The sequence below is a fragment of the Trematomus bernacchii genome, unplaced genomic scaffold (genome assembly GCF_902827165.1).
Source record: "Trematomus bernacchii unplaced genomic scaffold, fTreBer1.1, whole genome shotgun sequence".
Taxonomy (NCBI): domain Eukaryota; kingdom Metazoa; phylum Chordata; class Actinopteri; order Perciformes; family Nototheniidae; genus Trematomus; species Trematomus bernacchii.
The window spans coordinates 17,354,239-17,498,417 of NW_022987973.1; the positions used below are offsets into that span (position 1 = coordinate 17,354,239).

The following is a 144,179-nucleotide window of genomic DNA, read 5'->3' on the forward strand; positions in this document are numbered from 1 at the left end:
TACTAAATATCTGACTACCTCCTCCACTGTTGCTCGATATGCACAATATGACGGCCCCGGGGCCTCCGTCGGTGTGTGTGTTGTATCAGTGTCTGTGTGTGTGTTGTGTCGGTGTCGGTGTGTGTGTTGTATCAGTGTCTGTGTGTGTGTGTGTGTGTTGTGTCGGTGTCGGTGTGTGTGTTGTGTCGGTGTGTGTGTTGTGTCGGTGTGTGTGTTCGGTGTCGGTGTGTGTCTTGTATCGGTGTGTGTCTTGTGTCGGTGTGTGTGTTCGGTGTCGGTGTGTGTGTTGTATCGGCGTCGGTGTGTGTGTTGTGTCGGTGTCGGTGTGTGGGTTGTGTCGGTGTCGGTGTGTGTGTTGTGTCGGTGTGTTGTGTCGGTGTGTGTGTTCGGTGTCGGTGTGTGTGTTGTGTCGGTGTGTTGTGTCGGTGTGTGTGTTGTGTCGGTGTGTGTGTTGTGTCGGTGTGTTGTGTCGGTGTGTGTGTTCGGTGTCAGTGTGTGTGTTGTGTCGGTGTGTTGTGTCGGTGTGTGTGTTGTGTTGGTGTGTGTGTTGTGTCGGTGTGTTGCAGGTTCCTGGTGGGGGAAGTTGGAGGCAGCTGGGTCCTGTCTCCAGGTTGCATAAGCCCTGACTGCTCCATCTATTGTAGTTCAGATGCTCTTATGCAGCGGCATGTTTTCCAGTCCCAGGTGTAGCTTTCGATCTTGGCCATAATAATAGAATAACCCACTTCTGTAAATAAAGTTATTATCCATGCTGTACTTAGTCCAGCATTCTTTGCATCTCGAGTACCACAACCTTGTACACACAGTAACAATCTGATGTGTAAATACTGAAACAGGAGTCTTATTCCTGTGTGTGTCAGCACACTTGGACGGTAAAGCTGTTTCTGAATAGTTTCTCACTAAACAAATCTCGGAGAATTAATCTTTCTGACTTTTTTGACAGTTCTACTTATCCTGGGGAAGTATTTAAAAAGGTACTAGAGGAATCCTAATCACTTAGATGTGATGTTCACAATGGTTTTCATTTGAGGTTTTAATGAATATGATACATCTCAACAATTAATGAATGGATTGTCATTCAATTTGCAGCAAACATCTCCACTCCCATCAGCATGAATTGCATTTATTCAAATCATTTGCAACTGTTTAGTTTAGCGCCATCATAAGATCAAAATCATAATTTATCTAACTCTTTTGTTTATGACTTAGTAATGGAAAAATGAATGACATTCCCATCAGCCTCAGCTGTAGTTAGTGTTTAGCACTAGACGAAGCCATCAGCATGTTGTCACTGGGGTGCTAATGCGACATTTACTCTTTGTAATGGGTCGTAACATTTTGCTCTGTATCCTCAAATATAACAAACACAATGAAAAAGTAAAGTATTTGACAGCAAACACAGAACTGTGTGAAAACATTGACAAAAGTCTAGTAAATACATGTTTACAAACCAGTAACGAGGAGATGGCTGTCTTCCAATCCAAACTCACGGATATGTTTAACACCATAAGCTAATAGTCTATCACAAGCCACAGGAAACGTCACAGGTCCTGTTTGATTTATTAAACTTCAATTACAGTTGAATATTACTGACAAACGCAGGTTCCAAAAAAAGTCTTTAAAATGGTAAGCTGTGAAAATAAGCTGTCATGGTGAAAATATTACATTTGGTCACTTTAAGGAAAATAATTTGCTTACAAACGACCACACTGCCTGTGGCTGGCCATTTGTATTAAGTATAAGAAGCAATTTGTATTCATCAGCTGCTGCTTTTATATCGCCTACTGAATCAGAGCAAATTAGCCTATAAATTACTTTCTATTCTCAGTGGGCCGTCAGCTCTACAGAGAATGATTTAATTATATTAAGAGCAATAGCTTTACTTACCACTAGATGTCAGCCTTTTGCTGTTTTGGCAGGCCTGTCAGAACGTCACGGGGGGAGAGAGAGAGATGGAGAGAGAGAGAGAGGGAGAGAGAGAGAGAGAGAGAGAGAGAGAGAGAGAGAGAGAGAGAGAGAGAGAGAGGAGAGAGAGAGAGAGAGAGAGAGGAGAGAGAGAGAGAGGGAAGGAGTCTGTTGAGAGGAACAACTTGCGAAGTTTTGTCATACACTGAGGGAAGAAGAGGGACAGCCAGCAGAGAGTGTAGAGAGTGGGATAAGTGTTTGGTAAGTCATTTTCACCTTTATCTTAATACAGTATTTAAATGAGATGTGCAAACTAACTCTTATCCTCAACTTCTTCTACTTTGCATCTTTGATTCTGTATTCCAAACATATAGTGATCCGGTTTATGAGATTAAACTTAGTTATTAAGGGAGCTTTTGCCCTCTGAATTTTTCTAATTATTAGGGCTAAACTATATCCCATTTATCTTGTGTGAAATGGTAATGAATGTTGTTTACTTAAAGGTGGGATAATATGAATCTTATGCGCTCACTTGGTATGATTTTCTCTCTTACACTGGCCAGGATATGTGTTTTTTCTGCTCCTAAGTTGTTGTCTATACTATTGGTTGTTTTAGCAGTATGTTATGATGGGGGAAATGTGGTGATGTCTGACAGTGAAGCTTTCTGATTGGCTGAGGAATGTTTCCCTGGACCTCGATGAAAGACAGAAATAAACTTGTGGCGAAGAACAACATTTCAGAATACCAACCATTCCACAAGCTTTTCCCTCCCATCACTTTTTTTTCTGGACGTGTTACAGGAACTTAAGGCCTCACTGACTTCTCAAAACCATGGCTGGCTGGCATAGTGCAGAGGAATTCACTGCCATACAATGTGCCCTTATGCTAGGTTAGCAGAGGGCTTACATTCTCCTATATTAAGCTGCTTCATATTACATGTGGCACATAAAACATTTTTCTCAACTTCAATGAGAGCAGAAACGCTCCATTAAAGGGGGAATCTATTCCAAAAACGGTTAAAACATGAGGTGTTTCCATACGCCCATGTTGTTATTAGCATTAGTGGGTTTAAAAAACTGAAAAATCTCTCAGCTGTTCAAGAATATCAATGCTAAACGACAGCTTTTGGCATCAGTCTCACTATCAAGGCAAAGGTTTTCTTTCTTTATAAACTTAAGTTTGTGTTGATTCTCAATAAGTGTACATGGAGGGATGTTTAATCAGAGAGTGCGAGAATCCCTTTGAAGTGCACTGACAGAGACCACAATAACAAGACATTTGAATCATAAGCACCACTTGACGTTTGTTCAACTAGAAAAACTCTCACTGACTTTCCTCTAAAAACATATGCATATTCACATTTAACTGTTTCTTTAAGTGTTACAGACATCAAACCTGCTTCCCACATGTCTCCTTTTTCCGAAATACAAACATACACCAAGTTGTCAGTGTAAAAGGTATAGCTATATCTATTTGCTAGGTACGGGGACTTAAATATGAGAACTTGCTGCTTTCAATTTCTTGGAATTGTTAATTTAATTTGACATTCATGATTTTAAACAAAAGTATATTTGACAGAATTATTTTTGGTAGAGTGAATTGTAATTAGGGATACCCTAATCCAACTTTTTCATTTTACTTAAACTGTATCTTCCGACACTAATTACCAACCTATTACCATACCAATTGCTTTTTTCTTAATTAAAAATCTGTACAACAGCTCCCTCAATCTGTGAAACTCATTATCAAATAAGACACTATTATAATGTTTTAGGGATCGCTGTGGCACTAAGCATGACTAAACACATGTAATTTATACTGGAATCAGTTATCTTTGATATCTTTGGAAACTACAATATATATATATATGAATAATTAATAATGAATGCCAATCTGTACATTAATTACTAATGTATTTAACTGTTGACGCAGCTTGTGAAATGGGGTTAACAAATGAAATAGACAGGGAAACTTAAGGGAAGAAGTGAATGACATTAGTGATTTACTGGTTAACCCCTGAACATCACAGATTGATGAATCAAACAGTATAAAACGATTGAAGGACCTTTTTCTCTTTTTAGGTGAACCAATCAAATTTGTTCTACATAGTGTACATATATGACTTATTGAATCCTGCTCATTAAATCTCAGATACTTCCCAGCTCGCGATGACAGACGGCCTTGACACATTGATGTGTAGACGGAGACAGTAACGAGAAGGAAGGCAGCTTCCTCTCCCCATGTCCTCCCACAAGTCACCGGCTATGGCTGAACTGATGACTGGCATCTGCACGCTGTTTACATTCTGCCGGCAATTTCTGGCCGAGAGCAAAGCCGCTTCCTAGACACAGTTTTCAATCTGTGTGCTGTGTTTGGTGCATATGGCATCTAGCTATTTTGATGGGAGTTGTGAGGAAATGTTTGGGAGAGGAGGTGTCGAGTGTTTTCTTTAATCGTCACAGCTGGTGTTGTTTGTCCAACTGGAACTCTGTGGCCCACTTGTAGGTGTGGCAACTCTCTGGATAATTGCCTTGAACACTGGCTGCACTGAGAGTGGATATAACAAGGCGTCATTGTACTGCCGCCTGCAGGTGTGTGCGTGTGTGGACACGTGCACGGCTCTGCTCTAAATTCACTCACCCAATTTTTCCCCAGTTCGTGTTCCTTCAGTGCATTTTTTTTTTAGCCAGATCTCAGATGGTCCTCTTTCCCTTTGTTCCCTCAGTGTTTTGTGCCTGCAGTTTTCAGCCTCATGTTCTTGCAGCCCACTTTTCAGCCCTGTCAGAAGACGAAAGAGTAGAGAAGCAAACACAATCAGTTTTAGATATTGTACAGAGCACATTCAGAGGTGGTCTAAAAATATGTAAAGCAAGGGGAAAATACTAAGTTATTCAGTCATAAAGCTCAGAGGGTTGCAACAATGCAAACCATCAGTTATGTACACAATATCACAGGAGATATCAGATACTACAATGTATGATACGTCCAATTTAAATGACTTATTGGTCCAACCAATGATGGGAGATTAAACTTTGCTGGTTAAAATGAGGAAGCAGGAAACAATAAAGGTATACAACAATAAACACACATTTTTCATTATCTTTTTTCAGGGCAACCAATATACACATCATTTTGTCAGAAAGGATCTCCAAATTACATTTTGACTATTCCTATAAGGCATTTCGATTGAATAGTGCCTCCCAATGTCTGATCAGCAGGCATTTCTTGAAAACATTACCAACAGTATAAAACCATTGAAGACCCATTTTTTTTAATTCTAGGTAAACTAAACTCATTTTCTACATAGTGTTAGTATATGACTTGTTGAATATCGCTCATTAAATCTCAGACACAATCCAGCTTGCAATGACAGACGGCCTTAATTTCAATTTAAATGTCACAGAAAGGCCAGCATGGATGCAAAGAAAGAGCGACCCTTAAAGGTGGGGTATGTAATTTATTTCAGAAACACTTTTTGTTATATTCCATGGAATGCTCTTAACATCCCGATAGCAATGAATATATTAAATGCTTTGACAATAAATACATAAAAAAATGTCATCTGTGGAAGCCGTAATACTGTAAAAAGCACGACCAATCATTTTAGCCGGCCCGGCTAAAATAACTGGATGGCCTACCTGCCTGTCAGCCTTCCATCTGTGCACAAACTTATCTCGTGCCCTCATTGGTCATGTGCACGTTCGTGTGTGTTGGAGGAGGGGCTCTGTAAGGAAGTGGCAGATTTTTCCCGGTTGTGTATTTTCAAATTCTATCGCAGTCGAGCTGGTTTCTCCAAAATTACCTACCCCACCTTTAAGACAACATCTGTGATGATGTATTCATATTCCATTTGATGTTATCAATCAAATATGGCCTCCCTTATAGTGTATGTTTTTCATGTTGGTCCTTGACTGTGATGTTTGAGCGTCACTGTGATGTAGGTGCAGTTTGACACCTGAAGGCTGTTTTAACGTTCATATTCTGAAGGGGTAAAGTCTCTTTGCTCACCTCCAATCTATGATTAAGACATGTATACAAGCAGGATTTGTTAGTTTGAAAGCCATTTGTAGTACAATATAAAACTACAGTGCACAATTACTGAGTGTGAATTCAAAGAGACATCTTGGTTCCAGCAGTCCAACTTTTGTAATTAGAAGAACGATTTGGGGAAATAATCTAATTGCGATTTTTCTGACAGATATTGCGATTCGATTTGCGATATTTGTTTTTAAGCGACCCAGCTATCTCCAGCTAGGAAGGTCGTATCAACGTGCTCCCGTCTCTAGCACCCCCGCAGCCCGAGTTACGAGTGAAAGAACTAAACTTACATGAAACTTCCGTTGGGTTGCTTTAAAGTCAAGCTTCAGTTTAAGATTCACCCTGTAATAGAAACATGTGATGGAGCATTACTAACCTGACTCAGATGCTTTGTTTCACCAAACCATCTAGGAAAGCTCCATTGGAAGCCATTTGGAAAAGTATTTCAAAAATACTTGGCAGGTGATTGGATCAATCTGTCTATCACCTTCTTTCATGGGCCACTTCTGATTGGTTAACAATGGCTGGTTCATGTGGAGCACAGCACTTCTGATTGGTGTGGATGACTGACACACAAGAAGAAAAACATTTTTTTTTTTTTAAGTAAAAAAAAAAAAAGAAGAAGTTTAAAAGAAATCGTAGGCTTTGCGATTTGATAATCGCATCATTTAAAATCGCGATTTCGATTTAAAATCGATTAATTGTTCAGCCCTATTAAGAACAGATTATTCGTATGTCTTAAAACATTTCTGGAAAATATAGGTTGATCTAATTAATGTCTCTATTATTGCCTCACCCACATATTTGAACAAAAGTCACGTGCAGTAAAAATCTCTAAAACCCAAACAATGGAACTCAGGGTCTTTAAAGATTCAACCTTTTAACAATGGTTCATTTTAAAGCACTATAGTTTGAACATTCTGGGAAATACTTTTTTTAGCTTTCTTGCCGCGAGTTAGATGAGAAGATTTATACTAATTTCATATCAACCCATAATGAAGCTCAGCATAAAGAAAGAAGTTTAAACAATACAAAAACGTAAGTGTAAGAAGAGTATCATTTTTAGTTTAACAGAGTTTGTTCCTTTAATGACAAAGAGCACTCTCAACTTATGACTAATGTTATCCAATTGTATTTTCTTTTTAAATCTATGCATGTACACATATTGTTTGTATGTGTAAAATGTACTCAGGTCATATAGGGGATAGATTTGTTTAACTGCTCTCAAAAATGACAGAGGGAATACAAACAAAGAGCGTTTGACAGTCAAAGTCACAGCCACCTTTATTCTCTCTTAACTATGCACTTTACTTGATGTCGCACACACAGGGGTTGTTTTATTTTTCTGTCTGTTCTCTCACGATGTTAGGCACCAGCATGGCCTCTTACATTTTTGAAAGGTCTATTTTGTCCCCTCCGTTGCTCCTTGTTGAGAGCTCTGCTAAGATGTGAGCGCTGAGTGAAAACCACAAGTCATAACCACACTCTTTCACTGTTGCTGACTCCCAGTCTCACGCCCAGTTTAACACAGAAAAAACACAAGGCGAGGTTTTTTCCCCCCACTGCATTGCTTGATGTTTCCTCTCGTCCCAACACCATATATCTCATTCTGTCCAGCATGATTTACTTCGTCTGGCTGTCATACCCAGCTCTATTCATTGTTTGGTTAGGACACCACAGTTTTCTGTGATGGTGATTATAAAAATAGCAGCAGGCATTTACATTCTGTATATGGCTGTTTTTAGTTTTTAGCCTTTTTGGCGGTGCAACTGCAGACTTATCTTTACATGGTATGTAATTTTGCATAGCATGGGTAATTCTTTAAACATGCAGGCATCCCGCAAAGTCTAAAATGGTTTCCTGTACATTTCTGATTGTATGATTTTCTTTTATCGACTTTTGAATGCTTTTATCTGTACACTCTCTGGAAATGGAGGATTCAGATTGTATCAAATGTCACAGAAAGCAGAGCACTCTGAAGTCTAGTCTCTGCATTTAACCCATCTTAGTTTTTGGAGGAGTTGGCAGCATTTATATATACACAGCGCCGTAAAAACCCTTTGCCCAAAAGTCCAAAATCTGTACGTGGTCTGTTCTGGGACTTAAACCAGCATTAGCGACCCTCGGTTCCTAAGCCTAGTGCCTACATACTGCGCTACTTCTGCTTTATTTCTTGATTAGATTACATTTTCCCTGTTCTGTCTCAGCAGTCAGAGTAAGGGTTTGACTTTTATTCAGATTCCTGTCTGACAACCACTCGTAGCCCGTTTTTGCTGATCTTAATAGAGTTAGTCTAACTCTATATAGGCAGGCTCCCTGGACATGGATTTTGCCATTGCCTGGGAGTGAAAATCTATTTTCATGACTTCAAAATGAAGAGCATCTGTCTCTAGATTTGAAGAACAATGCTGTCACAAATGTCCCAAACCCCATGACGTCCTGAAGTGTGACTAAATTCAAAGAACGTTTTGATTTGTTGTTGACAATCTGCATACCGTATAATGAAATATGTAACACAGATTTGGTTATGTAGTTTTCCCAGCTATTTTATTTTAATTACCCCATTGAAACAGAGATAATTTGTGTCTGAAATTATAGGTTGAGCTCTTCTTAGATGTGTCTTTGTTTCCCCATCACATCTGCGTTTTTTAATCTGTTCAAAAAGTGTGCTGAGTTTCTCCAGCTCAATGGGGAGTCTCTGTGAACAGCTATGTTCAATTCTCCTCAGAGACTTTGAATGGGATTCATTCAAGCCTTTTTTTTGGCTGAGCCACTCAGGCACTTATCCATTCTGGTACTGAAGCTACTCTATTTTGTATCATGTCTGGTCCTGGAACATCAGTTGTAGCAACATAAAAGCTTGCTGTCTTTTGATCTGATAGTTGTCTCAAAATGAATAAGCTACTGATTCGAATATTTGTCCCGAATAAGAGATACTTGCTAAATTTGACAGATGAAGGAAATTCTCTTTTTGTTTTGCTTCAAATTGTCACTCGTATTTGAGGATTATTTTAAATCAACATCAAGAGACACATTAGTCAGAAGACACATCAGTTTAATAAAGTCGAAAAACACAAATAAACTCAGGAGGTGTTATGCTCTGCACATCATATGACACCCCAGGAACAGCAGCAGGGGAAGGACCCAGACACACAATTGATTTCTGTTCACTGGGTCACCATGGAAAACATTACGGTATAGTCAATCAGATCTCAAAAACTCTAATCTCTAAAAACTCACAGACACAATTGGAAACTATCTTGGAAACACTGAAGCATCTAGCTGTTTAGGAGTAAGTAGACAAGTTGACAAGTTCATTCAAGTTGCTTCTAAAAGGCATTTAAGGCAAGTGGGGCGTAAATATGATTTCAAGTCTAATCAATCATAGCCTCAAAAACATTTCAGCTTTTCATTTTTTACTAATTTGCCATAAACTTTGAACTAAGAAGAACACACTTGAACATTTATGGGTTAGTGTGTGTAGTTCACAAGCCAAAATTCAAACAATTTCAGATGAAGTTAAAGGGGGCTGTTTTCTTGTCAGTGGAGAACACAAGCTGAACTTCTAACGTAAAAAAAGGCTTTATTGTCCTGATTAGTACGAAAATCCTGACTCTGGAAACCTCCTGAGTATTGAGTTTGGCATCTTATTACCTTTTTAGTTGTTATCACAACTGCTTTGAGCAATACCACCTCTTTTCACTCTTCAGTAGTGCTCAGTGTATTTTGATTCTCTACATTTGCCGTTTTCTCTTTCATAAGCAGAGTCACACAGAGCAGGGTGACTAAAAGAACATTTTGTTTTTATGCAATTTAGAAATGAGTCATCTAATTATATCCCTAATCAGCTCACAGTGGCTAATGTCACGTGTCATCACCCACTGTGAGCAACAATCCTTCCAGCACTGTAATCAACTCACAAAGACAGGGTTTTGTTGCCCTGATTAGTGAGGTCTGGGTAACTTCTGCAACAGCCTTGCCAAATCTGCACATGCAGCTCGCAGACAAGCACACACACTGCTTGAAGGATTCCCATTGGAAGAAGAAGACTTTATTTATCCCTTCGAGGGAAATTCTATTTTCACTCTATTGTTTCTCTACACAATACACCAGAAATACACACACAGGACCCTTAGAAATGCATTAATGGAGAGGTGTCAGATTAAGGGGGATTCCATGATTTGGCACACTGAGCAGTTTGGGGTTCGGTTCTCCTACTACAGTACCAGACAAATACTTGTGCTTGGTCAGTGAGGGGAATTGAACCATTGACCATCTGGTTCCCAAGCCTACCTCTAGTTTTTCTGATGTCCTACGTTGTCTTTATAATTACTTTGGGACCAAGCACACACACACACACACACACACACACACACACACACACACACACACACACACACACACACACACACACACACACACACACACACACACACACACACACACACACACACACACACACACACACAACAAATGCCATGTTGCTCTATTATTTGTTGTGCTCCTATCTAGGTCTGTGATATAATTAACATTCAGTGTGCCACCCCATAGTCCACAGCGACTTGTTCTCATTGAGAAGTTCACAAGGTACTTCTTTACTGACACAGCCTGCGGATTAGTTGCTATGGAGACAAAGCTGTCGGAAGAAGGGAGGAATACGTTATCCGATACTTGTGTTTGCTTTCTCCGCAGGAGGATATGTTACCGAAAAGTCTGAAGATTAATATTGACAGAGGCTCGGTAACTCTCAGGGACTGAGTGTGTTCAAAACCTCAACATGTACTTCTCCTCTTTCTGCCCATCCCATCCATTCATTTAATGGACAGTAATGTTTAAACACAGAAGAAAAATTACATAACTTCCATTAATTACCTACTTATTACTTTATGAATTATTCAGCAAGAAGAGCTTCAGTATGTTTGCTTTATCCTAATTTTCTCACCCTAACCTTGAAATGTTTGCATATTACTAACTCTCTGTTAGAGCAACTGTGATATTCAGCTTTAATTCATTAGTACTGCAAATCGTGTATGATATTCAAAACAAAAGGCAGCACATTCTGTTTTAGTGCATAAAACTAAACTAATGTCACTTTCTCTGAGTGCCTTTTATGAAGTCATAACAGGGATGTTTATTAATAGAGGACACTTCACATTTGTGAAGTGTAATGACTCGTTTTGACTCCTGTGAGCCTCTTTACTCCCCGTTAATAATGGTGAAACTGGAGTGACTGGAGTGCCAGCTCGCAGTGTTGAAGTTGGCCACCGGGAGCTAAATGAGCCATTTAGGGAGTCTGTGGTGAAAGAACGAGCTGGAAGACTGCCCTGTGTACATGTTCAGGGAGGGCTGGTAATCAAAACTGGCTGAATGTTTAATTGAATTTTAAAAGGTCAGGTCTGTAGTTATTGTGGGGGACAATAAACCAGCAGACTCTCTGTTTTCAAAGTTGTCCTCAGAGGTGAAGGTTGGCAGTTTTGTATGTTTTTCTTGTTGCAAACTAATTCTGTAAAAGGACCACAATAGGAATTAATAGATGCTAATTAAAGTATTGCCTGTGTAGCCTGACATATAAATTAGATCCCACACAATAAAGACCAGTGGTTTACAGCCTGGAGGTTTATACCTTAACAAAGAGTCTTAGAAAACAGTCAGTCTCTCTTTGCTTGTTATAACAGCATGGCTAGAGCTGACCCTGAAAACCCCTGAGAGACTCAGGCATGAAAAACATCCAAGCACCCAACACAAATGATCCGATTCGTGATGTGTGGAGCAAACACCAGCTTCAGAAATATCTGTTTTTGTTATCATTTTCCACTAACCTATTCAGTTTTTTCCTTTAATCTGTCATTTAGCGGAGCATGAGTCTGACTGTGCAGGGTGTCCCATTGTTGTCAATTGGTCGTAACAAAGCAGTTGTTTGTTTGTTGTTTTTATTCATTCTTAGGCGCTAATAATGCCACCCACTTCGTCTGAGCTCACATTCACAATAAGACATTCCTGTCTCACCACATCGCAAATGCTTAGCTAACAGTGCTGTTGATAACAAGCTATGGAGGCGTCCTGTGCAGTTGCTAAAAAGCCTAAGAATATCAACTGTGTCCAGTTTTTGAAGACATGCCAACATAGCAACAGCTGTTACAAAAGATTTGAAAAGTAGTAATCAAAACAAAACAACGAATGTGAAGGATTTAATAGTAAGTGGGTATCAAAGCCAATTTCATGAGCTCCTTTTTAATAATAATGTTAAACAAACACCTACACAGGAGAGCACACCGCCAATGAACTGCAAGCTCCTTTAAAGAAAAATGATTCTGTTCAGTGAAACATGTAATTGTGTTCGAAAAACATTTCCACACATTTGATGATCAAACACTTTTCTCTCTGTTGCAAGTCACTTACACTGTACTACGCAACACTGACTGCTGTTTACCAGCTGACCCATGATACATATGGGCAGATCAGCGGGCTCTCGAAGGGTGAAGAAAAAAAAGGACATACATTTAATGAGATTCCAGCTTCCCGTTTATATCCTTTTATGGCAACCATATTGTGTAAAGTAAAGCAAGAAAGTAATGATAGTGTTGAAACGCATTAATGATCTTAGTCACAGAACGTCATATGTGAGACTACAGCCACAAACAGTTTTTGGGGGCAAATATATTATCATTCCCCTGTAAATGTGTTTACATAATGAATTCTGATATTAGATTATGCTAACCTAACCTGGGACATGTTACGCGTTTTGTAATTTGAGGTTCATTGTGTTATACTGCTTTATTTCTCAGGATCTTTACTAGTAAGCTTGATAGCTGCGTCATTTGGTTCAGTTAGCTATGTACACCAGGAGGTGACCGAATATTTAACAACTTATCTTCAAGTAAGAACTAGTTTATGTGGTTCAACCTATTTTAATAAGGAGATGCCAAAATCTTCCCTTAATAAATACTTCAGTCATAATCAGGTTTAAACTTACACACAGCTTGTGTACTCCTGGTCTGCTCTGATGAAACCTTACTCCAGCATTCCTGGAAGTGAAAGCCAAGAAACATCATGTTAATTATATGGTCTTTGTTGTCATTTTTCAAAATAACCTTGTAAGTTGATTCGTACAACATTGCGGATGGTTTCTTTAGAAAGTTATCTTCCTAGAGTTCAACTGCTAAAACACAGAAACGAGACAATCTATATCAAGCAAAAAAAAATGTAGGTTGTCCTGACAGATGTGTTGCGCTTAAAACCCAACATTTTATTTTCAGACACCAACCAAATATCCGACCACAACTGCAAAAAAATTACTCAAGATGCCCTTACTAGATATTGACGAATATGTTAATCATCATCAGCAGAGGACATTTGTTTAATTGTCATAGAGATTTTTTGGTTGAAAGCTCTGATAGAATTAGATGTCCAAATGTTTTACCAAAGACGGACATTGTGCTAAATTAGATTTCTGGTTGCTTGAGAACACATGGTCTCGTTCATTTTCGATAAACTCAACAAGATACACAGTACGACTGCTCTTTTATGTTTTCTAAATTTAAAAATAAACCTCCTCAGTTTCGCAGTTCATATAAAGCCCATGTCCCTTATTACTTGGAATCCCTGTAAATAATAAGCAGACCATGCAACAGCAAGTGCTAAAAAAATCCATTAACAAGCAACACAACATTTATCACTTTGTGTCCTTTACTTTGCTGTTTTTGTTGTCTTCACATCACTATGAAACATCATCATTTGGCTGGTTGTGTAACGTCACCATAGAAACACATTTGAAAAAGCACCAATAGGATTGCCCAATCATGGATAGCCCTGAAAACATGTTACAGTTACTGTGAGCAAATAAAAAGGTTTTAGCTTGGCAGTTGTGGACGTTTATTCCAGCACTACCATCAAACATTAAGGATTTAATAAAACATGCTTTGTTGCAGCTCTTCTTTTTGAGCAAAATTAATATTTGAGCCTTGTCAGTTAAGCACCAGAAGTGGCAGTAGGTGTTCTGCACCACAGATCAGGATGTTAGTGGAAAATCCTTTGATGCTTGCAAACACAAATGCATGCATGACACATGATACGACATTAACAGACATTAGCAGCTCCGCTCCTCAGACTGCAGCAAGCTATACTGTAACTGTGTTTTAAACACTATTGACAGCATCAGGAGAACAAGATGGACCAAGGTCCTTGAGGAAAGAAGAAGCTCACACACACAAAGAGACACACAAAGACACACTTGAGCATTCATTGTTTCATGTCTGCTCCGGGGACTTGATCATCTGTTATCCCTCTGGTGCTCTCTGTTTCCTGGATCAAGCATGTTTGCCCACACACAGCCACCTTTCTGAACACTCCTCTGATGAGATTACTCACACTGGGATTCCGGCTGTGTTGTTTTGCCCATATGTTCTGATGTGATGCTCTTTAAATGGTGCAAATGAGAGAGGACAGAAGTCTCTGTGTGTTTCCGTGCAGATGAGGGTCTGACTGAGTAAATGAAATAGTGGATTTATTTGAAATGAAATGCTGGGTCATAGGGGCTTGGACTGTGAGCCGTAGGGTTGCCGGTTCAAGTCCCCGACCAGACCTAAATATGGAGTGTGGACTGCTACTTGGAGAGGTCCCAGTTCACCTCCTGGACCCTGCCTTAGTGCCCTTGAGCAAGGCACCGGTAAAACTAATGAAAAATATAACAAAAATAATATTAAAAAAATATATATTTAAAAAAATATATATATATGTTTTAAATGTTTTTAAATATTATTTTTTAGAATATCTTAGGCCCTCACAGAGGGCCCTGACGGCTCGCCACTGATATATATATATATATATATATATATATATATATACTATATAGGAAGTTACACAACATTGACTGGAGCAAATGCAAAGTATTTATTTGAGTGCATTGAGCGCACATTCAGGCAATTAAATATACTCTATCTCTACATAAATAAAACTCACTGCATCCTACTACGCTTCCAAACCATTTGTTTAACAGACATAAAAAAGTAAAAGCATGTCTGCTAATCAAAGATTCTCATTAGTAAAACACTTTCCAATTTTACTGTGATTGGATAATCACACATGCACTGTTGTCTGAAGCACTTCAATTGTGTATAATGAGCAATGCCAACAAAGAAAGACTGAGAAGCCCGAGTTACATTTCAAACTTTTCTTGCTTTTCAGTCCTACCATTTGTTTTTTACAATCAGACATACAACATTCATTTAAAGGGGACCTATCATGCAAAATGCACTTTTGCACGTCTTTTATACATGAATATGTGTCCCCGGTGTTCCAGGGAACTCACCAAGTGTCAGAAAACACAACCCTCTCTATTTTCCTCCATAACCAAATCTCTAAAAAAAGGGGCTGCAACGAATCTGATAAAAACTGATCCAGATTTGAACACTGTCCTGACGTCAGGACGGTGGCGCTACGGCTATTGGGCCAACTCTCCACCTATCAGGGGAATGTGGGGTTGGGCCACGGCCGGCCATTGCCGCTCAAAAGCACTGGAGACGCTGTAGTACATATGCCAGGCCTGTAAGTGGCGCTGTAGTCTGCCACAAAAGCAGCGAAGAAGACTTCCCGCGCATGGTTACCATGGTTACCCTTCTGTTTATTCTCCGCTGTGGCTTTTTTTCTCCCTCCCCGAGGCAAGCGTTTGCTCCTGCTGCTTTAATTCAATGCAATCCCTCCCCGTCGAGGCAAGCACTGTAATTCTCTCCGGTTAGTCCACCAGCAGATGACAAACACCCACCTCTCCGCCTCTTCCAAGGAACGAGGGGACCGTGCAGCAGAGTTTCAGTTTCAGTTTCTTTCGCCGGTCAAGATGTCCGTTAAAGTTTAAATCTTCCGGACAAAATTAGAAAAGTGCCGGTCAAAGGTCTTCTTTGTTATTTATTGAGCTTTAAAACAAATGAATAACGACTCTATATAATAATATAATAAAACACGGAGGACGGAGATCTATTTTTCTCCCCCTCTTCTGACTTGATCAGAGCGGCTCCCCTCTCCTGCAGGGGGGCGTGGTCAGCTGCAGCTCACAGAATCAGCCCCCTGCAAAAACAGTGCTAGAAAGAGCAAATGGAGCGAAATGAGGCATGGCTAAAATGCATGATCTGTTTGGTATTTTGAAAACAGAAACGTATAAATATACCTTATATAGGTATGGCCCTACAATATATCATTTAAATATAGCATGATAGGTGTCCTTTAATATTTAAATAACATTTGTTGATCAGGCTTTGTTTTGTGTTAGAGTTACAAGTACAGCTTTAAAATGTGACACGCTTTACTCAAAACCATTACAGCATCTGTAGAAACACTTCAGTGAAGTAAACCTATAAAACATTGCAGCTTCTTCAAATGTACCTGTAAATAAGAAGTAGTGGGATACTTTCATTAGGAATTGAGTATATTCTGTTAAATGTGAATATGCTGCTTTCATAGAGTATAATCTGGGGGTGGGAGTCATGTACTGTATGTACTGTATGATACTATGTATAGTGTCAACCAGTTACCATGTTAACACAGTGGGGGTGGGCGTTCATGTATGTGTGACATTGTATGTTTTTACATATGAGTATTTATGTCAGTAAAATGGATGAATGTACAGCAACCACCCACTGCTTCTTTCCACCTGGGGGGATTTTTCCTCCCTTCATGTCCATAAATAAATGTCCACACAGAGCATATTTGTCTCTTCTTGGGCAGCGTTTGACTGGCAAGCAGGGTAATCACCTTTCAGCTCGGGGGGATTAGCGGCAGAATGCAAATGGCAGATGTGACACATATGCATACATCATGTTTGCAGGTGCGGACATTTTCATGCTAGCTGTTCAGATGTGTGGAGAAGAAATCAGAATCACACATAAGGCTTTTGACACCCAATAAGGCAGACATTTTGACAAATTGATGGCGATATTGATGAATAGATGGGGTTTTTATATTTGTAAATTAGCGTTCTGCGACAGGTTTGAAAGATTTCCTCAGACACGTTGGCAGTGTTTGTAATAGGCTGACTAATACTGCATCTGGATGCCATTTCCATGTAAATTAGTAAATTGAAAGAAAGTATGACATGATTAAGTCATGGATACCGGTTGTTTGCTTTTGTGTGATCATTGGCCATCAGTAATTATATCATACAAAGTGGAATAATGAGAGCGCCAAGATGTGAGTAATGGAAGTCAGTCTTCATCAGTTTTATCTTGATAACAGCTGGGGTATGTTAATCAGTCTGCAACCATTATTTAAAGACATAGTGATATATTGGTGACTTAACCATTAACCTTTTTTTTGTTTTCCAGAACATCATTTACCGTTAATTGACCCAGCTTCTATATAATAAATGACTTCAGCCACAGACTTTATAAAATAAAAACCAAAAATAAGCAAAGAGGGGGCTCTGTAACAGAGCTAGCAGCTAGCGACCTGTAATAACACCCATCTGTCACTCAAAGTAGTTGTGGGGCCCCCCAATTTCGCATAACTTAAGCCTACATATAATTAAAACAGGTGATTAATATCACACTTCATCCCATTTACAGTTGACATGAATAGGACAGTTAGTTAAAGAGACCAAACTATTGGCTGTAAACATTATTTTCTGCTGTAAAGTTGAGGGACTTAGCATTTGGGTTCGTGGTGATTAAGCTCTGGGGCAGTGAAGCCAATACGGAAATTAACATAACCAGTTGATTAAGCTACTGCTACACTTTGCAGCCTCCTAGCTTAGCTTAGCATACCAACTGGAAATTGGATGGAAACAGCTAACATGGCTCTGTACTATGTGTGCAGAGCAGTGTACAGGGGGTAAAAAGATATCAGAAGCGCTTATTGAGAAAGGGGTTCTTATTTTAAGTAATTAAATCCCCAGTGCACCCACAGTTAGAGAGGGGTTATATACCGATCCATCACATCCCTTTTGTTGCTGCTTTTTCTCCTTTTTGATGCAGTTTGCATTCCACACATTTTTTGTGACTTTCCAGACTGCTCTCTCCTTGACATACTACATCTTGCAGTTTTATTTTTGATTGATGCAGCAGCAGTTTGGTTACAGATTATTTTTGCCATTTTGGAGCTCCTCACAAAAAATCAACATGCTGATTACCAGACCTCTCTTGTAGCTCATAACTGCTGGTACTTAGCACTAATCAGCACTAATACCTGTTGAGCTTTTAAATCATGATTACGTTTCTCCACAAGTCAAAGCCCTGCGTACTGTTTTTGTTTGCCTCCTGTGGACTTGTTTTGCTGTATGACTGTCACAAATAATGCACATACTGTAGAGCTTGGTCTGTAAAACAAGGGGACAACTCTGCATGCAGCAAGTAAAATGTATGAATATTTCAAGACTTCTCGTTCTGTTTATTCCACCACAGACACTGTTCAGTATGTGGTTGTAGTGTAATCACAAGTTGACAGGCCTACTTTAATTATACATGAAAATAATTATGCTCATGTAAGGTACTTTATTAAGGCTAGATTTGTGCATTGTTTCTCGTCTCATTTAATGACATGAGGCGACACATACCTGCTGATAACAACCTTAAGCCCAATTTGTTTTGTTTCTGTGGAGGCCGTTTGTGCTTTAAAAATGGTGTGAATAATTAAAGCTCAATTTCCTCAGTTCACCTTCCCTGATGATACTGTAGGTAATTTACCTTTAGGCTGTCTGAACCAGTACCAAAACAAAAAGTAAAAGATACATCGTCTTTTCTATTCCAGACTGGGAACACACTGAAAACTCTTCAACAGTCAGTGACACAAAAAAAGAACAGATGATCATTTCGGTTTAACAATAAGGAATCATTCTCTTATGTGTTAGTCCATCCCTCAAAATGTGATGATATGGCTGAATGATTTGAAAACGATATCTCATTGCGATCATCTTGACTGATGCAATTAAGATATAATTAACGATATAGGAGGTGCTGATTACTTTGACATCATTATTCTCATTTTCTGAAAACACATTATCATGATAATGTCGTAACTGTGTGTGACGGTATGTAACCAATCAAAGAGTTCCTCTTAAGTCTGAAGAATTCTATTTGTAGGCCATGGCATCCTTGCAGCACTACAATACTACATTCAGAATGATATTTTGACAAATAATTTTGCAAGGTATGTAATGTTGGTCGCTCTGAAACTTGCAACTGGAGAGTGACGGAAATGTCAATCTCAGTCTGTGGAAAAGGTTATGCTTCTTTACACATCGAGGAGGCATTAAGCAAACTTACCATTTATTCCTTTTCACTTTCACATTTCTTTGTGAAAGCATTTTTCTGTGCAAATGGAGCATTCACTCCACAAAACGTCTCTTGGGATTTTCTGAGATATTTTCATCTTGTTTCGGTCATACCTCCTTATGTATACCAGTTAAATGTAAACCTGAGAGACGCCAGGGGGACTAAAGGTAGTGATACACATATTTTTCTAATAAACATGTAGAATAAATATCATAAACGTATATTTCTCTGCTCCCTTAAGCACCATCTCTTAGTGTGCCAGCTCTGTAAAGACCCCACAAACGCCAGACACCATGCTGTAGTGCAAAATACAGAGAGCCTCCCTGGGGGCAATAGGTTTAGACAATATTGTGTGTCCTCATTTTGCAAAGCTTGAATGTAACAGATTTTCATTTATATGTAAAAGTCTGGCTTTTGACAACCATATAGAATACCAAAAGCATTGTCCTTCAAACAGAGCAGGATGAAACACAATCTGTCAGCTGTTAAGTATTTTCTACTTAAAGCTCCCATGTCATGCTTTTCCGGTTATTACCCGTCCCCTTGTGTGTTATGAAGGTTTTTATGCATGTAAACGGTGTGCAGAGTCAAAACCCTCAAAGTACACCCTGTAGCGAGTAAAACTCTAACACAGAAAATACCTCCCCAAAACGCCTCGTTGGAGATACGTCACTGCCCATTTGAGTCTTCCATTTAGTTCCGGGTACCGCCTGATGTCATGCGGTACCCGGAACGAAATGGACCAATCCCGAAGAGCTATGGCCACACCAGCAGCGTCGTGTTCCTCCTCCAGAGGTTCGAAGAACCGGCATTTCACAGACGAAAGCTTCCAAAACATTGCCCAGTTTGAGGCCGGATATGCACAGCTTGTTTGGACCGTTTGGAGCAGGGGAAGATCTGGGTATACAACCTGTAAGTTTGCATTGTTATTTGTGTATTTATCAAACAAGACTGTTTAAATGTGTAAACTGTGTTGGACTGCTAAGCCATTGACACAGTGCTAACTGTGCTAACTAAGTTGCTAGAGTTTCCATATATCAACTCTAATATCAGCAGATGGCCTTGCATACATGTATCTCATAGCAGGAGAATGTCTGCATTCACACACAAAATACCTATTGACAGTATACTCCGGGTGATTTGCCGGTCAGTCGCGAAACGTAATTACATTATAGCTGGCGTAGCGATCTAACACACGGAGCTAGAGCTAGTTTTGATCAGAAAAACATTTTTGTGATGCTACGTTGCTAGCGTTTAAATATATCAACTACAATGTCAGCAGATGGCCTTACATGTTTGTCATGGCAGGAGAATGTCTGCAGTCACACACACGGAATACTCATACAGTATACTGTACTGTGATTTACCGTACATTGTGACCGTACATATACTGCATGTAGCTAACGAGGCTAGCTGTATGCTAGCGCAAAACAATGTATTCATGCAAGTTACATTGTATGACCGAACGTAGCAGAATACCCGTATACGATTGCAATTATAAACACGTTATTGCTAGCCTAATATGAACCACTAGCTTTTGTTCATAGTAGTTTTATTACACTGCATTATAGTTGCCTTTCCTCCAAGCTAACGTTCATATCGTGTTAGCTACCAAGGTAAACAAAGCTAGGTTAGCATATTAGCAGGCAAGCTGTTCATTACACAACTACTACTAACGAATCTAAAACAACTAAGTTTCTCTAATATTTTGTGATTTGCATTTGATTTCGTCCAGCCAGATCCTGGCGGACAATCCATGACGGGGAAGGGATTCTACTACTACTGAGGGTGCTAAAAGGCACCGCACCGACTGTGCGCAGGCAAGATGCGAGGAGGAGGAATGGATGATATACCGTGTATATATGTATATTTATGTTCATTTTGTACATTTCTAAAAATAAAGTTTAATGGAAATACTTAGTAGGCCTATCCTTTCTTCCCTGAATTCATACTGTATATAGCAAACCATGATTTGATTTATCATCAAACAGTAGTAGTTTATAACGGGTAAAAATAACTTACTCTTTGTTATGAGAGTAGCTCGTAGGCCACAACGGAAAGACAAGGAGACATACACGAGTTTACAAAACCACGGCACATTTATTGTGGTAAATGCAGAGACAGGTGGTCGAGGGGAGAGGGTCGCTCAGTTCGTCCTTCTGCAGCCGCTTTGGAGAGACTCCGGGCCGCTGGGATTAATAGCACCGGCTACGGAGGTGTCCGTGATCGCGCTGATTACCCTCTTCAGCTCCACCCCACCGTAAGACAAAGGCCCTGAGGCCGTCACACTCTTCTATAACAACAGTTAAAAATATATATGTATATAAAATATACCGCTGTACCGACGCCATGATAAGACTGATGTTACGCTGAGAGCAGCCGGGAAAAGCACTGACATGGGCGCAGCCTCTCTGGTGGTTGACTAATCAGAACGAGTGGCCGAGCTGACCAATCGGAGCACACTAGGCTCACAGGGAGGGGGGGGCAAGAGCTCCAACGAGTCGTTTAGTGGAGAAAGTGAATACTGCTGAATACACATGCTTGACAGAGATGCTGTATGCGAAACCAATGTGAGTTTGGAAAATTGCACAGTATAAATCTATTTTAGTATACCTCAACAATGTAATTATGATCAGTGGAAATGGCCATGACATGGGCCCTTTAAAGCCAGCTTCAACACCAACAGCAGTTATATTTCTTGCATTTATACAGAGATTGACAAAACACTCATTTCTGTTTTCTTTTGTACCCAGTGAGGGCAGGTAGGCGTAGAGACGTTCCTTTCTGCCGCCTACATCCAAACTGTTGCATATGCAGTATATCTGGGTAGCTCTGAGCATGTCGCACGGCATAATTACATTTTACCGTGTCGTGTTGCACAACTACAGTCATCAATTGACTCATTCACAAACATGTATGGTGAACGATAGGTTGGCTCATAAGCTTTGCACTGACTTGATTGTTTTGTGTCACCTCATGTAAAATCCCCTTGTTGAACTGACTTCTTAATTACATATGTTAGTTAAAAGCTTTAATTAATACTAAAGCCTATTGTACAAAGGTATTAAGTCATCACATTCCACTAATGCTGACCCAGGTGTGACTCATTCATTTTTCACTCTTGAGCTTTGTGGATTCATATTATTCATTCATGATGATTAATGTGTGAGTCTATTTTTAATTATGTTTTTTATTCATGTTTAATTTACAATGCAAGCCGTTACAGGATGTGTTTGTACGCATGACAGCTCTCCACACATTGTTACCCTGTGATCAATAACAGTGCAGTCTCACTCGGAGGAGTGGTGTGGCTCCTGGGAGAGAAATGTCAGTCTGTTGATCAGGCAATGGATAATATCTCCTCTTTGACATTTATTATCCTAAGTGGATAAAATAATTATTCATTAGGTTTACTCTAGTATAAAATTACTGTGAGTAGAAAATCAACATTTTTATAAAGTCAAAGTAATACAATTGTTAATTAAAAGCATTATGCTGAAGGGCTCTTCTTATATTGCTTTATGTGTTATTTTCCGTATGATTAAAGCGTTGTTTTTGATGCAAGTAAACATGTTTAAATGAAGCATCTTATCTTAGATTTTGTATGTAACCTCTTAATTAGAAAAACAACTTTACCTGTTGTGAAGTGCAGTAAAACTTTATTTTGGAAATGTTGTTGAGTAGAGGTAAAAAGTAGCTTAAAATAGGCATAGGCATAACATTCTTAAAGGTGGGGTAGGTAATTTTGGAGAAACCAGCTCAAGTGCGCTAGAATTTGAAAATACACAGCCGGAACAAATCTGCCACTTCCTTACAGAGCCCCTCCTCCAACACACACGAACGCGCACATGACCAATGAGGGCACGAGATAAGTTTGTGCACAGATGGAAGGCTGACAGGCAGGTAGGCCATCCAGTTATTTTAGCCGGGCCGGCTCAAATGATTGGTCGTGCTTTTTACAGTACTACGGCTTCCACAGATGACATTTTTGTATGTATTTATTGTCAAAGCATTTAATATATTCATTGCTATCGGGATGTTAAGAGCATTCCATGAAATATAACAAAAAGTGTTTCTGGAATAAATTACATACCCCACCTTTAAGTGATTGTTTTTTGTTACTTTCCTCGAATGATGGTGCGTAGTGGATAAAATAAATGTTGAATCCACTTTCAATCACTACATTTGCCAAGGTAGGCTCCCAGAGCACCCCATTTATCGCATTTTTGTGGAATTCACCATTATAACCCAGGATCTCACTAGCCTATTGCCTGCCTTTGATAGATTGTTGATTTCGTTTTTTGATGTCAATGAGACACATCTAATAATACAATTAAATCTTATGTTTCACAACCGCATGCTAAATGCATTGCATGCTTGTGCAGCAATTCCATTGCTATACCAACAGTACTCAGCACCACCGTTACTACCATCAATATAGATTTGACTGAAGTCAAGAACGTGAGGCCATGCTTTCCCACAGGGAAACTCAGGCAGTCACACTTTGCCTGAATCCAAAAACATTATAGACCAATTCCCTTCACTGTTATCACTTATAATAAATTATGTAATTCCCAAATAAAAACGATATTGTATGATATATCTTATTATATAATCACTACCAATATTTTTGTTCTTATTGTGGCACTCTGTTAACACAGTCAATATCTTGATTCATCTAGTTTTGTTTTATTGTCCATACATGTTGTCATTGAAGCAAGCTTAAATCCCTCAAGAGTTCAGCTTGGTTGGGTAAAACATGTTGATTTCCCATCAGAGCTGTTGTTATTTATTTCATGGCTGATTCCTCATGATCATTGGTGTCGAGCTGTTGAGAGAATGTGCTATCAGTTGGCTCATGGGCCTCGCACACAGCTGTGTTTTTAGAAAGTGACATCTTGACGAGAACTGAGCCAGGCAAATTAGAAAAATTATAATCAAGATGTGATGCAGAGATAAAAGCTGGACAAATATTTAAGCAATAAAAACTGTTCTGTCCTTCTGCTCCAGTTTGAACATAATAGATGTTTTGTTGAATTGTGTGGACATAACCATTATTAATAGCCTTATTAATAATCAAAGGAGAAAACAGGTTGCCTTGAAACAGGCATTGACAGTATGAAAATGTTAAAAAGGGGAAATTGTACTGCTTATGCACATACATTTGGGTACATAGAGTGCTTACAAACTCACAAAATGTGAAATGTGACAACCAAGTTAGTTTTTTGTAGACTGCCTCAGTCTATGTATTAGACTCATAGCAACTTTTTAAAAAGCCAATCAGAGCAGAATGAGGTTTTTATCAGAAGGGGGTTTTGAAGACAGTTACAATTACATTGTAAAAAAGTGTTTCAGACAGAGGATGAACACAGGTATATTCAGACAGACAGTGTTGACAAAATTATGACTTTTTTATACATAAAAGCATGGTAACGTGTGCTAAAAGAAAGCCAAAATACAAGTATGACATGAACATTTGCATATGTCCCCTTTAACTTTCCGAAAATAGCCTCATGTTATCAGTATGAAATGATTGTGGTTGCATAAGCTAAAATCCTACCAGGCAAACAGCTCTAAATAATTTGCCAGTCCTATGGAGAGCCATTCCCATTTCATATGCTCATATTGCTGCTCTGTTCGCACTGCAGTTATCCTTGTAGCCTGTTTTGTCATTTAGTGGAGACATTCATGGGAGACTCATATTGCAGCTTTAAACAAGGGAAAGCGAGCCAGATTCATAGCCCTATATGACTGCGCAGAGACCAGAGTGCAGCATAGCACCCTTTGTGTATCTGACTGTGCACGTCAATCCATTTACATCCTTTTGTCCCATCACAGGGATTTATAAAGTACTATAATATGCACCCCTACTTGTAAAACCTACAGTCTTAGAGTAAGATTTCATCACGTTGTGTATCATGTTTCCCTGCTGCAGCCAAAACCTTTTTTTTCTCCCTCTGTGAATTTTAACACGCTGAAGACATCAAAGCTGCCGCTACCCGTGGGGTCCTCTGCATGTGTATTTTGTGTTCTGGTTTGTGTGTTTCTAAACTGTACACAGTAATGTTTTTTGCTTCATAGCGTCACAGTATGTCAAAGGCGAACCATTTACAGAAGAATGTGTTCCCTGCTTCACGAATCAGGCCAGTCTGTATTTTGTGAAAGTGGCGGAAATAATTCTGCCAATTACACACAAAATGTATATAAATGGGATGAACACCATGCTGTATACATATAATATATTTCAAGGGATTCAGCAAAATGGATTATGTGTGAATAAGCACGCTCAGTATAAGGGACACATATCTTATAGCTGTTTCTTGTAAAACCTTCCTTGGTTAAAAACTCAGCTCTTTAGAATTTAGAAAAGCACTAATAGGTCTAAAGTGCATCTATCTTGTTATGCACACGTTATTTCTGCCTATGTAAACAACAGATGGAAATGATGGATGAAAACAGTTTTTACGCTTGGCTTAGGTACAATAGTTGGTGTATTGATTAAAGCATCGTTTGCAGATGAAAAGAGGATGAATCATGAACATAAAATGGCATCAATTTAAAACATTAGATTGGCATGCAGTGATTAGGGGACTAACCTTCATCTAATTAATACTTGAAACACAAATGCCATGTTCGTGTTTCATGTTTTCTATATTATTTTTTACAGTTTTCATTGCTGCATTTATAATTATTTCAATTCCATTTCCAAATTCTACATTTGACTGAAAACCCAGTTCACCATGCTGAGATGATGGTGGTAGTGCTCCTTGCTGTTGACCTGCATGTAACCTATGCCATTGTTGTAAAGGACGTGGATACTCTTAAGGTAACCTTTCTAATCATATCACTGCCTCATGTCCATTCACCTTTTTAGGGGTGAAAACCATAAGCCGAAAATGTGTGCATGCTCTTATCTGTCAGACAGTCAGTCCATCTGTCAGTCAGACACATTCAATCTCTAAGACTGCCACCTCTGCAGTCTGACAAAAAAATGACATGCAGGAGGAAAGACAGACATCCTTTAAATACGTGATTAAAGTCAGTACCTTGGCAGCTCTGAAACGTCCCTGTGGACTCATAAAGCCACTGACCCACATGGCCACCAGGTTGTGGAGAGCATGCGGTAATTTGTGTGAATGTCAGCAGCAGTGTGAGATTCCCATACTTTCAAAGAGTCACACACTTGAGGTGACTTGTTTCTAGAGTGGAAATCTGTGCCAAGTGTGGCAACATGTATGACCCAAGCCCAGGTCCCGAGGGAGAGAGGAACACGACTGAAGCCAAGCGTGCACTGAAAGCAGCCTGGGCTGTGCTCGAAAACAGCCTCTGCATGTGGAATGAGTTTCAGGCAGAGAGCAGAGGAAGAGGAAGCACTAGCGCAAGTGCAGCAGGTTTCTGAGCACTGGTATGTTAACAACACACCAGGTTGTGTGTGTGAGAGTGCTATCTGGGGCATGATTGGCGTGTACACGAGGGAGGATGGGGCTGCTAGACACTGATTGGATGCGCTCCCTCGTTGGGTGTGGCCAGAATATGAATGACCGCCCCTGCCTTTCGCACTGCCAGATTTTGGGAACAGTTTCAGAGGAGGGATGGGGTGTTTGAGATTGTGCGTGTGGAGAGGAGAGCATCGCAGCTTGTGAGGGAAGTGAGCAGAGAAAAAGGGGAGGGGGGACAGAGAGAGAAAGAGAACAGGAGCCTGTGAAGAGAAAGAGGGAGGGAGCTTCAGGCAGAGAGTCCGGACTACCGCTCAAACACTGCAGTCTTTTGCTTCTCTGTGGAAACAGTGTCTTTCTCTTCTGCCTGCCTGTCTCTTCTTATTGCTTTATTCTTCTCTCGCGGCTTTGCCATGACCCCAGCGGACACCTTGATCTCCTTGCCCACCTAGAGAAGAAGGGAGAAATGCTGTAGCGGAGGAAGGAGAGACGAGAAGAGGGGACACGGCACACTTTGCCTCACTGATGAGAGTCTGGAAATTAATTAACCGCCGGCAGCACAGAGGGGGGAGCGCAGAGAGGGGCTCAGTGTGAGGTGCAGGAGGACAATAAGAGGGAGTTGAAGAGGGTGAATTATTAAATGTGTGGGGAAGAGGCTGTGGAGATGAGTAACCTCTAGACACTTTTCAGAGACAAAAAGGACAAGTTTGGGCAAGGCAGGAATTTTAACAAAAGGATATATTGAAAAAGCCAAAGAATGTACTGCTCACAAGCGTTATTCATCCTTTCATGCCGCTTTTCATCCTTCCCCTCACATGCATAACACCATATTTCCCTCTCATCTTCTTATCCTTTTTCACTGCATGTCAGCAAAAGCATATCGACAGCCACCACCACAAGCCTTAGACCCGTGCGTAGCATTTCATTCTCAGTGGATGTGTTACTGAATACATGAAGTTGATTGGCAGAATCAGGAGTGCTGTTATCTCCCAGCCGAGAGTACCTGCTCAGGAATTTCCCATGAGTCCAGGTAGGACGTCTTGGATCATTTCGCCAGCCCAAAGCAGCTGGAGAGGTCGACTCGAAGCCCTCCAGTCATTTACCTGATTGGATCGTTATGAGATGAAACTGCAAACCAGTTTATCTCTCAGAGCATGACACTTGTGTTTGGGGCGATTACAGAGAGGGAAACAAGGATGTGCAGATGTGAAAGTGTGTGTGGGGATTATGTCCTAAATACACAGAATTACACAGTTGTTGCGGCAGGATTATGCAAAGTCTCCTGCTGGATGTAGTGGCACTATTGGATTAAAGAGCGGAACTACTACAGGACATTATCTTTCACAGATTAAGTGAGATCAAGTTTGTCACACCTGGGGTAGAATTGAATAAGCCGTTGCAGAGTTTGATGAGGGGTCTATTCTGAGGAATAGGTAAAAACATCACAAAAACAATCTCTCAGCGCCCAACGGAATAACTTTTGGTCCCTCTGTGTGGACTAAGTACTGAAGTACACAGAGTGACTATAAAGAGACTCTTAAAGTTCCTTCAGTCTCCATAATGAGACGCTCGAGCACAGACGAGACTCCGTACCGGCGCAGTCCGTCTCTGGACAGCAAACCCGACACGCCGCCGTTCACTTCTGGCTTTCACCGCTTCAGTGGGGAGTTTGAGTACAAGCGGCCACCGTTTGCGTTCGGCTTCCACACGACAAAAGGGCCGGAGACGTCAAAGGGGCGCTATGCCCAGGGGAAGAAGTATGTGGTGTTTTACCTGGACCTCTCCTTCATATTCCTCCTAGAACTGCGGCGCTGCAGGATGGCCGAGGGTTGCATGATGGCCCTGCGATACGGAATGGTCTTCTTCAACCTCCTCTTCTGGGTGAGTCCTTAATATTTTCCTCTGAGTGTTTGTTTGTTTAGCCAAAAGGGGTTTTCTGCTTTCTTGCCTTTCGCATGTTTTCATTCTATGTTACTCACACTTTTGTTATCTTGGATATGTGTGCCTGTGCAACCATAGTGATGTGAGAGGAGTGAAGAAAGGGGGGGTGTTCAGAAAGAGATAGATCAAGCATTTAGATCATGTGTACAAAGCCCACTGTGTGGGTGAGTGACGCCTTTTTTGTTCCCTATACAGTTCTTCAGTGTGGGTGTACGCTGCATTGTTAAGCTTCGGCATATTTTGAGCTTGCATTGGGTGTACACTGGTCAATCACAGCGTTACAGACGTGCTTTTATTCTTCACCTGCTGGACCTCGGCTGAACTCTCCTCCCCACAGAACAGCACATTGCAAAGTATCTGCTGTCAATCTGCTGCATTGTATCTGTTTGCCATGGGGACCTTTGAGCCCTGCTGTCAGTCGGTCTCTGCTAATCACACTCCGATAACCACACTACAGATAACTTTCCCTCGCACTGTGAAGTCATACTCCACAGCTGAGCTTCACATCTTCAAGATCTCATCAGAGCTTCAGCTGGGGTTTTTTTTTGTGTGCAAAAGACCAATTTTTCTACTTGACAGAGATTTAAGTGAGGCTGGCCCCTGTGGTTATGTTGCTGGGATTACTTTGATTTGTCATACTTCTGTTCTTATTGGTAATGCTATGAGATGAAGCCTTGAACGATGAAATGCAATCTAGCTGCCGAGATGCAATCTCCCTCTGGGAACAAGTGACCTCTTCACCTCTACATCTTCTCTCCGCTATAAAGGGTTGTCAAAGAGGGGTTGCAGTGTTTGTTATTAGCACACTCTGTGCCAGTGTGTGTGGCCACCTGGTATAAATAACGACCATGACAAGCCTCTCCTAAGAAGCCAATCGTGGTAGGATCCTGCAGGTAAGAACAGAGGAGCTCTTTCAATATGAAGCACGTCTGTAATAATATCAGTCTTTGTAGCTGATGGCTAAAGTCAGAGCTCATTGTCATCACAATTTCAACAGCAATTTATACCGTTATATTCAGTATATTGATCAAGTCCAAGCATTGTATGAAAAAAGGGGACTTAAAACTGGAACACATTTTCAAAATTGTGACTTATACTTTGAGTGATGCAGCAAAGGAGTTTACATTCTGCATGAAAAAGAGGAACAGTATCATCAACAATTCTTGCTTATATCCATTATTTGTATGATTGAGTCCAGGGATTTCAACAAAGATAATTGACCAAAATAAAATTGAAAGTGTGTGCTCAGTAAAAGAAAACACTATCAATCATTTTGATGATCAAGTATGATGCTCTGAATGAGATACAAGTGCTAGAAAATGAGTTAAGTTAAGTTAATATTACATTTGTTTTTTCAATTAGTTATTCAAGGACAACATTAATCAAAAACAATTTCAATATTTCTTCATTCCTGACCTTAACATTTGAAGAAAAAGGTCTGCCTATCACTTTTTTTTTAACTTTATATTAAAGCGAATGTAATAACTTTGAGTTATTTTGGAGAATAAGAGTTTGGGACTGTTGAAATTAGGACATTAGAATACGTCATCATGTGCTCCTTCAGAACGTTTGCCAGATTTGCTGTCCCTATCGCTCCCACTGCCTTTCTCTTCATACATCCATAGCCTTTCCCTGTCCTGACTGGAATACGGTTGTGTGGCTCAGCCCAAGCCAGTTTGTTTGTTTCCCATTTACAAGGCCAGTTAATCACAAGAATAAACAGGAGCAGAATCCGTCCGTCTGCCAAATGCAGTAAATGTACATCGGATTAAAAAGTGATGACCTGCGCACACTAGGGGTGTGTCAAAGGATCTGTGCACAGTATGCATCTACGTTATCACAAACAGAGCTGACACTCACTGAGTCTGAAAACCATGACGAGTCCGAAACCGTTTGCTGTTTGGCGCTGTGTGGAGCAATCCACTCATTCAGTCCGCTCTCCGAATCTGAGTCTGCTGTTGACTCGCGCATGATGATTCTGGATCTGCTACGGTTACGAGTCCGCACGAGTCTGCTATGTTTTGCACAGTGAAGGAAGTTCCCTTGATTCAGTCAGTCAGGATTTGCAAATCTGAGTCTGCTGTTGACTCGTGCATGATGAGTCTGGATCTCTGGATCTCTGGATCTGCTACTGTTACGGCTCTGAGTCCCCCCCTGAGTCTGCAGGAAGTTTCACTGGTCTGCGTCCCCTGAGCCAAACGATAACTTCTGGCAGCTATCCTACTTGCTAAAGGCTAGGCAGATGGACTGGGGTACATTGTAATGTGATTTTAAAATGTACATGTTATAAGGAGAGTAGCGAGTGAAGCAATTTATGGTTTTAATTTGTACGTCACCAGGTGTAGGACTCAAAGGACTCGGGTTAATGGAGAGGGGAGACTCGTCACTCCCAGCTCATTACTAGGATCCGGGTTAATGATCCGGATGAATCAGGACTCAGCCATCTCTAGTTCAGATAACACACAGGAGCTAGAAGACCCACCTGCTTCTTTTAAATCAGCTGTGTGGGAACATTTCGGGTTCCATGTGGACTACAATAATGATGGAGTGCGAGTGGTGGATCGGACAAGGACGGTGTGCCGGCGTTGTTCGACAGCGGTGCGGTATGCTAATGGTAACACAAGCCAAACATGCTAAATCATATCAGAAGGCATCAGCCAGATTTGGCAATCACCGGAGCCCGGCAAAAGACAACAGCAGTTCAACAGCTTATCCCCGCTGTTTTTAAGAAGCCAATAGACATGAAAGCAGAGAGACCAAAATAAATAACGGAAGCTTTTGGCATATGCTTTTATGCTTTTGGCCTAGGCTGTGCCCTTATGCAATAGTAGAGGACCCCGGCTTTTATTGATTATGATTGAAACACTATCTTATTATTTATTTTGTAATATTTGCAAGACATTCTTTTTAGTTTTACAGCTTATTGAACCTTTTTTATTTGACATCAGCCATTATAGATAATATGGCCATCTGAGTGTGTGTGGTACTGTATGTGGTTTGTTTTTAACTGTGTAATAAAGTTAATTATTCAAAATGTTAAAGTTCCTTATTTTTAAACTGAAACTTGCACTACTGTTCAAAATAAATAAAAAAGAAACCTGGAATTATACATTTGGGACTTTTTTTTGCTTTTTCTTGTTGTGCCGAACCCGTACCGAACCGTGACCCCCAAACCGAGGTACGTACCGAACCGTGAATTCTGTGAACCGTTACACCCCTAGCGCAGACACAAACACACACAGAAAACTTTAAGTGTCGATGTCAATTTACATAAACCTAAAAAGTGTCAACACCGTTAACTTTACACACTTTCTTTTGACAACATGACTCCTCAAGCTGCGTGAGAAGACGGTGTGACATATGTGACAGACAGACTAAACATATCAGTCTGCAAATAAACAGTGAAGCTTGGTCGGAATATAAATACTGAACGCCTGTAGGCTTAAAAATGTCGCTCCGAAAATGTTGTATCCGAGCTGTGGTCAGTTGAAATTCTCAGAACTAATTATGCATTGCTGTGATAACCTTGGGTCACGGTGAATGAAAAAAAAAAATAAAAACATAAATTCACACCTCTCCTACAGCCATATTTCTTTGCTGTGTGTTTGTATTCTCAGTACGTACAGAGAGCCACATTTTAACCAATATTCACAGCTTTCCTTGGCCTTCAGCCTGTTTGTCAGACCATAACTATGTTTGCTTATGAATTCCATGAAATTGGATGAAGTTACTCCAAACTGGATGAAATTAAAAGCATCAGTAAGAACTATTTCCCAATGGATTGCTTTCTAGATTGGGAAGTGTCAATTATGTGTACCTTCCAAAACCCTCGGGGTTAAATAGTAGAAGACCAGTAGATGCAAAGTAGTGCAATGATTAGGTGACCAATCCAGTCCATCGACAGAAAAATCGATAAAGATTTATTCAAAAGTTTTCAGACATCATTTGAGATATCTTGCTACTTGCCTTGACATAAATTCTACATACATGTGGTGTATATTCTGTAAAGTGAAGTGAAAGAGAACGTTCTGGTTGATTGAAGGAGTTGAAAAAGTGGATGTAGTGGTGCTTTCGTAGTGGTCAGTAAAGGGGCTCATGACAGCAGCCAGAAGTTTCAGTTTGTTCTGAGACAAACTGCCTGCTCATGTTGGTGTCAGCCACTAATTTCCTCTCAAGGCAATCGCAAGAGGTCAAGGGGTCAAACTGTGACGAGTAAGAGAACTGTCGTTATGATTGAGGCCAGAGCGGCAGCCACTGAAGAGCCGGGACGATGGGAACAAGTGACAGAGGACAAAACCTCCTTGGTATTTATTTTATGAAGCAGGACAACAAGTACACTTAAACTTAAAAGAGGAACAGATCAACTGCAGTGGTGATGTGCTGCTAATCCAATTGTGGAAATCAGTTCATAATCTGGAAATTCCTATTTTATTTAATTTCCGCACATTTTAAACCATCAAAATAACCCAACAGTAAGAACAGGTTATCTTATACTACTGTATATTAATAAAAGAACAGCCATACAGTTAATAGTATACACTTTTTTGTTGGAGTATCGTTTTAAGGTAAACGATACTCCAACTCTAATTAATTCTTTCATGCTCATTAAAAGGTTCATCAATCTGCAGATTGTCATGGAAACAAGTATTTTTCAAAGAAACCGCATGAAAAGAAATGTGAAGGTTGCATTTGTTTGTTTGCGTGTGTTTTTGTGTGATAGACTTCACACGTTATATGTCACACACTTTGGGTGCTAATAGACTCAAAGTGGACTCCAATGACCCCTCACTCAGTCTGGGCTACAGTCAGTTACTCGTGTTAATTCCCAGTACTGTAAGTGTGTCTAATAAGCTCACCAGTCTGACCTCTTACATTATCATCTGTGGGGGTGAGAGCAGTCTGCAAATCACACCGGGCAAAGTGTCAAAAAATGAAATAGGAAAGTAACAAATGGAGAGATGGATATTTGGGCTGCAGGACAAATGCTGATTATCCCCCTAAATGTAGCAGCAATGGCTCCTCTGTAAAATTGCAACAGTAGGCAACTGGAAAATATGCGGCGAAGCACAACACTAATCGTGTTCAGCAAAAACAACTGCAAAAAAGCACCCCACAGCTACAAAATACAAAAATAAGTCCCTCATTTACAGCTACAATTTTAATTAATCTTGTTGGCACTTATGTAACTTTTCAACACCGTGACGGTGTGAAATCCGTGAGTGAGATGAGACTTGGACAGACAGCGCAGGCAGAAGGACTGAATATGTTTCTTCTGAAGTTGTGTTTGCTTGTCATCCTAAAGTAGGTCAGAGCCCAACGGAGGAACCATGGATTGCCAGAGTTGTGAATGGGTTGCATCTGTCTCCCCTGATTTAGCCAGATCAATAGAAATTGTCTTCCTACTGATTTGAGATGAGTCAGCCCCGCCCAGCCCGGCCCCTTCCTTCACACAGCCCATCGATTCGCAGCTGGTCCGTCGGGACGTGCACAGCATGAGTGGTCCACATAATAGGCCTGCAGTTTGCTTTTGCTGAGTTTGGCATAGTTGTGCGCACAAAAGCTCACAGGCAACAATGTCACACCCACATTCGGTTTTGTGGGGACGTCTGGAAATGGGAGGGAAGAAAAGAAAAGGGGACATCAGGGATGTCTTCATTTTCTAAACATAATGTTGTGTGCAGGGATGATGACGTGTTTATTTGTCTTAAAACCATTGGCAGTTGTATCAGGTCTGGCAGATCTGTCATGTGACTGGAGTGGATGCTGGGATATGTAACTAGTGGTGAATCATTTGGAATATTCGCAATTGACATGATCTAGATACACTATGTCTCTTAAAAGTGTTGTTGACATCTTTTTGATAAGGCTCTCCAGAGTTTTCATTGGCTCATGAAGAGGCTTAGGGTGTTGTTTTTAGGTGAGGCGGCCTTGGCTTTATTGCTGGCAGTTAAATTCTCAGGCCCCATAAATGTTTCCTGTCATGACCTTTTGTTCCCAACAGAGATATTTGTAATTGATCTGTGAACAGTTTTATATTTTTTATATTATGAAGCACAATTACCTTAATGACGTAGACGACTGAACCAGCCATTATAATGATGTGATAAATCAGATGTATGTGCTTTTGTTTTGACCTCGGTAGGTTAAAATTGTATGAGCATTTTTTTTTCAGCTTAAGTACCTTCATGTTTATAGCCACAATGAAGGCTGATGTTTTTATTTTACTCCCTACCCTATTAAACAAATACATTTAATAATAGCAAGGACATATCACGAGATTTGAGATACAATTGGATTAGTTTGCTCCCTTTAATTAAGTCAGGCTATACTAGGCTTTGCAATTATTCTTTCTGTGATGTAAACTTTCTGTGATGTAAATGGCAAGGCATCCAGGAAAGCCCTTGACAGTAGAAAGTATGTCGGTAATTGGATTACATACAGTTAATATACATGAGACAAAGCTGATCTCAGGTCTGTTTTGGCAGGCCTGCCTTCTGTTTTTCTGCTGCCTGGTTCCCCTGGCGCTCCTGCATTACAACAACGCTGCAGATAGTACTGTTTAGCTGCCACTGATAAAATGGCTTGTGCCCTTTGTGTGCTGCCAACTTCTTTCTCGTCTCAGAACATTAGTAATTGTGGTCTAATTAGCTTATTTAAAAGCATCTACATTCCCACAGGTATGACAATGTACTGTTGTCCTCAGGCCAGTGTATAAAGATAAATGTGAATCTGTCGTCACTGCCTATTCAAACAGGCAAACATACTAATGTCTATGCTTCAGAGACCTATACAACCAAAGTAACAGTATATTATGTATAGTAATGTGTTAGAGAATGATTAGGACCACAGCAATGTAGTTTTCTACAAAAAACATGTGCCTCGCTCTTTAACATCGATTTGTTCAGTGTTTAAAAAAGATCAAACACTTAATTGAAGGCTGTTTACAGAAACAATCGACCATTAAGCCTATTTGAGGCTGGATTAAAGTAACAACTCTGGATGAGATAGATGCACATGCAATCTAATGGTAGCAAAAGTTTTCAACAAAATTGTTGTGAGCCCATGAAAGGATACAAGACAATATGCAATGTAATATTTTACAGTCATTTCAAATCTATTTTGCCGTCTTTCATTCAACATCTCTGAAATATATGCTTTAATTTTTCTGTTGTTCAGTTCCCCTTAAGGGCTTTTATGATTGACCTTTTTGTTTGACCATAGAGAGTCTAGGGAGGGGCGCACTTTATACAGTTGATATCGTTTCTGGATGACTATTCCAATGCTAATGGCACAAAAAGGGCACATGACAACAGTGCTGACAGAGCAACCTGTCAATCTCCGGGAACCGGAGGGAGGCCGTTATGTTTCCGTGAAAACGCTGTGGATTATCCTTGGGCCAGATACTTAACCCTGGTTGCTCGCAATGGCATGGCCAACGGTGTATGAATGTGTGGTAGGAATGTTAGCTTCCATGAGCTAGCTTGATGACCTGTATGTACAGCGCTTTGAGGAGTTGTAAAGACTGGATGAAGCGCTATATAAGTACAGTCCATTTACCATTTACACTTAAATACACATGCAGCCTCCCGGGCTACTGTAAGTAGATAAAGCACAGAGAAACTGAGAAACAACACACACAGAAGGACAATTAATTAATTGAGGAAGATATTACTCCATAATTCATTAACATATTAAATAGCAGTTTTAGTCTATTATATTGCTCTGAATATTGTATTGATAAACTTTAAATCAACATTAATGTGTGAAAGTCTAGCAACCACTCCTGCATGTCATTATCTAATGATAGCTTGGGCAAAACAAAATACTATAAAGGAATCAGCTAACTTTAACACGTCAGGCTTTGAAGAGGAACACAATGGAAATTCAGTCTGAATATTAGTCTAGCATTGCAGATGAGGCAAACAACATTACGTGTTAAGTTCTTTAAAGGTGCTGAAGCAGTGACGTGCGGTGAGGTTCATGGCTGGTGAGGCACTGACTCTTTCAGAGTCAGATTTACAAATATTATATTTTGACCTTAATCGAAATATTCTGTTATTTTCAAAAGCTTTTTTAGTCTGATGTTTCGATTCATTTTAAACAGACCGTTCAACAAAAGGATACCCAAAATCTAAATATTGGATTGTTTTTTCTTAGTAAGATCCCATTTTCATTACAATTGTGGTCTTACCTTGACTTGAAGATGAAGTCCATGCTATCCTTCTGGACAACAATCTCTATTACTTTTTTGTAAAAGTCCTCCTTATCTTCCTCTAGTTTCAAAAGTCTAGTTTGTGGTTTGCGTCTACCGTCTCTGCGTAGAATTACAGTAGCAACAAGAACGTGTGGGCTCACGGGACCCCCCTTCAGTGCGGCAGAGGTTATGGCTGCCTCCCCTGGTGCTTTCTCAGTGCCGTTGTATGATGAGACCAGCGAGCCTAAATATATACGTGAAATAAGTTATTTAGAGACTATGGATGGCGAGGACACATGTAATAAAGGGATCTACAAACATTACATTTGTGACCTACAGTGAGATGGTAACAGGCATGCGCGTAGGGCCTGTGCTCCAGACAGTTTCTGTGGGGTGACGCATTCTGAGGTGAGGCAGATCTCATCTGTGCCCGCGCTAAATTAGTGTCCGCGCTCCAGCCAGTTACTGTGGGGTTACGTGAGGCAGAGCTCGTCCCTGCCTCACTTCTCATCGCTTCCATGTAGTTGTAGCGGAGCTCGGCAAATTTGCCGATTTTGACAATATAAAAAGCGTTCTGGAGAACCATAATGCGTTCCATGACAGTAAACATGTTTGTGTTTGTTCACTGAATCTTAAGAGGACTCATTGTCAGCTACACTTTGTTTCACCCACTTCTCCAAAACTCTTCTCCAGATTAGCCCAGGGACTGAGTGGATTTAGTGAGAGATGTGCTCACTATTTTGTCAGTATGTCGACAGTGAATTATTTCCTCCACTGCATCACTCTGGCATTGTGAGCCTGCTCTATGTACACAGAGGACTTATATACAAATGATCCTGCATTTAGTAAGAAGAAAGCAACAAGAAAAAAGCCAATGCATTAGACATTAGAAAAACACTTGCTGCCTGTGTGTTTAAACTAGTATTTAGTCGAAGATGGCAGAGTCATGAATCTTTTTAATGTTCATAAAAGGCACATGTGTCTTGATGTGTCAAATGGATGTGCAGCACAGTGTAAAAACAGTGTGCAGCTGCACTGTTGTGATAGCTTCATCTACTCATAGTGAAAAGGTCTGTCATTGATCATTTTTAGGTCACCATGAAAGGACTAAGATGTCACATAGCAGAAGTGGTAGATGAGCGTCAGCCCATGAAATGATTTGAATAATCATCCATTTAAGTGAGATTTACTCCGTAAAGTGGCTGCCCATCAGTATAATCCCACCACTTTGTTTTCCTCAGCCGACCATGTGTAGCCGCTTCAGGCCTCAATGAAAAGGAAAAGGGAAGCCAGCCTGGAAATGGAGACTGTGCATATGACGTTGTGTAAGACAAGGACGAATCTGAGATGTGCATATGCCGAGGTTGTTGGGGTTGAATACAGCAGTGGGCTGTGAGGAGATCTCTGAGGGTCTATCTCATCACAGATGGAAACCAGATGGAGGCAGCGAGCTCTAACACCCCACCAACTCCGCTGACGCAGCCAGGAAAAAAGCAGCTCGATACACCTAATTGACACCGTGGTGTCATGAAGGGAGCTTTAGTTTAGGGTGCAGTGGAGTCCCAAGTGGAATGCATAAACAGCAGAGTGACACTGATCAGAGCCGAGCGCATCCTGCTGCGGCGGCACAGGAGATGCTTAAAGGACCGAGCAGGAACAAAACTTCTTGTTCTCTGATGCAAACAAAAACAAAGTCGGTGTTAATTATCGATAGCTCTTGGGGCATGGCGGGAAAAAGCAAATTATACCTTGGGATCCTCTCTGGTTTGAAGAATCAAAAAGCCTTTCATTGTTTGCCTGTGTGAGATTATTTTCTGAGGACACTGTAATCCTCCAAGACATTTTTTAGGAGGTGCATACATCCTCAGTATATTTTTATTCAAGAAGAATCTTTATTCTCAGTAATGTGAATTTAAGAGGAGCAGAGATGGGGTCGTTACTAAAAAAAAGTAATATATTACATATTACATATTACTTTTTAAAAAAGTAATATATTACACTACTTCGTTACTCTCTACATAAAGTAACTCGTTACTTTACTCGTTACTTTACTCGCAGGGCCGGCCCGCCCCTCCCTACAGGCAGATCACGCAGACTGCTAAAGTTTCAAAAGTTCTCTTTAGTTCAGTTTCCATTGTCGCATAAGACTGATCCAGATAGCTCTGACTATGGCTGTCCTCTGTCTCCTGCTATCTGTATTTTGCGCAGTATATCTCTGAACGATGCGATGGTGATTCCACTGTGCAAATGGGCAACATTACCTCTACTATGAAGGATGCTTCAAGCCTGTCCATCTCTGCTTTGGTTACCGGTCCTCCAAATTCTAATTTGTGCTGCTTCGGAATCGGCGGCGGCGACTCACAACATCCTCACTCTGGGTTCGGGGGTCCTTAACTATTAGCTTCACCTTAGCATGTGTTCTTTGCAGGTGTTTGTTGAGGTTTGACGTGGTGTTTACAGCAGTGTATAACAGCTTCTGGCCTGGACACAGTTTGCACCTCACCGTCACATTCCTGACTATTCTTCGGACGAACTCAAAATAATGGGCATACCTCTACCCCTCGAAAGTTATCGCTGACTCAGCCATATTTATGGAGCACTGCACGCGGAGATGTTGACGTGCAAGTCGCGCAGATTACGTACATATAAACCTGCGGCGGAAACCCCTCTTGTCTGTCAGTGTGATTATGACTGATTTTATAAAAGTAACGAAGTAACGCGTGTCGGGGCAATGTTAGTAACTGTAGTGTGATTACTGAATTATAAAAGTAACGCGTTACACTACTCCGTTACCGACAAAAGTAATATTATTACAGTAACGCGTTACACCCAACTCTGAAGAGGAGACAGCATTTATTTCTGATATGGTTGCGATGTTCCCACGCACTAAGTGGTATCGCTCTCTTTCTATTGAAATTCTCCTTCCTCTCTCTATTAGCACTGTTCTGTCCCTACTGTCATAAAATATTTCTGGTTTTACAGTTTATTCATTGTTAGATTAGGAAAGGCGAGTCAAACTTTTCTTATATTATATTTCACGCATTAGTGAAACACAACGTGCTTCACATAAAACATTTAAAATGCATAAGAATTGGCAGAGATAGGTTCAAGAAGAAAAAAGGGACATAAGGCTTAAAAATATTTTTCCTTTCAATTTCCTTCATCACTTGAAAACCCACACCGTTATGCGGGTGCCACTTTCCTATTCTGTGTTCGCCTCATCTGGTACGTCATTCAAGTTATACGAAACGAACATTAAGTGAAATATTGAACTGCGGGAGGACATTTATTTTACAGCTGCACCAATCCATCCAATGGAATAGAAAATGTCTGTCATATTCTTTTCCCCATTTCCCAATAAATCAGCCTGGTATTTGATAGATTTGAAAGGACGGTTCTTCGAGTTTGACAATGCAAAAGGACATCATTGATTTTTTTATTGATTTTCACAGATATTGGCACAAAATGTAGCATATACTTTAACAACATACATAGTAAGAACAAGAAATGCAAAATATTCCATACATTACAGACACCCACAATGAACAGTACACAGTGCTATACAGAACCTTCGTGCAGGGCATGTAAGTCAGTAAGAAAAAAATCAATATCAGTAGTTAGGAGTAAAACAATCTACAACACACAATATACACTATATTTAAAACAAACCACTCTCTGCTTTGAGCACTTAAACTCTCTGGATCCAAAGACCTTAACTTTGCTCAGACTTTCAGACCGTCAAAAAACGTACGTCCATCTTTGGAAAAAATTGCCATTAGAGAATATCTATTTTGGCAAAACAAAATAGCTGTACAAAAAACAAGTTATTTCCAGAATATAGGTTTAAACAAAAAAGGCTAAGATATCGTGACTTTAACTCCCCATGTGGTCAATGCTGGATCCAGCTAGAACATGTTTAAACCGGTTTTGACTGGTTAAGCCCTCGTCTTTAAAGCTCCGCACCCCCACAGGCTTTCTGTCACATTATTGTTGGTCTCCAATCCCAAAATAACCCCTGATGACATTGGCAGTTATTTTCCAAGACTTGATAAAACACCTCCGGGAGCCACAAAACATTTTGTTAAAAAAGAGTTGCATTTGCAGTGTCGAGTAAACTGACCTGGATGAGTAACATCTCCATTTAAATACACAAAGCTAGCACAACGATCAATAGTTCAACACTAACCTCTGAATCCATTTAAAGACACCAAACAAATGCTATTTTGTAACACAGAATAATCACCTTTTATAGTAGAAAATAGAGCAGGACAACAAAGTGTCATATATATGTAGAGGTGGTGTGATTTCTAGCAATGAGTCAGTGTTAGCTGCTTCCTCATACAAAGTGGGTTTGGCACTGAAACAGCAGACACCCCCACATATGAAAACCTTTATCAAATCAGAAAAATGCTTCTACTCGTTCACATACAACATTGCCATCACTCACTTAATGGAAACCAATGCATTTGTAATCTGGTATTTCATGGTTAATCACACAAGGTTATCCTGTCACGACAGCAGTTAAAGCAACGTTCAAGATGTCCGTCAAGAGCATCACTTAAATTAGATTAGGCCAACAACGTTCCCTTTGTAATTACACCCAACACTTGCTTGCCTTCATCGAGCTCCTGACTTCATAGAAAGGGAGATACATTTACACTTTCACGCTTTTATTACTGTTTGGTCCTAGTAAATCAGCTGCATGGAGTACCGACCAAACACGGCTGGTTATTCAGGGTTCTTACACCTTTTCAAAAGTCAAATTCAAGCACTTTTCAAGCATTTTCAAGGTGCATTTTCAAGCATCTTACAGCTGTTGTAAATTACATATTTATATACACATACTTATACTCAAATGATTATTTCCCTACCTCACATTAAATCAGATGTTCTTTATGCTATAAACAACCAAATGTGTGTTTCATAATAGCATTCTACATGAGGATGAAAAATGTAAGAAAAGAAAACCAAGTTTAATATTTCAAAATGAGTGATCTGTACGTAGACTGGGCATCCCATATAACCTGGCTGAGCCAATATAAAACAATCAGCCAAATAACTTTTCAATACATTATTTTTTTTTTTCCAATACATTATTAATTACTATTTTTGAGGTACTTTTAGGTTGGCAGTAAACATAAGTCAGAGGTAAATGGTGTACTTTTCCTCCACTACATGTATGTAATACCTTTAGTTACTTCACAGATGTGGATGAATGATGTGAAATATAATCAAGTCTTAAATCAGACTTTAGTTCCACCTGGAGTAAATTCACAAGCTACCCTGCAGTATACAAAGTCATTCAAACTAGCTGCACCTTTACCAGCTTTGAGAACACTTTCATGATCAATCATTATAAAACATATCATATATATTATTCTGAAATGGACCAATCTGCACAATGACTACTTTTACTGTCGCTACTTTCACTATATTTTGATGATAATACTTTTCTACTTTTACTTGAGGAACATTTTGAATGCAGGGCTTTTACTGAAACAGAGTATTCCTACACTCTGGTACTTCTACTTTTACTCAAGTACAAGATCTGAGTACTTCTACTTTTACTCAAGTACAATATCTGAGTACTTCTTCTACCTCTGGTAGTATATTAGCCTGATTTGTAGCCACAAAATCACGCAGAGCTGCATAAAAATAGACTCACAATGGTAACAAGTGGAAAATAATAGTTACAAATGTGTACAATGATTTGTAGGTAATTTTGACTACTCAAGACACCTGACTTATACATCTTCAAAGGAAGACTGTGTTCATTCTACAATTACATGGGATTAAAGCAACATGTAGTTTTACTTGTATAATACTTCAATTTTATATAAAAGACAGTTTGTTTTCATCTGTTTTCAAATAAACAAAGTATTGGCTTTCAGAATATTAAACTTGTTTCGGCAAATTCAGATGATAAATACAACTTTGAAGCTTGTAACGGCATAATTACAAGCAGAGAACGGAGTAATTTAACATCACAGCAAGCATAACATTAGCCGGTGTTTCTTGTGAGTGTTTCCCCGGTACACAAACTCAAAAATACACAAACACACTCGCGAGCTTCCCCCAGACCAGTAATACAAACAAAAATGTGTCTTCGGGTCAATGTGACTGATTTCGATAGAGAAAGTCACATTTGGTTTAGGCACGAAACATACTACCAGTAGAAATACATTGCTTTTAAAATCGCTCTGTGTCGAATCAATAGATTATATTTCGTGACTATAACACAAAATGCCGTGAGTGCTTCATCCGCTGAACACCACAGGATGGCGACTGACATAACATAGGTACGCTCCTCTGAAATGATTGTCCCCTGCAATTATTATTATCCCTCATCGAGTTCGCTATTCAGCTTGCTAACGTTAGCTTAAACAAACGTAACAAGCAACGTTAGCCTAATCTAAAATGCTCTACTACGGCGTACCTTTCATGTGGCTCGTCAGCGCAGACTCTCGCATCGTTATTTTTGCAAACTTTGCAGGAGGCTACTCGTGGGCTTGACCCTCGTCTTAGCCATGGCTTGTATTTGTCTTCTGCTAGCCAACGCTCGTTGAAACGGCAACCTCCTGGCATACTGTCATCTATCACTCTCATCAGAATGCCCAGGTCACACACGTAACAAAAACACTTGCCGGTCACGCGCATTGCGCGGGAAGGCCGGAGCGGAGCTGTTTTATGTAAAGTGAAGCAATTAAGCGCGCTCCGACTTCTTTATTTTCTTTTAATCTAAAAAGCGAAGTAAAGCATTTACAATTTCAAGCACTTTATCCCAAATTCAAGCACCATTCCCAAAATTCAAGCACTTTTCAAACCTTGAAAACACCTCGTACAATTTCAAGCATTTTCAAGGATTTCCAGCACCCGTACGCACCCTGTTATTGTCGAGTGGATAAATAGCCTTTTACAATACAATTATTTAAACAGGAGAAATATTATACCCTTGAGGTAATTGATTTTCACAGTGCCTTCACGTCTGCTTTTTTAAAAAGTAACCAATACTCATTTCAATGCCATTTTGTTCCCTATGTTTCTGCCCAAAATTATGGCTTTGCTATAAAACAATACTTTGACAAATTACTTTCACCTTCCTTTGCAAGTCACTGTGAGTGTTTGTGCTAGCAGTGCAAGTGTAAGAGTCATCCAAGCTTCAAGTATTCATGTTGTTGGTTATCATCCCAGCTTTATGTCAGCAAGCTTTTAAACTATTTCAAAAATTCCAGTCTGTAAAACTCAGAATTGTGGAGATAACTCCTCTGACTCTCCTCGCCTGTTCTCCTTTGCTTGCCCTTTCAGACCTCCATTCACACACAACGCACATATATTTGCATTCCATCTCGTGACTCCTCTGTACAACATGCACGTACACAAACATTATGCACACTCACACATTAACAACAGTGAGAGGATGCAAAGATGAGGCCCTGCTCTTTCAGCGGGCTGTAAAAATAGAGGCTTTTTATTAACACTGATAAAAATTCCATCTTCTTATCGACAGGGGAAACGGAGAAGGGCGGGAGGGTTTTACTGCAGAGCTGCTTAGAATAAAGATGCTGCTGGGCAGAGGGAGAGCAAGGGACACCAAGAGAGAGAGAAAGGGAGATGATTTGTGTGCAGAGGGGGGGTAAGGCGCGAGAGAGTGACTGTAATAAAATAAAGCCAAAACAGGAGCAAAATGACTCTGGACAATGAGAGGTCCAGATGGTGGTTGGGGAAAAAGAACAGGGCATTTGGAGAGGGGGAGAAGTGGAAGACCACTAACTACCAGAGAGTTAGAGAAAGACAGATGGAGAGAATGGCAGTTAGTGGGGTGGGGGGTGTTCGTGCCCTTGTTCGTGTAATCGAGGTTTAGTTGTACCAGTATGGAAAAAATGACCGCAGTGTGGTGCAGCAGAGTCCGAACAGCATGCATGTACAAACCGGAGGAAGCCCGTGCACCTTGGGACCTGTGCTGAATGCAGGTGGAGTGGTGCAGAGCCAAGAGCTGAATGAGAGTGAGAGAGGGGGGAGGGGTGTCGGTGAGGATGAGTGAGGGATGAGGGAGGGAGCAGGGGAGAGATGTGGAGGTTGCAGGAACAGGTGGGGAAACAGCAGGTGTTGAGGGGGTAAGGATAACAAATGTCCTGGTTAAAGTCCAGGCAGGCTGCAACATAAAGCACCTTGATGATGCTTTAATGACCCAAATGTGCTTATTTTTGGGAAATGAGCAAACAATTAGATGATTTTAAACACATCCATAATTTATTTAGTGTGACATTATGTTGATTCTCTAATGACTGTGAGCTTGACCATGACTGTACGAAAAGATCTACTGCCTTATTTACATTTTCTATGAACCCTCACCCCGATATCTTAAAATACAGCACTGATATAATAAACCTTGTTTCACTATTAAAGGGGTCTTGTGAAACCTTCTGTGGCTCCAGTGGGAGCTGTACACAATCTGATGTCCTCAAATGATGACACTTGAGTCAGAGATAGGCTTAAAGTCTAATAAGATTCAAAATGAAAGAAAAATCTGGAAGTGAGCTGATCAGACGCAGAGGTCATGTTAACCGAATCTTTCCAGTAACACATCTGGAGGCTGTTCCCCCTCAGTGTTCTAGTCTGTCACAATGAACATAGCCTGAAACATAATGAAATTTAAAGAGGACTGCAGCAGTGCTGCTGGTGCAGAAGGCGCTCATGCTGCAGGATTTCCTATACTGTTGAATCCAGTGCTTGGTATTCAAGTGTCTTCCCAAGCTATCCAAGTTATCAACCTTATCATTCCCACGCACTCTTGTCTGGCTAGGCAAAAAGGCAGAGCGACTCAGCCTTAGACACAATAATATGCTCAGGCGAGATAGAGAAATTGCTCCTCTAAGGAGACAAACGCTCGTCCAATCAATCTCCCGACAAAGCGGAGTTCCGCCTGAATATTTCCAAGAGGCACCCCTACGCTGTCCTCCTTTCAGCTGCCACAATGAAATCCTCAGCGGAGTCTTGTACTGATCAAAGGCCATTCCCACCATCTTTTAATGTAAGATGAAGGACATCCATTCTTATTAAACCCTCTGTTGCCTTTTATTGAGACAAGTCAGAGTCTTCAGGGCAGGCGTGGCGTGGGCATACAATGGGATGTGAAGTGATACTGCAGGGCAGAGCGGCCTTAAGACAGCTTTGTTAACTGTTGACAAGATAAACATGGAGCCCAAGCCCAATTGTCCTCATGAAATATGCATATTTCCGAAGGGATATGAGGCATGTTGATCTAAAAAGCTCTGTGCTGCCAGTGAGAAACATGAGAATCCACCGGTGACTTTATTTTCTGTTTCTATAGCACAAGCAGAGGCTCTAATGACAAAGCTTAATGTTCTTTGGACCTTTTGTTTTATCTGATATTGCTCCCTTTGTTCAGCATTCCCTATTATTTGGTTCTTTCTGTACATTTGTTTCAGATACTTTGAAGTAACAGACCAGAGGATGTTGATGTTTTGTTGAACCAACAGTCCACCGGCAGAAATGAGGCAACAAATACGTTTGTTTCGTCCTCTTACCAGGACAGGGGCGATGTCTCCAGGTATTGGCAGTGGTTGTTTGGATCTGGCTAGCGAGAACCCCATCACTGGAAGTCACAGTGGGCGTGTTGAGTGGTAGGTTTAACCCCGGCAGCAACAGAACATTTTCTGATGTGAACGGGGGGGGTGAGGCGGTCCTCCAGCATTTGGGTGCCTGTATTTGAGCTAATTTCTAACAGAAGGTCAATTTTTCCCCGAAGACGCCTCATACTCTCCACTTGACGAAGTAGTTTCCCCGCAGGGGGGGGAGGACAATGCAAGGGTGCGAGTCATTTTATATGCCACTTTGGATTAAATCCAATAAACAGACTACCAAACTGCAGGCAGGCCATGAAGTTGAACTAATGACTGCGACAAAATATGTCACATTATTTCTGTCCCAAAGGCTGCGTCTGTAAAACAAGATTAAATGCAATTGATTTTCATGTGCTCTTTATTTGTGATTTACTTTTTAGGCATCAGTAACCCTCTCAAATCCCTAATTAGTTTATATGGATTTCCAGTAATGCTGTTTCATATCAATTTGTTCATAGGAGATCCAAGGAAGTTACGCCTTTCTGTGGTTCATTTCATGGAATGTTCAGTTTTTGTGTTTTTATTACATCCAAAACATGGGCAAGTAAAGCATTTGCTTTTTACAAATGACTACTTAATAAAAACAGAAAAGGAGAAGTCCTGATGAGCAATCAATTTGAAATAGTTTGGGATTTATTTTCTGTCAATCAGCTAATCAATTCATGCATTAACGTTTATCTTTAGATTAAACAAGATAAAAGCATTCTGTATTAATATAGTGGCTCCAACTATTTGAAGGACAGAAAAAATGTGGTAGAAGAATAAATCATATCCCTTAATTAAGTAATAAGTGACAATACCACAGTGTTACAACTCTAAATGTAGTCCTGCATTAAAAATTATTCTGAATCAAAAGCATAACCAGCAACACTTATAAAAAAATACACATTTCTCTAAGGTCCCTAATGAGTGTGAAATGGTTTCTATTAAATTATGTTTTAAAATGCAAGAGGAAAAGTTGCCCACACAAGTTATTAAAATGATTCAAACAAAAATATTGGGACTGTTAGAGCTCTCCTTCTAGCTTTATTGCTGGGCAATACACTCATTTGTAGGGAACTTGTAGACGTTGTATAAATGAATTGGGGTAAAAAGTACAGTATTACCTTCTGAAGTTAGTGGAGTAAAAATGACAAAGTAGCATAAATTAGATCAACTTAAGTGTAAACACTAAAATATACTGTTCAAAGAGGGAGCTTCAGAGGTGTGGATTGTGTTACCTTCGCACAGCGCCAGGCTAGCTGTTTTTTCTCAGTCTTTATTCTAAGCCAACCTCACAGGTTTCTGGCTGAGCTTCATATTTTAAGCACATGACAGAAGTGTCAATCTTCTCATCTTCAACACTTAACCATTGCAGGGTCAGAAAGTAATTTTCCCAGAGCTTTGAAACGATTTTGAAAAGGCATTGACAAATGATGTGTCCCTGCTAATGGCGGGGTCAGAACCAAAACCGCCAATGGGTCATTTTGGATCGTTCAATCACAAGCCATTATTTATCATTTCATCTGAAGGACTCGTTAGGCAATTAAGTTGTATTTTCTTTAGTGCCCCTTTTTCTCCTATGAATATAGCAGACATACAAACATTCAATCAATATGTGAGCATGTCTGCAGTGTTAATCCCAAAGCAGCCTCACTGAGAGAGCCTTTGCATAATCACACATCTTAAAGTGAAACAAAATGGTTGGTAACTTCGTTTGAACCAGAGGAGGAACACAGTATTTTACACTCTTCTTGGGGGACAAAATGATAGGGACCGAAATTGGCATTGACTAAATGTGGCATGTAAATGAAAGAAGTATGCAAAAACAAAACATAATAAAGAATTTTCGATATGCAGCAGCCGTTACCCAGAAGTGCAGGACCTGTAAAACTGCTTCTTTTTGAAATCACTGATTCTCTCATCTCTTTTCACTCCGGTTTTATTCTCCGACATATCTATCATCTTCCATTCTACCTGCCATGCTCGTTTCTCTCTGCTCTCTTTACAAAAGTGAAATTACAGAAGCTTTCAAACTGAGGTATTGGAAGCAGGAAAAAGTAAAACGAGTGTTGTTCAGTGAAATTGCGACCCCCCCCCCGCAGAGGTATCATCTGTGTTACAAAGCGGGGGAAACCTCACGTTTTGCACCTTTTCATAACAGCCACAAACATTTAAAATGGTCTGACACTTGAGACATCACACACAACATGCAAGTTAAGCGAGGTATTTGCAGCTGTAAAATGAACTTGAGACTAAAGCATAATTTGGATAATTACTCAAGTGGACTGTGATTGGGAAGTGGGGGGGCTCTCTAATTGGGCACCAATGCTCACCATTTCATTAGAGATTGATTGGCCCCTTGACATTCGTGTAACTGCACTGATGACACTTAGGACAGTTCAGCTAAATGTGTTATCGCACCTATGTCTGTATTTTTAATTAATCAGAGCTGATTTCATTTCGACTGTTTTCAGCCGTTATTGGCTCAAATAACTCCAGCTTCACTCTAGATCCTTATCCACCTCCGGAGGTTTAAAGGGAAACCTTTGCTCCCGAGTCAAATTAGAGTTTGATAATTATGCTCCTGGGCAAAGAGGGAGTTATACAGAAATATTTTTTCTAAAACTGGTCTAGGTTTAAATGGCCGGGATCAATGCATTAAACAAACATTGTATGCACCCAAACTGAAAGGACTGATTGGTTTAATAACGCTATTTAAAGTGTACCCTGCATCAGTGCTCCCTCTTGACTGATCAGGAACTGGGCTGCGTTTGATCGCTCCTCTCCTTTCTCCTGTGCACCAGTTTTATTTCCCCGGCACATTCAAAGCTGTTTGATTCTGCAAAGTACAACACAAACCCCCCTTTTTCCTTTTTTTCCTTTTGTACCCCAGTGTTTTTTGGTCTGCGCCATTCTATTTGATGCACATGCCTTTTGAAATATTCAGTGCCAACCTTTCCATCTTATTACCTGCGTATCCAACTGGATATACAGTAGCAGAAGGCTCCCTACTATGCAGCCGCTGTGTGGGTGTGGGTGCAAGCAGAAAAAGCTTAGAAACCTTCTTTTATTTGATGAATCCTCTTCTTAACACTGCCTTCTATGTGCGCTCTCTGGGGCAGCATTGGGTTGCTTGAGCCTGCTCAAATCTAAGTCCCTATCACCCCGGAGGATTTGCCATACTGAGGAGACTGCTGGACATGGTTATGATTTGAACTGGTGACTGGTGGAGGAAGAGGATGAAGGTGAGGATGAGATGAAAGGCCTGTAGATTGCAGGAGGGCAGAGAGGGTAAAGGATGACAAGGTAAGGATGCAAAGGGAAGCAAAGAAAATGGGAAAGACGGGGCGAAGGAGGAAGAGTGATGTGCGAGTCTGTGGGGAAAAGAAAGCTAATGATAGAGAGAGGAAGAGGGAGAAGGCAGAGAGGCTGAGGTGTAACACAACAAGGGGGGACTTTAGGGAGTGAGGTTAATGATGGTAATGGGGGAGAAGGAGAGAGAGAAAAGGTGAGAATGAGAACAATCTGTACTATTGAGAAAGAAGGAATTAGAATGTCAAGGAAGTCATCTGGGAGAACGAGATGCCAAGGAGTGACAGTGAAGGAGTGTTAGGGCTTAATATGGCCTAGGTCGGGTGAAGCATGAAAAAAACACACACACTGGTTGAGGCTGAGCAACACAATAAAAAACACTTGTGTGATCATTTGCAGTCGCAGAGACGTGGATGTTGATAGCCAGCTGTTAAATCATAATCAGGACTGAAACTAAAGATTATCGTCATTAAATATTTCATTTTTCAGTTTCTTGAACTGATTATTTGTTTATTCCACAAAATGTCATTATTTCATATTGGCAAAATGTTGAGTTAGGTTTCATTTTCTCTAATGAATGAGTTCAGGTAATGCAGGAGTTCAGGTAACGCAGGAGTTTATGTCAATCTGTCAACTTGTGACTGCTTAAGGTTTTCGCCCTGTAGCAGAGCACCTTTCCTAGATTTGATTATTGGTGTGTTAGGTGATTGTATTACCAAATGAAAATGGCCAAAACTATGAAAATAAAACCTAGGTTATCAAAAACTTATATTGTCCCATCAAATGTTATTTAAAACCTAAACTAATAATAAGTCTACAACCTTGAAAAGAAAGCAAATTGGATTATTCTTTAAAACCTTGGATTGTGTTTCATGGATTTAAAAAAAATGTTTTCTTTTAAAACACTTCTGCATGACAACTATGGTATAAAAGCTAAGGAGAAATTCTGGGATGGATAAAAACCTGCAGGTCTGTGAAATGACTTGGACTACGGTCTCATGAATGAAGGGAACATGCTCCACACACCCATCCACCTCCCAGACCTCCACACTTTATTTTCCAAATGCAAATCATCACTTGCTAACTCATCTGATTTGAAGGCCCTTTTCTCTGATTTTGACCGTGAGTTTCAACACCTACTGTAGATGAGAAGCGTTTGTAACTGCAGATGAAGTGAAACGCAGCCGATGCTTAACACTCTGATTGAAGGAGCCCGTTGGTCTATTTATCAGCGCTCTCTGCCTTGTTGACCAACTCTGATTATTTCCATCTCGCTACCCCCCCCCTACCCCCCCTCCTCCCTCCCTCTCTGTCTCTCTCCATCCTACGTCTCATGCCTCCTTGTTGGTAACATTGCCTGCCACTGCATTTTGTCATGCAGTTCTCATGGGACTGTTCCTTACTCTTTCTAGTCGCTGCCCCTTCCTCCATCTCATTCTGCTCTCCATCCACCCCACCTCTCTTATTTCCATTAATAATGTGTTATGCCACTCTAGGGCAGCTCTCATTGGTCTCCATTTCTCTTCCTCCAGTGCTGATTTGTTATGCCACTGCCATTCCCTCGTACACGTCTCATTGGTCACTGTCCGCTGAGCTTTCTATTAGCCTCTCTCTCGCCTTCCTCCCCCTCTGCTCCCCCTTCCACTCCGCATGTTGTTTGATCTCATACTTTTGCTGTCAGAGATTTGTTTCTCCCTACAGCATGCTACCGAGGTGTTTTTCATCCGCGACACCTTTATCAGGCGAGAACACAAATGGTGCGCGGTATCGTGAGGCTGCGTGTGAGGCCAGCAGTTTTCTCCATATTCTCGTTCAGGGGGAATTATTTAGTCAGTGCTGCACACAAAGTGCGGGTATTGCTATTTCAATCTGTCATTAGTATCACCTGAATGCACCAGAAGGCATATTAGAAGGCAAGATGGGAATATAGGGCCATTATTGGCAAACAGAGAAGGCATATGCTTTGTGAAATAGTGCACTCCAGTTTCCTATTAGATGTTATTGCGTGTGTGTGTGTGTGTGTGGTGTGTGTGTGTGTGTGTGTGTGTGTGTGTGTGTGTGTGTGTGTGTGTGTGTGTGTGTGTGTGTGTGTGTGTGTGAGAAAATTCAAGTGAGAGGACAATTTGATGGAAATACCAAAATATAAACAAAATAATTGTAACTTCTAAGTCATTACATTTAAGTAACACAGCCAGCTACATAGGCGAATGAGTTCCCACTTAAAGTGAACTAATGGTGTCGACTTTAAAAGATGTACAACAATCTACTCTTTAATATTCAAGTAAAACATGTGCTCAAAGATATTCAACACAATAGATGGTAACACTGTTTTAGAAAGGAAATTACACTGACCTCCTTGATATGCTCAAAGTGAGGCTGGCTTCACAAAAAAACACCATGACAACACCATTTGTTTAAACACTTCAAATGACTCATGTTCAAGTTTTACTGACAAACGATCTCTCGCAGTCGTGAGAGTAATGACTGCCTTCGGAAGCAAAGGCAGAAACAGAGAGAATTTGTTTTGTCGAAGTGAAAAAATCTCTGGTTAAAAGTCTGGTCACAAGAAAAAGTGACACGGCAAAATTCATTTGCGCGTCTTGTTAGACAGATGGTTTTGGGAGTGACTTCTTGTATTCACAGTACTGTGGCTGGTGAGCTTTTGCTGCAAGGACAGAATGGGAAAAACTATTAAAAAAATATCTCAAAACTTTCTCAGTATCACAAGCTCTGGTTTACACTCTTTATCTAAATGCTCTTGTATAGTTTCCATTTTTTATTCTGTTCTCATTTTGAATTTATATACCTCTTTTTTCTTCTTTCTTAAGCTGCTGCAACAACCAACATTTCCAAAATGTTGACCAATTATGGTTTCTCTTATTTTATCTACACTACACTACACTGAAGCCACACCATATAAATACTGTCCCTGTTAAATAAATACCTATTTTTTGGGTTTATATGATATGTAGCGGTCTGTAGAGCAAAATGGTTTCTAAAAGTGTCATTGTTGAATTATATTTAAATGTAACTGCCAGCAATGTTGGCTTTGCAGCCATGTTGCTACCAGTTTGACACTTAATATACAGTATATAATAATAAGGTAGTCGGTTCTGGCACTAAATGTTATGACATGAACACAGAATAGCTGGTCACATGCTAGCTAACGAAACATATAGCATGTTGTGAGCTCAACATGCTTTACAAATGTTTTCAGGGCTCCCATTTAGAAACAAATTGTCTCCAAGGCCAACAGACTAGTTGTTTTCTTACAGCCAACAGCTCTTTGCTTTAACACTTTCTCTCAACGTCTGCTGCCACTGTTAGACACAGGGGTGGATCCGTGCTGAGCGTCCATCTTGTGGGAGTCATTATGTCTGCAGATTGGTCTACACAGTTGTGTAAAGACTGATGTCTATGAGGGCCATTTATTGCAGTAGGTGCACCTTAAAGTGCAAACACCGCTACCTCCTGATGTACTTAGAGTCCATCAAATTAACATCCAACTATTTAATTGTTAATTCAATTCAAGGAAGGCTTCATGGTCACGCTCAATCAAAACTTGTGAATGATGTGAATGATTATTTTAAATATCTGTATTAATTCAGAAGGAAATATTGTTGCATTTGTGGCAAACGTAAATAAAGCATATAAAAAGGAGCCTCTTCTCCCAATACTTTGACATTGACATCCATTTTCTACACACCTCAGCTGAGAAATGTGAAATGTCCCCCTTAGAGTCGGATAAAACATGTTTCCCACATGTCACATTTTCATTTTGTTTTTACGAGCATGCTGCAGTGAAGCTACTGTCCATAATGTTTATATAAAGGAGAATATCTGTGTATTGATTTATTTATAGTAAACCAGCATGAAATATCTGGTATCCTGGGACATCAATATAATTCAAAATAAAGCTTTCTGGATTTGAACAATGATTGACAATACGCATTTATAATGAGGAATATGCTCAAGAGTTCCCTGTGGTGTCTCTTTTTGCAATTTAGCCGTTCATTAAATGTGGCAATTGTTTACTCTTTTCTCATGTGTATTGCTCACAGATATGAGGCGCTTCACAGCCTCTGGGTTAAATGCTATAATGTAATATATAATATAATGCTATAGATTGAGTGTATTGACATGTTTGAGTGGTTTAGGCACGGCACTATAATGGTGTTCCTGATGACTGGAGTATATCCTTCCCTTCTAATTATTCTATGTTTTTATCCTATTGAGGTCTTGATTGCCTGATTGCTTTGGTATTGACTTATGTTTTCTGTCTTCTGTTTCTGTGCATTTAGATCACGGGAACTATAAATGTGTTGAACTGCTTTTCCCATTTGTACTTAAATCATGCCAGTGTGCTCTGCTTGTTTATATCATACAAGTTGTCAGATTTGTTTTTTGTAAAAACCGAATGAATACCTGCGCACAGACAACATGGCTGTATTATCAAATGTTCGCCTTACGGGTGTTATTTTCCTCTTCACTTTTTTGCCCTTCTAGAAATGTTTTATTACATACAATTATATCAATTAACACATGAAACTATTCATAATCTATACCTTTGGTTTTCATCAGTCAATTTACTGAGACTTGTTTGGGAAAATTATATAATAAGAAGTGAAAATGGATTGTTCACGCTGGTGAAGTGCTACCTCGTAAAAGGCAACGGTTTATTTTTTATTAAATCGTCACGTTGCTATATGTTTGTGCAGCTGTTTGCTTTGTTACCATCGTTATCAGACGGTAATTTACTTTTGTGTTCATATTGCAAAGAGGCATGGTGCACAGAGAACCTGTTCTCAAATGAGGGCACACACATCAGAGAAGACTTGAGGGGACTGGAGATCGAGGGTAATTTACTTTAATATGATTCCTCTATAATGAATTCAAAAATGGCTGCTCAGATAATAAGGAAAGTTCAAAAGTGAAAGCCTTGATGATTTCCATGGCTTTCAAACCAATGAGTCACCAATTGGGCATGAGAAAGCCTTTTAAGTGTCAAATGAAACAACTTCTCTCCCCATACAGAGGAGAGACTTACTCAACACAAACATACATTAAATAAGAAAACTGTTATTTGCTAACACGATAGTTACTCAATTGTTGTCGTTCGCTTAGGGTGTGCTCATGTACAACGCGTGATTTATGGGGCATTTTTAGCACGTGGCGTTAGGGAAATAAGCAGAAGCAGATTAGCTGTGTGCGATGGTCCCAACACTCTGACTTTGCCCTGGGACTTGATGGCTGCTGTCACACCGTCTGACAAACCGGGAGCTGCTGCAACAAATCAGTCTCCTCCCAATCCCAGTCGATATAATGAACGCAGACCTGCAGGCAGCTGGAGGTCCGTGTGTGCGAGCGTCAGTGTTTATGCATGTGTGTGGCTTCATGATTGCACAGAGGGAAGGGGGAGGAGAGAATGCTCAAGGGATTAGAGATTTATTGATTACCCTTTGCAGTGTCTCTCCCCCTCTCCCTCCCCTCCTTCTTCCTTACTCCATCTTCCCGGGTCTTCTCCATTTTCCATTCTCTACCAGTTTATTTATAGAGGGTTGTAGAGGGCAGTGTTTTCAGCTCTGCAATGTTTAACAGACTTCTAGTGACCTGCCTTCTATAAAAACATCATTCCAGAGCATCAGTGTAAAGGAAGGAGAACATGAAGCAATACAGTACGCTCTTTTATAAAGATGGCCTCGCTCTTCTTATTCTTTGTAAATGAGCCTTGATGTCTGAACAGCAGCACTTTGGAAAACGTTAAAATGGAAATTAAGGATGCACACTGCTATTGCATGTAGATGATTGTGCTGCGCTTGTACTTGTAGTGTTTGATAATGACTGTTTAGAATATGAATGAATGTGAAGGCAGGGGGGCTGCGGGGGCGGACAAGGATGCAGGGGCAGGTATTGGTTGAGTCTTGGCAGAGTGTGTTTAGATTTACTGGAGGCTAAAGGCTTTTTGGCTCGAATTGTCTGCCATAGAGGCAGACCCCACAATATGAAATGGGCTGTCTATCGAAATCTTGCGAGCAGGAATAAGAGACTGTCCTCCAAAGAAAAAGAACAACAGAATCAGTCGTTTCAGCAAATGCCAAAATAAATCATGTTAGTGTGGCAAAGACGACATGCACAAGAGGAAGTCAGGTGAGTGCGTATAGGAAGCAAGGCTCAGCAATATGGCCCAAATCATATGAATCTGTCATTTGAGGCCAGTCAGTATTTTCTATACATGTTTAGATGTAAGACGAAGCCACAACTCACATTTCACAAGGACTTTTATTTAAACAGGTCTATCATATGACAGTGTTAAACTGCATTTCTGGTTGTTGTTCTGGTTTACCTGTGTTGGTGTAGTTATTTGGTTACTTTGTGAAGAAGAGCAGAGACCAGGTGGCTTCTGAACTATAAGTGTTTCAGGAGCTGCAGTGTTTATTTAAATACAAACCAAAACCTATATTGTTCATTTACTAAACCCTTGACAACGTTACTGTTAACTTCTCCTGGTCAGTTCAACAACACATGGATCAATAAAATGTGAAACTCTAATCCAGGAAACCAGTTTCTTCCCCGTTATCTACCAATATTCAATCATTTTTATTCTAACCATGACTGCAATCGTTTTTTCAACACTTCCCTAAACCTAAATAAACCTTAAACACAGCATTGTCACTTATATAATAATAGTACAAATATTTGTTTGTTCAATAGTGATTTTTCAAAAAGGCTCATACAGATGATGTCATCCTGCAAAACGTGGCATCAACTGAATGGGGGGCAGTTACAGGCGATGTATTTTGTGGTTTAATTTGAAAAATACTTATATCAGACAACTTTCATAAAGCCAGGATATATCCATTTAAAAGGAGCCAGTTCTTGGGCTATTGCAGCTTTCTGTAAGAGTCCCTTCTTACAACAGGTCATAGTAAATGATGCAATAAAGTAGGATGAACATCTTATTCGGGGAATGAATGTTTGTGGAGCATTGTATTTGTCAAGGGAGAAACAAAGTCTCCAGCAAAACACCCCTGCAGGTTTAGAGATTCTCCATTTCAACAAATGCCAGATTTAGACAATCCCTCCAGTCAAAGCGAGTATTTGAATGCGTCCCAGACTTGCAGAGTGGGCATATGACAGCAGGAAGCTTTAAAAACACTGCAACATTTCTCAGCTTCACTGAGAGCTGCTACAGTACGATTTTATAACAGAACATCTAAAACACCTGAGGGGAAGTATAATTATTTTATCACGCTACACCCTTCTAATGGATTCAAAGATATTTAGTATCCCAGTACAGATGTCTTCTGCAATCTTCTGAAGAGCACTGATGGATAATTTAGTGAACATGTTTTGTTTCCCAGCAGAGCAGCCAAGTTTATAAATCTATGTACTTAGAAACTAGAAAATGGCGGCTTAACTTCAATTAGATGCAGATAGATTCCCCTCTTTCCATGTCTTACTTCCCTGCATGGATTCTGGATGGGCAACAGACATCTGCTGTATTCTCAAATGTACTGCCTTTGTGTTCAGTATTGGGCATCTTTTTTATATTTGTTGAAATACTATGAGTCCCAAAATCAATCAATAAAGCAAATGTTCAGAAAGAATAAAAAAAGAAAGAATCAGGCTGTTTAGGGCAGTATAAGACCGACTAACTGTTCGTTACCGTAGACATTCACAAGTTGCTAGATTAACAGCAGTGATGAATAGTCATGTTCGCTGTCATCATTTTGGAGGAGCGGCTTTGGAGAGAGGCACTGAAAGGGTGGGTTGTGAGTGTTGTTTTCTCGCTAGTTTTACAGTATCAACTTTTGTAGCAAGTTTTCTTTATTTAAAGAAAAGAGACTGCAACACTGTGCTAGGTTTTTTCAGTTGTATCATTTTAAAATCGAGTTTATTCCTGCTGGATCCCCTTCCTAAGCTTTAATGTAGTTTGACCGTTGAGAATGAATTGATAATAGACACAATGTAATCCTTTAATACGTACACGGCAGCACCTTGGGAGTCAGCTACCAGCAGCTCAGTTTGCCCTGAAAGGTTAAATACTTGTTTACATACATACTGGGAGAAATTGTTGTGAAACAAGACCAGCTGGATATGTTTTACTTCCAGGAGGCTGATATAAGTCAAAAGCCCAGTAATAGTCCTTGTAAATTCTGATGCAATTCAAGTTTCACTTTGTCCCACTCTTTCTAGGTTTATATGGGAGCCATAACCGAGGGACAGAAATGGAAGTGTGAAATGTGCTTAATGAGAATAAAGATATTGGCGCTGTGATGGAGGCATGAGGGATTAGAGTTACTTTAAATCTGATTGCTACGACTCAAGATTACAAGATCATTCAGCTGCATAAGTTACCAATTTTACTCAGTCATTTCGTGCCGTTTTTGTCCAATATCTTTTAACGCCCTTATTCTGCTGACCAGATTGTCAGACTTTTATGACTCCTTCCTCCTCTGAGTGGAAAAACAACTGAATCCCAGGCAGAGCAGATGCCATCAGGCTTTATGGAGAAAAGTAGGTCAGGTCAGCCAAGCATGCCCTTTTCTCCAGGTATGGACTGGCTAATAGGAGCAGTGAGTCCCAACACTGAGGAAACAATATTTGCAAACTCACCAGGCTGCATTAAATGCAGGACTCTCAGTCAGGTGTATACTGAGCTGCCAAGAGGCAGGTTTTAGCATGTACAAACTCTGGTGTGTGTATAGACTACATGTACATGCGTGTATGGGATGTGAAGGCCAAATTCAGAAGAGAATAGTGGCCCAAAATATCCAGTAGCTGCAATTGAGTTTGGCAGTACTTTTATTTCACAGGCATATTCGTTTTATACTTACTGCTGTCAGAGATTTTTTAACTCAATAACATTTATCATAGAATTGCTGCAAGCTCTCTGTTTTTTACCCCTCACAAAATTGAGTGTCCAGTTGGGGCTTCTTCTCATGTTTGAGATATCTAGAGCAGCTACACAAAATACATTAAACATTTCTGAAATGGTTTAATTTAAATGTTTTTTATAAGTATAAAAAGTCCCCAAAATGATCCTATACTTTTACTTGAGTAGGAATTTGAAAATAGGACGTTAACTTACTAATGAGTACATTGTTTATGTGAATGGAGGATTTAGTCAACTCCACTTGGCACAGCTACCACTATTCAGGTTTTGTTTTATATTAATCTATGGGCATACAAAATGTGACTTCCTATAAATCAGTTAATTACACCAAACAAAAACAGGAAAGCCTAAAAGGTTCTCTTCTATTTATCAGACAAATCAGACTAAAGATTTTCTGTTGATGGCCATGAGGAGCTGCACCGACAAAGACTTCCTGATTTATTCATGACGGTAGGTTATTATGGTTGTGTGGTTGACCTTGGGTAGAAAAGCCAATGCTAAAGGGGGTCCAAAAAAAGAAGGGAAGATGGACTTGCGTTATCTTTTTCCAACTTTTCTTTTGTGTAAAAGAGAATAGACCAGCAAGCTTTTTTAAAGTGTGGTTATTGTTCAGGTGTCAGAATAAGTATTGGTATTCAGAGCCTGGAGACTGTAGGCATGTCAATAGACCCCCTAACCCCCGCACGACTTCCCATCAGTACTTGTTGATGCGTACGCTGCATCTCATTTTTTTTTTCTCTCAGCATCAAGGCCTTAAAAAACATTTGTAATTCCATTTAGTGAAGAATGCAAATCAAATACTGCTGAATGAATTCATCTGCAAATTATAATTTTTTAAAGAAAGGTATTCAACAATATAAAAAATGCCCGTAAAATCTTTTTTTCTGGTATTCATCTTAAATTACTAAATATGTTCTAAGCCTTAGAATATATTTAAATTAATATATTACTGAGTAATGCCTTAGAATCTATAAGGTATTACTCAGTAATTTATTAATAATCAAAGCTCAGCTAATCTGCTGTCAAAACAATTACATAAGCTGCAGTGACATTCAAGCTTCAGCTGTTATCATGACTACCGTTTTCTTCAGTAAGGAACTTTCAAAACAAAACATATTCATAATTACAGCACTGGTTTCCAGGGAGAAAAGCAACAATGAAAAAAAATCATGCAGGTGATATGACCAAAATAGCCCCTAGTTTGGCAAAACAAATCTCTATGGAAGGTCTTATCTCTAAAAGAAATGTGCTAACTGAAAGAAAAGGGCTTTTAATATTCAAATGACTTCACAACCAGTAAATATTTAGTCAAATGTAAATCATTTTAAAAAAAACGACAAAGTTAAACACAGAGTTTTGTTTATCTTTTGAAAAATCAAGACTTCTATGAACATAATACAATTGTTTGACATTAATACAAAAACAACTGGGCAAGTATTTCCCCTGCAACCTTGTTTGATCAATTATTAAAGCAAAGAAAGAACAGCCTAACTCAACGCCTTATTATTTCACTAATAGAAAATGAACAGGCTTTTGATCTTGTTCTGAACTCTGTAGGACTTTTGGCCCCATCAGCTCCTTTTTTATCTTTGATGAAATTCCATTACACGCACGACATGAAGTAGCCTGCTAAGCTCTTAAAATGCACATCATAAACCAGCAGGGACTAGAAAACATCATTTCACAGTGTCCCTCTGAAAAACTAAGGAGTAAGAAATTCATTTTTACTTCGGTGTGACTAACAGATTAAGGCTATTATTTAAGCTTTTTTTTATTGTTTTGACGTATTTTCTACATTATTGTTATTCCTGTTGTTTATTTGTAATGCAATTAATAATTTATAGTGTCTTTACTGAACCTTTCTACAATCATTTTGTCGACTACTTAATACTTTGTTTTAAACCCATTTAACTCTGACTTTATCGTATCAGTAATAATACTTCAGAGGCTGTTTTATTGTATATCACAACCACCTAGATTTTATTACATCTTAAAGCACCAACTCAGCAAATCAGGGCGGGGGGGGGGGGGGAATAGATTAGTCCATCCTGCCTATTGTCAGGTGAACATTCACGTATTCTGCACACACCCACATCAGGTAAACCCACAGTGACAGCACTCAGGAGTCCTAACATTAACAGGACAGTGACAACGCTCTTTCACATAATGTCAAAGTTAGGAGGTGGTGTGTGCGGACGTTGCTCAGACTTGGCATGAACTGAAGGGTCGGTAGGGCCCAAAACAGACTAAGTATCAAGGGTGGGCTGGTACTATGAGACCTGCCAGTTCGCCTCCTGGACACTGCCGAGGTGCCCTTGAGCAAGGCGCTGGACCTCATTCTGCTACCCAAGCGCAGTATAGTAGCTGCCCAGTGGACTGCCAATTGGGTTTAATGTAGAGACTAAACTTCAGTGTGTCCAGTGCCATAAGGATTAGATTCAAATGCTCCATTTCCATATTGGCAACAGATTTAAGCTCCCAAATGCAACCAGACTGTGTATCTGATGTTTGGGAGCCGCTCTTTGAGAAGCTGTGACGATTACTAGAGGAGTGACAAGCTGAGAAACAGTGTATAGCCGCATGGCTGTGATTAATGTGCTGTGTTGCACACATACAGTGTTGTCAGAGAACGGACCTCTCTTCTACATCACTGCAGCGGGTTGACAAACAGAGGGCTAACAACTTTAAGTGAACTTCTTTCAACCCCCACCCAACAACAGCAGTTACATCTCACTCATTAAAAAATTATAATGAAGAATGACGCTGATGATTAAACAAAGTTCAGAAGAGCAGGTGGGGAATATCAGATGAACGAGGTGGAAAAACTAGTGAACAAGTGAAGTATTGCAGAGTCCCAAAGGAGCTAAAAGACACAAACCGCCCTACCCTCATTACAGCATATTTTCTGTGGGCTCACATCTCTGCCGTTATGAATTTGCAGTATTATGGCAAAGCTATTTTATGTAAAAAAAGAAAGCGAAAATAAGAGATTTGTGCCATGATGACAAATGTCTTAATAAAAAGGAGTAAACAATTTTTTTTTTTAAAGATAACTTTGACACATTAATACATCTACAGTATGTTGCAAGAGTGACTAGTTGCATACATAGTTAAATTGTGTTACTTAGTGTTTCTTTAAAGAGTTTGAGTTGTATTCAATCACAGTTTCTGTCGCCTTCTCACAGAGTAAACATTCACATATTTATTAGCAGTTGTACTTCAAGACTTTCGCATTACAAAATGTTTGTAGAGTGACAGGATTATGGATGAGCGTTCACAGGTTTATGTTAATCTCAATAAAGAGTTTTTAAAATGCATAAATATAGTTGTATAGTGTCCATGGGTGGGTGTGTCTGTGTTTTACAAAAGGAACTTCAACCTCAGCCTTGATGTTTGTCAAGAAAGTCAAACTTGTATGTAAAGTCATCTCATATTCAGTAGATTTAGAACAGCAGTTTATGCTATTCACATCGACGATGGAACATTATAGTCTACCTCCTGCCGCAATCCCGATCAATGAGACATAACATGCATTTCACTGCTCCATTATTGACTCTGAGCTGGAGACCATGTCTCTCAAAGGCTGTAGCAAGCCTGCAACAGTTTACTCCTCACTTTTCAATGCATAGAAAAAACAATTAATCAAATAAACAGATGTGGGAGAAATGAGCATAGCATTAGCTGCAAATTATTCAAATGACAAATGGATGGGGGGATGGTTTTGCATTAGTTAAAAATGAATTAATCTGTCTTCTTTTCTAACGGGATGCTGGTGTGAAACTTGATTGGTGCTAATAGGCTCCCACAGATTTCGGAAGCAAGTTGTTTTCTCTGACAAAATATACAATGTTATAAATTACCAAATGTTTTTTGGTAACAAATGTTCAGCCATATTTTCTCAAAGACGTTAGTTTTTCCTAATTTAATTTGTAGTTGTATCTGGCAGTATATTCTGCTAGTGACATGCACCTTATGTGCTTTTAGCTGCAGGGCTCTGAGTTTGAGTTGAAGCGTCTCACTGCTCTTTAGCTCTGAAGAGAACCAGAAAGACAGAGCTGGAGGAGGGAAGTTCTGTGTTTCCGCTCTTCTTAGCAACAAGAGGCAGGTAGTTTAGCATCTTCAAATTCCCCATTTGATGGCAGCAAACAGCCTAAGGTTTCCTGTTTACACAATGCACAACTAACAAAACACAGAAATATGCAGGATTAGGGTTTATTAACTTTATCTATTCTTTTGTTTGTAGGTTTAAAGAGTGTTTTACAGTCATAAGGCTCAAAGATTTTTTAAACAGAAAATACTCCATGTCAGGTGTAATAAAAAGGACTATAGAGCTGCACAACAGATTTAAAAACAAAAGCACTATATAAATGAAAAGGAGCATGACTAACATAGCAATATATACTGTAGGTCTATTCATCTTTGTTTTGTAGAATAGTGTGTTGTTAATGTGCAACAAATGACAGACTGAACCCGTTACATTTGATTGTTTAGGGAAGGTAATATTAAAGATTATTTTATGTTCACACCTGCATCAAGGGCTCTGAATAGGCTGTCAGAGGGAGACATTTTAAAGACCGTTATAGAGGCGACTATGGCTATCAAGCATGGCACTTGCCTTGCTGAGGAAAAGCCTTTCACAGATTTCAGCAAACTGAGCCAGCTTTGGAAATCTTGCCTTCAAAAGTACCTTCAGAAATATTTCCATTCTGTTTTTATTGAACAGGCTACAAAGTCAGGGCTTCAGCTTTGTCGATCATGGTACTGAATGTGTAAAGGCTTGTGGCGATAATAAAATAATCCTGTCAAATAGAACGTGTCCATCCTCTGCTTACTCAGAATATTTAACAGTTATACTCATATTGCACTTGAGATGATTCCATACCTTTTCAGCCAACAAATGGGGCTGGTTGTGTAAAAAAAAAAAAGTAATTAAAATAATACAATAAGCAAAGCTGTGCCTGCAACTTTAGACTCTGCACATTACTGGTGTCATTAATATGTTGCCCTGAACTTCCCTGCTATAAGTAAACTCGACATTGTTGTCTCAGAAATAGTTATTTATTCCAAATGCCTTCATTACTTCAAATGTGAAGGCTTATATCGTCTTCCTGCTGCAGCAGACAACATAACAAAGGCTCATATTACTATCTCCTTCATTTTACATGACAATGAGATTTAAACATATATATTTTAAGCTGTCCTTGTTGTGTAACAATTAGTTTTCATGGTGCTGTTGAGTTTCTTCAAATGTATGTGAGAATCAAATATAGTCCATGCCTCTGAATTTGGTTGACAGCTAACAAAGGTTCAAAGGCAGAAATACAATCAGTACCATCTGCATGGCGAGATAACACTAGCAAGTGTAAAAAGAAAAGGGTTTTTATATGATTTGCCGATAGGATTCTTATAGTCGATGGCATCAACTGATGAGCCTTTTATTTTGTACAGAACCCAGCCAAACTTGCCAAAGCCATCAGGGCCAGAGACAGAATAGTTAGTCAATAATTGTTAGTCCACGTTTCCTGAATGCACCGATTTATACATGTTTTAAAAAAAAATGTAATACTGCTTTGCTTTTCCTGTGTGATACAGTATGCACCTATTGTGGAGTTTTTTCTTTGTGGACAACAAAAGGATTATCTAGCAGTTTCCTGCAGCCACATAACACAGAGTTTTATGTTGAAAGCTTTGTCTTGTTCTCAAAAGTTGCCTACTGAGCACCACCTGTAAAGCCTGTGGGCTGCCTGTACTGTAGATATAAATAAAATGTCAGATCTAAGCATTAACCAAATGAACCAGATCGTCCCTCAAAAAGTGATACCGGAGAGACTTGGACCAATACAGACCGACAGAAGTTATCATCTCCTGGTGTTATTCAAATCAAACCCTGATGATGTCTTTTGGGCCTCATCAGGCAAATAAAATCCCAGCTCTTCACAGATTTAAGCCAAGCAGCTTAGACAAGCCGAGTGTCCCCAACTATACCTGCCCAGCAATAAAGGCATTCGTCGGAGAAAAAAGCAAAACATCCAGGAATTAGAGAGCCAGATTTTTCTCTCAGAAGCTGGTGTAGACCAAGCCAGAGTTAAAACTGCACTGTGCTCGCTTGAAAAAACAACAGCTTCAAAAACGTTGCTCCAGTGAGAAGCCCTATAGAGGTATGAAAGGAAAAGGACAGTTTTGCCTCGGTATTAAAGGATTAATTATTGTGACATTGTACAGTATAGCCAGAGTCTGCAGAAGGAGGAAGTCAGCATGGTTGAATGTGATGAATTAAAAACAAATATACATTTTAGCATACGACTTCAACACCATCCTTCATTGGGATTTCCTTTTGTTTTTACTTTCAAGTTATTATGACAAGATAATTATTTAGTACCAGTATTTTACTTTTGTTCGTTACATATACAACATTGTAACTATATGTCCTGGGCGGATCCCTTGGTATGGGGGCTGGATCCAGGCATTACTTTGTTTTTAAATGGAATCCGATTCTGTCCTTTCATTACTGAATTTGACATTCTTTTGTCTGCCTGCAGTGTTTGTGTTGCAGCACAATGGGAACCGATTCAACTGAATAGGTCCCTTTGCTTATAAGAAAGCGAGTGAACAAAATAACAAAACAAGTAGCAGCTTCCCAGAAGTCCCAGAGTGATACATCTTCTCTCTAGCGCGTCACATTATATACATAACAGGCAAAACATTCACATTTTCAGATCATATTAACAATGTAAGCCCATCAACTTAATACCTTTGAACCTTCAGTATATATATTAAGATGCTATTCAATAATAAGCTGCTACATTCAGTTGCTGCAGCTCTCTACAGAGTACATGTTCAATCAGCAATGCTTACATTCTCCTGCTTTGTAAATAATAAAAGCATAGGCAGGCTCTGATCGGGGCCATAAAACATGTTCTTATAATTACAAAATACCCCGAAAAGGCGAGATCAGATTCAGAACTGTGGCCCCAATCAACAGTAAACCCTCGCTCCCTGCTGGATTTTACACCACTCTCATAAATCAAATATATTGCTCTAATGCAGATCTAAAAGTATATCATGTTTTAAAATCAACTTCCTTTAAACCTCATCACCAGGATATAACCATGGGAACAGATAAAAGCACCAGAATTCACTCCTTCAGAAAAATACTGAATACATTCATGATTAACACATCAAAGTGTGACAAAAGAAATAATATATGAAGCACGGGACTTCAAACTAACATTTCAAGCTGTGGTACCAGAGAAACCTATTTTTTCGACCAATCCTTGGCCCTTAGAATAGAATATGCACATTTATATTCAAGCATGAATACAAATTCAGAGTATGACCTTAAATCATACTAGTGTAATTATATTAATATATATTCATGACCCATGTTCAAGATGCAGTGCTCATAATTGCAATAAGATCACAGGAAAGTCAGGTACTGTGCACGTATTCATTAAAACATTCACCTGTATTATACATTGTGCGCCCAGGAGTCAAGTATACATCTACTGCACATGTTTATTTGATCAGGGAAATAATTCAGCCTTCTTTTCATCCTTATATCAGTGTGAGTATTTCTGTTTTGTGAAGTTACAGATTTCTCCCTATACCTATTAACTACACTGTATTTTATGTATGTTCCCTTAATGGGCCCCAATCAGCCAGAATCAGAGGCTCTGCTTCAAATACACAAACCCACTGTGAAAGGAGGAGGCAGACCAGATGGTTGTATCAATTGAAAGCACTGTAAATCCGTGTGACTGTAAAGATGAAAGCTGCCCATTTCAGATCACAGTGAAAGTAAAACACTCCGTAAAAAGATAACATGGAAGGATTTTTGATCAACTTCATAACCAGCCACAGTACTGGGATAATTAAAGGTTGCAAGTAATCAGTCATATATTATAAAACTCAATATTTTCAATTCAATACTATTCAAAAGGTGAGGATTTCTTGTTTTTCTCAGTAATTAATCACTGTTAATGTAATGCGTTGCTATTTTGGACTGTTGATCAGGAAAAGTATGCAAGTCCCGATTATTTGTTGTTGAAGGAAATAAGACAATTTGTAGCCACTAGCATTGAGGAACATTGTTGTGTAAATATGATTTTCAATGTTACATTTCACATTAGTGACTTACCTTATATCAACAGCAATCTTACCATGTAGCAACATTTCTGTAACATAGCACGAGTCTGAATAAAATGAGTCATACTCATGTAAAGGCTGCAGCAGTAGAAAATCAAATATGCTCAGAGAGAAATTAAACTGCTAAATATTTACCAGAATAGGATCTGCAATGAGAAACCTTTTTTTGGAAGGATGAATGATAGAGGGTGTTGTGTGCTGTACAGATGCTAAAAGACCCTTGAGGCACATTCTGCATTTGTAATTGGTGGACCTGACTAAAGAATGCAACATTTAATGTGCCCCCATGTTCCCTAAAACAAATGGGGGAACATGGGGCAACTTAAAATGGACGGATTTTAAGTTGCTGAGGAGATTCTACTCATGACAGAGAGGTCAATAAAGAACATTTTAGCCTATCAGTGCAAGAGAGGTTGACAAAATACAGCTAGTTATCATATCATAATCGCATATCAAACTTGAATAAAACTTGTATTTTCATTCTTGCAGTTGGTATCTTTCTGGCATAAAGCTAACATATTATATTATATTTGATCCTTGCTTCAAAGACGATTTAAAATCGGACCTTAACAAATTCAAAATCATCAATTCCCGGCCGCAGGGGAGAATGGTGAGGGATCGTGACAAGGGATCTTGATCCCTCACCATTCTCCCCTGCGGCCACTCTTCATTAAAGAATACACTCTGCACATTTCATTTCATTTCAAACCTTTATTTATCCAGATTGTCCCTTGAGATCATAGATCTCTTTTTCAAGGGAGACCTGCAAATGAAGGGTCTTTGGGTCACTGTCGCTCACAATGGACCCTTATTACACTCCAAGCTGCTGAAATCTACGATCTGTGTTCGAAATTGAACAGAAACCTCATTTTATGGGGCCCCACATGACAGCTTTTTATTTTAGCCTTTCTCTACTTCCAGCTCAAGAGCTCATTAAATAGGATCTTGTTTTTAAGATGGAAATAAAAAAGGTTCAGGGGATAACAATAAATGTGTATTGAACCATGTAAATCTTATTGCAAGTGACGAACAGTGAGTGTGTGAACATTCTTTTCCTATTGATTCATCTGAAAATCCTTTCATTAATGTGTACTCTTTATTATTCTGTGCTCCTAAAGGCAAACATACTATGAAATTAATCTATAGAAGAAAAAACAGGATCCACACTGGCTTTGGAAAGTAGCTGAATTCTTCAAAGAATAACTTTGGCTGGTCGCATATAATAAACAGCTGTTCTTTAGGACCATGTGTCACTTGTTTTAAGCCAAAATATCTGATCTCACAATACAAAATCCACCAGAGGTGACTACAGCATTGTATTTCCAAGGACTTCATTGCTATAGGCAGCACTAGGTTAAAGTTGACTTGAATTAGGAAACACATCCTAATAATTATAACTTGACCAAAACTAGGGATTTTCCCCAATCTTAATACACTTCACAAAATGTAGGGAACGTGATTCAAGCTACGGGTTGAGTGTGCCAACAGTTTAATATTAATTTACCAATCATAATCCCAGTTTGATTCCAGATGGGAAGCAAGTTCTTTCAATGTTTCAGTCACTCTCCTTACAGTTTAAATTGAGACACATTTTAAGAAAGCTAAGAAAACTATCACTGAGCTAAAATAATTGACCAAAACCCAAACTAAATTACAGCCCAAAACGTTACCAAGTAGGTGTTTTGGCACTGGAAATTGTTGCATATACTAATTTGTAACAATGTGAATAATCGATCCATTGTTTGTGAGGCGAATGAGAGGGGTTTAATCGTTTTAAATGCCATCAGATCTTTGGTTTCATTATGGTTAAATTTGTCATAGTAATTCATACTTCACCTTTTTTCGGTGGTGTTAAGCAAAGTAGACTGCTGGATCGTGTGAGGGTAGATATGTGATTTCACATTCATTTTATATTATTAAACTGATAGGGCCTCAACACTACCTTCAAACCCTTTAACATTCCTCTCGGTTATGCCACTGCGGCCAAATGTGGTGCAAGAATTCATGAGTCTCTTTCCATTACTTTCCACGTCTGAATAAAGTGTAAAGGCTGATGGGTCAATATGATCTCCTATAAACTACGCAAGTATACAAACAAATCTGCAATACCAAATAAAAGACACGTATTCAGTTAACTATTAACATAATGAGGAAATGATGATAAAATGTGCTTATTTTGTGTCTTCTAAAGAAAGCAATGTTCAAAGAGATCCGTTTCAGCAACCCATATAACCCTCTATAATTATTCAGGACCATTTGGTGAACATACTAACATGTCAGCACATGAGCAGAGATTTCACCCTCACATATCAGAAAGATAAAAAGGGAAACTCCTCATTAAAAAGAGTGAAAAGCTACCACACAGTAACATCCCTTCTATAAGGGTACAGTACAAGACAGGATTTCTTTCATCCTACTTTCTACCCACTCGCCATTATTCATCATGTATTAGGTCCAGTTAGAGTTGGGACTAATAATGCTCATGAACCAGAGCAGTCACATAAATATATATTGTGCAACAATGTTCCACATTGAAGTGTGAGTCACCAGTAGTTGATTATTTCATGTGGGTTTATTTACCAATGATGCATAAATACAATCACGAGTAACCCGACAGTCCACATGACTTCTCTGGCTTCATTTGTAATGAATCTGTTTGAAGATAAAACTATTAAAAATGTATAAAAAAAGGGATGAAGTTCATTGGTTGTATATCATTTTTCCTAGTCATGACCATGTTAACCAACTGCATGGGTAAAAGAGACAATTAAAGGAATGGTTTGACATATATTTGTCAAACTGGGGTATAGTGCTAGACCTGCTCCACTCCAATTAACCCAATACTCCAACCAGCACCTCTAAACCAACTTAAATCTTGTTACATCTCGTTAATGTAGAAAATCAAAACCAGTCGCAAGAAGTTGTTTCGGCACGCAAGTCCTTTTTAGCTTACTTGTTGAAGCCTTATACTTAGCGGACAGATGTGTGAGTGGCGTCATTCTCCTCACTAACTATTTGCAGTAAAATAATTGAATATATGTTCAGAAAATGTTGAACAATATCTTTAAACGTTTTGCTGTTTGCTACGCTTTGCTAACTCTGTTTATTCGAGTGGTTGCTGCTGTGTTTTCATTTCTTACATTTGTTTTTCTTTGTTCAATGTTTGTTCCTGCTTACTATCATGAAGTTGAAAAGCAAACCAACAGCCAGATACAATTCTGCAAAGGTTTCTATGCACCCCCATCTTTGACTGCCTTTCAGATTAGGGTGATTCTGATTATGCTGTTGGCACACTGACCCATGTATGCCTCTTTGTGTGTCCCCTGCAGTTGGGAGGATGTGGCATACTGGGGGTGGGAGTTTGGCTCTCAGTTACCCAGGGAAACTTTGCCACCCTATCATCATCACTTCCCTCCCTGTCAGCTGCCAACCTGCTGATCGCGGTGGGAACCATAATCATGGTGATCGGCTGTTTGGGCTGCGTAGGAGCCGTCAAAGAGAGTCGCCCTGTGCTGCTGACGGTAAGTTATTTCATAGGATGGTTCTTGATGATATTGCTGAAGATGTGGTGATGCCACGTCCTCATATTACATGTTGTTGTTGTGTGCATGACAAAAATCATTACTGATTCTTCATACAGTAATAAGCTTTGACATTGTGGTACAGAAGTTTGTGTTTCTCTCTATAAATGATTGATATGTCACCCTGGTGATTCAACCTGAGAACAGCTGCTGCCTGGGTGGGCTAAACTGAGGAATATATCTCGTGCACAAGTTATGCATTTGACATTTGCATCAACAGAAAACTAAAAATGTAATCAACATGAAATTGAAGCAAGAAGCCCCCTGAGGCAACCATGTTGTGCAGTTTCTAATGTATTTTCAGCTGTTAGATGTGTTGCTGTGTAAAAGGTGGCAATGGAAATAATTGTATATCCACAGTCAAAAACAATGTTTATCTTGCATACTTAAATAACAAATAATAAATAAAGTGACCATGTTGAGTAGATACATTAGACAACTGTAATCATAAAAAGCACTCATGCTGTGTTATGGCAATGAGTCACAGTAACTTCTGGTGACTATTGTTTGTTTACTTTTCTTACTTGCCTTTTAAGTCTTCTACTTTCCTCTATTTTGTTACAAATTGTATTTCAATACAGAAAACATTTTGGCATTTAAATTGATAAAAAAAGATTAAAAAAAGATTGTGTTAAAAAAAACTTTTAAAAACAGACTGAGAAAATACTAATGATAAATATTACCATACCGTTCACAGCAGAGGTACAATTATCAAGTGCAAAAAGGTGTTAATATGCATAAGGTATATCCTTTCTTATATATTTTGTATTCACTCAGTCACCTTTTTCCCTTTGCTTCACTGGCTCTTGAAGTGCTGAAACAATTTTAATTGGAAGAATAAAGTTCTTATTTTATTCGCCACAATTAGGGATTTTAAATAGAGCATTGCCTCAAACTTTCTTTCTATCTTCATTATTATGTATTATTAACTAATAGATGGATAGTAGATATAAATATATATAAATTAATACAAAAGCATTCAAACTATCAGTAAAAAGATAAAGGGAAAACATTAACATTTCAAATTACACCATGATGAGTTTTGAGTGTACAGAAGCAATGTTTGACAATAATTTGCCACAGGAAAATATTTATATAAACACTAAACTGTATATCAGGTGAAATTAGGTGGTCCCTTTTATTATTAAGTATTTCAAAACTGTTATTTAGACATTGTGCACTGATTTCAAACCATCCATCCTGGATGAAGTGAACCCAGCTTCTTACAAGATTAAAATGTATCTTGGTAAACAAACATACTCACGTAATCAAGCACCAACACAGCAGCATTTATCAAGAAGAACGAAATCTGTGTTGGGAAAAATAGAATTAATCTTTAGAAAAATGGCACAGCAGGAGCGAGCAATTATGAGCTCAGTGGAAATGGGTCTCAGTGTCGATCATTAGCATGATCCATGACATTTTGCCCACAGTGACCAGACCTATTCCTCTGCTGTGTCAATATAATGAGACCGGGAATTATAAGTTTGCTTTAATGAGTGACAGAGCAGCCCGTTCTTCATGAAGATCAGAAAAGACTTGTCTCCCTTCAAATTTCAGAGCCAATTAGCATGTTGATTGCCGATGAGAGACACAGAGCACTGCACCGTCGCTGTGAGATACTTGAGGAATTACTGTTGAGCTTTGTGCTGGCATAAGTATTACTGCTGTTTGTGTGTCTTGTCATTTGTAGCTCCAAACATCAGAGGTAGGGCTTTGTAGTAGAAAATAGGCTCGGGAAAATCCTGTTATCTGGAAGACTTAAAAGACATTTAAGCTTTTATATGAATTTAAAACTTCAGCCTTTACACAAAGTGACTAAATAAAGAATGAGGGTTGACATTAGTGAAGGAAAAAAAAAAGGGAAATATTTAACAATAACAACAATAGAATTGCAAAAGGATGTTCTGGAGGAAAATGTGCCCTTCATTGAAATACTCAGTGGCTTTCCAAGGCTTAATGGACAGCCATTAAAACTTTCCAGCTTGAATCATCAGAACAGCAAACCAACAACTGCATTACAAAATATATTTTTCTTTGATATAAAAATGATAACGTTTAAATGCCTTTTAATTTAGGGAAAAAAAAGTCACAGATTATAAATTAAGGAATCACATCTAATGAGAGTTGTTAGCTTTAAAAAAGAAAGGAGACACCACAGTCAACCAAATCAGCTCTAACCCTAAAGGCATTTCAGGCGCAATTATACTGATTCTCAAAGCACGTAACTTTCAATCCAAGCCAAATATACTGCATCATTACTCTGCGTGCAGCCGTTACAGAGAATTACAGTTCTATTTATATAAATAAGAGACTTTCAGGTGTTTTAAGGAACAAATATGTTGCATCATTTTAGAACAATGCACCTGGCATGACTTAAAATATACGCTGTCCTTTTAAATTGAAAATAAGAGTCATTTGAGAATTGAGTTCACCCAGAAATTCTATTTTCACCAGGGTTATGGGTGATTAAAGGTGGGGTAGGTAAGTTTGAGAAACCGGCTCGAGATACACTTTTTGTTATATTCCATGGAATGCTCTTAACATCCCGATAGCAATTAATATCTTAAGTGCTTTGACAAAAAATCCATAACAAAATGTCATCTGTGGAAGCCGTAATACTGTAAAAAGCACGACCAATCATTTTAGCTGGCCCGGCTAAAATAACTGGATGGCCTACCTGCCTGTCAGCCTTCCATCTGTGCACAAACTTATCTCGTGCCCTCATTGGTCATGTGCGCGTTCGTGTGTGTTGGAGGAGGGGCTCTGTAAGGAAGTGGCAGATTTTCTCCGGTTGTGTATTTTCAAATTCTACGCACTCGAGCTGGTTTCTCCGAAATTACCTACCCCACCTTTAAAGTCATGTTTCACATCAGTAAGTTCAGACGTTCAATACAAGAGCAAGTCAAAGGGCACATAGGTGGTGTGGTGGGTCTGACCTAATCTGTCCACAAATAAGTCTGAGGTGAGATCATTGTGCTGGAAATAAAAACAGGTTGTTTACACTGAGAACCAATTACATGGGATATAGAGCCTGTACAAATGATTAGACCCATCACATGAAAAAAGATGGTATACTCCCTCAAAAGGCTTCTCAATACACTCAAGTCAGGAAGGAGCCCAAAAGGTATTGATCTGCAGCCCTGGACGTAATGTGTGTCTGACATTACTGCCTCACACACAAAGAGCCTCTGTAGCTTCACACTGCGTGGACATCACAGCATGAATGAACACGAAGGAATCAATCCCTGTTCCTGCACTTTGATTATAGTTCTCATCCCGGGGCCTAGCCGAGACATCAATCTCTTCTTAACAGGGATATCAGCACTGCTGGCCGAACAAGTCATAACATAAATAACAGCTACATGTAAGGTGGGTGTCTGAAGTGTATAAATTCCTATAATGCGTGCAATGTGCATTTAGTCTACAGTGGCCAGTAACGGCTGCTATTCTTCAGATGCATTAAAGTCTACTTAAATGTAAAGTAAATGGCAAAGCATAAATCCCAACACTCAAGTGACTAATTGCAACACTGTGAACGACCCCACCGCAATAAAACTGCAAACATGGAAATATATCAAAAAAAGGCTTAACCCTGAGGAGCTCTTTTCTGGTCCTTGTGAGTCGGTGTCCTGCAGGTTTCCTTTCTCCTTCCAAGGCGTCGGTTAGATACAGACCAGCTGTGGCTCATTACCTCTCACAGTACAAAAACTGTAATGGAAACAGAAACCTGCAGGACACCGGCCCAACACAACAGGAACTGGAAGTCTTATAGGACCACTTTAGTGAGTTTTATCGCTTTTGATAGACCAACATGATAGTATACACCATTACACGTGTCAGTGCTATTTGTATCACATTTGCTTGCACAGTGAGAGCTGTAGCAAGAGAAACGCTTTCCTGGTTTCACATTCTTAGTGTTATCCGGTGTTTAGTAAGAAAAGGTCTCAAGGCTAAAAATGAATCTTTTTTTCCTTTTGCTCCATCTGATTTCAGGGATGAAAGCGGCTTTCTTACAAGATACAGAGCGTTATGTGATGGGTTATAAAGAGGGGGTATCAGTGGAGGAAAGTACATTTACACAAGTATTGTACTTAAGTACAACTCTGGAGGTCCTTTTTATACTTCCACTTTTACATCAGAATATTTCAGAAGGAAAGAAATACTGTAATTTTTACTCTGCTTGAATTGATCAAATACAGTTTACAGTTAAAGATGAATCTAGTGGTTTCTATCACTTTTAGCTTGTGACATTTTATATGAAAGCAATGTCTTTCAAATGTTTTCATTCAATTAAGCTTTTGAGTCCCAAAAGGGTATTGTCCAACATTTCAGGAATGAATACAGGACAGAAGAAAAGTCTAAAAAATTGAACATCTATTTTAGTTGACAAAGTTTGCATTATAGTTGTATTCTCCCTTTAATAAATGTCTTCAGATTGCCCTTGCTAAACTTGAGGGGGCCTGACCTTTAGGTTGGGTCTGGACTAAAAAACTGTATATAACAAACTAGCTCCACCTGCTTTTTGTCTAGAAGTACTTACTTCTTGGTACACATTTCAGATAGTATGTGTACTGCTAGTTTAGTATACTGTGGTATGGATTTAATAACTTGGGTCACAACCACTAACTAAAGAAGGCATACTGTTCATCTTAATGACATTTTGTATTTTTGTTTTAACTCTTTCCTGCAGCACTCTATTGATACTTTAAAGTCATTGAGTAAAGGATGCGCGCACTTTTTCCATCACTGACACTAAATAGCAATACATTAGAAAAACATAAGAATATCTGAACCCAAGAGTGCCGTTTGACAACTGTAGAAAGCTATAAAGCTTTTAGCTCAACTAAAAACCTGTATATAACCCCATTTTGTTTCCCTTTACTCTGGTCCACTATCAATCTTTCCTACAGTTATGCTGCTGGAAGTCACTGCTGCGAACGTAATAACATATTTCAGTTTGAATGATGATAATTGAGGAAAACATATTGAGCCAGTTTTTTTTATTTCGTAATGGGATCCAAGTCTTAGTTTATAATAATTTATCCCAGTAACACCAGCTCAAAACAAATTCACCTCTTTAAGAGTCGAGCTGAGATTTACTGTATCTTCCCAATTTACAATGAACTTACACAATAAAACAGATGTAAATGTATGTTATTGCCTGCTGCACCTGTCACAACACACAGTGTTATTCAAATATGATTTGGCAACCACCTTTAGTGGTAATTCAGAACAAATTATACTGTTTCTATTTGATGTCTCAATTAAATCTTTATTTTTACACAGAGAAACATAATTGTTTTATTAACCAGCTGTTCAGATATTTTTGTATCGTTACATGACAGTAATGTTACATCTATCCTTTTAAATGAATCAGAACAAACGACTCCTCTGCACTTGACTCGTTTGGCACACCATTAGTGCTTTTATATTAATCAGCCTTTCCAGACAGTTCACAAATGGGTTTTCATCGTTTACAGTTAATTTCTGCAAACCACTTGACAATAGTAACCCATTTAATGCAGCAGTTTGAGATTCCTCACGGTAATTCAATTGCTTTCTTGGAGTATATTATAAAAGCGTAAAGGCCATCTTCTGCCATCAAATGATCCCATCGAGTCTGCCTATTGCCTGTGGTCTCAAGAAGGGGAGTTACATTTCTTATTAAGAACAGATTAATGGGGAAATATTCAGAGAACCACAGGGGATGGGTCTGTTTGTTTTCCAAGTGCTGGTTATCATCAATTTTCTCTTTCTTAACGATGTCCCTTTGCTCTGTGGTGTAATTTCATGGTCTTGAACAAACACCTAGAAGTGCAATAGAGCAAACAACCTTAGAGACACAGCGAGTGAGATGGTAAGAAAATATGAAACTTTCCTGGAACATCAATGTTCACTTTTGAATTGTTTTTCTTTTGTCAAAAAAGTGCCTGTTAAAATTAAAGTTTAAACTCCCAAACAATGTCCTCATAATACCATCAAATATTGAGGATTATGTGGAGAACAATAAGCAAAGAGTGGTATTGATTATTTTATAAATGAAATGTCCAAAAAATAGCAAAATAATCCCCCCTACATTAAGCAGCAATCATCAATATGTGTCAGATTGAAAGATGAGCTGAAAATGAAATGACAGTTTGATTATCAGGCTACTGAGTTGGATTGTTAAATTATTAGCATTTGTTTGCAATTGGTGCTTGTTTTGGACCGACTGCCTTGGTGGGCAATAATCAATTATTTCAGAGTCAGACAAAAACATGCCCATGGCTTTGTGAAACTGCTCTAGAATTCATGACCAGATACTGACCAGATCGACATTTCTTACCATGACCCTTCACTTTCTTAAAACTGAATAACATATTTTCCTTCAAGGATCGATAGCAGGTCAAGAAATAACACAAAACGCCAAAAAGACCCTGATTCAAACGTTGCAATTTTTTGTAGATCTGCCTCTGTATCTCTGTTGGTCTTTCCCTTTGAGTTGCAGAAAGTTGTAAATGTCATAAATGTCAAATATTCAAAAGTTAGGAAAGACTGTAAGACTTCCTTACTTGACTGAATAGTATTTTGGCATTCTGCAATGGCTTGTTGAATGATTTCATCAGCCAGGTTGAATTTTTTGCAAGTCCACACTGAAGCATATTTCTTTAGTTGAAAAAAGACACAAAAAAAACCCAAAGTTGGAGTAACCAGAAATTACACACAACAACAAGCCTAACATTCAGACAGCAAAGCATGACAGAACAATATGAATTGATTTCAGACGGTGATTTGGGAGCACCTCTTGAAAAGAGTGTGAGTGAGTCAAACACACTGTGGGCTATATTCTGTTACTTATACGTCTCGCACCTTCCAGTGCTGCCACATTTAGTGATTCAGTCATGCAGGTTCTGCCAAAAGAGACCTCGTGGGGCAACTGACAGCCTGCTCGATGCCCGACTTGTGAACTAGCAACACTCACATCCTGTCAAGCTGAAATACTCAGAGGACATGTAGCCATGATGTTTTCGAAAAACAACATTTCTACTTTAAAATCGGTTTTGAGCCCTCTGAGAAGTGCTCATGCTTTATATGCCTCAACCTAAAAAAAGACTAAGAGTCTTCAACCATGGTTGCCATGAATTATACACACATTTTCAAATTCAATGTGATTCGCTCCCCATCACACTAACAAGCTTTCTGAGGATATTATTATCTCCAATCGTCCGCCCATTAATCCGCTTAGAAATTGTTAAAAAGAAACACTCTCTGTAAAACGCCTGAGAATCTTCAAGTTTTCTTCAGTAATCCAGTGAAATAAATACATGAATACTTACTTGCACTGCTAATATGAAGTTGATATATTTTAAATGTGTCAAAACTGAAACAAATAAATGCTAAAGAAAATCAAGATGTCATAGCAGGCCTTGTAAAAAATGTAACAATTGAACTTTCTATGTAAATGTACAGTACACAATAGAGAATAGACGAGTCATAATATGTTATGTGTTATAAAATTGTGAAATAATTGTGTCATGATTAATTTCTGTGACCTCAGCTATGGTGAAAGCATTTGGACTTTTCATTAAGAGGTCATTAAATGTTATAAGGGCAGTTTGACCCCAGGGAATACAGTACCGAGGTAGTTTTTATGAAATGGGGGACAGATTTACTTGAAGGTGAAATAAATGCTGCCATTAGCTCAGTTAGCCGTACAGTTCAGTACAGTTAGCAATAAATTGACTCTGTCTAAGATGTGTCCAGCCGTCTTCACTGACTGCTCACTTCCCCAATAAACGGCTTACAGAGTGCTTTTGAACCCAAATGTTATACGCCTATTAAACGTTTTGTTTTTTTAGGAAGCTAGGGAGATATTGATATGCGTTTACCATAGAAAACTGTGCTGAATGTGTGTTGTCCCCTGGCATGCAATTAGTGGCTCTTTCAGTGAAGCACCAAGTTTACACAGCAGGACCAAAACCAAAAACAGCGTCAGAAATGGACAGGTCAGTTTGACGACAGGAAATGCAGTACAGAAGTGGTTCTCTTTTATGAGTTTGTCTTCTGGCAACCTGGGTCTGAGTCAGCAAGTGGGACCGCCAGCTGGATAGTTAAATCGGCTAACTAGCTAACGGTTGCTGTAGTTAGCAGTTTGTTGAGCATTTTAAGTAGCTTTTTTTCTACCACTCCATTAGTTACTTGATGGTATATCCTGTGTTCAAAGTGGACATATAACATTTAATGACATTTTAATAAAAGGCTTGAATGGTGTCACTGTAGTTGAGATCGCAGAAATTATAAATGACACATTTATAATGCTCTCATGACAGCCAGATTCATACCAACCAGAGCTTACATTAGCATTCAATGTTAACACATACAGCTACATAGTTGATGATAAGGTCTGCAATGACATGTTTATGAAGACCATAATGTCAGTCTTATGCACACCCATTCAAGTGTTACTTATTTATTACCAAGTTCCTGAGATATTTGAGTGGTGGACCGATAGATAAATAGACAATACCAAGGCTTTGCTGCTGCCGCACATCATTCGTGTTTCAGTGCAATCTCATCAACATCCTTCTTATAAGAGCAACATAATATTATTGCTCCTCCAATAATTTCACCCCTCCCTGGTTCAGACAGTCATGTGTGAGAGACATGTCCCCTCACAAGAGTGGTTGATGATTGAGCTTGTAACTGTTTTAAGCACTCACACAGGTGAGATGTATCACCTATCAAGCAGCTCATTCCAGAGAGGATGGGTTGGGTGGGGGACTGGTGAGGAATAAAATGTGGCTCCATTAACAAATACCAACACTGACAGAGGAAAACTATACATCACCTCTCCCAGTGTGTCCTACTTGCTATGATTACCCCACCACCTCCTCTCTGCTCTCTTGACCTGTCACTTAGAAATGTTGTGGCTGAACGATCTATAGCTCTTTGATCATCCTTACTTCTCCTTTCCTTCTCCTTGACACTCTAGGCCCATTTTGTTCCTGCTTTTAATACCTTTTTCCTTTCCTTCCCCAAACACTCTTCAATCTGCTGCTTTTTCCTTTCTTTTCAATGTATACTTCATTCTTTTTGCACAGACAGATGCTCTTTATCTCCCTTGTTGTCGCGTACTCTTCACTGATAAATTGTGTGTTAAATAACTGCTTTCTCTTCCCTCTTTGTCTCCCCAGTTCTTCATCCTCCTCCTGCTCATCTTCTTCCTGGAGATTCTGTCCATCATGCTTTTCTTCATCTACCGAGATGAGGTAAGACACCTAAATTGCTTTCAGAATGATATTTTCTGTGATTTTCTTACGCTTGGACAAGTAAATAAGTGACTGTGGCAAAGCCGTCCATATGTCATGGCGGTTGTTGATGCTTCAGATAAGCTGGCATGTAAAATGATGCGTCTTCTCAGGTTGTTTTGATATTCATTCAAGCAGTATTATTGTTTGTCCAGAAAAGAGCATGTCAGCTGACATTCAGCATAAACAATGGTTTAATAAAACTGGCAGAGATTTTCTTTTCTGAAAACACACACACACACACACACACACACACACACACACACACACACACACACACACACACACACACACACACACACATACACACACACACACACACACACACACACACACACACACACACACACACACACACACACACACACACACACACACACACACACGCCGGATTTCTGATTTGTTGTGAAATTAAATGTTAACATTTCAAGTATTAATCCCTAAATACTCAAGTTGTGTAAACTGTTCAACCCGGTATCACGGCAAGACGTGAACATGTGACGATCTACCATGCTGGGAGACGTGAATATGTCACGGTTTCGTCCCTTCAAACGTGACAGTTACACGGTATTGTTAACATGGCCCAACCAGTGGAGAAATACCCGGAAGTGCCTAGCAAATGGTCTACCGCGCCTATTGGTCGGTTTTTATTGTCAAAATTAAATGTTTTTAATTTATTTTTTAATCGTCACACTCGATTTCGCCGATTTTCTTGTTGCCCTAGCTGGTCGACACCTCTTTTAGCAGAAACAAAGGCTACATTAATGTATTAAATCGATGTTAATCCATGTGTGTGGAGCATAGACTGTATATATAAAGGTGTGGAGGTGAGGATGTGGAATTAACGGCAACGCAATTTACAAACTCTTCAACTACAACCCTAATTATATTTAAAAACATTTTAGAAGGCCTCACGAAATACTTTAATGTAAATTAAAATGTAAATGGGAAGGAATGTGTGTAATGTGGTGATTGACATTATTCACCGACGGATCTATGGGTTGGGGGTATTGTTCCGCACGGACATTTTAGTTAACCGGACTCCTGTTGATGTGAAATCCGAAAACATTTAAAAAAAATAAAATAATACTTTATTCCGAGTTTGCTTGCTTTTCTCTTTGGAGGTCATCACATAACGGCATTGTAATACACGGTTCGGCTGCATTAAATATGACATATCTGCCGTAGTTCTGTATTTGAAGCCCTGATGAGAAGCACTGCCGCCAAAACTGAAAATGTGACGTGGATCATAAATATATCAGCAATTAAACATCTTACATTTCTTTTCACACAATACGTCTCCTTGCAGTATCAATACTAATTCGGCTGACTTTTATATTTGATCCAATTGGTAGATAGGTTATATTTACACCATAACGGTGCACAGCTGATATAAAAGGACTTGTCGTTTTTAAAGATATTACTGATTTTCTTTGAATATAAGAATGTAAATACTGAGTTGAGAGAATAGTCAGGGGATTTGGGTGATGGGAGACACATCTATGGATTCAGAATTTCAATAGCTTACTGTTAAATGACGGATATACCTTTCTGTCTGTGATGTTTTACAAATCAGATATTAGAAGTAAAACATGTGAAATAATATAGCAATATGCTGTACAATTATGTGAAAACATGAATAAAACTACACATCTTCAGATGTTATACATACACAAGTGTCCTACACTAATAATACAAAGTTATTATGGCTGTGTGTACCTTGTGTGCACCGCCTAGTGGTTAAAGCACGTTATTGAATTAGTTGTGTATATGATATGTCAATGAACCTTAGAACATCTTGAAATCTTGAAAGGGATATGCAAAATAGCCATTATATACAGTCTTTAATGAACTATTAGTAGAGAATAACGAGTAATGAATATACTTTATAGGGATCTGCAGATAAATGTTTAGTCTTCTCAAGCAGCAACTATCAAATATCTCTCCTGATTGTTGGCACTTGACAATCACCTTTCCCTGAATTTTACTCAGGTGTAACTAAAGCCTGATTCAAGGGTTGTTTATATTTCACATCATTAATCAGAATCTGCAAAGTAACTAAAATAAATGTAGTGGAGTAAAAATACCAGGTTAACCTCTGAATTGTAGTGGAGTAGAATTGCTGTTTTGTTTAGTAATGGATATTGAATATGGAATAAAGGTTTTGACAAGACCTGGTGTAACAATAATCAAAAAGGACATTAAAAGAGCTCCAGATGTTAATGATCTAAACAAAACAGCACACCTGAAATGTATATTTAAATACTTTATTAAGGGCAGTGAATTCGTTTTTTCTGTATGTTTTTCAAATCAGTGTTATACAGTAAGTGTCATAGACAGTGTTACATTGCTATTATTATCCTTAAAATATATGTAAAACAAAACCACTTATGATCTTTTTATTTGAGTGGTTTACTAATGACAGTTAATTCTGTTTTTGCTATTGATGGTTTCATTTTTGTGAAAAATAATAAAATAATAAAATTCAATAACGTGCTTTAACCAGTAGGTGTCCCTTTCTATCAGCTGTGCACCGTTATGGTGTAAATACAGCCTATCTACCAATTGGATCAAATATAAAAGTCAGCCGAATTATTATTGATACTGCAAGGAGACATATTGTGTGAAAATAAATGTAAGATGTTGTTTAATTGCTGATATATTTATGATCCACGTCACGTTTTCAGTTTTGGCGGCAGTGCTTCCTGTTTGTCCAGAAGTCTTCTCATCAGGGCTCTACAGTATAAATACAGAACTACGGCAGATATGTCATATTTAATGCAGCCGAACCGTGTATTACAATGCCGTTATGTGATGACCTCCAAAGAGAAAAGCATGCAAACTCGGAATAAAGTATTATTTTTTTTTTTTTTAAATGTTTTCGGATTTCACATCAACAGGAGTCCGGTTAACTAAAATGTCCGTGCGGAACAATACCCCCAACCCATAGATCCGTGGGTGAATAATGTCAATCACCACATTACACACATTCCTTCACATTTACATTTTAATTTACATTAAAGTATTTCGTGAGGCCTTCTAAAATGTTTTAAAATATAATTAGGGTTGTAGTTGAAGAGTTTGTAAATTGCGTTGCCTGGCAACGCAATCGCACAACGTCACGTCCGTTAATTCCACATCCTCACCTCCACACACATGGATTAACATCGATTTAATACATTAATGTAGCCTTTGTTTCTGCTAAAAGAGGTGTCGACCAGCTAGGGCAACAAGAAAATCGGCGAAATCGAGTATGACGATTAAAAAATTAATTAAAAACATCTAATTTTGACAATAAAAACCGACCAATAGGCGCGGTAGACCATTTGCTTGGCACTTCCGGGTATTTCTCCACTGGTTGGACCATGTTAACAATACCGTGTAACTGTCACGTTTGAAGGGACGAAACCGTGACATATTCACGTCTCCCAGCATGGTAGATCGTCACATGTTCACGTCTTGCCGTGATACCGGGTTGAAACTGTTACAGTGTGTCCGTCCGTAAACCAACACAGAATAGAGATTGGGTATAAATTGGACACTTACAGTAGTTGTGCATTGGAGAGAAATTCTTTATCAGGAAAACTCTTTGTTGATGCTACAAATAACTCCAAAGATTACAATTATGGTTCTTGTGCCTTCTAAAATTACTGTGTCAAGGCCCTTTAAGTTTATGCAAATGTTATCCCACTCACGACCAGGACCACTCTGACAACTCCCATAATCATTAAATAAGAAATAATTCTTAAAGTCTGAGCTAATTGCAATAACAGAATTCCAAATATATATTGTTGTGTTTTAATCTAATTATAAGTGAAATGAAATTACAGGCAAGATGATTTGATATTAACAAAAAACAGCAGCAGTGAAATAAATAACTGCTTTTGTATAAATTAATTGTTTATCAAATAGCAATTAAACTAATGTTTAAAATTCTGTAAAGTATTACATTCTAAAAATGACAATTTTTTTCATTGTAACTCAAGCAGTAGATTTATTTGACTAACTTGTTTTTTTGTAATATCAGAAGAATGCTCTTAAAATGTTTCATATAGGTAACATGAATTGCTTATTTATTCAACCCGAATCCCAAAATAAAGATATCAATAATATATAAAATAATTGAACAGTTCATTTGGGCAGCTTGATTTTAGACAATATTTTTTTCCCAATCCTGCAATTATGATATGATAAAGTCAACAAACAAAAAAAACAGCAGTTCCTGTATTTAAACGTTGTCTACGTTTTATACATTCGACTCCCTATAAAAGGCAACTGATACGATAGTGGATTTGCAAACATATATAGCCGAATCATAAATCATTGGACATTTCAAACCAGTGGTGTTATATTATTCATGTGTTGGGACAGAATGTGATCCCTGAAGACTTAGGCCAAGGCCAACGCCAACTCTAATGTCTTTGTACATTGTTTGTAAATAACAACCTACTTTGATATTTCCCCCACTTTCTGTATGATTTACATTTGCAACCACAGACCTTGGACCTGATTTCTTTGTGCTGGCTTTTTCTCTTTGTTATTCTAATTCTGGTATGATTATACTCGCCTAATGTGTTGTATTCTATCTCAGTATGGCTTTGGCGGTGTAATGCAAGAGTATTTATGGACTGGCACGTTCTACTGGGCGTTCAGCCAATCAGCACGGCTCTGTTTGGATTTTTAATGAATGTTGTCTTTTTGTCATGCCTCACCTCTCTCTTAACATCTGTGTCCCCTGATGTTCAGCGCATCTCATTATTCAGCCTCTGAATAATTCAGTTTTGTCTACCCAGGAGGTGATAAGCGGCAGAACGCTGTAAAAAGTTACTAATGGTGGCGATTTTCTGCAGGGCTGGGGCACAGAGGGATATCACTCACAGTAAATAATGGCTAGCCATTGCCAGTACTTCCACTTCTATTTTTTTTAAACAGCAGGAGAGTTGTTCTATTTGTAGATTGGTGAAAGTGATCACTGCTGGATATTTTTTATTATGTGTAATACCTATATTTAACAACAAAAGTCCTTTTATTTTTGCGAAGAAAGTACTTTCCTGAACTTTTGTACATATAATAAACTTGCAAACTTGCTGTGATACTCGGTCTCCATTAGACGAGTGGCTCCAATGGCTAAAGATTACAAGTAACAATAATTATTCTACGGTTACAGTTTATCATCAGATTGTATAAAACAGTCCAAACTTAGTGCAAAGGTATTTTTAGCTAACTTTAACCATTTAGTTGGGTTTTGGAAAAGATCACTTTCATGGGTGATAAATTGGGAGGCAGTTAGTGTTGTCTTAGTCCTGTTATAGTAATTGAAACATCATTTGCTACAGTGTGTTAAAAAATAATTTAATATAAATTATGAATATAAATACATGGGGTTATAAATTCATATTATTTTCAGAACAGTGAAATATACATTTAATACTTCTTATCACACATAAAAATCTTTTATTTGATATTTCTCTGTGCTAATTTGTTTTCATCATCCTGAGTGTCCTATGGTTTTAGAGACCTAGTTTATCTCTGATCATGAGGATCCTCTGTCACCATGGTAACGTCTTGGAAGCAGCTCCAGTGTGCAAAAGCCTTCCGGATGTCATAACGTAGCAGAGTGCAGCATGTTGGTGCATGTAGATAAACTATATCCCAGGCTCAAGGGATGGTCATGCTCAGTGGTGCAGTTTATTAAACCTGCTTTAGACCTGACAGAGAGCTCCGACGCAGCGGGAAGCTTCTTCAAACGGCTCACCGATCTTATACACCTGAAACTGTGACCGTTTGTTTCACTTTGTTGGTTCTTATAAGGCTGATGAAAAGGTCCGCTGAGGTTAACTTCAGTGGATCCATTTTGTTTTCAGAGTGTCAGAGGGAATAAAAATGAGTCTGACTCAGCGTTGTGATTTTGAAATATGATGTATGGGTGTTTCACACCACATCCGTGTGGGTTTACAACCTTATCCGCTAGGCTTTATTATTGCCTCAGCCTCTGCCAGACAAACATAAACAGAGCAATAACAAAAGCAGACCAACAGCAAGATTTTGTTTTAAGGATTGAGGGATTATAATTTAAATGATAATTTCAGTCAATCAGAGTAGTAAAAAAGTAGTGAAGAAAATCTGATCTCTCTAAAGGTTTGTCTCAACCTGTGTAATGCTTGTTAGCACAATGTGTAATGCTTGTTAGCACAATGTGTAGGCTTGTTAGCACAATGTGTAATGCTTGTTAGCACAATGTGTAGGCTTGTTAGCACAATGTGTAATGCTTGTTAGCACAATGTGTAGGCTTGTTAGCACAATGTGTAATGCTTGTTAGCACAATGTGTAGGCTTGTTAGCACAATGTGTAATGCTTGTTAGCACAATGTGTAGGCTTGTTAGCACAATGTGTAATGCTTGTTAGCACAATGTGTAGGCTTGTTAGCACAATGTGTAGGCTTGCCCTGTTTTATATTTCCATATGCTGTTTATCTTTAGATCTAAATAGAGTTAAGTTGCCTTTATGGCAAAAAGCAGTAACCCAGATAGCTTAGTCAAACAGTAGCCTACTCTCAGTGTACGCAAGTGGAAAGTCATATTAACATCTTAAAAGCCAATACAACACATTTTGTTATAAGACCAAAATAACTGCAGCTACTTCCAGTTAACATCAATAAAGATGCTTTATAGCTACTTTGCAGAAATAAGCTATTTCAAAGACAGCCTGCAAGCAGATCCTCAGAACAGGGTAATAAACAGCCAGCATGCTGCAGCCATGAAGCCAATAGCATTAATCACACAAATACTCAACAGAGCAGGAAATCACTTCACAATATGCATGCAAACCTCAACTTCGTACCTTGTTGAAGTGAAGCAATGACCTCTGGTACAATAATCCCCAGTGAGGGAGAGAGTTGCTGCTAACAGAACCAACAGGAAACCTAGATGAGGGAAAAGGAGTCATACAAAGTTTATATTAGCCATGTCACACCATGCATATGTATAGCATAGCTAATCAGATGCTAGCAAACCAGTCATTACTAATTAGCATGTTTTCTGTTAGCTCTTCAAACAGAGATAATTAGCTCAACAAGTAGTTACAACTTACAGTATGTCACAAAGGCCTTTCTGCCATTTTCTGCAGTGAGATTTAGGCTGCATTTATTAACACAAGCACATGTTTGCATGTTTTGTTTGTGCAAAAATTGAGACAGCACCATAGTTGCGTTGGCAGCATGTTCATTTGTGTTATGCATTGAGCGGCCCGGGGTGCAAAACGCATCAATGACAGCGACCCTCTACCACACAAAACAACACCATTTATATTAGGGATGCTCCGATCGCTAATTTTGGGGCCGATCGCCGATCGCCGGAATCAGTATCGGCCGATACCGATCGCCGATCCGATCGAGTGGGCGGGGCCTAAATGGAAGATTTAAACATCACTTTAAATCTTCCATTTAAAGTGATGTTTAAAACTCAGTTAATGGGGCTCATTCACTGGAGCTTCCACAAACAACAATCAACTTAATTATTACATTCAAATTATTTATATTATTCAAGTTTACATTCACTTTGGATAATACCACGGGAGAAATGAGCGGAAGCGCTCTCTTTTCCTCTCTCTCCCTCTCTCTCTCCCCCTCTCTCCCCCTCTCTCTCCACCTCTCTCCCTCTCCTGACAGCCCGTCAGTATCGTCTCATGCAGCTCGCTGATCCAGTAATGTGTGAGGCCGACAGTGAAGAATAAACATATTTATAACTAGTTTAGCTTGTTCCAGAGGTAGATAAAATAGCTAAGTGTGTTAGGTCTAACTCTTAGTGTGTGTTTTGCTCCGCTCACCGGTCCGTCACAGCGGGTGGAGCTGCAGGATTTCTGCTTCACACACACGTTGCATACCGCTATTTTACTGTCTTTTTCGGACACCTTAAAATAATGCCAGACCGGTGAAGCCATTTTGGCGAGCTTGTTTTGCCGCGTGCAGAGAAAAGTGTCATGTATTTTACGTCATGCGATCGGCCCTCGCGATCGGCATGTTTAGAGAGCACCGATCGATCGGTAGAGAGTGAGTATCGGCAGATCTCGATCGGTGACCGATCGATCGGAGCATCCCTAATTTATATAAACACCTATCATGACAGGGCACCCACAGCCAAGTAACAATTACTAATGAATTAAGTCGGCACGGCGGCCCACAGAATCAGCACTTTTGAAACAGGGCTGAAACAGAGGGGATTATGGGATGCTGCAATGCATGATCTGTTTGGTATTTCGAGCCAAACACTTCAGAGACATGTTTTGTATATATCTGAGGCCTATAATATATTGATGAAAAACAGTATAATAGGGGACCTTTAATGTAGTTTTATCCCGCTACAAAAAGTAGGCTAAACTTTTTAGTGCCCTATGTTTATCTTAAGGCGACACTATCTGTGGTTGTTTAACATAGTATATGGTCTTATGTAATCAGTGGTGGAAAAAGCACTTTGGCCCTTACACTGTACTTGAGTAAAAGCAAAACTACTATGGTCTTAAAATACTCCATTACAAGTAAACATCATGAATTGAAATAGTTTATTAAGTAGAAGTACCACTGTAATGCATATGCTGCTTACACCTACATATATATATTAAATGAATATTTGTGGTAACAGTACTGTATGCCATCTGTATGGAGTAGTGGTGGTATTTGTGGAAGTAATAGTAGACTATTAGATTTGTTTACTCATCAAACAGCCTTTAGGGATGCTAAGTAGTGAACAGCCAATCGAAAAAGCTGACACCCGTCGGGCACAATACAAGTGATAAATGATTGGCCTTTCTTGCTATAGCTCCTCGATGAGTTACCCCTGAGGTGCATAAAGCTGTTATGCAGCTATATTGATAGGACTTGGAGTCAGTTATATAAAGATTCAACCCGAGATCAATAACTAAAAGGTTGTGTTTGTGTGCAGTGATTTAGAAGGTGTATTACACTGGAACCCTTCACATTGCAAACAGTGTACTCTTTATTTGGTATAGTTGTAATAGTTTTCACATCCAAAATGTGCTCAGACGTAGTTCATACTATGCTGTGTGAGCATTTCGAAAGGCATCCATCAAAGAAATATAGCTTCAAATGCAATATGTGTTTGACACTAACGGGGACACTTTGTCATCTGTTGGGATCTCTGAGTTCAAACACTGATTGCAACAAAGGCTCTGTCGCAAAAATGATTTCATTTTGACATTGATGGGTTCAAATCAGAGGAAATGTTCTGCTCTCAGCTACTCTTAAACTGCTTTGTGATGTTTACTGCAGATATATTCTGCTTTTAAAGTCATGACCTAAATGTGTCAATAGTAGAGAAAACTGTGAAGTAATGAAAATTGGCAACAAATCTTTGCACATATTTATATTCTGTTTACTAACTTGTTTGATGAGACATTTGTGAATTGAAATGTTAATTGTGCAAAAAAGATAGATACACAGGGTCTTTAAGTTGCTTTAAAAAAATCTTGCTTTAGATTTTGTTGAATAGAAATAAGATGTGTTATTATTCTATTTCAATGTCAGCACTCAGGTTTCTTACTGGGAACAATAATCAAATGTTTTCTTACCTTATGGATGCATTCTGGTATGTACTATTCACTTATCTTACATAAAACAGTGTTCACAGTTAATGTGGTTTCAAATTTGCTTCAGGATTGCTCGAACCCTCATCAACCCATAAAAAAATAATTAAAAAAATAGTAATGGTGTAAGTCAGTGCAGCGTGAGGTATTTGCTCTGCAGCTCGGTGGCTGACAGATGAACGAGCTGCCTGTCATGGGGCAGCTGTGGATTTGATTTCCTATCTGCTTGTGTGCTTTGGGACAAGTCAAGGTGAGGTAATGCTGCTGTAAAGATGAAGTCACTAGAGCTATGGTCAGGGTTGATCCTCAAAAGACCTCATTTACCGACCTGCAGGCTACCTCAGCAGTAAAAATGAATTATGCTGCATCTACAACAGCAGACTTTGTGACCATGTATTTCGCTCTGATGGCGCCATTTGTTAAACTGCCAAGATGCCAGCTATTAAAAATCTGTAACACTTTATTTTAAGCACCTCTTTAAACCTTTGCAACCAGAATAAAAATAATTGAAGATATAGGCACACTTTTACATTGTTGAAAGCAGAGATAAGGACATTTTTAACATAGTGTCTTTTTTCTTTTCTTTTTTACTTCAACAAAACAAATACACACATTACAATTTGATCATCAATGTAATTCCTATCATTGTCTCTATGTCCATCTGCTTGACATCCATATATGTACATATATTTGTATATATATATATATATATTCGTACTCTTCATACATGTATGTGACTGAGCCTGTGGGAGAACAATTTGGCCAATACTGAAATATCAAAACAATTTGGATGAGATTTCATTTTGAACATCATCATGTTCATCGTCATAGTTAGCATGTTAGCTCAATGACTGATACAAAAATGACTTGAGTACCTTTTGTTTCTTAATACAATAAAATGATTTATTCCTTTTTGCTCTGTTTTATAATTAATCAATTTATATTTTTATACACAGTTACAGATTATGTTCATACACATTTTCTTAAATACTTAAACATGTCTTTATAACCGCATAACTACAGTATCATTTGTTAAACTATTTATGAAGTATAACTTCATCAAAAGTGATCTTTCACATCTGAACAAAGACTTGCCTTCCTGTATTTTTCTGCTGCCTGAATCCCGTTGATTTATTCTGTTGGATGTGTTTGAAAATATGATCTAGTTTTTCCAGAGAGAAGTTTCATGGTAAATTCTGTTGACAATTGACATGCATAATTTCTTGGGAGTACCATGGTTTGTTTCTACTGTCAGTCTCACTCACATTACTGCATTCTCTTCTATGCCCTGCTCTGCTGCTGTTTGACTAAACCCGGATAATTATGAATGATATAAGAAGTGGAAGAAAATGGAAAAAGTATCCACTTGTAAACAGACTACTTAACATGCAGGTATAGGCTGAAGTGCAACCACTCATGCAGTAAAGAAAACTGCAAGCATCGTATATCTGAAACTGCAGACGTACGACACGTGAGACGCACTGAAATCCCATTACAAGGCTGATAGCTCCACTTTTTCCACATCATTACTGTTCCAGGATTAGACGTCAAAACATTTTCGGTTGTCAAGATAGCAAAATGCAGCACTCCTGTCTGAAGAAATTTCAAGCACGAGAAATTTTGATTTCATGTTGACTGGAGAAATGCAATTAAATAACCCCCCCTGGCTAATCACATAGCTAAAATACACCCACGACAGGGCAATGCTAATATGAAAGACAGATTGAGATGATCGGCAAACAGACAAGACATTTCTTTTTTCGTCTTGGGAAAAGTGTGACAAGGGAGTGTGTTTGACTGCTGCAGATACATTTGAGGAACTGCAAAGACAGGGATAATACATCATTTAAACTGCACTTTGACTAGGATGCTGATATAAAGAAACACATACATTTCATTATATCACCACTCCCACAAATACTTTTGAATAAACTAGATCAACACATTATGTCAGCCAGATTCAGTGAAGAACTGAACCCAAATAATGCTGCAGATTGCAACCTGCAAATTGAATGTAATGATTTTTTTTTTTAAATGTGTAGGCCTATTTGATGTTTAAGTGGTACTGTAGGTTACTCTTGTTCGTTCTTTCACCACAGTAATTTGAAGTTGGTCTTTAACTGCCTGTACAGTAGGTACAGAATATTTACACTGTACTGTAATTTGCAGGCAATCATCACTGGTCCCTTAGGAAATGAGACAGAACAGTACAATTTCACCACTCACTAAAACATCACATTTCAAAGTTTACAACTACTTGGATATCAGCATTAAAACAAGATTAGATGTTCTGTATTAAGGGCCTATCTTCTGTTCAGGGTTCAGAACTGAGAACAGCAAGATCATATCCTCACTTGTGTCTTTTGTCAGAGTAAAACTCTGGGACAAATTTGAAGACATTTTGTCCATGTTTTGTGAGATATCAAAATGTCTTGGTGTTAGAAAAAGATCACTCGTCACCGGCTTGAGCTTCAATAACAGGATACATGTATTTATTATCCTTGAAAGGATGGAAGTAGTCATCACATACTGAGCATATGATACAACTAGTTCCCCGAACAGTGTCCTTCACATATACAATAGAGTGTGTTACACAGTCACAAGATGCAGGAATACCGGTTCAAAGCAGTATACAATGTTTTGTTTATATTAGCTAAGGCCTGCGTCAGAAATGATCATGCTTGTCATGTCTATCTCCATAGAGGCTGAATCATCATGTTAATCGTTGTCACATAGCTACCATATGCCTAAAACAGTCCTGATGCTCTTTTAGGTAATCATACATCCTGTTATGTACACAGCTGCAGTTGGGCCTTTGTTATCATGTGCTACTCTGATATTGGAAGAGTACATTCAGTATTTTCCCAACACTTGGCATAAAATATAATCAAATATAATACTTTGGGTTTTAAAGGTCCCATGTCATGGCCATTTCTACTGATCATAATTCCATTGTTGAGGTCTACTAGAATACATTTATATTGTGCAATTTTCCAAACTCACATTGGTTTCTCATACAGCATCTCTGTATAGTATGTGTATTCACTCTCTGTCCTAAATGGCTCCGCGGACGTTACGTTACGTCACTATACCCGAAATACGTCACTATACCCAAGAAGTAAACAATGGAAAAAGAGAAATCCCCAACGAGGCGTTCTGGGGCAGCATAGACAGGTATTTTCTGTGTTAGAGTTTTACTCGCTACAGGGTGTACTTTGAAGGTCTGTAACTCTGCAGACCGTTTACATGCATAAAAAGCTACATAACACACAAGAGGACGGGTAATAACCAGAAAAGCATGACATGGGACCTTTAACAAAATCTTGTTGGAAAATAGAAATGTACCACCTGAAAGTTTGGTGTGTTTTGCTGCTTCTGCTGCTGTTTATACAGCATTTCAAAAGTTGTGCCACTATCCCAATATCTATAATCCCCATAAAGTGAAGTTATTATCATTTTACCATAAGTTTCCACCACCCGCATTATGCTTCCTTGTGTGGAGCTAAGAAGTCTTGATGCTAAATATCTATGCTGTGCATGCTCAATATTAACATAATAATCCATTTGATGTGAGTTGGATGGCTTAACCACAGGGATGTAGAAGCAACAAAGAGAAAGTATTAAAACTTCAGAAAAAGGCAAAGAAATACTGTGACGTAAAATAGTTCAGGACTGACTGAAGGCATCAGATAGGTGCTTCAAGAAAACGCACATGTTGTTGTCCATTGCTGCAGGCGAAAGCTTTAAAGAGTGTTTCAGTTGCGCAACAAAATAGATCATCGCTTATAGCATCAACATGGAGAACAGAGAGAATGAATCAGTGGATGTAGTCATCACGAGGTAACCAAAACGTTACGGAAGTGAGACGAGAAGATGTAGCATACTACAACGGACCAAAGCTGACACCAATGTTTCAATTCACTTTCACTGACTGAAATCTCACTGTGAAAGACGTGAAGACGAAGAAGCGACCTCTCGATCATAAGTAGTCCTGCCCTAAAGCATGAATGCTATATCGTCTCTTTTACTATAAATGGGAACATCATTTACAGAATGAACATCATGTTTTTTCGAAGAAGACTTCAAACTACAGAATGAAAGGATAACGTATCAAATTAACGTTTTCTGAGATAATACTGTACATCATTTGACAAGTAGACTCATGTTCTCATAGACTTCTACCCATTTAAGATGTATTTTGTTCCCTGCCGGCTGATAGAAAGAATTGCATTTTCAGGCACTTCTGCTTCGGCTTCACTTTTCATTACCGGAGGTTGCCCCTTAAGAACAGTCCATGGCAACACATGAATTTCAGGTTCCCATAAATAAGAAAAACAAAACGGAAGTTTCAGTTGGACCTCCGATAATGAGCCCTGACCTTGAGTCGTTGTTCAACATCTACTTCCTTCATGAGATCTATTCAAGTATCATCCTTTACTGCCAGTTCACTGCTTCTCCCGTTAGCGCCATTGATTGTCTACTCGCATGGTTTGCCAAGTGTTAATCAGGAACTGATTAGAAGCAGAGGATGGAAATGTAATTGATTTGCCCCAGCCAGACTGAGATTAGTCACTTAAAGGGGAATGCCACACTCTTTAACTTATTCCCGTTATTGATGTGCCCCGGGACAGAATTACAATTCAGAGACAGAAGCCTCGAATTTGTGACTTGGTTGCCCCATTCATTATCTGAAAAGCACTGCCAGATTTCACATCCCACTTTACAAATTTAAGGGGTTACTTCTTAAGTTTCTAGCTTTAGAGAAGAGTTGTCTGCACAGTTATTGATCAATCTTTCCTGAGGCACAGGAATAACAAATGTGGATTCTTCAGAAGGATGGCATTCCCCTATAACTCCTTTTTCGAAATGCAGTGCAACCCTTCCAAAGATTTAAGCTCAAGCCGGGGGAAATAAAATGCATGCAAGTCACACTCAAGTTCAGTCTGCAGTTAAAACGCCCTTGAAAAACCTTGACTTTGGGCCAAATTGGGTCGGAGTCCAGGGAATGTAATCTGCGCTCCCTCAGAGGAAGGATAAAATGAAAGCATTTGCAGGAAACCAACCCTTGCCAATAAGCAAAGGCACCCAATATATGTATAAGGCAGAAGCTCAGAGGGACATTCAGAATATACAGAGGCGACTGGGTGACCAAATTACATTTAAAATGCCTGAAACATAACTTTTTAAATAAACATTTAATACAAACTTTATATTGGGTGATCCTGTGATATAAGCTGCCAGGGCTACAGTGATGTATTCCAAAGTTGAAGGCAGTATTTTAAGTTATGAATCAATAATGTAAAAATCCCCCGCTTTTAGCATCTACAACGTCATTTTAGCACATGTTTTATGCAGTTTGGCGTTGGAAAGTGAAATTGTATGTCTGCAGGGAATATGATCACGGAGTTTTCCTCTTTTTTAATGCCTTTTTCTACTTCACTGTATCACTGATTTTTCCTTCCACTGACATTTATGACACAGGTAATGGGCATCCACTGTTTGGAGGGAGCAAGTAAATTGAGCCATTTTTCTCTCAGTATTTCCTCTCCTCTGAAATCTCTTTCTTGTGTTTCTTTCAAACGTAATGTCTTTTATCCTGTTCTGTCACAGATGGAAAAGCTCTCTTTCTCAGCTTCTTACTGTGTCACAGAGTCCAGGAGTCATAAAACCACTTCATCTGCCCCACAGTGGATTTGCATTTACATATCCCTGCCCTGCTTCATCTTCTGGTTCATCCTCTCTCTCTCTTTTTCCATGTTTAAATGTGTTCTAACAACACCCACTCTCTGCCGTGTTTCCCATCTACTTTTAAATAAACATCTCCTCTCCTCTCCTCTCCTCTCCTCTCCTCTCCTCTCCTCTCCTCTCCTCTCCTCTCCTCTCCTCTCCTCTCCCTTCCTCTCCTCTCCTCTCCTCTCCTCTCCATACACATCTCTTACAGTATCTCCCCTTGTATACCCGCCATATAAATAATTGATGGCCCATCTTTGACTTGCCTGGTGTAGTTACTGTAAAGGGCGACTGAAGTCCCGAGGACAACATCAATACTGAGCTAAAAGAACAGCCGTGTCCTAGGCACATTCTGCTCTCCACACTTTCACAGGACTCAGTCTTTACTGATGACCTACTTAGATTAAATAAAAGTATTTTCCTTTTCTTTTCTTTTTTATTTGCACAACTTCAGAAGACTTTATCCAGCCCAGTCAAATAGGAAACAAGTGCTCCCTGTGCCAGATTCTTGCATCACATAGCTCGTATGTTGCCTTTTGCCAGAGCTGTGATGTCATGCAGTAGCTTATAGCACCAGTCTGTGTGGAAATCAGATCAATAATTCTTTATTTTTGCAAGAAATTACAATCTGTGTCATGTTTTTTTTCATTTAGACTTCTCTTTCATCTCTGTCTCTTTGAGGCATCCAAATTATGATAAATATTTTTAAACCAAAAGCATTTCTTCTTTTCACTGTGAATGGGATTCCACCTATAAGTGGATGTGAAGTAAATGCAAGAAACATGCACAATGGCTTTGCACAATATTTAAAGATCAATTATTAAAATAAAAATGTTTGTATTGCTTTCTGGAATGTGAAAGGAATAACTCAAATTGACAAACTCACAGGGAATTATCAGTAAACTCTGCAGAACTATGTAGCTTTTTAGCCTCTTGTAGCTACTTGTTTCCGTTAATCAGCTAGTTTGTATTCCTGTCTCAAAGGTATTTACAGCTCAATCCTGAGTTACAGACTAAACCCGAGCTAGAATGAGAGGTAATAATGGAGTCTTATTCTTCAGATAGCTAAAAACACAAGTCCAATTGAATGCTGCTGAAGATTTGTGGCTGCTGTATGAGGAGGAAATTGCAAAAAAATAAATGTTTACAACTTGAATGTGTTTTCATGGCATTGAAATCTCAAGTAGCTTATAAAATACAATGAATATTCGTATTCTTTTTTTGTTCAGGTCTTTTGATACCATACCTTCCAATCCAGCTTTACTTTTGCTCCTTTATGAGGGTTTCACTTGCATAAAAGAGACACTAAAGGGCACTTGGCTGATAGGGAATTACTGAATGTAAGGTTAATCAAAAACAATGAATGGAGAATTAAATGCCAAATTTCAACCACTGTTAGTGTTTGAAGTAAAACCCCATCAGCTGTTAATGCAAATTACAACATTATCTGATCAAAGACAGGTTTTTAACCATGAGAAAAAAGAACCACTTAATTTTTGTTGTCTGGAAATGTGTTGCTTTGATAGTTCACAGTTTGCTGTTTCCCCGGGCAACAAGAGCGCAAAAGTTCATGATAGTTTTATTGTTTTCTAAATGGCACAGCATGAAATTGAAAAGTAGGCCTGTAACATTTATTTCTCCACCTCAGACTGTCAGATTGCGTTGGAATTCATTTTATTTGTATACAGTCAACACACCCTCGCAATGTTGTGAGAGGCAGATTTATTGAGCAAACTGTTCTTGTCACGATCTGTCTGTGTTGTGTTTTGTCTTGTCTTTTTCTGGTTTCCTGTTTTGTTTTGAAATGTTTTCCTCGTGTCTTCTCTGTTCCTTCTTCCTGTGTTTGCCTTCCTGTCTTAGTTTCCCTGGTGTGTCTGATTGTTTGATTGTGTTCACCTGTTGCCCTTGTGTTTCTGCCTCCCTTACCCCAGCTGTGTCTCGTCTTGTGATTACCCCTCTCTGTATTTAGTCTTGTCTCTTCCTGTGTTCCCCTGTCGGTTCATTGTTTGTTTCTCCTGTCTCCCACCATGTTGGTCACGGTCAGTTTTCTGTAGAACCTATGTGTTTCATGCCATGCTATTGTTAAGCTTTGAGAATAAAGCTCGTTTTTGTTTCGAGACCGTTTACCTTTTCTGATAGTCTGCATTTGGGTCCTACCCTTCCACGCATTCCTTACAGTTCTGTGATTAACATGGACTGTTGTTAAATCACAATTTGAAAAAACCAACCAAAAAGAAACAGGCAGACAAGATGAAACATGATACATAAAGAGTTTCACATCTTTGTGTGTCCGTTTATGTTAATTCAGTGTTTCTCTTGATTTCCTCAATATGTCTTTTCCGATTAACTGTGTCTTTTGTCTGATTGTTATGAGTCCCTTTCTATATAACACAATGCTGGGAGAATTAGCTTCATGATTTGCCTTGTTAAATGATGTAAGGACAGAGGGTGTTGTATTTGTTTCAGATGTAAAGCATCCTGAGACAAATGTGTATTTTTGGAGTATTGGGCTTTATTTATAACATGTAATTGATTGATTAAATCCATGATATTTTTTGGATCATTTAAGGATAATAAAGCTCATTTTCATATTTGTCGAGAGCACAACACTTTGTATTCATGATGGCTACTGTCCCCGTGTTGGGATCCATGATCATGGTAATCTTTTTCCATTAAGGACCGCCTCCTTTACGTATTACGGTGAGCGTTATATGTTGGAAAGCTTTTCCACATACAGTGGTTGACAGTTACTAAATACATTTACTCAGGTAAAATCAAGTACACATTTGATTTTCACCTGAGTATTTCCATTTTATGCTACTTTGGACTTCTGGATTCAGTCAGATATTGCACTTATATTTATTTGACAGCTTTGGTATCTTTGAATATTCAGATTAACAATGCAAAACATAGTCAAATGGGTAAAACCTTAATTAAAAGATCTTAGTACTTCATCCACCACAGGCTAAAAATACCTCTGGTCAAAAAACGCATCCTCTATATCCCTTTAAATTACTTATTATACTGCCAAGGTTCACCACTAAATTAATGCAGCAACCCATATTCAACATTGACATGCTGTTTGCCAAAATTAAGGTCATGTTGTTTGTTGGGTGTTTGAAAGTCAACAAGGAGTTTGGTGTAGACTGCGGTGCAGTAAAGAACAAGGTCAGTGGAGATCAATGCATCAATGACTAATGGGATCGACCATCTAAATCTGTAAACAAGGTTGAGCAGTGTGTGTGTGTGTGTGTGTGTGTGTGTGTGTGTCTCTCTGATTGTATTGTTGATTTTTAAACTATGTATGTATTTTAGGTTCAGTACCCGTGCATTGCCTCGCGTTGAGAATGTTTATCTCTGTGACTGTGTTCTCACCTACAGTTTGTTTTCTGTGATAGAAAAGCTGATTTTGTTAAATGTTTTTATCTTGTTTGTTTAGGTCTTGACTGCTGATCCAAAGCTTCTAAATGAAACCTGCATGGATCTGCGTGTAGCTTGTTTATTGAACAGACACTGTGTGTTGGCCCAGACAAAGCCGATTTCAGCAGTGGATTTCAAGTGGATTTGTTTCCACTGCTGGCCAAACTTTGTTAGTCTTAATACCTTGTGAAAACACTGTAGGAAATATTAGCAGAGTATGAGCATCGGTCCATTTAGTTGTGCTTAGTGTTGGTGGAATGCAACCAATTACTTTTGCTTAACCCTTAGATGCATAAGTGGGTCTTTTTTGACCCGGTGAGGTGGTTTTCTTGAAGTATCTTTGTAATTACATTTTTTTATCATTTCATATTCCAGCTATTCCTCAAAAAACATGTTTTGGATATCATGCCATTCAAAATTTAAATTTAAATTTTATACATTTTAAGAAATTGTAGTTTTCGTATTACTACCCCAAGCTTCCATAAGTGGGTCAAAAATGACCCGCATGCATTTTCTATGGAATTTCGTATTTTTTTCAAAATGTAAAAAAAATGTCTAAAATTATAAATAGTGAAAAATTAAATATAAAATATTTCTAGTGTGAACCAAAATATAATATTAAATATTATACAAGTGATTTTTCTTAACATAAATGACAAAAATGGCATACAGTAAAAACACATATTATTCTAATACGGGTCCTTTTCGACCCACTTATGGAAGACTATATCCAGTCACTCGTGCATCTAAGGGTTAAGTACTGTTTTGAGGTACTTTATGTCACTTTATACTTCTACTAATATATTACTTTTTAAAATCCATAAAACATTTAAATAATCTAATAGCTACCTTGCAGTTTGTAATTTGTATTTAAATTAACCCCACCTTTACCAGCTGCAACAATCAAGAGATGAACACATTAATGCGTGACTAAATCCAATGATATTTATCTTTGGATGTTTATTTATATAATTTAGTAGGATTAGCTTCAAGGGTTTTTGTATCAGAATTGTAATACACTTTGATATTTTTGTTATAAGTAAAAGATCTGAGTACTTCCTCCACCTCTGGTGCTTGGCAGGAGAAACTGCAGGCAGTCAGGATCAACGTGTCTGTTTTTAATGTCACTAAATGCCCAATGCAAGACGAGACAGTGGGCAAACACAAATACAGATAAAGGGAGCCTTTGTGTGTGCAATCAATACAATAAACCAACAGCACCAAAGTATTCCAATGCCGAGTTATTTTAATATGTTTTATTAACCCATGCTGTGCTGTATTTGTAATGTGTGTTTTATATTGAGTTTAGTTTTTTCCTTGTATTGTGTTATTGTTTGTGAGACCAAGACAAATGGCCTGCCCTGAGAAAAAAGAAGATCAATGTTATTTATTTCTATTATATTCATGTTTATAATGTGAAGCCCTGGTCTACCATAAATAGATGATTAACAATGAATACTGCTTTTTTAATAATAATTAGATAAGAATTATATTAAAAAACCCATTACTTTGTAACAGATTTTACAGGAGAACTGGGAATATTTTGGGTTATTTGTTAGCTTTTGAGTTCATTTGTTCCCTGAAAACTCGAACTCACACAGGTAGAAATGAAATGTGTTAAATTACAGTGATTGACACAGCCATGTTTTCTTCCCTGTCTTATCAGATTGATCACTACGCCCAAAGGGATCTGAAGAAGGGCCTGCAGCTCTTCGGCACGGAGGGAAATGTGGGTCTGACCAACGCCTGGATGATAGTACAAACTGATGTAAGTTGTGGGGCCACTGGAAGGGACGGGCAGTGCTGATATAAAGCACAAGTTCTGAGTTATTTATGACACAAAGCCTAGAAGTTTTAATAAATTGTTCTTCCTCTCAGTCACAGTCTGCTGAGGTGATGAAGCTCTTAAAAAAACATCTATTGAGAACAATACAGTCTATTCAAAATTAACTTCAATGCCATTTAACAAGTCTTGCAAATTACCTTGTCAAAAGCTCAGATACATGACAGTTTGACTAAATTATTCATTGTTGCAGTGCTTACTTATTGGCAAGGCTTCACCATTTGTTCCACTGTGATCACATTTTATTAAAACGGAGTTGTCAAATGTTGAAGGGCCATTTGATTTCAATCAAATCTAATTTTAATAAAACACTGCAATCCTTCCTGTAGCCAACGGGATCTGGACATTAACAAGGCTGGTATAAAATACTGGCTATCTAAAACCAAGTGGCATCATTAAAAGTGTATGAAATGTCTCAACCGACAGTAACAAGCACTTTTAGCTTTGCGGGTTTAAATGCTGTGGTAAAATGCTGCCAGAGAGATTCATGCAAACACTGTAGACTCTCTGAGGTAATCTTTCCAGCTCTCACTTTGATGTGCTTTTCCCTTTGTATTATTTATTTATATTTTCTTCACAATGTAATGTGTGGAATAGAGATTTGGAATTAAGGATTGCGGAGGACGGATGCCGCTGCTGGTGAATGCCTCTGGGAGACATCAAATGATAGATTGTACTTGTAGATTTCAGGGCTCTTTAGACCTTTTTCACATCAGACTGTGTGCTTTAGTTTGGTTCCATTAGCACATGCTCAGTCATCACAGAGTGTTTGGCTCTAGTTTGTGTACATGCGTGTTTAGTGTCTGCAAGGCATATTGTGCATGTGGGTGCGCGTATAGGGCCTGCAGAGGCATGACGAGAGAGAAATGTATTGCTATGCAAATAATATATGCTAATGTATGCATGTGTGGGTGTTAATGCGTTTCTTCTTTTTAGTTAGGTCTTTTTTTCTGCGTACAGGATAGTAACACATGGAAATGTAGCTGGAATGAGCCACAATGAATGTGCATTTTTTTCCTGTATGAATGTATAGGGCTCCATACAGTCTGGCTGAGAGGAAGTCCATTAAAGGCAGCTCTCCTTCTGTCACCCTTCTCCCTCCCTGGCTTCCCTTGTTCATGCTGAGTCACTGAATAGATTATACAGCAGATGTCCCTGGAGCAAAGTTCACCCTGTATATTATTAATGGCTGCTTATGGAATGGAAGAGAATCTTCACACATGAGGAGAAGTAGTAAAAACATGTACAAAGCGCCAAATGTCGGCACAATAAATCATAAAGGGTAACATTGCCTCAATTGTTGTAAACTTTTCAAGGTGAAATACACTTGAATATTCCGGCTGTGTTCTTTCAAGCCTTTGTTTTATACTCAAACTTAAAACTATGCTTCAGATGCTTTCTGGATATCCAAATTGAGCTGTACTTCATGATAAATTGCAGAATTGATCCGTTCTTAAATGAGCGAGTTTTAAATTAACACACAATCTCTGATTCTGTGCACAGAGCAGCGTGTGGAGCAGCTCGAGCAACATCATTCCTGTGTGGAAATAATGTCCAGTCAATGCACAAAACATCAGGGGCACTTTATCTTTTCACCGAGTACACTGATGAATTGAATTGTGGTGGAAGCCATGATCCCTTATCAAAAATCCATAGCAATCACAAAGGGGGAAGATGCAGATAACAAGAAGCAGGCGAGTTAGAAAATGATTTTAGGGCTCTGAGACAAATGAGATGTGGATTGCACCAAAAGGGGTTGCAGCTCAATATCTGAAAGATTAAATGTTTTATATGCCCAGCACATATGATTGTTTTGCCCACTAGATCATATTCTATTCAGGTCAATAATTTAGTTTCCATTAGTGGAGATATCATGCATTAGTATTTTAGTGTCACGGCGATAAAAGGCCAGACTCTCCTGACTCATTGTGTTTCTCTGATGCAGTTTCGCTGCTGTGGAGTCACCAACCACACAGACTGGTTTGAGGTTTACAACGCCAGCCGCGTGCCGGACTCCTGCTGCCTGGAGTACAGCGACAACTGTGGCCTGGACAACCCAGGAACATGGTGGACAGCGGTAAGCTCTGCCATCAAAACCAACATGTGCTTCCAAAAGACGCTACATAACTAACTTTAATCATTTTATACAGGATTGTATATATCTTTGTTTGATAAACACATTTCCCAGCAGTATCAGATCACACTAAGCAACCGTTATTAGGCAAAGTTTGATTAGAGTTTGACAACCTACTTAACAAAATGTTTAGTTGATCCTTGCTGGTTAGTTTCTACCTGTGTCAGGGAACCAAGTCTTCATTTATTTCAGGAACAGAAGAAAAAACAAAGAAAAGAAAAACAAAGTGAGTGGGGTCGTCCCAGTGTTAGTCTAATTTAAATGCAAATTTGTAATAACAAAAGGCACGCTAATTCCTCATTTAATCCCAAATCATTCAGGGAACATAATTAATATGACTAAAATGTCTGCTTTTCTTTTGGTACCAAGGAGATTTAAAAAATTGAAGTAAACGGTAATCTGTTGAAAAACAACTTGGCTCCCAAATTGTCCAATTAAGCAAAGCCAATAGTGAGGGATTCATAGTTGAATTAAATCACTTTTGTCCAGAAGGACTGCTGGTGCGACTAAAGTTCATCTGACATATAATCAGTTTTTCGACTCACTGTGAACAGAGCTGTTTTGAATTTCTAGAATGTGACATAAACTTAAGAAAGCAACCACACTACTACAGTAAATGGCAAACAAGTTGGATAATACTTCACAAATACAAAGAAAAACTGAGCTTTAAAAGGTCTTATACCTGAGATGCATATCTTTAAGGTCTCTTTTCCACATAACTCAGTGTATGTTACTGTTATGACCTGGCTCAAAAGGCCACAACAAAGAGACACACCATATCCACGTTGAACAAAAGATGTTTATTTAAGCAAAACATTCAAATCAACCAAATTAATTAAGTGCAAAGCAAGTCAAGTATGAGGTGTGGATGTCAGTGGTATCAGTGGTGTAAATGCAGGGTGAGGATTGTATGGACATGTATGAGTGTGAGAGTGTTGAAGTGCACAAAGTGAAGCAACTTAAGAAACTCATAGCATACTCAACAAAACCGGGGTGCCTGCAGGGAGAAGCAGAGAGAGAGACAGAGTGGAGCAGAGGCTTTAAATAACTGCAGGGCACCAGATCCAGGTGCCCCTGAGTTACTGCAATCAAGGCAATCAAGGAGGCTGGATGCAGCACAGTCACACCCTCTCCAGATGAACCCACAGGGGCATCACAGTTACGTTATAGTCAACCAAAAGTCCACCTCTGTGATCTCTGACATGTTTGCGATACTCCTCCTTTTATATCATTTTTCCTTTTTACATTTAACAAGATTTTTCCAGACAGACTAAATGCACAGGAAACCTCAAACTGGCTATTTATTCAATTCAAGGCTTGACTATGTTGATAGTCAGGTTGTGTACTTGTACAACTAAAGAAAGTATTTCAGCAAGTCTAATATATTGTGAATTTAGGTAATATTCTTTGGCTTATATCAATTATAAGGTCATATATACAATACCATAGCTTGCATTACCTCAATAGAGTTAAATAAAGTGTTAAAGTTAGATTTTACATTCATAAACATCTATTAGGAATGCTGCAGGTGCATATTCCGTAACACTTGATGGTGGAAACGAGGTATCTTTTCACATCTTTTAGACCATAAAATGCCACACAGACTATGTCTCCTGACAATTTAAAAAACGATAACTGATGGCAAACCAGATGAGGAAAAAAGGGTCGGCAATGTAGTTAAAACTCATTTGTGTCATGTGAAAAACTCTGCCAAGAGCGGTGAGCATGAATATTAATGCTGGTGAAAACAGGATGTGCAGCAGAGTATTGCGTCAGTCAACAGGGAAGAAATACAAGCTACATCATTTTTGCAAGTTTGTCTTAATGAATATGTAACAAATGATGTAATATATATGTAATATTGCTACAGAAAGTATGCAAATACATTCATCTGAATATGTAACATGATTTAGAAAGACTAGGATTTGTTACGGGAGAGTTAATTGAGTGTGTCGAGATAATATGTAGTGGGGACAGCTGGTATTAATAACACATTCATTCAGACCATTAATTACTCTGCCTTATTTTGACCTGAGATACTCTGCTGCGCTGAAATCTTTTACTGCAGTTGCTTTCCTGAACTGAAGCATATTGTGTCTCACGTGAAAGCAACCACCTGCTCTCTCGACACTCTTCCCATAAAGTTGTCATTAACACAATTAGACCCAACGGGTGTTCAGTCATTAAATTAAGCTAGAGCTAGAAAAAATCCTTCAAAATGCAAGTCAAAGAAAGAAATCTCCTTTTTTTCTCACTGTACCAAATGCCAGTCTGGTTTCATACGTCTGGCTCTATCGGACAGTAACAGGCCTCTTGACTAATGGTCCTTTTGGCAGCTGATGCATCAAATTGTGAACTCCTTCTAGATGTATACACATCCTTTGACACAGCAGACCAACCTATTCTTAGCAGGTGTTTCTGACGTTGACTGGTCTTTGACAGATTTATCCAAAGGCTCTCTGTCTGTTTTAATTCCCATCTTTAGTCCACTGTTTCCTGTGAGATCCGTCAGGGTTTGATTTTAGGTCCTCTTAATTTATTGGTCCCACCTGACCATACGGCTCAGAAAATCTAATCTTAGATGCAAATGTAGTTAGCTTTTCTTAATTGGGATATTTTATCCGCCTTTTAATTAGAGAAGTAGAAAGCATATGTATAGGCTTACTTGATGGCTCCATTATCAGTCAATACAAAAAAATGTCAACGTGCATTAAAATGAAGGCAGCCCAACAAGCTGTAAACACAACATTGACATTTGATCATTTTGGAAAGTTAATATCAACGTTTTAGTGAACATTTGCTTATTTACATATCCAGCAAATTCGGAGAAACATTTGCATTTGTTTGAAGTGTTTCAGGCCACCTGGCAAATGCTAGCTAATATTCAGCCTGCTTTTATCTTTTGGCTGATCACGGCCAACTTCTGAGATAAAATATCTGGCTCTTTAGCGACTGAATGCTCCAGCTTTTTGACTGAACACAGCTGCCTGATGCAGATGGAAACAAGGTTAACAGAAGTGCTTAATGAGCCCAAACTGTAAAGTTGCAGGCTGTAAAATAGGAAAGCAATTAGCTTAAAGACAGTACCATCACTTTATGTAAAGGAACACAAGAGGTGAGGAGAACTGTAGAGTATTTTGGTTGAACAAGATTAGTCTCTAAAGTTATTGGTTAGAGTATCTCTGATAAAGTAATTTATTTCTACATGGACATACATTTGTAAGTTTGTAAACAACACAGAAGAACCAGGTTAATGCTTCAATAGCACATATCGCATTGCACTTTTTCGGAAAAAAACATTTCCTAAACTAAATAAAACAAAAGGTAGTTTATCTTTAAACCTGCGTTACCTGAGAAGTCTTGTAGCTATAAAAGGAAGAAACACTATCTTTGCTTGTTTACATCTAAATGCTCATAACTTATTCAGTTCACTTAAGAAAGACAAAATGAAAAGAACAAAAAAGCAGCAAGCCTACACAACAGCTGCTGTTCAGCTCTGCTAACTGCAAAAGCTGATTATTGCACTATTATTTGGAGGATCAGTATGAAAGATAATGTGTCACAATAAGCAGTGATGTCAGGGAAGTTAAAAATAAGTTTGAAGTCAACGCATTGTCATCATTAACAAACGCAGGCCAATTAACAGCCGGAGTAGTCAGCCTCTGTCATCCATACAACAGGCCCTGTTAATCATAATGAGTGAAGATGATGAACATGGCAATGATTTCAGCGTAGCTTCAGATGTTATTGAGTCGATGCAACAAAATGGAAAACGGGTTATTTCAAAAATCATATCAAGTGGGCCAGATGTCGTCTGAAGAAAGAGTCACGGTTGGTTGAGCTCCACATTAGATCTGTCTGTCACACATTAAAAAATGAAATACATTTCATGTAAATACAAATTTCATTCAAAGAGTATACAATATCCCAAATCATGTAATTTGAGGTACAAGGTCCCTTAAGTAGCTGTTCGGAGACTTTTCACCATATCACGCGACCTTCATCTGCAAAGGGAGGCCTCTAGTTGTCATGGGAAACTATTCAGTGCTTTAAGAAAATTGTCATTGAGAGGAGAGAGTACCTAAGTTGGTATGACAACAAAGCAAATTCTGCTGATGAAAGTTCCAGGCACTACTTAATGAACCTTGTGAGCTTTTATCATCATGCAGTGGAATATAATGGTTATCAAACTCTGAAAGACTGCCTTGTATATGTTCTGCAGTCAGCCAGAGAACCTCTTTCAAACCATCTCATTCTTTAGTTTAGTAACTGAAATAAATCTTTAGTAAACCACGTCAGCCTTGCAAATGGCAGATTACACGAAAAGCCACCATGGTCACAGGTGGGAGTAGACAGCCTTTCATCCTTAAATGCAAACCCTTTACTCCAATTGTTTGCAGCTTTATTTAATTTGTCCACTCAGCAGAGGAAAGGCCAAACTTCAGCTATTTTCGATTTTAGAAAGGAAAGCCATAACCTTTGAAAATGCTTTTCTTATACCTTCCCTGATACCCCATTGTGCATAACCCAGTTACAAATCTTTCTAAATTATGCATATTTACATCCTTCAGGTGACAGCTTGTTGGCCTTCACGTACAGACCTCTGAATCCCACCAGCCCTTCTGAAAGACCAATTAATCTGGTGGTTTTATTAATGCTGGCCCCGCCGATAAAGAACTCATTCAGTTTACATTGAACCATTACAGTTCTCTCGATAATACCGATTTCTTTTTATATCCATATCTTTTCTTTTCCATTTTCAAGTACTTATTGTAAATCTTAAGGCCCAGTGTGTTAAACATGAATGGAGCAACACAACCATGTGTAATGGCAGTTACACACTGGAGTGGAATAAAGCTGGATCCTTGGTGTAAGGTCTATTGGTGTCAGCCAGGTATTTGTGAAAACAAGAAAGTATCTCCTTATGCTCTCATTGATAGCAAATACAAATATACACACATGTTGGTTTGATGCACACACAGATACATTCATAGTTTAAAAGCAGCAAAGTTTCCTCTGTAGGTAGATAACGTGGGGGTTTTGAACATTGAGAGTTCAATTGCCATAAAAATAACAGCAATGGTTGTTCAAATGCAGACAAGCAGCAGTCACTCTTATACAATCAACATCAGTTATTTTGCTTGAGAGTGTTCAGCTTCTCACAAAATGTCTCTGCCCTGGACTGCTGTGGTCTCTCTTATTGCACTTCTTGGTTGGTTCTCTCCCACTCTGTCCTCTGTCCTCTGTCCTCTGTCCTCTGTCCTCGGTCCTCTGTCTCTCCCAGTCTGTCTTCTTGTATAAGCAGGGCTGTTACCTGCAAATTGACTCCAGGTGCTTTTAATTGTGGCATGTCAGTGTCAATCAGCAATGCGGAAGTACAGGGGTTTAAATCAAAGTCTAAACATTTCCAAATAAAAGCATGCAACAGGAAGTAAAACCAGTTAAGAAACCCACAATGCATCGCACACAATAAAATCAGCCTTAAAAGTATAAAACCGTCCAATATAAACTATTCAAAATACTTCGGCATGTGACAGATACATGTATTTTACTCACTCAAAAATATGGATTTTTGATTAACGATATGTTCAGCTTTTCTTTTGAGTCTTTTAGCTTGATATCATCGCTCCTCATGCTGAATTCCTGCAAGAAATAGTGAGACCTTATTCTGTGCAAAATTACATATTTGAGCTAAACTCTAACTGAAGCTTGTGTGAGGCTTTGTGAGTCTGAGTTATATATAATGATCTGCCTCCACTGCAGCTCTACTGAAACATCATCGTGCTTCTCTCTGTTAATACAATTAGCAGCACGGTACTAGTCCTATCAAAGTGATACTGATACAGAGAGAGTACTTGAACTGATACTTTTTTTTCCTACAGACCAGGGGTTGCAGCTGCTGCAAAAGTGAATCAACCAAGCTGCAATCAAATAACACTTGCAGTGATTGGCTTCGTGCAAAACTCTAAATAGAAATAGGGGTGTTTTTTCTAGACTTTAGTTTGAAAACTTTCTAATGTTGACTGGACAATAAAGAAGAACTCTTTTGAACCAAAAGAGTTGTGACTGGAAGAAATCTCACATTTGTTTGAGAAAGTGAACCTACCTTTTGTTACTCTTTAACCATGACCTTGAACTGTCATTAACTCTAACCAGTTCGTTTTCTGAGCCTAAATAAACCTTATTTTCCATAAAACAGCGATTAGGGATGTTTTGAGAGGCATGGTTTGTATTATTAATGATAATTTGTTTTACGGTCTGTGTCACAAAATAATTTAAGCCCAATTATACACCTACTGAGTTTTCCGAGCTTTTAAGTGAGCCTCCTACGCAGAGCAGAACATCTTATTATCAGAGAGGAGGAGGACAGAGAGGGAGGTGCAGCAGGTCCAGGCAAGGGAGTGCTGATGAGAAATCACATAAAGACCGGGACAAAGACTGCTGTGTCAGCACGGGCCACCGAGAGCCCCCCACTGTATCCAGAGTTTTAAAGTCGCATACCACACAACTTTTCAACACTCCCTGTACTGGGATTGGTCCAGCAGGTTCAGGTTCACTTATTTGTTTTTTATGGTTTCATAGGAGTCTGCAGTGGACGGCGTACAATCAAAATATGAATTTATTTATTTTCAGGTGCAGCTCTGTGGTCCAGGTTGCAGTTTAGCTGCGGTTTAATAAATAACACTGAAGCTCAACACATTTTTGGCCGACTGCAAGACTTTCCATATTGATCCAGCAGAGAATTATTTCCCCTTGTGTTATGGAAAACATATATTTTTTTCTTCCCTGATGTCACAGGCAGCAGTGAAATGTAGAGTAGTGTTCGGTTTCCCCTGCTCTGACTCAGCTTCTTGATGTAAGGAGATTTTTAAACAAGCAGAATCGGGAAGGCATGTCTGCAGAAATGAATAATTAATTTAGAGCAGCGGTGTAGACTGTTATGATAGCACCTTTTTCCTTTTTTACACTATGTCAGACAGTCTTTGATCTAATGTTACATAATCAAACACACAGTGTGGCACACACATCTTTTAAATGTCTTCTGAAGAGGTGAAGGAGCCATGTGCCACCTCCCATCTGCTTTAATGTCACCTTCAACTGTTCTTAGAAAGCTTTCTTTTCTTTCAGCATTCATTCCCTTTTCATTACTTGCTCACATCCCTGACCCAGAAGGGCCTTTCGCTATTTTCTCTATTAATGATAGTTATCTTTCCTTTCTTCTTTGTTGGGCCCTATACTGCTCGAGGACATTTTCCCAAAGCTTGAAAAGTGATTTTGAAATATATTCTAGGTTATGACAAAAGAAAAGGTGAAGCAATGAAAGGGTTTTTTGTCAAGCTGCCTTCAAGATGCATTCAAGCATTCAATGTCTAAATGACATCTATGGTGGATGGCTGCTCCTGTATCCACATTACTCCTGTTTCCAGCTCAGGGGAAACAAGGACAGTGGAGAGTTGCTTGAGAATTGGAAAGTTTACCCAAAGAATATTAGGTCAGAGGAGGAGAAGGAAGATAAAAGTGTTGCTACTGGGAATATTTTTAGCCAAAGAACATTTAATAACACAGCTAAAGTAGGAAAATAACTGCTGTAATGTATCATATAGCTCTGAATATCTAAATGCTTACATTTTGTGTTTTTTTGTTGTTGTGCTAATGCTGTTTGTGTTTGTCTCCACAGCCGTGCTACGAGAGGGTAAAGGACTGGCTTAATGAGAACCTGGTGGCTCTTTGGATCTTTGCTCTATGCACAGCACTTACTCAGGTAATTACAGCTTTTAAGTTGTGCAAGTTATTTTTTCAGCAGTCATTAACTGGGTGCTTGCTATCTGCAGCCTGAGACAGAGGCTTTTTCTTTGTGATGAATAAACCTAATAGTCGCAACGTCCTCTGCATTAAAAGCTGAACAGAGGATTTATCTGGACTTGTAAGCCTCTTGTGTTTCCGCCATGGACCACATAGGAGGATTTGACTTTCCGTAAGAAAAATGTATTTCTCCTTTCAGCCAAGTGGTACGTGATGCGTTTACACAAGCTGAGAGGAGAAATACTTTGTTCTTGAAAGCATCAATCACAAGACAATCCTGTGAGGCTGCAGGCTGATTTTCAGTCAACGGTTAGATCCTCTGTGCCCTTCTTCAAAATCTGTACAGCAAAATGAAAATGAGAAAAAGAAACAATCTTTGCCACTTCACCTCAATATCTGAGATGTTTGCCGGCTGACTCAAGTATGCTTTAAGTACAGGAAAGAAAAGCAAACGTGTTAATGTAACTCTACGAAATCATCTTCAGCTGCTGCAGATCTACCTCATCAGATCTGACCAGTAGTTCATGATGTTCAATGTTAGCCAACTTTAGAGGAACTGATAACAGACATTGCTCAATGACAGTCATGTCTTTCTGTTTTTACCATTGTTACGTTACACTTTAGCATCATTCATTAGCTTCGATTATTATTAATTGTGTGTTTTGCATTAAGGAGTTTGGTCGAGCACAGCTTTTTCAAAGTCCTCCAATACAGATTTTAAATAAAAGTCACAATATGTTTATATAGAAATGGAAAAAAGGGATAGGTTTTTTTTAGATAACCACAAATAAATATTTTACAGCCGTTACATCCATGATTTGTAACACATGGAAATGGTTAATATGAATGCGAGAGCACCTTATTTCATCCATCAACGGAAACACATACTCAGACTACTTCTACATTAAGCCATCTGAATTTTAAAAAAGTATTTATGAATGAAAATGATTTGTGTCTACAAATACAGTAAATGTGTTTCCATACAGTTTTTCTCAATGAACAGTTAAACACATAAACAACAAAAAAAGAGTAAATCTCTTCTTGTTTTTCTCTAACATTTTGTTCTACTGCACAACAGGCGGCCCAGATTAACACTGATTTGGTCGTGTTACTTTAATACCACAGCTGTGTATTTGGCTCTATTGACATTTCAAATGAATGACGGCAGATAAAGTTGGAGGGGACTTAAAGTTGTCCTCTAAACCCTTCTGGCACACAAAGCAGTTTTTTCACAGTTTTGCTAAAGCTCTTCAGTTTACCCCATCGAAACATAAACTGGAATGTTAGGATGTACACTCTGGAGGCCATTTTGGTTATGCTTATTTTTGGGGTGAGAAAAATTCAGTTTTAGTTTCATTGGAAGACTGACACAGAGAGATAGAAGATGCTCAAATGTTACCAGCTTAATTTGGATGCATTCTCACACTCCCGTACATACTGCATAGTTATGTGCAGAACATTTTATTTTCAATATATTATTGCTCTTATAACTATGTTATGTTTGGATGTTTATGTGTATTTTTTATCTTCTGTGGTGCCTATTCTTTTTTGCGCAGATTTAGTTAATGATGAACTAAAAAAACGTAGGAAATGGGCCATCTGATGTCAACAGTGAAAATGACTGTAAAACTTTCAAATCTATATTTTGTTCAACACAAATGTTGACTTACTTGGCATTTAGATTAAAAAATAAGAAAAAGTAATAACAACAGAGTGGCATTCAAATTGAAAAAGTGATTATGTGTATTTCACTGAGATAGAGGAAAACTATTTTTGTTTTATTAAAAAAACAGAAGTGTGTCCACAAACTCCAATCTGTGTGATAAACAAAATGAATATTGCACAGATTGGATGCTGTTGTGGACGCTTTTCTTTTTATCATTCAAGAAATAAATGTAATGAGATTTTAGATATGGGTAAAATGTTTTTGAAGTTTATTGTAAAAAAATGTATTATGCCTAACATTTCACTGACTACACATCTGAAGCCATTAACGCCAGGTTTTAATGGGTGATTTGTGTTTGTGCAGATCCTGGGCCTGGTCTTCTCTATGACGATGTTCTGCCAGGCAGTGAAAGTAGAGACCTTCTACGCCTAGCGATCGACCCATCCCTCGCTCTTCAGCACACTTGGATTGTTTCTCATCAGAGAGGGACCAATATAGACCCCCTCCTCCTCCTCCCCTCCTCCTCCTCCTCCTCCTCTTCCTCCTCCCTCGACAGACTCTTCTTCCCTTGTCCTCTCTGTGACATTCCCTCTCGGGTGTCACCACTTCACAGTTTTTCTGCTAACTATCAAGACGCACAGTGTCAGTGTTTTATCTGAGTCGGTTCCTATGGTTTGCTCTGTGTCAAAAAGCTAATTTTTGTGATACATTTTATGAAGCAGTAATATGAACATGTATAAAAAAGTGTAACCATCCTTTTTTTTAATAAGTGTTTTGTTCTAAATTATTTCTTGGTTTGTATGTGTTTTCAAAATGAGAGCTACAGTTGGGGACTGAGTGAAGTGCTGCAAGTGCATGTCTCCTGCGATGGTGTATTAAATGTTCTGGCTCCACTAAACAGCATGCGTCATCTTGTCATTCCTCAACAGGAAGGGTTTCACGTGTAATCTTGCTGTATTCATGCCCTAAACCCTCGATGACGAACACAGGAAATTCTACGGTAGCTGGCATTTCAAATTATTTATATATTGCCTCAGCCTAGACATTCTGGAGTCATTAAAAAGATGAGGAAGCACTTAACTAAACAGGAATTAATTAGATAAATCTAAAAGGGAAAGGGAAGTGCTTTGTGACTCTTTGCCCTATGTGGTTTTTTCACTGAGTGGATTTATGTAGGACACAAGAATAACACAGTCTGCAATGAAAAAATACTCTTCCGGAGAAATTTAAAATGAACAAGTAACGGGATCCTGCAGACTGGCCCGGGGCGATTTCCCTCCCAGCACCCATCACAGCTCCAATGACAAAGATTCATCTGCAGGCTTTGAACCCCCCTCTGGCTCTTTGGTGACTCCTTCAATTCCTTTTTTCCTTCCTTCCTTACCTTGGGCGTCAAGTATAATCCAGCCTATAAGTACACCAGAGACACACTTTGATTCAATAGCTCAACGGGGAAAATGCCTTAAGAGGTGTCTTTAGCTGCAGCTACAGGTCCAAGTACTGCTGGTGCTGGAACTCTTTTAGCATTTATTACGATGTTCTTCTCCCTGTGCTACCTTTTTTCAAACCAGTTGGACCTATGAGACCAACATGCCTGGAACCTTCAAATATGTGGCAACGTTTTATAACCCCCCTATTTAATTTCAAAGATCAGCCTGCAGGTGGGGCTATGCCAGGATCTATTTTGACTCATGGAAAATAAAAACTTCTAATTTACTATGTTGTGTGGTGAGAAGAGTGTTGTTCCAAAAGAGGCACAGTATACTGGCTCAGAAATGCAACAAGTTTGACCTTCAAAGTATGACATGGTAATCGGTCAAAACTGGAAAACATAACCAGAAGAATGGGATGCTGGTGAGGAATCATCAATCAATTTCAGACAAAGGGTCAAGCAGGCAGAAACAAAGGCTGTAAAGCAAGAATGAATGCAACCTATAGCAATGTGGCTGAGAATAAGAGGAGATGGCCTGGTAAAAATACTGCTATGCTGAGCAGGAAATGGGAAGCAGGTGAGTAAGTGGAAGGTCAGGTGATAGAAATGGAGCTCAGAGGCTAGATGTGAAATGACAGAAAGAGTCTGCATGGGGGGAGAAAGAGGCAACAGAATAAATATTGTCTGGACAGGTCTTTGACACACAGTTTGGTAAAGACTTTGTCCGTACACTAAAAAACTGTCAAACTGCATTTCCTGTCCAGGCAGCCAGAAATGAGTCTGCCCAAGCAAAATAATAAGTATCTTTCCTGCTATCTGGTTTCTGCTGTTAGTTGACGCGCTTTCACACCAAGTACTTTTCCCAGGAATAGTTCCCGGAACTTCACCTTTCCGGTGGACCTCCATGGGACCTTGGGTGTTTCTCAATGTCGAGGAGGCTTGCTTGGTAGCACATGTACCTCAGAGTCAGTTGCTTCAGAAGCGAGGCAAGAATCCTTCCTAGCCTTGGAAAACGAAGAATTGTGGAACAGACTAACAGGTGTTCAGGTGTGCGTCATATGCGAGGCCCCGCCTTAAATGGAGCGCGATTTCCGCCAAAGATTTGGAAATTGGTCCGTGCGCAAAGCATTGTGGGGATTTTAAGACCGCGGAGTCTACACATGTGCAGCCTCGAAATTTCCCGCAACGAAGTACACCGGCCTTGGTAGAATTCCAAGTATCCTGGACATTGGAACAGTCCTTCGGCGGGACTCGATGACGTAGTATCCTTGAAATAGTGGCTCTGGAGCAGCTTTCCTCGACATTGAGAAACACCCAGAATTTCGGAAGAATTATGTATTGAAGTCAATGGCGAGAGAAAAGTTATCTTTCGATCCCGTTTGAATTGTGCCACGAATTACACATATGATGTTTGTCTATTTAAAAGATAATTTAGCAAGTTAAAAAAAAACGTTTGCCGTAAAACTGTGAAGTAAGAATTTTTTTGTGTGAAACCGCTCAATGAACTACATCTCTGGTCTCGCACAACAACACACGTCACCAAGATGGCCGTCACTACTGTCTTACCAAAAAAGGGATTGACTACCCTCACTATCACCACAATGAAACATGTCCAGAAGAATGTCATGCAAAGCTGCCTGCCTGAACTGCCTGATCTTTTTAATGTTCAATGTTAACCATTTGTGCAGATAGCATGAAGTAGAAAAGATCGCCGATGCTAATGTAACATTAGCGTTAGCATGTCTCCCTCGGGGTCATCCGGGCTTAAACGGTGTATTATAGAATGATCACACCGGTGTGACAGTACTCTTCAAAGAGTTCACGAAATATGACTACTACACTGTTTAACATTTTGGGTTACTTAATGTTACTTCATGTTAAGGCTAATAAAAATGACAAGGCTAAGGCTGTAATGCTAACTAACGTGCTTGCTACTAGCTAGTTAGCTAACTTTATCCAGCACTCCTGGTCCTTTCATCAGACGGGAAGCGAAAGAACGAGCAAGACTCATTGCTGGTATGATTACAACCTGGTACAAAGCACACAGGCATTTTGTTAAAGTTATCTTATCTTAGCTATCTCTTATATTTAGTGGAGGAAAACAATTATGACATCAGGACATCACTTACGCGACTCTGGGATTTGTAGTCTTTCTAGTTGCGTATTTTTCATAGTCTTATATTTCAACAGTTTTAAGACTTTTTTTACATGGAAATGATTTTTTAAGATTGACAACCATCATATGTGTAATTCATGGCACAATTCAAACGGGATCGAAAGATACGTTTTCTCTTGCCATTGACTTCATTACATAATTTTTCCGAAATAAGGTCCCATGAGGTCCACTGGAAAGGGAGGGACTTCGCCTGCCACCCAAAGTCCCCGGCCAGAAGTCCCCCGGAGTTGGGGGACTTGGTAGACTCCCAGCAGCTTCTACTGAAGCCTTCCGAGTAAATGCCAGAAGCGCCGACACCTCCTCATCACTCCACCACTCCCATGTTTTCTTTTGTGTTGCCATAAGTTAGTCTCTCTCCGTTGGTGCGCTGGGCTAATGCTAATAATGCTAATGCGAGCAAATAAAATGGCGGCTTCACAAAAACTTTTCAGAGTTTTACGGGGCGTGGTTTTCAATTCGCCCAGCCAATCAGAAATTGGAACCTTTTTCTCCCACGAAAGTCCCTCTCTAGCAGGGACTAAAAAGGGGTGAAAAGGTTCGCAAAAAAGGTTCCTAATAGATGCATTCAGTCTTCCTACTAAAAGCTTCCTGACTAACTGATGACATAATTTGCACTCATTTTTTGGGATGCCATTTTCGTTGTTGGGAAATAGTGGCTCTGGAGCAGCTTTCCTCGACATTGAGAAACACCCAGAATTTCTGAAGAATTATGTATTGAACTCAATGGCGAGAGAAAAGTTATCTTTCGATCCCGTTTGAATTGTGCCACGAATTACACATATGATGTTTGCAACACAAGCAAAGAGGAGAGGGACTTTCTGTTTTTTACACAATAGAACTGATAACCATGGATGTGCTTACAAAGGAAGTTATTTTGTTCACCTGCATGTAGAGCATATCCCATGGCTACCCAGACAAATACAATCTGAAGTGTTTTTTTGTTCTACCTTACCATCAACTAATGATGCTGCTGGATACACAGGGATCAACAGATTTTGCAGCAGTAGATCTCCACCTTCGGTTAGAAGGAGTGATGAAAAACAACTTCTGTACATGGTGTAGTGACATCAAATATAGCTCAATATAATCCCAGCATGCACAGAGTAAAGGGCAGTGTAAGGCAACCCAATAGACATACAGACAGACACAACAACTGACATTAACATAGTTTATATATAAGATATTTTCCAGTTAAACTGAGTGATTCTCCACCAGATTTTGCATCATGATGTTAAACTTAACAACCAATGACAGTGTGATGTAAAATCTTGACACTGACCTGTAGTAAACAACACTATATGAAGGGGCTCCAGGTTGTGTCCAAAGTTAATTTTATTCTGTATTGTGAGCATACATTTTTTTATATCTACGACAGTCTGACTGATGGTCTGGACCCTTTGACCTGCAACAGTAATATCCCCCCATCTGTGTTGTTGATGCCTAAATTAAATTCCACATTATGAGATAAAGTTTGAAAACTCCAAGATGGATGTCTTAATATAGAATAGTCTATTTTCTGAGTTGCCTCACAAAAACAAATATCATCGTCTTTTCACACATTGATTTGAGGTGTTATAGGTCATGGATTTTAACACCTCTGTGTTCATGCAGCTCTGTAGTGTTCTTATTAATAAATAAGTCAAGTTTATGTGTACAGCCCTTGAATGCAGTTAGAGTCTCAAAAGGCTTCACTGAGCTGGCATGAGACAATAAAATAAAACGATAAATGAAAATGACAAATCACGCCGCCAGGCTTTCATTGACAGCAAGGAAAGACTCATTAAAATCTCATAACACAAAATGGACCCACTGTAAGGATTTTGTCAACTAAAGCAGCAAAAACAAATGTGCACAAGCCTTTCACAGCACAGTAGCATATACTGCATGTGCATGTGCCAGCATCTAATGGTTCTGAAACTGTAATTCAAGTGCAGCAGCTATAATATAGAAAACCAGCTATTCTGAGGGTGAAAATTAGCCTTGAATACCACTGGTTGATGTGACCTTTAAAACATGTTGGATTTCTTTACAGAGCACATAAAGAAGTCAAAAAGACACTGGTCTAGATTAAAGTGGCCCTATTTGTATTATGGTTTTGGGGGTTCTTCCTTTCCTGTTGTGTGTGATACAGGTATTTTGTGCATGTAAATGGTCTTTAAAATCCCCAAGTTCCCTTCAGACGGAGTTTTTTTTCATGCCTCCATTGAACTCCTTTTTTTATTTCTGTAATAGAGTGACATGACTATGTAACACTCTCCTATTGGCTAGCGCTCCAGAACATTGTACGAATGTACGTGATAGGCTAAGGATTGGGACATCTCTAAGCAGTTGATCAATCACAACAGAGCCGGCCAGCTAACCAATCAGAGCAGACTGGGCTCTGGTTTCAGACAGAGGGTGAAAAGAGGTGCTGCAGCACAGGCAGCATGAGAAAATAAATACCTTTTTGACACACACAAAGCAACCACAAAATGACCACTAAATGGAACAAAATATCCACACAGAAACACAAAATGACCACAAGTAAATGCAAAACAACTACAAGGATATGCAAATCTGCCTGAAAGAGGCACAGAACAACTAAAAACGGACACAAAACAACTATAAAGTGAATCCAAACTACCTTAAACTGACTCCAAATTACATTTGGCATTGGACATTTTGTGGTTGGGAGTATTTCTGCACAGCTTCCAGTCTGGGTGTATTGCTATTAAACAGTTGTGACAGGGGGCCTTTATGTCTGCACCCAGGGGCCAATTGTCTCATAATCAGTCCACAGTCAAAGTGAAGTACCCTGGGGGGGACGAAATACGATTTATCAAGAGTGACACAACCATTAACCTGAAATCAGACATGCAAAAGGCTGCACACCTCTCACAGGTGTGTGTACCAAATCAAACACAAGTATAAGATGCCTTGTTGACTCCAATAGTCTGGAAATGTGGTTGACTAACAACTCAGCCAGCGAACACTTTCCAAACCCGAACATTGCCTCTCGCCTCACGGTTGCCTCTCGAATTCACCTTACCTCTTCAGCACATCTCTGTTTCCTTTCCCCCCACCTGATGCATTATTCATTCTCATGTTCACCGGCTTTCTCCCGTCTTGTGCTTGATCAATAAAACATACCTATGTGTTTGCTCCCTCACCTCCCCATCCTCTTGTTCCTGCAGCCAAACAGTGAGCCCATGCTGAGCTGATAAAACAGCATGGATGGATGACCTTTTCAAACTGGCAGAAAATGACTAAATTTCAGGCCATCTCTCGACTTTGTGAGTTGTGTCTCCAATTCAGGTAGTGGAAGGAGATCAGTGTACTTGTCACTCTCATGGAGTTTTTCACCAAAAGCCAGAAATGGGGCTTAACATGGATTTTTTTTTTTGTGAGTGTCATGATGTAAAAGGGTATGATACAAACAAGAACGTTTCATCACCACAGAATAATTTTAAGGGTTTGAGAGGGATCAGTGTCCTGCAGGTTAACCGATGAACCCAGTTTCTACCTCCAGAGTGAAATAATCTGTGAACCTTGATTGGATTTTAATTCACAGAGAACCAAATATTCTGCACCACATACAATCGAGCCCACAATTATATACTCCACTTGAGTGTCTGAATCATAATATGGACTTTATTAAAAAGGAAAGGTCAATAATCACTGACTGTGCCTCTCATGTTTGAACTTTACAAACACTTGAAAATAACACAATGAAAGTTGACACTCATCACCCGGAACGCTGGCATACAAAATTCCTCATTACTGTGACACATAAGTAGAGACTTCAAACTGAAAACTCCACTAACGGCTGCTTAAAATTTGATCTGAGCCCTCTTCAACACAAAATGATTTGGTTACTCAAACACTATAGCTGTATGAGATTGTTGAACAATAATCGTCTGCTGAAACTCCGCTCAGAAAAGCTAGACAAGCTTTCCAAAAAAAAAATTCTAAAGGGATCGGCTTGTTCTGTCTGAATTGATAGCCTCTTTCACAGAGTTCAGCTTGTTCATTTCACTTGAGGGGGCTCGAAAATGGAAGGTCATAATATAATAATCATGATGTGATGTGATAGTTTTTTACTACATAGCTCTCAATTATAATAGATAGATATGAAGGAAGTACTTATTAATGATTCAGCAATTATTAGGTAATCACTTATTATCCCAGTTAAGTTTTACGTACCTCTCTGAATGTGCTACCCTGAGTTCAGCTGTCAGCAGCCGCTCTGTGAGCTACAGTGAGAGTGGAGTTGTATATTTCTTATTCACAATAACAGCACTCACAGTTTGGCAGATCCAACAAATCTAACTCATTCATTTGAAAGATAGCTATTGTGATAGCGTCGTGTTATATGTACATTTATCGAGCTCTTCAGTACAATCCAGCCTTTAACAAATGTGTCAATGGACCTCTTCCAGAGAAGACATTTTGGCTTGTCGTGGATGAGTACATAGGAGTAACAACGTTGAAAATGCATTTCGGTGAGCTATAGGACCAGGGCGCAGGCATAGGGCACTTTTCACATCAGACATGTTGACTACTCATAAAAGGTGTTCCTGAAAAACATTGACAACTGTCCTAATAAGTCAAACTGAGTGCAAGTAAGTCTACATACACATTTCCAAGGCTTTGTTCTAGTTTATTTAAAAAAATAACACGTCCTAAGTCTTTTCCGGAAGATTTATTCCTTGACCTTGATGGAAAACGTCATGAAGCATTGGAGCACCTTTACTTTGCATTTAGAGAATTTGAGCAGTTCAAATCACGGCTGCCACTAACACCACATTTCACTCTGTTGGGAACATTTCCCAGCAAATAGGCCCAGGACCTTGAAACGGCAGCAGCCTAATAGAGTACAGCTAATATTACTTTGATTATTCATGTGCTTTTCCCTAATGCAACATGTCATAATGTTTGCTTTGAAAAGGTCTGCTGTGCATACTGACTTTTCTTTCTAGGACACTTGATTGAACAGTCATTGTTAATACATTTTGTTTAGACTGAGCTTTCTGCCATGTGTGGAAGGTCTGTAGAGGCTGCACCTTTTAGAAATGGCAGCACATTTTGGCTTGTCATGGATGAGTACATATGAGTAACAACCATAGACTGTATATATAAACAACGTTACTAATTACAATGTTCAAGGTTCAAGGTTCAAGATTCAAGGTTCAAGGCTTTTATTGGTCATGCGTACATAGTTACAGTGTAGTTATGACGATGAAAATCTTAGGTCACAGGCTCCTCCAACAGTGCAACACAATAAGACAGAAAAAACAGAACAAATAGTGCAAGTAAATACAAAAAGAAAAATAGTAAAAAAAAAAGTGAAATAGTGGAATAGTGCAATAAGAGTCTATATACAAGTGATTGGAATATGATATATTAGATAAATAATTTCTAAATTGCAGCCAGATTAATGTTGTGGATGTTGTTTCAACAGTTCAGGTGTTTAACAGTCTTATTGCCTGTGGGATGAAACTGTCCCTGAGTCAACCCGGTATCACGGCAAGACGTGAACATGTGACGATCTACCATGCTGGGAGACGTGAATATGTCACGGTTTCGTCCCTTCAAACGTGACAGTTACACGGTATTGTTAACATGGCCCAACCAGTGGAAAAATACCCGGAAGTGCCAAGCAAATGGTCTACCGCGCCTATTGGTCGGTTTTTATTGTCAAAATTAGATGTTTTTAATTTATTTTTTAATCGTCACACTCGATTTCGCCGATTTTCTTGTTGCCCTAGCTGGTCGACACCTCTTTTAGCAGAAACAAAGGCTACATTAATGTATTAAATCGATGTTAATCCATGTGTGTGGAGGTGTGGATGTGGAATTAACGGACGTGACGTTGTGCGATTGCTTTGCCAACAAACTCTTCAACTACAACCCTAATTATATTTAAAAACATTTTAGAAGGCCTCACGAAATACTTTAAAGGGGACCTATCATGCTAAATGCACTTTTGTACGTCTTTTATACATGAATATGTGTCCCCGGTGTTCCAGGGAACTCACAAAGTGTCAGAAAAAACAACCCTCTCTATTTTCCTCCATACCCAAATCTCTAAAAAAGGGGCTGCAACGGATCTGATAAAAACTGATCCAGATTTGAACACTGTCCTCACGTCAGGACGGCTATTGGGCCAACTCCACCAATCAGGAGGAGACAGCCACGGCCATTGCCGTTCGAAAGCGCTGGAGACGATGTAGTACATATGCCAGGCCAGTAGATGGTGCTGTTCTCACTGAATCTGCCCAGAGCCAGATGCCTTATATAGGTATGGTCCTACACTATATTATTCAAATATAGCATGATTAGCACTTTAATGTAAATTAACACTAGAACCGCCAATCGGGTCAATTTGACCCAGAGCTGTTTTTTATTGTATGTAACTTTTTTTCAATAAAATATTAAAGTCTCCCAGTCCGTGACTTTTCCTGAAAGTGTGTCATGTAGCACCCTATGTTGTTAAAAATTGTCAATATGAAGTCAGATTGAAGAAATCGCCCAAAAAATTGCCATTTATACCTATTTCCGCCCAGCGGGTCATATTGACCCCACCCCTTTTCATATAAACATGACGTGTTGCTATAGCAACGCCTTTTGTCTACTGCGGTTCCTTATAGATTGAGAGATAGATTGAGAGAGAGAGAGATAGATGGATAGATATATTGATAGATAGTTATAGATAGAGAGAGAGAGAGAGAGAGAGAGAGAGAGAGAGAGAGAGAGAGAGATATGGCGCGTTTCCACTACAGCGCGCAGCCCGGTTTAAGAGGGCTGTGACGTCAGCGGCCCGTCTTTGGTTGCGTTTCCACTTGGCCTAGTACCGGCCGGCGGGTCCTAATTCACAGTTTTTCTGGCCTCATAAAATCGTGGGTCCAGGGCCAGAGACAACGAGGCTGAGTCGGGCTGAGTATGCTAAACTAGAGAGAGCGTCGCTGGCAAGGGGGCTACAACTACAACAAGATGGACATATTTGACCGTGATTTAATTGTAATACACGTTTCAAAATGATGCCGAAGTAACAACATACTGATACCGGTTAGTAAAAACCATGAATTAATGCTTTGTCAAGTCTGCAGACAGACGGCAGGGGAAAAACCTTTTAAAATGCTTGTTTTCTAAATGGAGATTGGCTAAGCTAACGCAGTATATGCTCCGACCGTCCACACTCACAACAACGGCCTATACAGACATAAATAAAGCAGCGACTGTATTCACCATGACACAGGCAGTCTGTGGTTTGTACTTTTTTAACTTTTGTCTAGTTTCTGAACATATATGAGGAGCTGTGAGTTTTTCTGGGGTCCTCTGAAGATCACGTCACGGCTCCGCCTACACTGCGTTACTATAGATACTGCCCCAGTTCCTAAACTGTAATGGAAATGCGCCATAAAGTGAGCCAGTCCTAACGAGGCCCAGCCATACTGAGCGGGGCCGAGCTGTAGTGAAGGAGTGCGCTCCCGCTCACGGGAGACTGCTCGCGCTGTGCTCCGCAGCAAACAGCTGTGGGGCGAGTTGAAAGTACGTTATGCTGGCCGGGGTGTCTAAATAATGCTTCCGGGCCAGCGGGCCATTTATAATGTCGAGCCCTGTCATATGAAAAGCTGAGAGTCCACAGATTCTATTGGTATACGTTTCATCCCTGTGCGATCAAAACTCACTGTTCAATAAAAGAACATTTTACCTTGAAAATCAATGCATTCTAATAGCGGGTCAATTTGACCCAGGTGGCGGTTTTAGGTATACAAAATCCTCTGGCGGTTCTAGTGTTAAAATGTAAATGTGAAAGGATGTGTGTAATGTGGTGATTGACATTATTCACCCACGGATCTATGGGTTGGGGGTATTGTTCCGCACGGACATTTTAGTTAACCGGACTCCTGTTGATGTGAAATCTGAAAACATTTAAAAAAAATAAAATAATACTTTATTCCGAGTTTGCTTGCTTTTCTCTTTGGAGGTCATCACATAACGGCATTGTAATACACGGTTCGGCTGCATTAAATATGACATATCTGCCGTAGTTCTGTATTTATAGAGCCCTGATGAGAAGACTTCTGGACAAACAGGAAGCACTGCCGCCAAAACTGAAAACGTGACGTGGATCATAAATATATCAGCAATTTAACAACATCTTACATTTCTTTTCACACAATACGTCTCCTTGCAGTATCAATACTAATTCGGCTGACTTTTATATTTGATCCAATTGGTAGATAGGCTGTATTTACACCATAACCGTGCACAGCTGATAGAAAGGCACATCTAGTGGTTAAAGCACATTATTGAATTTTATTATTTTATTATTTTTCACAAAAATGAAACCATCAATAGCAGAAACAGAATTAACTGTCATTAGTAAACCACCCAAAAAAAAAGATCATAAATGGTTTTGTTTTACATATATTTTAAGGATAATAATAGCAATGTAACACTGTCTATGACACTTACTGTATAACACTGATTTGAAAAACATACAGAAAAAACAAATTCACTGCCCTTAATAAAGTATTTAAATATACATTTCAGGTGTGCTGTTTTGTTTAGATCATTAACATCTGGAGCTCTTTTAATGTCCTTTTTGATTATTGTTACACCAGGTCTTGTCAAAACCTTTATTCCATATTCAATATCCATTACTAAACAAAACAGCAATTCTACTCCACTACAATTCAGAGGTTAACCTGGTATTTTTACTCCACTACATTTATTTGAGTTACTTTGCAGATTCTGATTAATGATGTGAAATATAAACAACCCTTAAATCAGGCTTTAGTTACACCTGAGTAAAATTCAGGGAAAGGTGATTGTCAAGTGCCAACAATCAGGAGAGATATTTGATAGTTGCTGCTTGAGAAGACTAAACATTTATCTGCAGATCCCTATAAAGTATATTCATTACTCGTTATTCTCTACTAATAGTTCATTAAAGACTGTATATTCATTTCATTTAATTTCAAACCTTTATTTATCCAGGTTGTATCCCATTGAGATCATTGATCTCTTTTTCAAGGGAGACCTGATATATAGTATTTCATGGCTATTTTCCATATCCCTTTCAAGATTTCAAGATTTTCTAAGGTTCAATCAACAGGAGTCCGGTTAACTAAAATGTCCGTGCGGAACAATACCCCCAACCCATAGATCCGTGGGTGAATAATGTCAATCACCACATTACACACATTTACATTTTAATTCACATTAAAGTATTTCGTGAGGCCTTCTAAAATGTTTTTAAATATAATTAAGGTTGTAGTTGAAGAGTTTGTAAATTGCGTTGCCTGGCAACGCAATCGCACAACGTCACGTCCGTTAATTCCACATCCTCACCTCCACACACATGGATTAACATCGATTTAATACATTAATGTAGCCTTTGTTTCTGCTAAAAGAGGTGTCGACCAGCTAGGGCAACAAGAAAATCGGCGAAATCGAGTGTGACGATTAAAAAATTAATTAAAAACATCTAATTTTGACAATAAAAACCGACCAATAGGCGATTAACAATACCGTGTAACTGTCACGTTTGAAGGGACGAAACCGTGACATATTCACGTCTCCCAGCATGGTAGATCGTCACATGTTCACGTCTTGCCATGATACCGGGTTGCCCTGAGTCTGGTGGTTTTAGTCCGGATGCTGCTGTACCGCCTGCCAGACGGCAGCAGACAGAACAGTTTGTGGCTGGGGTGATGGGGGTCTTTTATAATCCTGTGGGCTTTCTTCCTGAGCCGCTGGGAGTAAAGATCCTCCATGGATGGCAGCTCCGTCCTGGTGATGTTCTGTGCAGTTTTCACCACCCTCTGTAAAGTCTTACGATTGAGGTCGGTGCAGCTGCGGTACCAGGCCGTGATGCAGCCAGTCAGGATACTCTCTACGGTGCACCTGAAGAAGTTGCTGAGTATCCTGGAGTCCATGTTGAACCTCCTCAGCCTGCGGAGGAAGAAGAGCCGCTGTCGAGCTTTTTTGGTGATGGTGTTAGTGTGATGACGAGTCCATGTCAGGTCCTCAGTGATGTGGACACAGAGGAACCTGAAGCTGCTGACTCTCTCTACCGTACTCCCATTTATGGCGATGGGGGCATGTCCCTCTCTCTGCTGCTTCCTGTAATCCACAATCAGCTCCTTGGTTTCGCTGACGTTGAGATGGAGGACTGCCTGGGGTCTGCCCGTCAGGAAGTTCAGGATCCAGTCACAGAGGGCGCTGTTGAGCCCGAGGTCTCTGAGCTTGATGACCAGCTTGGAGGGCACAATGGTGTTGAAGGCTGAACTGTAGTCAATGAACAGCATTCTCACATATGTGTTCCTCTGGTCCAGGTGTGAGAGGGCAGTGTGGATGGTGAGGGCTATGGCGTTGTCTGTGGACCTGTTTGCTCTGTAGGCAAACTGCAGGGGGTCCAGAGAGTCAGGGAGGGAGGAGGTGATGAATGTTTTGACTAACCGCTCAAAGCACTTCATGATGATGGAGGTGAGTGCTACTGGGCGGTAGTCGTTGAGGCTGGTGATTTTTTACTTTTTGGGGACAGGAACGATGGTAGAGTGTTTAAAACATGTGGGGACTACAGACTGCAGCAGGGACCTGTTGAAGATGTCTGTGAACACCTCTGCCAGCTGAACTGCACACACCCTGAGAACACGGCCAGGGATGCCATCCGGTCCAGGAGCCTTGTGTGGGTTAACCCTTTTAAACGATTTGCACACATCTGCCCTGTTTAAAACAAAAGGGCAAGGATCCTGATCCTTCTGTACCTCTCCCGCCTGGCTGCTCTCAAACCGTGCAAAAAAACAGTTTAGCTCATCTAGCAAGCGTCCACCTGTGTATTGTCCATCCAAACATCAGAACAACTGATTAAGGCTTCAAGCTACTAACTCATAACTTCCCAGTTTTCATAATGTTTAGAAATCAGGGGCTTAAATATCTCTCCGATTTTCAAATTGAAAACGTTTCCAGATCTTCTTTGTAAATCTCTGTGTTCCAGTAAAAAGTTTAACAGTGAATAAAAAGTGTGTGCCTGCTTGGTTTGACTTTGAACTGACTGTTAAACTGAAAGTTTGCACTTGGCCGCCTCTCCCTCATGTGTACATCCATCAAACTCTGGCTGAGTCTGTTTAAATCTCCACCAATCAACTGACACAACACATTACAGTGCAGTTTTCATGAAGCAGGAAAACAACTTCTACCTGAATGAATGTGTACATTTTTCTAAGGATGAAAGGTAAAAATCACAAATGACAAACTACTGACTGTTAATACTCTGCCAATTACTTTTCCACAATGTGCCGCTTTGATTTACAATTTAAAGCCATGTATTCTCTCTTCATGCCTTCATGCTAAATTATAGTGTCCACATTGATAACACTGTCTTGATGCAGAGCTCAGCAGGGCGTGACAGCAGTGGGGATAGAAGTGAATATACACCTTGAAGTGTCACTGGAGCTTCACTTGACTGATTTCCCATTATGACAAATTATATTACCGGTAATATAATGCTGTATACTTTTACCTTATTTAAATCCATTCTCGAATGGCTTTACTTTGTGCGTCTTCAAACATCAAAATATTGTGACTTTAAAACAAACACATCTTAAGGTCTTAAGGGAAGGCTGACCCCTAGATTCCACCGGGTCCGTCTGCGGCGCGTTACGGACGCGTTACGGCTGCGCCGCGGTGCTCAAGGTGATCGCGGCCACTCTAGTCAATGGGTGCTATTCCACCACACGCGGCGCGTTACGGCTCAGACGCGTCCCAGAAGCGTCCCAGAAGCGGCTCGGCGCAGGGCTTTTCTAAAATTAGGATCGAATCCTATTTTTGTCGCGGCGCAGCCGTAACGTAAGGTCGGGCAGGCAGGAAGTGGAACGTTCAGAGCTATATAGACCTATATATATATACACACACACAAACTAATTTTGCAGAGCCTATCCCTCCGTAGTCTTTCAAGTAGGAGGAGAAATGCCAGCGTTCTCCTCCGGTTTACAGGCACTGTGTAAATTATATATATAGAATAATTATGATGATGAATGCATTTTTTTTACCACTAAAATACAGCAACACATCTTTGATTCATGTCGTTTATAACTGGAATATTACAGTTATTATTAACTTTGTCTGTACAAAGTAGCCTGTCCAGGAAATATGCCCAAATCAACAAAAACTGCGAGCCGGCAGGCAAGACTCTCCGCTTCTGAAATGCTTCTGAAACACGCCTGGTAGGGTATGACGCCGGAGGAGGCCGGACCAAAACCGCGGCGCAGCCGTAACGCGGCGCAGACGGACCCGGTGGAATCTAGGGGTCCGTCTGCGGCGCGTTACGGGCGAGTAACCCCTAGATTCCACCGGGTCCGTCTGCGGCGCGTTACGGACGCGTTACGGCTGCGCCGCGGTGCTCAAGGTGATCGCGGCCACTCTAGTCAATGGGTGCTATTCCACCACACGCGGCGCGTTACGGCTCAGACGCGTCCCAGAAGCGGCTCGGCGCAGGGCTTTTCTAAAATTAGGATCGAATCCTATTTTTGTCGCGGCGCAGCCGTAACGTAAGGTCGGGCAGGCAGGAAGTGGAACGTTCAGAGCTATATAGACCTATATATATACACACACACAAACTAATTTTGCAGACCCTATCCCTCCGTAGTCTTTCAAGTAGGAGGAGAAATCCCAGCGTTCTCCTCCGGTTTACAGGCACTGTGTAAATTATATATATAGAATAATTATGATGATGAATGCATTTTTTTTACCACTAAAATACAGCAACACATCTTTGATTCATGTCGTTTATAACTGGAATATTACAGTTATTATTAACTTTGTCTGTACAAAGTAGCCTGTCCAGGAAATATGCCCAAATCAACAAAAACTGCGAGCCGGCAGGCAAGACTCTCCGCTTTTGAAATGCTTCTAAAACGCGCCTGGTAGGGTATGACGCCGGAGGAGGCCGGACCAAAACTGCGGCGCAGCCGTAACGCGGCGCAGACGGACCCGGTGGAATCTAGGGGTTACGGGCGCGTTACGGCTGCGCCGCGGTGCTCACGGCGATCGCGGCCACTCTAGTCAATGGGCGCTATTCCACCACATGCGGCGCGTTACGGCTCAGAAGCGTCCCAGAAGCGTCCCAGAAGCGTCTCGGCGCAGGGCTCCTCTAAAATTAGGATGAATCCTATTTTTGGCACGCCGCAGCCGTAACGTAAGGTCGGGCAGGCAGGAAGTGGAACGTTCAGAGCATATATAGCATATATATATATATATATATATATATATATATATATACTGTAAGAGTCGGGAGTCATCCGATAATTTATTCCGAACTTAAATTACTCAGACCTCCTAATTGACCTAACCGAAGTTATTGAGTCTATGTAAGTTTACTGCTTGGCTCAGATCCACCAACGATCAGCAAGATTTCACCTCTATTAACTCCCCAAAGAACCAGGTTCAATTAACTGCTGTTTCAATTCAGACGACCCCCTAAATCTGTTTAAGCGATCCCGAAGGATTTTGATATCAGTAAATGAGGTGTGGCCCTACCTAAGTGTGAGTGTGGCAGTGTGCGATCTTACCTTTCAAGCAGGAGAGGAGAGCGCAGATGTCTTTTAAGTTGTCCCAATCCAAAAGGTGGGATCAGTTTATTTGAAGAAAAATAGGTCCAAACTAATACAGGGTTTTTACCTTCTCTCGTTACAACATTATAATCATACTAAACATATCATGCTGGGGTTCTTTTCTAATCCAAAACCTTAATTCATAGTTCACCCATTAAAGAATTCCAACACATTTAAAGAATGGTAGGTATAAGAATTCCAACACATTTAAAGAATGGTAGGGGTAAGAATTCCAACACATTTAAAGAATGGTAGGGGTAAGAATTCCAACACATTTAAAGAATGGTAGGGGTAAGAATTCCAACACATTTAAAGAATGGTAGGGGTAAGAATTCCAACACATTTAAAGAATGGTAGGTATAAGAATTCCAACACATTTAAAGAATGGCTGGGGTAAGAATTCCAACACATTTAAAGAATGGCTGGGGTAAGAATTCCAACACATTTAAAGAATGGTAGGGGTAAGAATTCCAACACATTTAAAGAATGGTAGGGGTAAGAATTCCAACACATTTAAAGAATGGTAGGGGTAAGAATTCCAACACATTTAAAGAATGGTATAAGAATTCCAACACATTTAAAGAATGGCTGGGGTAAGAATTCCAACACATTTAAAGAATGGTAGGGGTAAGAATTCCAACACATTTAAAGAATGGTAGGGGTAAGAATTCCAACACATTTAAAGAATGGTAGGGGTAAGAATTCCAACACATTTAAAGAATGGTATAAGAATTCCAACACATTTAAAGAATGGTAGGGGTAAGAATTCCAACACATTTAAAGAATGGTAGGGGTAAGAATTCCAACACATTTAAAGAATGGTAGGTATAAGAATTCCAACACATTTAAAGAATGGCTGGGGTAAGAATTCCAACACATTTAAAGAATGGTAGGGGTAAGAATTCCAACACATTTAAAGAATGGTAGGTATAAGAAGACCCCGTTCAAAACTCTCATCTAAACCATTCCCTCAGCATTCAATACACAGAGATTTACGCAATAGTTACCAAGTTTGAGAGAACCTTACCGAGAGCAAAAACCCAGCTCTCAGGGAGAGAGCGTTACCGAGAGAGAGTATACCAGGGGATCCCCCCCCTCTCTCTCACTCTCTCCAAAAAGAAAGTTCCTCCACATCTGCCAGTGTCTTTATGCTCGAAAACAGGATAGAAAAACCTAAAGACCCCTCCTCCATACCCATATTTGTGGAAACTGGGCATGGCCTCTGATGTAAAGAACTGGACATGACCAGACATATTCTATGGCTCTGGCATAAGACACACCTTCCCATGTTTGTGTAAAAAGGACATGACCCCTACTCTGCAGGACTTGCAAAATATTATTCTCGGCTATGACATAACCACTTTTTTGGGGCCTCAATGTATTTCTCCTTAAGTCAGGAGCCCCCCTCCCTGTGTACTGCTGTGAGGGAAGAGGGAATAAACTGTCTCTCCTTTATCAGTGAAACCCATAAACCATTATAGGCCTTACACACTCAACTTAACAAACCACTTGTGTTTTGTTTATACTGTAAATATAGAAAATCATAAAATATGAAGCATTTTCATTGTGGGTAATACAAGAATATAATTGATTATATTTGATTATAACTAACTTTCGTTTTAAGTATTCATCCTAATATGGAGATCTCAACAATACACACACACAAACTAATTTAGCAGACCCTATCCCTCCGTAGTCTTTCAAGTAGGAGGAGAAATACCAGCGTTCTCCTCCGGTTTACAGGCACTGTGTAAATTATATATATAGAATAATTATGATGATGAATGCATTTTTTTACCACTAAAATACAGCAACACATCGTTTATAACTGGAATATTACAGTTATTATTAACTTTGTCTGTACAAAGTAGCCTGTCCAGGAAATATGCCCAAATCAACAAAAACTGCAAGCCGGCAGGCAAGACGCTCCGCTTCTGAAATGCTTCTGAAACGCGCCTGGTAGGGTATGACGCCGGAGGAGGCCGGACCAAAACCGCGGCGCAGCCGCAACGCGGCGCAGACGGACCCGGTGGAATCTAGGGGTTAGGAATACAAGTGCAAAACCAACACACTCTCAATCCCTAAGCGTCCAGGAGCGACGCTTGGTCAGGGTCCCGTGGCGTCCAGTTGTGACGCGCCGAGGCTCCTTCAGCTTCATAAACGGACGCAAAGAGCTTTCAACTGATTGCAATGTATTCCCATCGGCGTCAGTATTTGACGCTTAGGGAAGCACGGCATTCGTTTGGTCGGAGGCTGTTAAACGCAATGTGAGCGTCCATTCCCATTGGATAACGGAGAATTGTACACCCGGAAGTAAGTATTCCCCTTACTGTCGATTGATTTGACAGTGATATCTCCACTACTCATCAACTTAAAAACACCAGATTACTGTATCCTTGTTAATTAAACGACATTGATAGGTTTTAGTGTGTGTACAATGCTTTTCTCACGTTTTCCCCTTCAATTCTGAGAAACAAGTCGTTTTCTATGAGTTTTGGATGGCCGAAGACATGACATTACCCACAATCCTCTGTAGCAACCATAGACTGTATAAAACAATGAAATAATACATTATTCCGAGTGTGCTTGCTTTTCTCTTTGAAAGTCATCACATAACGGCATTGTAATACACGTTTCGGCTGCATTAAATATGACATACCTGCCGTAGTTAACTCTATGTATAGAGCCCTGATGACAAGACTTCTAGACAAACAGGAACTGCCGCCAAAACTGAAAACTTGACGTGGATCTTAAATATATAAGCAATTAAACAACATCTTACATTTCTTTTCACACAATAGAGTGGCGAAGTCACGCCCATCTACTTCCGCCCCATGGGACCTTATTTCGGAAAAATAATGTATTGAAGTCAATGGAGAGAGAAAACTTATCTTTCGATCCCGTTTGAATTGTGCCATGAATTACACATATGATGTTTGTCAATCTTAAAAAATCATTTCCATGTCAAAAAAGTCACAGTTTGTCGTAAAACTGTTGAAATATAAGACTATGAAAAATACGCAACTAGAAAGACTACAAATCCCAGAGTCGTGTAAGTGATGTCACAATTGAGACACTAAGAGATAGCTTAAGATCAGCGCCATGGCGCTGGCTAAGATAAGATAACTTTAACAAGATGCCTGTGTGCTTAGTACCAGGTTGTTATTATACCAGCAATGGGTCTTGCTCGTTCTTTCGCTTCCCGTCTGATGAAAGGACCAGGAGTGTGTGGATCAAGCTAGCTAGTAGCTAGCACGTTAGTTAGCATTACAGCCTTGTCATTTGTATTAGCCTTAACATGAAGTAACATTAAGTAACCCAAAATGTTAAACAGTAAGAGTAGTAGTCATATTTCGTGAACCCTTTGAAGAGTACTGTCACCGGTGTGATCATTCTATAATACACCATTTAAGCCCGGGGGAGAAATGCTAACGCTAACGCTAGCGATCTTCTCTACTTCATGCTATCTGCACAAATGGTTGACATTAAACATTAAAACGACCAGGCAGTTCAGAGAGAATCAAAGGAAGGCAGGCAGGCAGCTTTGCATGACATTCTTCAGGGCGTGTTTCATTGTGGTGATAGTGAGGGTAGTCAATCGTTTTGTTGACAAGACAGTAGTGACGGCCATCTTGGTGACGTGTGTTGTTGACCAGAGATGTAGTTCATTGAGCGTTTCACACAAACAAATGTGTTACTTCACAGTTTTACGACACATTTTTTTTTTTTTTACTTGAAAATTTATCTTTTAAATTGACAAACATCATATGTGTAATTCGTGGCACAATTCAAACGGGATCGAAAGATAATCTTTCTCTCTCCATTGACTTCAATACATAATTTTTCCGAAATAAGGTCCCAAGGAGGTCCACCGGAAGGGGAGGGACTTCGCCACTCTATACGTCTTGCAGTATCAACACTAATTCGGCTGACTTTTATATTTGATCCAATTGGTAGATAGGCTGTATTTACGCCATAACGGTGCACAGCTGATAGAAATTTGGGACACCTACTGGTTAAAGCACGTTATTGCATTTTATAATTGTATTATTAGATATTAATAGGATCCCTATAAAGTATATTCTTTACTCGTCGTTATTCTCCACTAATAGTTAATTAAAGACTGTATATAATGACTATTTTGCACATCCCATTCAAGATTTCAAGATTTTCTAAGGTTTATTGACATTAAAGACTGTATATAATGACTATTTTGCACATCCCTTTCAAGATTTCAAGATTTTCTAAGGTTTATTGACATATATTATACACAACTACGGTGTAGTTATGCAATGAATGAAAAACTTGGGTCGCAGGTTCCTCAACAGTGCATTACAAGACATCTATCAATATGTGTGTACCTCCACCATTACATTGTCATATTCTGCACATTTCTTATACTATCTACATACATATTATAAGAGTATAATACATATGTATAATATCAGTTAAAATAAGTGCTTAAACATAGTTAACATTGCAGGAAAGCAATATATTAGACGTTAAGTACTTTGTCAGGCTTAATATTTATCTGTAGATACAGATTTCACTGTGTGTGCTGTGTGCTCTGCATGTGTGACCATCAAAGAGGGTTTCATCCCTCCATATTCATCTTCTAAACCCCCAAAGCTTTTTTCTTATTCAAAAGAAGACCTTAACCTAAAATATTCTTTAATGTTTAAATAAAGCCTTATTAGTTTGTCTGTTTTGCACATCCTCCTATTAATATCTAATAATAAAATTATAAAATGCAATAACGTGCTTTAACCAGTAGGTGTCCCTTTCTATCAGCTGTGCACCGTTATGGCGTAAATACAGCCTATCTACCAATTTGATCAAATATAAAAGTGAGCCAAATTAGTGTTGATACTGCAAGGAGACGTATTGTGTGAAAAGAAATGTAAGATGTTGTTTAATTGCTTATATATTTAAGATCCACGTCAAGTTTTCAGTTTTGGCGGCAGTTCCTGTTTGTTTAGAAGTCTTGTCATCAGGGCTCTATACATAGAGTTAACTACGGCAGATATGTCATATTTAATGCAGCCGAAACGTGTATTACAATGCCGTTATGTGGTGACTTTCAAAGAGAAAAGCAAGCACACTCGGAATAATGTATTATTTAATTTTTTTATACAGTCTATGGTTGCTACAGAGGATTGTGGGTAATGTAATGTCTTCGGCCATCCAAAACTCATAGAAAACGACTTGTTTCTCAGAATTGAAGGGGAAAACGTGACAAAAGCATTGTACACACACTAAAACCTATCAATGTCGTTTAATTAACAAGGATACAGTAATCTGGTGTTTTTGAGTTGATGAGTAGTGGAGATATCACTGTCAAATCAATCGACAGTAAGGGGAATACTTACTTCCGGGTGTACAATTCTCCGTTATCCAATGGGAATGGACGCTCACATTGCCTTTAACAGCCTCCGACACAAACGAATGCCGTTCTTCCCTAAGCGTCAAATACCGACGCCGATGGGAATACATTGCAATCAGCTGAAAGCTCTTTGCGTCCATTTATGAAGCTGAAGGAGCCTTGGCGCGTCACAACTGGACGCCACGGGACCCTGACCAAGCGTCGCTCCTGGACGCTTAGGGAGTGAGAGTGTGTTGCATGTTCTGTAATATTTCTGACTTCTTTACACATAATCCGTCTGTATGTCGCTGTTTAGACCAACCCTGTTCCATGAACACCATGGATTTATAGACATATGGGATTATGAATTGCGGTCCTGTTTTAAAAACCAAAGAGAGAAAATATTATTAAAGCCTCCCAGTCAACTGGACATTGTTCCATGTTTCCTGACTACGAAGGCTTACAACAGTTTTCACTTGTTGGAACTGATACGTTAACACATGTCATCATGGGCGTAGGAAGCATCCTGAATGTGGGGGGGACATTTTTAACGAAAAAAAAATAGATTTCCTGCATTTTAACAGGTGGTTTGATACTTTTATGTGGCTATACTAGCATGAGGAAAATGATGGGTACATTTTGTAATTTCATCCAGTAGTAAAGAAAGGAAACATATTTGATTATTAATTCAGAGCCGTCTTTGAATTAATAAAAAGCAGTTTAAATGCCCATTTTTTGTACATTTATATACAACAATAATTATTTGTGAGTGCATTGAGAGATATTGTTGTGGACAGTCATTTATATATAAATCGCAAAATACATTTGTGAATCCTTCTGTGAGCATTTATTAATATTGAGACTGATCTGACTCCATACGGATGTTAAGTTCACCTAGGAATGGTATCATTGACTTAAATGTTCAAATAAATGTTGCTCTTCTGTCTATATTGGTCATATGATGCCCCTTGACTGAAATGTTTCCTGTTCAATATCCCCACTGATTTCCTTAAAATCCTGGGATGAGAGTCCACATCACAATTTACTCTCAACTGTCATTTCCCTTTCATCACTCACCTCAGCAATGGACCTCTCTCCACTGTCCCTGCATTCTGCCTCTGACTCACTCTCAAGTGCCTAGATGTCAAGAGAGGTGGTGAAGTGATAATTATTTATTGAGCAGTATACTCTTTCACATTGAATCATAACAAGTCATACTGAATGTAAATAGAACTGACTCTAAAGTAAGTCCCAGTCTGTGACATTGGACATTTTGAAGACTCAAAGTCCCAAGCAGTAGGTAGAATATTAGCTAGTCTATGTAATGTGCACAGAAAATAAATAGTTAACTGAATACTGGGATGGAAATAGCCTATAAGCACTCAGTAAAACATAAACACACACAAAAAGCTTCTGAATGATAAGAAGTATAATTAAAACATAATGCACATTACCATTTTGAGAGAGAGTACCTAAGTTAAAGAACTCAGAAAATAATCTCTTATTGAACTGAGGCTCCAGTAAAACACACTGACTGCGTCTCTACATGGACATCAGTAAGTCGTTTATGAGTATTATCCCGGTTATGATCATATTGGGGATATGGTGTGTACATGAGCACAGAGAGATCGGGTTATTCATGTTCCCTGTTTACATGATAAATACTAGTAACCTGGCATTTCGATGCCTTTTCTCATCTAAACTATTCAGTATTTGTATCTCTCTATCATGACATAAAGACGAAACTCCTCTCCAGAAGTGAGACGCTGCCATCACTGTTAACTGATTAACTGCTACCAGCTGATGACTTACTTTCCTCTTCTTTGAAAAAAATGTTCTTATGTCCATGTTGTCTGGGGGAGAAAACATATCAAACCAAGAGATCGTCAGCTTTGATTTTCGCTGTATTAACCATTTCCTGAACATTTGGTGTGTGTGCCTTACCTCCGCTACCGGCATCGCTTCATACAACAGATCTGAGCTGTCCAACTGACAACACTCCTTGAACATGCGCGCGCTATGTGAGAATCTGCCTTGGTACAAAGTAGCAGTGAAAACATGGTACGGAGTTTCATTGATTTGGGCATTCTCTCAATAAGCAAGTGGAATGGATTTCATTTGATAGTAAAGCACTGACACAGCGCTCTACAAAGTGCAGCGAGTGGATAGACCGATTCACGGACTTTCCGCATAGTAAAAGTGGGGGGGTCTAAACTAATCATTTAAAAAAGTGGGGGGGACTTGTCCCACCCTCATATAATGGCTGCGACGCCCATGCATGTCATAACTTCCAACACCTTGTGGCCAGCTTCTCTTGTTTAAACACTGCAAGCTTAAATATTTATCCATAAAGTAACATGAGTCTAAACATTTGGTGTTATTTGAATATAACAAGTCCTGTAAATGGGAATCTCCCAACCAGCATCGCAAATCAAAACTCTTGTCATGGGGGTTGAACAAATGCTTTTAAACTTTGAACCTCTGTGGTCACAGAGACCCTTCATGCACAAGAGAGACTCATCTAATGACAAAATACCTAGTGTTGAATGACTTAAAGTACCTAAAAACAACAACAGTAAAACATTCGCTTCAGAGACAGCAGCAGGATGGTGCTGACATCCAGGTCCATGTGAGCGGATAGTGCAGCGTCAGGTTCAACATTAATGTTTTATAGACGTCCCTCAGTTCCAGGTCATGAGACAAGCTTACATGCACAATTCATGACCAGAGTTTGAATGTTTTATATTCTTGAGCATGAAGAGATCATCACATTAAGTTCAACAAATGAATCACATTACAACAGCATAACATTGTATTTGTAATAGATTGTGGCCATGAAACTGACATGGCTATTATCTTTTCCACATATATTCATGTTCCAATAGATGAATACTATAGATGTTGGTGATCCCTTGACTTTCCTTCTGTCCTCACTGTGAGGTTGACCTTTCTGGTTTCTGCTGAAATGTCTTGCGCACAGATTTACCATTTGAGACACAGAGTGCTGCAGGGATGACGTAGGTTCATCGCAAAGTCAATGGGATTTCTAATAGGATTTTGGATGTAGTTGAAGCTGTTTATCAAACAAAACCCTATGGTACTTTCATTTTTTGTTTGGCAAGATCATGTTCACAAATAAATAAATTGTTACAAATAGCCAAATTAAACTCCAGAAGCTCTTTCTACTGTAGCAACCTCCTTTTCAGGACTTGTAAAAGCTTCAACACTCAGTGTGTCATATAGAACAAAACAAAAACATCTCTAAAGATTGCTTTAACCGCAAACCTTATTTTAGGCATTTCAGCAGAAAAATATTCAAAAGTCCACTGACTTTGAAACAAGTGCTAAACACGAACACATTTGGGTTTTAGGAACAATTCCTGCAGCACTCTATTAAGTTCCCCCCCAGATGAATTGTAATTACTCTGGTAAATTCTCCTTTCTCATCAATTTTCATATCCTGATCCACTTTAACATGTTCATTTGGCATTTCTTTATTTAAATAACACCAGCCTAAGCTCTCCTCTGTGTTTAGTGCTAATGAGCAAATATATGAAGCTAAACTAAGATGAAGAATACTGTAAAAGTTACTCGTGTGGCGATTCCTGCTTTTGCCTGTTTCTAGAATTCCATTCACCCTTCGGTTTACAGGTTGGTCATCCCTCTCTACAGGCAGCCCTATGGTTATGTGTCATTGTTAGTCTTTCCTGGGTTCTACTTCCTTTATTTTACGCAATTTAAAACAATCATACACCATTCTCTCCTTCCATGCACACCCCAAAACAGATGCACAATGTTGTGCACTGTGTTGTGCACATATTTTAATTACTTTTGTTAAATAAATGACTTTCCTCAATCGGTTGTGTCCCCTATTGGTTGTGCCTTGCTAAGAGCCAGGTTGTGAAACATAAACTAATAAATAAATACATCCGCATGCTAGCACTATCTTTATGAGCATGTTAGCGTGTTAATGTTAGCATTTAGCATAAACAACCTCACAGAGTTGCTAGCTTGTTTTCTTGCAGTTTGGTCATAATAGCATACACAGAAAGTTGGACTCTTTTACTACTCAGGCAATAAGATGCTACAGCCCGAGTGTCTTTGTCCTAAGCAAGCAAACTTTTATCGTCATATTATCATTACAAAACACTGGGTTCTCCCTCTGCAGCATAATTATATGTTTCGACAACCAGATTAGCATCTCAACACGGCTATCAGAGGAAGGCTGTGTTATCAGAATCTCGCCTCCAGTGTGCCAAAAAAAGAGAAATTAAGATTCACTGCCTAATGTAGGGCACCTCTATTTGAATATTTCATGCAGTTTGCCCGAGCTTCAAAACCAATCCCATTTTACGTCGACGCTAACGTGATTAGAGGCGCTACATTATTAACACAATTGGGTGGAAATTATTCCACAGAGTGTGCATTAGTCATCTCCAGAACAGTTTCTCATCACATTTTATCTTCATGTTGAAGTGTGATTTTATGGAAGCTCTGGTCATTTCTGTCTTATAAAAAAGATCAATGTTATGTTCTTATCACTTGGGGTCCTCAGCTCCCTTTTTAGCCGGACCATCCTGATTTATGCATTAAAGTTGACCCTGAAGTCTCCACATCACTGTCAGTGCTCACAGGCATCTTCTCCCTCCTGTGTTATTATGGATCATTGTGCGATTGGAAAGGCAAAGAGACAGTCTTTTAAAAAAGCAACACTGCAATCTTCTAGTAATCCAATAACAAAATAGTTCTGCAGGGTATTAAAGTCTAAATAAATTACTGTGGATACGTTTATGCTGAATGCGAAATTACCTTAATAATATTGAAAATCTCATTCAGAATTGGAAGAAATGCATTTCTTAAAAAAACAGAGAGAATGTAGTTTTATCCTGAAAATACTGGTTAAGCACTTTTGAGCAGAACAAAATTAGAGAAAAACAAAGACAAAAAACCAACAGCCCGGACCAGATTTACTCTGGTTGGATCACAGACTGCCAGAAGGATAGAGTAACCGGGGCAAGGCTCCCCCTCAGATGCTGCAGGACGGGGAATGGCAGAAACAAATTCTGTGCCAGAAAGCATGGGCCTCCTGCCAGGACTGAATGCATTAACCATGCTGTTAAGACTCCATAAAATAGTCAAATGCTTTCCCCAGGGGTAAAACACAGCTCATCCGGGGACAATGTGGAGTTTCACTCGCCTGAGGCAAAGACAAAGAGCATAGGTTTACCTTCTGGAGACGAGGGAATCCAACAAAACACTCAAAAACTCTTTCAGTAAGTGCTAGGTGGGGAATCACAAGCAGACAACTGATAGAATAAAAACAGGGTGTTTTACATGAAAATATACAAAGAAAGTTAATTCTAAGGGGTCCAAAACGGGAGGTAATTAAGCTGTCCCAAATGTTCTCAAGATAAAGCTGAGGGGTTATGAGATTATTACCCTGTGCACATTCAACGTGAAAGGGTCGCAGTGTTCCAGGTTTCAATTTCAGTTCCATTAGGTTTATGTCCTAAAATGTCCTATAAGGTTTAGGAAAAACATCATTACTGTGTTTTAAATCAGATACTTTTTACTTCAGTACATACTGCAGCTGCCCTTACAAGGTGCTCACTGTTGCTTGCAGTATGCTTACAACGGGGAAACACTACTTTGTCCTAACATTGCAACTTCATCTTTGACCCTCTTGCTCATACTGTACGTCCCCTTTGCAAAGAATTGTGAGTCAGAGTAGCTAGAAAAGCAGGCTGGCTTGCATAGTGAAAATGCAACAGGATGCATTACAATATCCTGGTATTTTTGGAATACTGATTTTGACTTAATAAATCATTTTCTTCCATGCTAAATAGTATGAAAATATGGGTATTGGAACACCGTATGTTTTTGGTTTAAAGCAAGTTACTGTTCTGGGTCATAGTTCTATGTTTATTTGACCCACCCATTTATTTGACACTTTATACTATGTCTCGGGACTTCCTTCTATGCATTTGTCATACTTACTACCGATGCTGCATCCATTTTAATGGATGATAATGGAATTTTAAACCTACTTGTAGATAAAGCACTTTCTAAACTATATTTAGGATGTTGATATCCACTGATAATGGCCATTAAACGATGCTTGAATTGTATCTGTACATCCACTAGAAAGAAGACAAAAAAGCAATATTTAGGAAACTTGTATCTGAATGTTTGTTTAAGACAATGAGGCCTGGAGCCACACACTTGTGTTAATGAACCATATCGTAATATAATTTTTTTTAAACAATGCAGAAAAGTGCTTTTAAAAACCGACGATGATAACAAGATAAAGACACATTTGGAGAAATAACACTTTATCTAAATGACATTGACTTTGGCTTAAGCCCTCGGTGACGGAATATTTTAAAGCTATAGGGGCCCGACATCAAAGACTCAAAGTGACTTCTGGTGCTTGGAAACGTCCGCCCCTCTGGCTCCAGCTCAGCGGATTAAAACATGTGAGAGATGGAGCGGGCAGACAGACCAGACCAAGGTGTGCAAAATCCTTATCAGTGAAAACAGTCAACCAGCCAACAGCGAGCAAGCATGACTCTCCGACACCTATTTAGACTCGCTACATAACCACACGACAAACAATCTGACGTGAAATGATTTGCTTCAGCCTCCCAGCAGATCCAGTGAGGCCGCTCGGTGTAATCAGCACGAGACTGTAGTTGTACAGGACGTTTCCCTGAGGTGGTTCTGTATGGTTGACCTTCTTTCTCCTCTTTGAAGTCAAAAGCCGCCCTGAGAGCATGTTACACACGAGGATAGCAGCGATCTGTGATGTTTGGCGCCTTGCAGGAGTTATTTCAGAGCGCCTTTTTCCTGTATCCAGCCAGAATACACCACAAACTTCTACTTCACTTAATGATTTCCTAGGTTTCCAGAGCCACTAATGGCGCATTTCAACCCAGTCTCACGGCATTTCGTGTTATAGTCACGACATTTAATCTATTGATTCGTGTTCACCAACACGATTTTCCCCTTTTTTTCGTGTCACACAGAACGATTTTAAAAGCAATGTATTTCTATTGGTAATGTGTTTCGTGCCTGCAACACGTCTTTTTGTCCGGTCGGGTCTTGGAAGACCGGAAGCTGTGTGGTTCATAAAAACATGTTCATACAGTCTATGGTTCTTACTCAATATCAAGCCACAATTATTGTTTTTAATTTTTTAATGGGGCTCAGAGCCTCAGAATACTGAAATCTGTATTTTTTAAAATCTTTTTTTCCTTCTAATTTGTTATTCTTTTCTAAATAACACACTGTTATTTACTCAACAATAACACACAATTATCCTTTTTTTTGGCGTCCGTCAGGAACTGAATTTCAAAATAAAATAACCGGAAACAGATACACAGCCACTGAACTGATTACCCAAGATCCTCAGCTATGGTTTAAGCTCGGTGATTGGATTGTTTAGCCGCAATGCACATCGGGAGATGGTGTTTATGCGATATGAAATCCGAAAAACATAAAAAAAATAAAATAATAATACTTTATTCCGAGTGTGCTTGCTTTTCTCTTTGGAAGTCATCACATAACGGCATTGTAATACACGGTTCGGCTGCATTAAATATTACACATCTGCCATAGTTATTTATTTATAGAGCCCTGATGAGAAGACTTCTAGACAAACAGGAAGAACTGCCACGGAAACTGAATATGTGACGTGGATCATAAATATATCAGCAATTAAACAACATCTTCAATTTCTCTTCACACAATACGTCTCCTTGCAGTATCAACACTAATTCGGCTGACTTTTATATTTGATCCAATTCGTAGATAGGTTATATTTACACCATAACGGTGCACAGCTGATAGAAAGGGACTTGTAGTTTTTAAAGATATTACTGATTTTCTTTGAATATAAGAATGTAAATACTGAGTTGAAAGAATAGTCAGGGGTTTTGGGTGATGGGAGACACATCTATGGATTCAGAATTTCAATAGCTTACCATTAAATGACGGATATACCTTTCTGTCTGTTTTACAAATCAGATATTAATGTGTAGAAGTAAAACATGTGAAATAGTATAGCAATATGCTGTAAAATTATGTGAGAACATGAATAAAACTACACATCTTCAGATGTTATACATACATAAGTGTCCTACACTAATAATAAAAAGTTATTATGGCTTATGATGTGCAAAATAGCCATTATATACAGTCTTTAATTAACTATTAGTAGAGAATAACGAGTAATGAATATACTTTATAGGGATCTGCAGATAAATGTTTAGTCTTCTCAAGCACCAACTATCAAATATCTCTCCTGATTGTTGGCACTTGACAATCACCTTCCCTGAATTTGACTCAGGTGCAACTAAAGTCTGATTTAAGGGTTGTTTATATTTCACATCATTAATCAGAATCTGCAAAGTAACTAAAATAAATGTAGTGGAGTAAAAATACCATGTTGGTCCCGTTCAAATCCAGTTTTGGATAAACATCCAATCACCGAGCTTAAACCATAGCTGAGGATCTTGGGTAATCAGTTCAGTGGCTGTGTATCGCAATGATGCTCGAAATGTCCCATATAGTCTGTTTCTGGTTATTTTTATTTTGAAATTCAGTTCCTGACGGACGCCAAAAAAGCCAGAGATTATGGAATTAAACAAATAAATAAAAACAAGGATAATTGTGTGTTATTGTTGAGTAAATAACAGTGTGTTATTTAGAAAATAATAACAAATTAGTGATTTTAAAAATACAGATTTCAGTATTCTGAGGCTCTGAGTGAGCCCCATTTATTTTCCTCACAGACGGCAAAAAAAGTCCGACATTATACAATTTAAAATAAAAACAATAATCGTGGCTTGATATTGAGTAAGAACATGTTTTTATGAACCACACAGCTTCCGGTCTTCCAAGACCCGACCGGACAAAAAGACGTGTTGCAGGCACGAAACATACTACCAATAGAAATACATTGCTTTTAAAATCGTTCTGTGTGACACGAAAAAAAGGGGGAAATCGTGTTGGTGAACACAATCAATAGATTATAATGTTGTGACTATAACACGAAATGCCGTGAGACTGGGTTGCGCATTTCCACTGCAGGGCCTCGCATGGCTTAGTACGGTATAGTTAGTCCTTGGTAGGCCAGGCTCACTTTGCTGCGTTTCCATTACAGTTTAGGAACTGGGGTAGTAACTATAGTAACGCAGTGTAGGCGGAGCCGTGACGTCATCTTCAATGCGAAACAAAAAACCAACATCAGCCGTTAGCTGTTAGCCCTCAGAGCTCACAGCTCCTCATATATGTTCAGAAACTAGACAAAAGTTAAACAAGTACAAACCACAGACTGTCTGTGTCATGGCGAATACAGTCGCTGCTTTATTTATGTCTGTATAGGCCGTTGTGAGTGTGGACGGTCGGAGCATATACTGTGTTAGCTTAGCCGATCTCCATTCAGAAAACACGCATTTTAAAAGGTTTTTCGCCTGCCGTCTGTCTGCAGACTTGTCAAAGCATTAATTCATGGTTTTTACTAACCGATATCAGTATGTTGTTACTTCGGCATCATTTTGAAACGTGTATTACAATTAAATCACGGTAAAATATGTTCATTTTGTTGTAGTTACCAGCGATTCTCTCACTAGTTTAGCACACTCAGCCCGGTTGTTGGCCCGGAAAGAACCTCGATTTTGGAGAGCCAGAAAACGGTGAAAAAGTACCCGCTAGCCGGAACTATGCCTAGTGGAAACGCAACCAAAAACAGGCCGCTTAAACCGCGCTCCGCACTGTAGTGGAAATGCGCCATA

General features: G+C 39.2%; 1 protein-coding gene across 2 annotated transcripts; it reads left to right on the top strand.

Annotated features, from left to right (window-relative positions):
• The first annotated feature begins 2,079 nt into the window (after nt 1-2,079).
• Nucleotides 2,080-112,714, top strand: tspan4a (tetraspanin 4a). 2 transcript variants are annotated; one of them, XM_034116130.1, is made up of 8 exons: nt 2,080-2,166; nt 28,438-28,517; nt 70,080-70,271; nt 79,508-79,582; nt 100,035-100,136; nt 102,157-102,288; nt 110,024-110,107; nt 112,178-112,714. In XM_034116130.1, exons 2-8 carry the CDS (start codon nt 28,455-28,457, stop codon nt 112,244-112,246), a joined length of 717 nt encoding a protein of 238 aa, XP_033972021.1. In that variant the 5' UTR covers nt 2,080-2,166; nt 28,438-28,454; the 3' UTR covers nt 112,247-112,714. The 2 variants fall into 2 exon arrangements, with proteins under 2 accessions (XP_033972021.1, XP_033972019.1); XM_034116128.1 differs by lacking the exon at nt 2,080-2,166 and having other exon boundaries at nt 26,929-28,517.
• The last annotated feature ends 31,465 nt before the right edge of the window (nt 112,715-144,179 follow it).

Coding starts and splice junctions, on each gene's coding strand:
- tspan4a (XM_034116128.1), top strand. CDS start 28,197: ATGAGACGCTCGAGCACAGACGAGACTCCGTACCGGCGCAGTCCGTCT. Junction 100,137..102,156: donor GGATGATAGTACAAACTGAT/GTAAGTTGTGGG, acceptor TCTCTGATGCAG/TTTCGCTGCTGTGGAGTCAC. Junction 102,289..110,023: donor CAGGAACATGGTGGACAGCG/GTAAGCTCTGCC, acceptor TTGTCTCCACAG/CCGTGCTACGAGAGGGTAAA.